General features: G+C 42.2%; 1 protein-coding gene across 2 annotated transcripts; it reads right to left on the minus strand.

The window, feature by feature from the left end:
* Positions 1-763: 763 nt before the first annotated feature.
* pcdh19 (protocadherin 19) lies at positions 764-52,174 on the minus strand. 2 transcript variants are annotated; one of them, XM_076148850.1, is made up of 6 exons: positions 51,880-52,174; positions 48,876-51,797; positions 46,246-46,573; positions 24,372-24,430; positions 22,511-22,683; positions 764-3,379 (listed from the first exon to the last, which is right to left on the minus strand). In XM_076148850.1, exons 2-6 carry the CDS (start codon positions 51,020-51,022, stop codon positions 2,820-2,822), a joined length of 3,267 nt encoding a protein of 1,088 aa, XP_076004965.1. In that variant the 5' UTR covers positions 51,023-51,797; positions 51,880-52,174; the 3' UTR covers positions 764-2,819. The 2 variants fall into 2 exon arrangements, with proteins under 2 accessions (XP_076004965.1, XP_076004964.1); XM_076148849.1 differs by having other exon boundaries at positions 46,246-46,591; positions 48,876-52,174.
* Between the last annotated feature and the right edge of the window lie 92,005 nt (positions 52,175-144,179).

Consider the following 144,179-nt stretch of genomic DNA (forward strand, 5'->3'; position numbering starts at 1 on the left):
GGGCTGCTTTGGAAATAATGGGGAAGAAGCAACAGTGAATGCATAGAATATTAATGCAGAACTGGAGCCTGCCTATACGGAAACTGTTAATTTCCATCTTATCTTGACAGATATAAAAGTCATCACTCCATGTGTTATCACGCTGTTTAAGCCTTCGGATATTCACGTCACATTACACATTTTAATGAAATGTGGCAAAGTGGAATGCGTCTGCAAGACACACACATCTCACTTGTTGGCTTATGTTTTACATGATTGAGGCTATTGGACGGAAATTCCAAGTCATTAAACTAAGATGTTATGAGAAATTAGAGTGCACACCTCCACCAAGGCTGAACAAGCCTGGATCAGAAATTTGTCTTGCTTAATTTTTGGGCCTAAACAGCTATGAGAATGATATTATTTGTAGGAAAACACGTTTTTTTTTTTTTTTTAACTTGATACAGTAAGAATTGCACCTATTGATAATGAATCATGGGATAAATATGCCTGATTTCTTTATTTGATTTTGCTGTATTAATTTTGTAAAAGTGGACAAAAATATCTAGAAATTGTCTAATACTTAAAATCGTGATTGGCACCAAAACTTAATTAATTTCCTACAAGTTTCATCAAAATAGTTTCACTACTATTTGAGTAACCCATGGGAGAATTTGTTGCCTTCTTTGTGGAGGCAAAAAGCAGAGTAAAGACAAGGAAACAACGTGGAGAACATTTAATAGTTTAATTATAAGCTGCTGTATACATTCAGTGATTATTCCGATTTTAATGTTGCCAGAAGCCATGGGTGAGACCAGCAAAACATTCAGCTACAAGATCTAGTTTGTTGTATGCAATTTGTCCATTTTCATTCATATTTTTCCACATTGTACATTACTGCAAAGCAACATAAAACCACATTGCTGATGTGCAACACGGTTCCTCCATGACCTTATTCAACACGTGATTCCACCCAGTGTGTCGTGTGGAGGAGCTCATGGGTGGGGTGAGCCCTGCTCGTACCTCCCATGGTCTCGGCCTTATCTCTGGGATCAACCGAAAGCAGATGGTTACAGGGTGACAATAGTGCTGAGCGAAGCGGGTCTGCATGTCTGCGCACCCTCACTTTAAACTGGCAAAGTCTGTTCAACCTTCGCTGGGCCTGATGGGAAACCCGACACATGAGACAGATAAAGTGGGTGGAACCCTGTCAGCAGCCTCTCCCCTCCACTTCAGATATTAAGAATAAGCAACATCCTGCAATCCTTAAGGTTTTGTTTGCACGTTTTTTGGTTTCTTTTGCTATCTCACTCTAAGCTCATTGAACTGACACACTAATGTTGGTGCTGAGATTGCTTTTTAATTTTTTTCTTTTTTGTCTTTTTTTTTTTTTTTTCAACATTTTCTATTAGCCCACACAGAAACTTGATGGCACGAGAACTGACCAATAAGAAACTCTTTACAACAAGGTAGACTGCAAGTCAACGGTTGCCAGGGGGATCACACAGTAAACAAAAAAAATAAGCCAAGTTCATTTTGAAAATAAAAAAAGAAATCAGATTCAATAAAAAAAGCAAAAAAACAGAACAAAAGCAAGTTAATTTCAAGTATAACTTACTGATAAAATAACTACACAGCATTAAATATTCTCATTATACATTTTTAAATTATTTATAAAATATATTTTGGCATATATGTTTTTTTTATTTTTGTGTTTGTGTAACAAACGCTACTGTAGCTTCAGTTGAACACCAATGTTTGTTTTTTTTCTTCTTTTGAAACAAAACATTAAAGGGATTGTCACATAACAACAGGTTATTAAAAATGATAATATTAAACCCTATACAGAGTTTCACATAGCAAGACATGAGTGACGATCCCCTCTATCCTAGCCCCATAGTCAAAAGTCAAAAAAAGTACAAGACCAGAGCACAAAGTTCTAATTTGTGCTCCACTGGCTACAATCAGGGTTGGGCACAGGAGATTTCAAAAGCAACATGTCTTTTTATCATACAGATCATTTTGAACACAAGGATCTGTCTGTCCCACTTCCAGTGTTCAGCTGGGCAGATAGCAGGAGTTCATTCAGCTCCGTCCACAATAAAATATAAATACTGTAAAGACCTCAAAGTCAGATGACACATGGATGTCCTCAGGGATATGCAGAGACAGTTTCTCTTATTATTCAGGCAGACGGGCAAATGAGACTGAAAGGCCTCATTTTCCTCCTCCAGAATGCACAGAAAACCGTTGAAAGAGTAGATAAGTTCATTTTCTGAGATGAATCCTGCGTGTGAATCCCGTGTGTTATCGTGTATTACAATGATGGAGCTCACTATACAAAGAGCGATTTTGGCAGCTAGAACCAACTGCAAAACCAAAGAAGGCAAACATCAGTTTGTGATACAAAAGTAGTTCAAAAGGCATAACTGTACTTCTGAATTCACATCTTAGGCGTCCAGACAAGTATTGGCTTGCTTTGGAGCACAGGCTGGAGAGCTTCATTGGCCCCGTCCACGAAGTCAACAGTAACCTGCCTGTGCACCCATGGGAGAAAAAGAAACCCGAACAAAAAGCAAACAAGAAAAAAGTACTGCGACTACAACAAAGCCACATCCACTACCTCGGCATGAGCACACAACTAGCCGCAGCATGCTAGAGTTCCTTATCCTCAGCTGGAGCCGCTTCTTGGATATTGCATACTGCAAAGGGGTGTGTCTCTCTACTTTCACAGCCTGACTTTCTCCTGTGTACACACAGCTATTGCGGGGTATATATATGTGACTTTACACTGGACAGTATGTGTGTATGCATCATGGTGTTGGTCGTAGAGAATCTTGCTAGAGCACAATGTCCTTCAGGCGCTTGGTGCTAGGGGATTCCTTGTCTCGACCATCGTGGAGAAGTGTATTGATCTCCCTAACTGCCGGCTCACTGTCCTTTCCCTCAGGCTGCCGCAGCAGGCTGTGGTTGGCAATCCGCTCTGCGTCGCGGCATTTCAGTGTGTTGTAGGCAGATGACGGCTTGGACACGGGGCTCTTCAGGTGCACGGGGGAAGTGATGGGGCTGGCCGCCTCACGCCCGTTGCCAGCTTCACGTACAGCCCCTCCATTGGCCTTGGGGCTACACACCTGAGACTCCTGAGTCCGCTTTCCCTTAAACTCTCCCCGCTCCACATCCTCGGGGCCGTCCTTGCCGAATGTGGCAAAAGTCCTCTTGGTGGTGCCATCCTCATACTGGGGTATATCCACTGTGGTGGCCTCGATAGACAAAGCGATGACATTACGGGCGTGCTCAGGTGATTTGGCGCGTGCCGGGATTGAGACGCGAGGCATCCAACAGCGGTCAGAATGGCCAAGGATACGGCACTCATCCTGGCAGTGGAAGCCTTCACTGGGGTCTGCAAATACAGGAGGGGGGGGGGGGGGAGAGAGAGAAAAAGAGCTTGTTAGATTGATCTGTTCGACTTGATTTATTTCCATTTAAAGCAAACAGATTAGCACAGATGCTTCACTACGCTGGAGCTTCAATTTTATTTACATACATCATGTAGTTTGTGTGTACCATAATTAATCACAGGCCCAAAAACATTTTTTTAATAATATGCTTTCACTTTCAGGCATTACACTCCTGCCTCAGCTCAAGACTACAGCTGTTAGCAGCACTCATGGATAACTAGAGCTGGAGGTGTGAGGTACTTCTGATGTCCCAATTAAATGATTTATTGTTAAATCAAAAGTCCATTTCCAGCTTGTGCATAATTGGGTTTTCTGTAGCGCCGCTAGATGAAAGACAGGTTTAAACAGTGCAATCAGATATCTCTTGGAGAGAGACACCAGACGAGTTGCGGTGTTGTTGCTCTCTTTCTCTCTGTCTCTGTCATCTGGCGCCGAGTTATAAATATGTAATGATGTTTAACACCAGAGTGAAAAAAAGATTTGTCTGCGTCCGTATAACTGCACTCGCTCGGTCTTTGTAGTGTTGAGGGTTGAGGGGCTTTCAAGGCAATTTTTGCATCATTTTCCTCAAACTGGAGAGCCGTCATTACCTTTTCCAAAACTGTCTTAATTCACATACACACTTTAAAGGCCCTGAGCTAGCTCCTTGAAATTTTTTAATATAGAAATCATCTCTCCTCCAAAGGAAACGGTAATTTCTGTTCCACTGCGCTGTAGTTTTCCCTCCACCAGCCCAGATTTTGCAAAAGAACCTGACACGCAGATGTGCAATGACACATTTCTCTGCTCCCCTACTGCTTGTTTCTCTCCTGGCAAGAGCCATCCTCCAATCCGGGGGCCCAAGGTGACAAGAAGGGATTGTGAGAGGGATTGCCATCGACCCAAATGCATACGCTTACATCTGGCAATCGCAGCTTGACAGATCACCTAATTAAAATCACTAATGATCTGTTTTTCTCCCTTCGTTCCTCCGCTCATGAGAGGTACCTCTGCTTAGCCCCCGGGGATCGATATTTAAAGATCCGAGACAGGCTTTTCAGGGGCAGATATGCCCGGGCTGTCTCTCATATGGAATAATTTGATGAGATTGATAGAGAACTTGGTGACTAAAAGGGATGAATGAATGACGGGTCTATGAATGGTTATTATGGGTTGTTTGAACCTACATAAGGGAATTTCACTGCTGGAATTAATCATTACTTAAAGAATACAAGGACCCTGAATGCTTCATCGGAAAGGCATTGAAGTAGACAGTCTGCCCGGTATACATTGACACATATGTACAACCACATACTGTCTATCATTCTCTCCACTGAATGCATTCAGACACCCTGCTTCAGTCTTTTTTCACGTATACGCAGCCAAAATCAGTCCATAAAGAGAAAACACAGAAACGAACAAATTGAATATATTTGTCACTAGTTGCTCTCGCATATCTGTATGTAAATTTGCACGGATGCTGATTGGCCCAAGCCACCGCGCTGGCAGCAATCAGGCAGACAAAAGGCATGTAGCCGAGGGATTTGTTTAAAAAGAAGGGATCAAATCAGAATGTAATAATGTAATCACAGCCGAAAATCATAAGCAAAGCTGGGAACACAATGCAGGGCAAAAAAAAATAAAAAGATAAAATAAAAACATGCCCACAGTGATTGAAGCTGCCTGTCCAGCTTAAGGGTATTTGATGGAAAAAAAACAAAAAACTCCTCCAATTCCCATTTTCTGTTCTTAATCCTTCTTACATTGTCGTAACTATATCCTCCCTGTTTATACAATCACATCCTTCTTTCATTGGTTGCTCCCAATAAAGTTATAGTAAACATGCATGTGAATTACATCACAGTCATTTGTAAAAAATTGAGATTTCCAACTCGTGAGGAAAAGCTCCTTTTCCTTGCTAATCTGAGCTTTCTGCTGAAGGCCCGTTGAACAGAGTGGATCTCTCTCGACTGATTAAAGATTTACCAGCATGTTTTTAATGAATGCAATTTCCTCTAAATACAAATGCAAGCACTTTCTAAAGCATGAAAAGCCTGGAGGCACAAAGAAACATACACACGTTGCATGCTCTCTGCTCAGCACCGCATGCATATGCAGTGAATACCATTTTTCTGCTTTTCTGTAGGGGTCTACGGGAGAGCAACTGGGTTGTAAATGACATTGTCGTGAAAGCCAAGAGCCATTAACACTCACACATCCTGCCTCGGCTTAGAGCTTCACAAAAGGCAGATGTCAGTCCAAAAGACCCGCAGAAATGGAGGAGACAAAAATGTAATAAATAAGTGACAGGCCATCGACCTCGAACAAAACACAATCTCCTCCTGTTTCAAAGAATGAAAAAAATCGAAATGGCTTCAATTTGGAACTCAACAAGTTTAAAACAGTGAAAGTGCCTCCTGCTGTGAGCGTCTATTCAGAATCATCAGGAAAATAAGCAGCCAATCAGTCCCAGGAACAGACTTAAAGTTCATGGATGTCATTGGGAGCATTTCCGATCTAGGATTTAATACTGATTAATGACTGAGGGAGCTCCAATGGGAGGTGGAAGCTACCCATGTTTTTCAGTGTTCCACATTTGGAAAAAATCTAATGATGGGTAAAGAAACATTTGATGTATCCAGTACCAAATCACTGCTATCAAATCAGAAATACTGTGCTTAGTGAATACTGAATGAATGTCCAAAGACTAGCAAAGGCATTCAGGGGAGCACTTCAAATATCTATGTGTAAATGCACACGGCATTGGCAAACGCTGCCACTTCAAAGGCAAATGCTAAAATCGACCCAACTTTTCTGTGTATCTGGTATCGCTTTGAATCGGCGTGAAGAGAGAACTGAAATGTTCCCTGCCATTTCTTCAGCCTGTCAGCAGCCGATTTAATTCTGTCTCTTTCCCTCAATCAGATGAAGGAGACTGAACTTCAGGTTACAGCCGACAGGTCTTCAGCGTGACACTCTCATTGCTCAGTTTACTGTCGTGCGTCGCATATAATGATCTCTGCAGTGGCACCGCTGGGATATTTGTTTGCTGTTAGAATAGCAAAAAACTTAAGGAAAGGATGTGTTCCCTAAAAGAGGCAACACCCATAAAAGACTCCACTCTCAGCTTTTTGCCAACAATTTTGAGGCCTGTTTGGCTAACGTTGAACTCTCTCTTGGAAACCAGAGTCACTTTTCCCTCCAAAAGTAGCACACAAAGCTCAGACGACAATGATGTAATCCTATAAAATCAGGCAGACAAGAGACACAGAAGGTCAAATTAGAGTACCAGAGAGAGGACTGAGACGATGTGATCTCAGATTCAGGTGACGTACTCTCGTTCTCTGTTGGATAGTTTAATTGGAGCCATAAGGGGACGGGGACTTGCCGTATGACACAATTCCGTCAGTTTGGTTTTAGAACATGATGAGCCCTAAAAAGAATTTAGAACAGCAGCATGGCATGATAAATCATTTTTTAAGGAGCGGCTGCCACTTTTGTCTTTAAACTTAGTCTTGACATTTTGTTGTGGCTGCTACCACAAAATGTCCTGATTTTGCTTGTCACATAAAGGTAAACACACCTGAGGAGACACTTCCCAGAGCGTTGGATATGTTTCTGTCACACATTAATGTAATACAGCCATTTCTTTGTCCTCGTTATTCCATACTCCTAATTGGCGACCTGAGTGTAAATCCAACCTGTCTGACCATTACTGACCTCTGGCCCCAAAAATAATTACAAAAAAGTTGAATAAATGTGTGTGTAGTCATGGTGACCTATTTGGGGGACAGCCTCTGAGACAATACTCTTTGTACTCTTTGAGGGACGTACAGAAGTGCCATTCACCTTCTGCTATTAACTTTATAGTATATCCTCAACAGTCAAATGGCTGTTTCGTAATTGCTCTCCATAATAATCTCCCATTCTTGTAGTCACATGGCAAAGATTGATTAAATCTGAATTGTTAGTACAGAGTCTTAATGGAATGCGTGAAGCAGACGCTGATGGAGGCGCCGTACCATGGGGACAGAGATAATTCTGAAATTGCAGAATCTGCAGAATAAGGGGAGACTGTCTGACTGTCTGTAGTTGGTGAGCACTCGAGTCAGGACAAACTGTTCTCGCTCAAGACCTAAGTGGCTCGGACGCGGCTGATCCTAACACTGGGGATGAAGACAAACATCTAGTCTGCCCTAACTACATGGAGGACAGTTCTATGGCCAGCTGAGGCTAAGGCTTGGCCAGGCGGCCTCCCACACTACACACCGGGGAGAGTCCAAGCACCGCTGTCATCTCAGCAAGCCAATTCAGTCTGTGGGCCATAAATCAGCCTGGAGGCCTGGCTCCTGCGGGAGCAGCAAGATGGAGTGTGATGGTCTTGTTTTTACAAACAGTGGAGGGGCACCCTTACTGCGCCACGCAAGCCATCATTCTCTGCACAGCACCGAGTCCTCTCCTTCTCCCCACAGCATCTGGCTCCGTCACATCAAGCTTTCCCTCCCAACGCACCCACCCCACATTCATCCCTTACAGCTTCCCTCATCCTTTATGCCTCTCCTCCTTCTGTCCTCCTCTTTCATCCCATCAGCACTGCTGTCTCACGTAAACTGGCTTAATTGAATGAATCTTTCACCCAAAAATGTCTTCCTCCCTTTACTGCCTCGATCTGACGAGACTTCCTCTTCCTCCTCCAGTCAGATATTAATTATTGTGGAAATTAGACTCACCGGGCGGTCTTCTTTGGATTGTTGTACTGATGATGACGTGAGAGCTTCATGTGCTTTAGTTCTACTTCTAATCTTTAGTAGGGACTCACTGTCTCGTCCATCGAGGATTTGCCAGCGTGTCTGAGAGCTCCTCACGTTGCCCATGCCTGCTTGTGTCTTCCCAAGACTTAACACGACAGAACTCCAGTCCATCCTGCACTGTCTGTCGCTACTCCCCATTAATTGCTTCAACAGATAACACTAATTCAAGCCAAATCCAGCAGTTGCTCACTTTCACTCTTGCACCTTCCTTTCCGCCTCCCCTCTCTAGCCGCTACCCATTCACCCCCCGGCCCCCCGGCCCCCCACCCCACCCCACCCCCAATTCCCCATGTGTGCATTCCAAAGCATGTCCCGGTATAAAGAATGAATTTCCAAACTGGTGTTGACAAACAATGCACTCACTCCTAAATTGGTACAAACAGCATCTGTTTAACAGCTGTGTAACAGCAGCGGGAGAAAGAAAAAAAAGCAATCACTATGCTGTTTTATAAATCACCGTGTCAACGCAGCACACTCCTTTGTTCAGAGGCAGGACCACTAGCCAATGGACTGCTTGATGTAGTGGAAATGATGCGAGGTGGTTGTCATGATGACAGACGTGAGTGGGCTGGATTCAGCGCACCGGCATTACATTCTATTGTCCTGAGAGGAGTGTCACCTGTTACCTTATTTGGCCTGACTGCTACCATCAGTGGCACCCAGAGGTGACAGCGCCTCAGTAACGCTTTATGAAATGTACACATACGCTCTCTAGAACATTGCTGAAGCCTGAATATGTGATCATGATATAAAAATAACCACAGACCAAAGAAAGTTTGGGGGTGTCACTGTCGTTATAACAAATTACTGGTGCTGTGTATTCTTGCCTGCAAAAAGTGTGTTGCATTCTGGTCAGGAGGCGTTACACTGGCCCATTTAACACAAGTCTACATTATTTTGGGATGTTACTATACATGACTGTGGTGTGGCATGCTGGGAAGTTATTGTGTGCAAGTGTAGGACGAAGAGTTAAAAATGCATCGGTTCAATGCGTGTTTGTAATACAGCAGCTGCCATTTGTCAGAGCCAAGGACTTCAAGTGTGTGATTTCCTTTGCTGCAGGAATCTGGTCAGAAGAATTTATCGTTTCTGAGAGAGGCTGGACATATTTTAAGACAAGTTTCAGATCAATTTGCTCAAATAATTCATGGAGAGATCATTGGAAAGCGTTTGAGATGGAGAGGGAGAGATGCCTGGTTAGAGCAGAAATCACATTGTATCCTTTCAGTGCTGTTCAAATCATGTCTGGCTTCTTTCTGGTGAAAATCACAATTACTCTCCAGGAAGAAGTACGTCACGAAATTTTGTCATGTTATCACAATCTTTTTTGAATGTGTTCATAGTTGAACATAATGACTCATTTTTCATTTTATTGCCAATTAATTCACAGTGACTTACAGGCACGTTATGATTACTGCTGAGTTTGCCTCTAGGCCATTGAATTCTTGACTTCCACAAAGCTTTCCGTTTGACAGTCCTCTTCCCAGGAGTTGATAAATAATAGAAACTTAAAAATAGATAATTAAAAAAAGCTTTAAAACGATTTCCTCCAGAAATATGAATCAGGACGTCTTTGGTTCCACAGCGCGGATAGATTTCACACAAGCTGGTTAAAAACTGACGCTTAACGAATAAGGTTTATAAGACTGTCAAAAACTGTTCAGTGATGTATTTTACAATGCGAACACAGAAAAACGTCACCCTTGTCCGCTCCCAGACATCCATTAGCCCGAACGGCGACGGCTTTCAAATTAACCTGCACTTGAGGCCCACAACAACAGCACAATGCGGTCCCAAACCTCAGCACAGCAGACCACATCCCAGTAGTAAGATTTGCCCGAGCCTGCCTGCCAGCCTGCCACCGCCTGCTTGGCTCGTTTCCTCCAAAATGCATCTACAGAGGACATCTTTAACTACACTGGAACAAATGCAGCATTTCTGTGTTTAAGCTTGACCGATCTAGCGAGCTAATTTGCTCCTAAACCCTTGAGTCTGAGAGAAGCGAGGGTGGGAGGGGGGGGACAGAAGCAGACACTAAATTACATCTGTAAATGGGGTTTTGGGGGGGTAGACGAAAGTTATACGGTGAGCGGGAATTATAGAGCGGCGGGGAAGATTTGGCTTGGGGATGGAACACTATGGGCTGTGGTTGTTGATGTCAAATAGCTGTGTTTAGGTCACATTCTCTAATCGTTCTCTAATCTACAGCTTCCTTTCTCTCATTCCGTAATGAGCGGCCCTAAAGAGGGAGCCAGTAAACTGAATCTATCTCATAATAATACAATTTTCCGGAAATCTAATCCTAAAACAACAAGGCTTTTCCATCCTGAAGAAGAATTGCACGCAATTAAGAAACAGAGCAAACATTGTCAAAATACTTGTTTTGTTTTCCGAGAAAATCTATATGAATAAAGAGGTTACAGCGACATTGTGATTTCTATTTGATACTTCATGTTTTCTCACCCCCCTACACTCTCAGAAAACAACACTGATCGTGTTTGCAGAATTGGATTTGTGATTGAACATGGCTTCGAACAACCCACAGTAAACAATCCGGCACAGTTTATGGCAAGAAACACACCACATCCTCACGCATGTCGCCATCCAAGTGCCATTTGTATTAGTCAGCTCAACTAAACACAATAGTCAAACCCCTATAAAACATTCAGCGTGCGTGTGTCATGTATTCTGAGCTAAACAAATCAATGTGTCTAAGTTTAAAGCAGCTGGTCACGGCACATCTGGGGAGCATGCTAATACCTTAGGATTTCCTCTCCCTGTGTGAGCTCCAGCTCTGCATCAAAAGAGAGCCCTTACATAATTAATATAATGTGCCTTCTTATCCAGTCATGTTCACTTTGTGTCAGCCAGGACTGTGTTTTATATTCCATTTTATCTTGTTGCAAAAGCACCGCCATCATTCCTACTCGTTTCCCTCTTTGTTCCGTTTTTTCCCCCAGCTTCAAGCGATTTCCTTCCTTGTCCCTTTTCTTCTTCAGTTTTTTACAATCTATAAGTGAGGCAACGTTACGTTGTGAATCTGGCGTATTTGAGTCGCAGGCTTAGAGCATTTGAATGGGGTCCGTCCAGGTAGGGGACAAACCCGATCATGGTTCGATAAGCCGATCGCTCCATTTCTCCCGCTAAACTGGCCCAGAGTCTCACTCAGGGACGAATACAGAAATGAAGGCAAACACAGTGTGACTCTTGCTCCGCAGAGTGCATTAGATTTACACCTACTGGGCAGAGGAAAACGAAAGACGGAGGCCATTCTGTTTGGCGTCAGGGAGGCATTCTGATTCTCTACAAGAGACTCCATTATTCACCACAGTAACGGCCATGATCGCACTTAATATCAGGCCGTCAGAACCAATGTCCGTAGCATTCCGTTAGACATCCAGCAGCCTGTGCCTGCACTGTGGAGAAGATTGTCAAGGGGCAAAACGGTGAGAAAAAAGAACTGAAGCTCGTATCTAAGACACACAGATTGAAGTAGAGGTGGGAGCCTTTAACTGAAGAAAAGAGAAGGAACTAATAGGCACATCTTTTCTGATTTGACGAACACGGCTATAGCATACATAAGGATGATGGCAGGGGTCTGACACAGTGGTGGTAATTGGATTTCTCAGGCCCGGTGCCCACTCATGATAACATGCTGAGCTGTGACATGAAAAGTCCTTATGTGTGGCAAGGGAGCAAGGTGCAGCGGAGTGGAAGTGACAGGTGTCAAAGATCCAATTCCCCCGCTCCTCTGCGATCCACCAGCTCCCTTTTCTCTAGAGACAGCTGAGGCTCAACCTGCCCCGGTGGTAAAGCCAAAACACTAAGCTTGACATTCAGTTGCAAATCCCAGCTAGTTAAAACGACACACAGCCAGTCCAGGAGTGGTGGACTGCTTGCTTTATTTTGTGATGCTAATGCAAGCTGAGCACACACGTAAGAGGGACAGGACGTCTGCGATGTGCCGGGGGAAGACACAAAGGAGCTGGAGACCCCCACTGCACTTCCCTGAGTGTTGAGGGGTTCAGAATCTAGTCACAGTTCCTTCCCCCCCTCCTACCTTCCCTCGCCCCCGCCTTCGCCCTCTGCAGGCATTCCGGCCGCATCTTTAATGGGGACTGCATGAGAATGGGCACATCATTAAAAAGAGCCATTCTGAGACTTTCCTGTCTGCCATTAAACTTAACAACCAACCTCTCCCATTACGTTTTATCCTCCCCCCTTTAAGGAGGCAGGGACACAGCAGGATCTGAAAAGTCACAACTGGCTGCCGTTAACTCGAACTGTCTCGCAGTCTCTTGCGCATGACAAGAACCATCAGCGTTCTTGGAGATGTATTTTACTTACATGTTTCTATCTCTCATCTACGTTTATGTATTTCATATGCAGATATAAGCGGATTCCTGTAAATAACCAGATTGAGGTAACACTTACTGCAGACTAAAGCATTTACAAGGTTGACCGTAACCAGATTTCACAGCGCAAGATAATTGGGTTAATGCCCAGAAAAATGGGGGGTAGCCTGGGGGAAACATCTTATTAGAACCACAACAAGAAAACAGACGGACTTTGTTAATATTTTTCCTGCTGATGGATTTAATGATCCAGCACTCCGAGCTACGCTGTGCAGACATGCCGCTCTGCATCCGGTTCAACCCCTGTGACCTTCCCAGGGACAAAAAGGATCAAGACACAAAGACAATTAAGGCTGAGATGTGTGCATGCCACAGTAATTTAAAGGTTCCCAACTAATGCAAATCTGCTTACGGGGTTCTGCTTACTCCAATTTTGATGTTAATTACTCAAACATAACCTCGTTTAAGTTTTTACATGACTGCAGCAATAATCAGTGTTGCTTTAATCTATTTAGGAATGAATTCTTGGATATGAAGAGGCGTTGAGAGAGGACTGCCAAGTAAGAAAAGACTGGTGACCAGCGGAAAAAAGGTCAGGGGATGCATCCTGGGTCCATACACACACACAGACACACAGACACTCACACTCCTCTGCAGGTTGTCCAGCTGTGTTTCTGTGGCTTCGGTCTCTCATCAATACTTTATAATCTGGGTCCCCAGCAGCCACACTGAGCCTCCCACCGTTAAGACCCAGTCAAAATGGTGAATTACAACGCAATGAGCTCATCCCGGCAAGGTCATCTAGGGGCCAGCGGGTGGATACGGACACAAATTGTGGAGTGAAACACTGCGATGATCGAGTTTAGCCAGCGCAGAACGCATGGCGCGTTATACAGTATATACCCGGTGCAAGGACCGTGTCTCTGCAAGCAAAACCTCAGCGTTTCAACAGATAAACCTTTCAGAATACATCATTCTCACTGAATATACATGAGGGAGGGGGGATATGGAAATGCTACACCAGTATGCCTGAGGTAGTAACCTTTTGTTGCCACAGCTAAGGAGGACAACATAACTTTACATATCTTTGCTATATACTCTATTCCGTCAGCGGTATCGGAAGAAGCGAAGTGATGAGACGTGAGATAAAAGCCAGGTTTGGGGGGGTGACAAAAGCGTTGGCTGAAACAATGGAATATAGCAGGAAGAAATCAGTTGAGGGGGGAATCTCGGCGGGATTAAAGAGGGAGGAGGCAAACAGTTTTTTCCCACAGAAAGGAAGTAATCGGTGTTAAAAAAAGAAAAGCACAAATGCTGCAGCACAGGAGAATCCCCCCTGCACACACACACACACACACCCTCCTTCCCTTCCTCTCTTACTTACCCCAGCTGCAGTGATAAATGTCTCTTTGTATTCTGGACAGAAAACTGCAGGCTACAATGTACTTGTCAGAAGACAGCTGATTTTACCCTTAAACAGAGCAGAGTGTATTCCTAATCTTCCCTTTCACATGGGGAGAAGATAAAACAAACGCCTCGTGCCAAGACACATAATGCCTGGAAGATCTTTCCCCATTCCGCACACGTTTACGGCGCCTCCATCTGTGCGATGTATGTTTCTACAGGTGCTGCTGTACCATGTGCATCTACACAGTATTTGTACTTTTCCTAAATCTCACATTGCCTCCTTAATCCCTGAAGTATAGCCACGGTTCCAATATGAGGGCTCCTAAATGGGAGTCGGTGCTACAGGTAATGGAGCTGATTATAGCTATCTGGGCTATAGGCCAGCTGCCAGACTCTGCCCCGCCTGGGGGGGAGCACAGGCCGCCTGGTGTCTGATACCCTGGGATCCCTGTAATACAAGCCTTGCTTTGGCAGTCACTTACTATCCTCCCCACTTACAGCCACATACTGAGTCATGGTTAAGTTAGCGTAAGTACAGTATACAGGGCTGCATGACCTCGCCAGGTTCGTCACTATACAGAGTATCGCGGTGTAATCGTGCCATTGCTGTACAGAGGAGGATTTGTTTGTAATTCAGAAAAAGTCAGTTAGTTCCCAACGTGTGGGACACAACATGTACTTTTCCATTCTCCAAGTTTATTCCAGGGATTAGATTAGAAGTGACAGGTCGGTCATCAGTAATCAGATTACTTTCTAAAACTAAGTTAGCCTGTTTTTCCTGATTTTATCCCAAAATCACTGGTTGCATCATTGACATTGGCAGCATTTTCTTCACTATTGTACCTTGTTCCCTTACTCTCTTACCTTGTTCCCTTTCTTCCTTTCTCCCTTACATTGTTTCCTTACCCCCTTACCTTGCTCCCTCGCTCCCTTACCTTGTTCCCTTACTCATTACCTTGTTACCTTGCTCCCCTATCTTGTTCCCTTACTCCCATACCTTGCTCCCTATACTGTTTTGCGAGGGTTCACACATTATTACAAAACCGATCGTAGCCTATTTAACGGGCTCTTATCACTGTCTATTACAGTTATCTGGTCACTGCTGTCATCATTTTGACAAGGGCCCATTGTGATTGTGAAGTTTGACGCCGTAGACACACGATTGCGACCTTGACGCGAATTACACTTCATCAGGACATTTTAATATCCTTCACAAGGCATTCAAAAAAGAACAGTGCCGCCACTCATCAAAGCAGCCAGACTCCGCTGCCATTTTGAAATGTATTAATGTTCTTCCTCCCACACGTGCATGTGTGAGCTGACAGCGAAAAGATCAGTGAGCCAAAGCAAAATAATTTTACCTCACAGATATTGACACAGGTTTTAATTCAGTGTGACACGGCATCACTCTGCGAACATTTTGTGTGTAATGGAGTAAAGCTAAATTCCACAAGCCCAGTAAAAGGTGTGTAATTACTGAACATCAAAAGATGGTGTGTGGTGTGTGGTGGTGTTACACTATTGTGCTATTAGAATTATTGAATACTTTGCTTTGTACATTGTTGATTAAGTTGTCGCCATACCTGAGGAACAAGTGGGAGAGACTCAGGTTTGTAACAGACACTGGCGGCTCCCATTAAATCCCTTCTCACGGCTGATCTAGGTTATATTTATCTTTGTATGTAAATGAAGAGAGAATGGGGATCGGTTGTTGTGCTAAGTGTGTGAATCCGGCTATGTCACCAGCGTGCATGTGTGTGATTTTTCTGGAGCTGCAGCCTCCAGACCTCCGTTTTAACCCGCCACCTCGTAGCTGGTTTTGTATTGCAGTGGAGAAGGGGTTGTACCTTTACTGTGACCTCCACAGATTAAAACGCAGCACCGCGGCTGAGAAAAATGGCAACTACCTCGCTTCCTCGCACAAGGAATAGAATCAATCGGAACCGTAATGAGAGAGCAGACTGGAAACAATGCCATACTTGAATTTCACTGTATTCTATTCTCGACCCATAGTATTCCTCTCTTGTGCCATCCCTTTATTTCTCTGTCTTCCCACCTCCTTCGCTCATTAACCTTTAAAGACACACACACACACTCCCAGACAGATTTAAAATTCAGACACTCTCTGCTGCCCTCTCTTTAATACACACTCGGCCCCCATCAACTTCAGCACATTACCTGCTCTTAATCTCCCTCCCTCTGTCTGGGATCATCCTGATCCCCCTGTTTTCCCAACTGCTGTTGATCGGGGCTCCGGCTCGGCTGGGTATTCAACAAACAACTGTGATTCACTTGGTTTCTGCGGAGATTATTAACACACCTAGCATGCCACAGCGTCATGAATAAGCAATAGATATCTGGAGCCCTATTTTCTCCTCGTCTCTGTATTTCCTCCCTCTCTCTCTCTCTCTCTCTCTCTGTCTCTCTTCCCCTGCCGCGTTGTGAACTGAAAGCCAGGATTGTCTAGAAAATGAGCTGTCAGTGGAGGGCCTGCAATGAGATACATCAGGCTCATTGTGAGCCCTAGAAAATAATGAACCATTCCCATTTCTCTCTCTGATATGTTCAATACGCTATCCATGACAAGTGCAGAGAGATAAGCTGTCCCCTCTTGAGCTGATTAAATACACTGGGTTATATTCAGGAGGGCTTTGGCGGAATGAGGGTTCACAGGATGCCATTTTAGTATTATAACATAACGTTTTGAGTCACAGGCTAGAGATGAAGACCTTTTTGCATGTGTATATTTTCTGTGTCAATGCCTCCGTTTCGTGATGTGTGTATGCAGCTGAGAATGTGTCGTAGTGGCTTAATGGAAAATGAAAATAGTTCTGTCAACTTCAGTTAAGTCTTTCTTCTTCATCCTTTACTGCATCGTTGAATTAACCACAGAAGGAAGCCATTTCACGCGAGTTTGCTCGATTGAGGGCTGGAGACTACTAAGAGGTCACAGTCATTTATAGCATGTGCATGGAATTTGCATGTAACAAACAAATAAGAAGGCGAGTTTTCATTACTCGTCAACCGCTCGGCTTTCAGCATCCTGTAGCCGCCGTTCATACTCGCTCAGGGGCTGAAGAAATGACGCGATGAAGATGTCAGGTTGACAGACGCAGGCAAACTCCTGGGGACGGAAGAACCGAAAGGACGACAACACAGGAACCATTGCAGAGGAGATTGTGTTGTTGTTTCATGTGGCAACGCTAACCTTGCAGAAAAAAACACAACACACCCTGGAATTGTTTCGTTCGTTTCCAATGCAGAGGCGCTGCTTGTTGCCGCTGTTGAAAAAATGGCAACTCAGGTAAACAACAACCGGTGTCTAGCCTGTGACATCACTGATCTTTAGACAAACGTGTTTCGCTGTGTGAAAATAGGCAGGGCAGGATGTGTATTTTACAGCTCTACAATTTGGCTCTGGCTCTGGCACCAGCACCCTGTGGGAGAAAGGCTGAAGTGATAGAAGTGTCTCCTTTTAAAATCAATCTCGTAGGTCAGCGCTGTTTTAGTATTGTGTTGGCCCCATTTCAATACGACAGAACAGCACAAAGTCGTCACTGTGCCTCAAAGTCTGAGTCAGTGATGTAGGATCAAACGGAGCGCAGACACAGAAACAGCTTGGGATGACATTTTGGTTTTTGAATTTATACAGCAGATATATATTTCCTCCAATCTCTAAATCTCAGAGGCAACATCTGCATCTTTGTTGTTCGTTGCAGATTTGGCTACACCTGCTTGCTTCCTCTGCCGTGTTCCAGCGTTCACTCTGTCTCACTTAACGGTTGTATTACACTGACCTCTTGTCGCTGTCAGCCATTTTGCCTCTGTGCGTTCAACATTAGATTAGACGAATCCAAATCAAAATGGATGATCGGAATATAGAATTTGCATGATAATCGAATCATGAAACAACATAATGCAGCGGGTGACATCACTTGTCTCCTCCGGGGCGCATCCGGAGTTATTTTGCAGCGAGCGAAAGCGAAAACAAAAGCCACTCCAACCTGTCAGTAAGATTGTTTCCTCTCTTCCTCTTTTTATTCTCCTTCACTAAGACTGCTTACTAGACTCGCAGCTCATCTCTCCATCTCACACACAGTCTCTCTCTCTCTCTCGCTACGCCGCTTGTGTTGTCAGCACAGCCGTGTTCCTGTTGCCTTGCCGATTCTGACACCTGTCAGCATTTTCGTTAGTAGATCAGAGAACTGCAAAGTAGAAATGTTCCCGTGTTGAATTTAGGGCAAGTTTGCAGCAGGAACATGTGAAGTGCCTTTACTCTTTCTCTAATTCAACACCAGAAGGGAAGTGCTTGACTGGCACAAAGTTGGAAGATGCGGTTTGGTGATGTGTGCAACCCGTTGGATGGAAAGCAAAGAGCGGAGGAGGAATGGGGACGAGAGAGAGAGACAAGGAGAGAAAGAAAGAGAGAAAAAGCGAGAGAGGGCCGAGGGAGAGAAAAGATTGGGGGGGGGGCTCAAATCAATTAGGAACAGTGAAACCCTGTGGATCAGCTGATGGAAGGAGGGAATAAGGAGGAATCCATAGCCCACGGAGGGGCTTCCATTCCTGGGCTCAAGCTTCAGGCACACACCCATAGGGAACGAAACGGATAGATGAGAGATATTCCCTGGAGGTAGAGGACGTGGAAAAAGTCAGGAATGGAAAAAAGAAAAGCCTCTTCCTCGCGCCAGCTAATTGAGCAGTCTTGGAATCTGTTGGAGTCTAATAAGCTAAGAGGAAAACACTTATTTCTAATTAACACACACACTGACCCGGAAATAATTCCAAATCAGAGTCTGCAAACCTCCAAAACCCAAAAACGGCCGCGGGAAAAGGACCTCACGCTCTCGCTTTGCCTCCCGCAGAAACAACCGGAGTGATTTAACAATGCATGAATCTTAAGCCTTAAAAACTCTCGGCTCATCCATATCCGGGAGGAATTAAGTATGAGGAATAGCAATCAAAGGAAGCAGGGAATGGAAAAAAAATCTAGATTTAGCTCTCTTTGTCAGCAGCCCCCTCAGAGTCTGTTCCACTGCTTCTCCCTTGACACTAATGGTTCAGCCAAAGCCAGCATGTCACACATTTCAACCAAATCCTCCTAACTTCACGGATATGCCTGTAATGATAAAGGAGAATTCATTTCATATAACTCTCTTTTCTCAGTTTATAGTTAAAGCGATATCGTTCCCATTCATTGTATTGGGAGTTACGATGGCGCATTCCCTGTTAAAGCGGGTTATAGTGAGTTCTTTAATAGATTTTTAAAGCGATTAAATGTCACTTGTTGCTCAGATGCCTGAATAACCGAAACCACCGGGGGAGAATATTTTAGGTCATGTTTTTAAAAAAGAACGTACACGCCTCTTTGGATTCTTAGCGGAGTTGCAGAGAAAAGGAATTCACTCGGATCGCAGACTGAAATGTCACCATGAGCACTTCACCACAGGTTACCTTGTACATAACCTGTGAGGGTGAAACATAATGGTGCAGACGGACGGACAAGAGTCAAACCTTTCTGCTTGTTAACAGCGTAATTTCACCATGTAAATAAATTCCTGAGCAGAATCTGCGTCCTGATAATGGCAGCAAGGCTTTTGTGTGAAGGTAACAGCCGGGTCTCCTGGGTAAACAGCACCTTTCCCATCTGCACTTGCTCTGGGAATGGCAAACATTTGCACTGTAAAAGCCTGATTGTTCAGCTCCCCCGTCCTCCTCCTGCTTCCTCCCACTGTCCTTTTGTTCTCAGTGCTTATCAACGCGAGAAAACAGAACAATAAAAACACACACCAGGTTCCTGCTCCACGCTCAGCTCGTGTTGGCTGTCGTCCCTTTTGGCAATTGCGGTCTCTCGACTTGTTTTCTGCTTTAGCTGGCAGGAGAGGCGCCATGAAACAAGGGTTACTCCCAGAAGACATCTAAGCAGCAGGGCGTTCGGCGAACATGCCTATTTGTTTTCTGACAATCCCCTCTAGTCACACAGTAGAACCAGCAGCAGCTATTTTTCGTCAATTAAGACAGATGAGCTCAAAGCAAAAACCACATCTTCCCATCGACTCTAACCGCTGTGGTTGTCATGTCATATGAACCTCAGCTGTTCTGCTTCTAAGTCCTTAGTCAGTTAGTAAAGTGGAATATGAAGCAGTGAAATAAGAAATCTAATGTTCTCCTGGGTCACGGAAAAACAGCTCTCTGATGAAAAAGGAGACATTTGAGCTGTATGTCACTCTGCATGTGCTTGACCACGGGCCCATTGTGCCCTTTAACGGTGTAATTAGATTGTTGAAGAGTTTTCATTTGATGTGTCATTACATCTCTGCATGTTCAAGGATCTTTGGTCAATTCATTTAATAATTGCAAACGGCGCTCAGCAGGCCCTTGTGTGACAGCGACCACACACTGCCGTTCAAAAACAAAAAAGCCGAAAGATTCAAGCGAGGCCATTTTGTTCATTCCTTAAAGAAGAAAATGGCATATTAGAGGGGATGAATAATTCCGGGGGCGGCCGCAATAAAACCAGGCGGCATTAAGGAGCTCTGCGATTCAAAACAGATACTTTCTTATCGTCTATTCATTCATGGTCAAAAGAGCGGGCATCGATGTGAGATAGCCTCTTGTTGTGTTTACTGTCACTGCGTGCTGCATTACACATTCAGCCGGCACGCGTTCATTTTGCTGAGACAGATACAATCATTGGTGGCGATAATGAAAAAAGAACTGCCTCAGAGAGCTCTCCCCACTTGTAATATTCTTCATGTACATCACTTCTAATTGTCTCCAATAATGAGATCCCAGCACTGGAAGACCTGTCAGCTTGCTTATTTTCCCTTTTTTTTCCCTTCTTTTTCTGAAGCATAGGAATTTTGCGGTTTGAGAAGTGATTACAACTGGCAACCAATCGTCAGCAAATTCACTTATCATCGTTCATTACTGTCTGACACCGATGACCCGATGATCTGCTGTGAATCTGTCTGTACTCCCACCGCCAAGTCATCAGAAAGTTTGGGGCGGCAGACGTTTTACATACATGCGAAAACTGGAAACAACATAATCGCATTAAGCATCAGCAGCGATCGACATCCATCCACTCAGAGAAACAGGTAGAGATTATGTGATTATAAATTCGATGTACTCTAGCAAGTAATGTCCTCACCTGCAGCATTATCTCTCACGAGCCAGTTAATCACGTCATGTATATTTCATGTGCAACTGAATTGTATAAGTTCCACTCATGTGTCTTCATCTGCATTTTTGCCTTCTATGCAGCACAACACGAACCAGAGGAGGTGATTCCAATCATGCAACAACAAGTAAGTTGTATTGAGAAAAACACGTGATTGGTCGTCATAGAAACCCATTAATTCAGTGCCCCGCACTTCACAATCCACTGATGAAAAACAGAAAATGTCATTTCTTTATGCATAAAGTAGGTTTTCTGTTCATTATCTCTTGCTCATTTAACTGCCGTCCCTGCTCGAGTTCAAAAGCAAGAAAGTAGAGTGCAGACAAAGTTGAGGGGCTTACTGGGGCAGCGTTAGTAAAAAGAAACTAAAATTATGTTGATGTTAACTGAGCCAAGCAAAACTTTAAATCACAGACAGGCCTAAATGTGGCACAGGTTCATTAAATGGAGCTCAAGTTCAGAGGCGGCGTGTGTAATGCTGTCTGTCTCCTGCCATTTCAGACTGGTGCTTTTAAAGTCAAATGTCCAGTGTTTCATCTTCTTTCCGAGCAAAAAAAAAATTCCTAATATGACTCATCCTAAAAATGCCTGCAATTTCCACACGCGCGCTGACTCTTTTGCTCCATTGAGCCGGTGCACATGTGCATGCGGTGTTTCCTTTGAGCTCAGTAAATACCCTCAGGTGCATATGGTAACTCCGGCTCGGCTTCAGACAGCTTTATCCATCTCCCTCTGTCTCTCCCCTACTTACACAATCTCTCCTCTGTCTTACTTTGGAACACTGACTGGCAGTAGTTAAGAATGAACGCGACCCCCTTGCTCCGACTTCTGCCAGCCGAGTGGATGTCTTTTTAAGTGGCGAGTCAGAAATGAAACATCAACATTAATTTCCTGCTAAATGATCCCGGTGAATAATGGATGAGGGCACAAAGTGATATGTAGATTTCCATATTCTACCTTTGTGAGCCTAATTGCTGCCAGTCAAGCACGTCTGAAGTCGGCCACCATTCAAGAGCAGATGTGGTTACTATCAGTCAATAATGTTACCTAAGCCTGTATCAAAGGCGAGATTTTGCTGCCAGAGATCCCACACATTAGCTGCTTTAGCAGGACATCAAAGGCAGCGGATCTGTGATGTTATTCATACTTGCACATCTGAAGCCTGCAATGGACATAATGCACCTTTAAAGATGCTCCAGCACACAAACACTCACTAGTCTTATCTTGGCAAAATGGCAAATGCACACCAAAGGATGTCGTAGTCCTAACCACACACACACACACTAACACACATACATACACATACATACACACACACTATTGGGCACATTTCCTTACCTTGGTCGGGCAGCTGGCAAACGTTGGGGGGGACAGTCATGTTCAGCACGTCATTGACAGCAGTGTCGACATAGTGACCTCTCTGGACGTCATGTTCGCTGTCGGTCTGGTCGCTCTCCTCGTGGCCGCTGTCCTTCAGACTGTTCCCCTCCAGGTCCTTGAATGTTGATGTGCTACATGGGGGCCAGAAGGGGGGAGAGAAGAGGGAGAAAATGTTGATTAACTGTCACATCACCTCCTCTCACACTCGCTCTCCTCCTTCGCTTGCCGCGTGATGAGCTGTCTATCTCCCCTGTCTGCTCCTTTACGTGCCCTTCCTGTACGTTCGCTCCTATTTTTGCATTCTGTTTGCAAGCACTCCGAACAGACGATGAGTAATTCGCTTTGGGGTAAATCTTAGTTACGTAAATATTGAAATATTCACAGAATTACTTTTAACGTAAAGCATATCTCCCTCTTGTAGAGATTTGTGGAGAGCCCTTTTGGGTTGAGGACATTTTTGAAAGTTTTACCGACTGTATAGCAACAATGGGCCGCTCCAGACAGGGACATTTTAGATGGATGCACGGACTTCAAGGACATCGCAGAGAACAAACAGGAGGTACTCACTCACTACAATCACACAAATACTGCAGTAATCAGGAATTCTTGGAAGGAAGATGGATGTTGGGTTACGCTGGAAGCATACAAACGGAGCATCTGTCTTGTTCGGGGCTCACAGTCAATACAGAGGGTGGGTTGCGGGAGGGGGGCACAATCAACAGCTGCACAGTAACAGCGTGATTTCCCTTCATTTGATTTCCATCCCAGTGGAACAAATTCTGCTTTACAAACAACGCTAAATGGGGGGTGAATATATGAACGCGTGCCACCGCGGAATGGGGGGAAACGGCGTAGGAATGAGGTTCGCGCCGGGTGAAAAGACAATAATGGAGAGGAAAAGAAGTAAACGAGAGTAAACAAAACTGCGGGGAGGGAAAGGAAAGTAGAAGTAGAAGTGAAGGGCAGCGCAAGGTAGCTGCATCACACACACACAGTAACGCACACACACCCCCCCAGCCGGAGCCAAGCATTCTCCAGCCTGGGAGAGAGGACTGCAGCGGAGGTAGAGCCGGCTCTCTGATGTTATCACTGTAATTGCACCTGTCCCAGACCAGAGGCTCACTGGCTCCTGAGGGGATTTCTTTGTAGTGTGCTGCAGAGGCCCCACACTTGAATGCTCTTTGTTTACATTAATGCAGGGAATCTTTTTTTTTCTTTTTCTTAGTTAGGGTGGGGGTGCCATAATGGGTTTTCAAAAGACCAGGATGGCCTCAAACAAAAGAGAGGCAAGAATGTTCAGTGGCTGCAGGTAGAAACAGAGTATTCTATTGAAGTGAGTGTGGTTGCTAAAACCACTATGGCTGGAGGGAAACTTTATTACGCCACCCCCCCACCACCACCACCACAGACAATGTATTCCCAGTACCTCTTCTAACATCCAATAACCTTTACAAGTACTCTTCTTTTTCACTCAGGATACAAATATTGGCAAATTGTTTTAGATATAATGTGATCATAGTATCTAAACCCAGATTACTTTTAGCCACACACTCTATTTTGTTGGTGTTTCACGATTCAACAGCAGCAGCAAAGTGCTGCGTTGATGCAAACATTCTACTGATATATAATAAGTATGAATTCATCTCAATAAGTGGCTCCTAAATACATTATGCAGCAATGCTATTTATTCCCAAATTAGATCCTCTCGTCGCAACTGCGCCACCAGGAAATAAAATGCATGAACAACTGTAGCCGTGCCTTCAATAAATAAAACAATTATTGGTGACAGCGCTGGTAACAGTTTCTAATCAACACATACCTTTTAATGAGGTGGGCTCTGCTGTTCACATAACTGGAGTCAATGGAGTAATTCTCCGTCTGTAACAGAGAAATGAAGGGGATGGGGTCGACGGGTGGGATAGGGTAGGGCAGTCAGGAGGATGGGGAGGAAGGGGCGGGAGGGGGGGACACAGAGAGGTACTTTTAATAATGGAAGTAACCAAAATAATGTTACCAGTAATTGGCTTTCAGTAGAAATGTTATTTTACACAAAGGCGCCGGTGAGCAGCTTCAGCTTTCAAAGGGCTGAATCCTATTCTCTTTCAAAGCACACACACAGAGAGGCTGACTGGGAGTTGAGAGCGGAGGAGAGTGCTGCAGTGAGCACAGCCTCTCTTCTCCTCTTCACCCTCCCCGATCCCGATCCCTCGCTCCCACCCCGCACTGCCAGCCAGCCCACTGCCTTTAAAATGGAGTCATTAGGGAGGACAGACCGTCATGCAGACAGAGGGAGAAGAAAAGTTTCCCTTTTTTCCCTTCTGAACTCTTCACTTTTACCATGTTTGAGAAGACATTAATGTTGAAATATTAAATAAATAATTGCAAGAGAAGTAGATGAAATTAAGAGTGTACCAAGGGAATCTTAACTTTGCAATTGCAGATGAAGAAGCTTTCAGAATATTCATACGATGGATCTCTGACCCACATTAGAGAACACAGTTCAAAGGCATCCTACATTCCTTTTTTCAGCATTTATTTAGCAAGGAGAATTTTTAGGAGCGAGAGCTCATTGACAGCGGAATCAGTATACATTAGGCAGATCGCCCCCCTGTGCCTGCCAAACATTCACAAAGATGTCAGAGGGCCAAAGGGTATCAAAGCCTCTCAAAGGACTTTCCCAGTCTTGCGAAAAGCCAGGATACGACCCTTTCCACAAACTTTGATAAAATGCAGGTGTTTTCTGCAGAAAGAAAGCAGAGCCTTCACTTAAAATTCCACTGCGCTGATAGCAAATCTTGATAAAAACTGCGAGTCAATGGCTGACTTCCGAGGGAAGTCTACAGTTCCAATATCAAAGCCGTGATGAAAAAAGTCACCCCTATGATAAGAAAGGTTAATGCAGGCACTAGAGCACAGTGGCTGATTATCAAGAGAGCTCCACATTTGACACAGTCCTGCTGTTGAGATAGCAGCGGCCCTGTGCAGCTGTCATGCGTCCTGACCAAACAGATTTGGATTAGCACTCAATGTGCATCACCCTCTCTTTATTAGATGCTAATGGGACTGAACGACTTGAACTTTTTTGAAGTAGATTCGTAATGCTTAGGAACCGCAACTACGACAATGTGGAAGACAAGAAAGTGTCAAACACCAAACCCAGTCTTCGTGAATATATTTTGAAACAACAAAGCGCATACATAAATAAATTAAAGTGACGCTGGCAGGTCGTCGCAGCCAATATGCAATGTTTACCTGCAGTAAATAGCTTGTGTGACCCGCTTGCGGTCTTTGAAAAATGTAAGAGCTTGTTAATGGTACCAAACGCTTGTCTAGGTGCTTGGTATCAACGCCATTTCCGCTAAATCCAACATACACATGCTATGCAGGATTATCATCAGGCTCATGCTGATGTTCTCACCTTCTCTGCAACTCCAGAAACTTAATGCACGTCAGAAGGGATTTAAAATTAACATTTAACATTACAATATTCTTCAATGTGCCAGGTCTACATGGCTCCTTTGTATACATTCAACCAACAGCAAATACGACATTGTTTGTCATCTCACCTCCACTGCCCCTAATTATTTTCGCTGGAAAGTTATATAAGTGACAATGCAAAGGCCAGGAACATGACTCAATGATTTAATGTGTTTAAACTGAAGGTTAGTGTCATTCTCTTTCTCTTTTCACCATTTGGCCTTAGCTGAACCGATTATGAAGGACATAATTCATAAAAAGGCATTTAATTAACATCTCATGATTAGATCTTCATTTGTAGGACACCATATTTGTCCACTGGAATTACCTCAGACACCTTTGTTCCTGTTGAGCTTGACACCATTAATATTAAAGTTAGTGGAGCTGGAAACATTCTGCAACACTTCAAGGGTTGAATTAGTAAAGAACCCTAATAATTAGACGAATTACTGCTTTATAAATTATAAGTTGCATGTTTGAACAGAGATTAATATCATTTTCTAAATGGAATTAGAGATCGACAATATTCCCCCCACTTGCGCCGGCTAAGTGTTTTACCTGTGCTCTACTTTGGTCCCTGTGAACGCAAATTAAACCGCCTCATCTTCTACAGTGACTGAGCATCCAGCGACAGGCTAATGAAAATGCAAGGCATGAGTAACAAGGGAAAACTTCATTTAAAAAACAAGATAGAAAATTTCTTGTGAATGTCACTCTGACTGCAGGCTGTAATTGGTTTGGATGGCAGCAAAAGCTTGGAGAGGAAGGCAGTGTGCCTCATGTGCTCATGCTGCTCCAGTCCTGAATGAAAACTGTATTTTCCACAATGCAAACTTCTCCCTGGAGTTTCACACAGAGCCCTTTAGAAGCCACAACTACAATGGACACTTCAAAATAGTTCTTTTGTCGTGAAGCAAAGAAATCGGAGGCAATAATCTCATTCCCTGTGTTTATCAAACTGTCAGTGGAAACAAGCGCACAACAAACAGAAAAGAGTGTAACCTCAGGCACGAGTCACTCAGGCGTGCCCACTTCTGGGGGAAAGAATTGGATGCATTCTAGCCATGGCTTCCTGTGTAGAAATGTAACATCTGCCCCCGCATCTCTGACTGACCTCAAATCAGAGGACATGTCAATACATCTTGCTGGGAGGTCAAGTTTCAGCCAAGAGGATGAGGACTGCTTAACTACAGCGGGGATGCCACAAATGGCTACTTAATCGGGTTGGACAATGTGCTGTTGTGATTTGAGTGGCCCCAGTTTGGCGGCCAGAGCCACTCTATCCCTGTAATTATTGTTCCGTTTCATCTGGAGGACTGGGGCAGGAATGTACTCCCCTGTGTCGCCTTGGTGACCGATAGGCTGGAGGACCTGGGTGAGACTTGAGCTGCGAGAGACTTGTGGTCTGAATGCAGCCAAGTAGCTTTTCCCTTGTTTGTCCCCGGCCTCTTTTCTCTCCAGCAAACCTGCAACACGGGGGGACAGTGGGCTCGCTCCTCTGCTGCTGAGAGGAAAAGCAATCTCCTCGCCTAGTTGCAACCGTAAGATTTGATTTGCCTTCTTGCCAGCGTGACAATTGGGTGTGTAGTCTAGATGCAAGTGTATTCATTGTGTGGGGGCACGGGGAGCACCCGCGAAAAGGAGGGGTGGTGGGGGTGGGGGGGGGGGGGGGGGGGGGGGGGGGGGGGGACACACCAGTTGTTACACCAGTAAGCGCCCGACATGTTCAGCAGATGTCACACAGATAGGAGTGAAGAGGAGAGGGGAAACATGTCACACAGCTGCCCTCATATACAGCACGACTGATAAAGATGAGTCAGCAAACTACACAATTTAACCCGCGGCGGAATTATATGGACAGACCCAAGCAGCACACACTAACAGCGTTTTATTTTTGAAATAAAGGACGGCAGCCGCTTCCCCCCTGATAGTCATCATGCATCTGCCTGGCTCATCAGAATTTAATATATACCCACTCACACAGACACACACACATCCACACATAGTGTTTTTATTCTGCATCCTCTGTCCTGAGCAAGAAAATAGAGAGATATGCATTTACAGGCATGTTAGCAACTAAATATTCATTATCGGGCTGCTTGCATAAAATGGGAATGTTTTCCAGATTGTTTTAAGCACAGTGAACATAAGAGCTCAAATTTAGATCGCTTACTTAAGCGCTTGATGTATTTAAGCAAGACGAGCTGAGCTGAACGAAACTCTGTTCAAAGTTAAGCATTTCAAAGAAGAACATTTGATTACAGAAATTTCAAGATTCCGGCCTCGGTAGTTGTCAATATAAAATGCAGTTATTTCCGGTGAGCTGCTCAGTCAAACATGGAGAACAACAGGCTAAACGGGAACAATTACAACCGTCAGGCTGAATTTTGCCGCCTCATTTTGCAATTGCAGTTTGTGCCTCGTTCTTTATTTGCCGCTGCTGAAGCTCCGCTTGTGGACTCCCCTCAGGACCAGGAAGGAAGCGTTACACATAGCGCCACTTGTTATTGATATTCCATTCCCAAGGAAATGGATGAAAAGAAAGGGATCGGGGGGGGCCAAGCTGGCTCCAATAACCAAATATGAAAAAAAGCGTCATTATCTAAAGGCTCATACGGTAACGGGAAGAAAACAAGGGGGGGGGGGGAGAGGACGAGTGCAATCCCCCCGCTCGCAGAAGGACAGCCAGTATTTATGATTTGAATTGCCTGTTTACTGTATATCAACCAGGTAATTTGGCAGGGAAGATGCAGACAAGTGTGTGATTATGTGTGTCCCCGGTGAGGTGGAAGGCGATGTTCTCATGCAATACATTGTGAACTATAAGAACTGTTCCACTTCCAGCCTCTTGCACCCTCATAGCCTTGCACAATGTACACACACACACACTCTCTCTCGCTCTCTTTCTGCTTCTCCACAAAAGCACTGCTCCAACAATCCTTGATTTGCATAGCCCACCCCGCCAGACCCCCCCACCCCCGCACTACCATCGTCTCTACTTCGACACCCAGCACAGCAGCCACTCAGACTCAGCCTGTGTGGCACCCATGACGAAGACACAGACCACCAATGCACCTGCTCGCAGTGGGCTTGTTGTTTTGTTTGGCATTTGAGAGGGAGGAAACGCTCCTAAAGCCCGTTAAGCTGCCATATCCCCGCCACCACCCTCTGCCCTCTATCATGACTGCCATCATCGCCACCATTTTCTTATAGAATTTCCCATAGATCCTCTGCCATCTGCTAGATTATAGACGCGCCTCTTCCTTTAGTGAGGGCTGGGCCCCTGAGGGAGGATCAGGAGTAAAAAGGGTGAAAGAGTGCCTGAGGCGCAGCCACGGTTGTGGATGAGATTACATTTTCTATTTCTGCCTCCTAAAGGGGGCCCTGCCATGATGAATACAGAGACTTGTTACCATTTAATATCAACTGGCTCCCCTGCAAACTCAAATTATACACAATCACTTGTGACAGAGGGGTACACATGTGACAAATAACCTGCCACGTTCTCTGCATCATTTCACTTCATCACCCATCAATTCAGCCCAAACCCAGTCGCCTATTTGTGAATCAATCATGTTATGAGAGCGAGTAAATCTACTGAGAGAATGGATGTTGAACAGACTTCCCTGCTCTGTAGTAAATTGAACAGTTTGCACACTTTCTGACCGCATGTGCCGCAGGGTTTTGGGAAGGAAAGAAAAATTGGATTATGAGGTCACTTGTGACCTTGACCAGAGGTGTGAAGAGTTGGTGTTTGTTTGAGCAAAAGGGAAGAAAACCTGCTTGTCAGAAACACAATGAAACTGATACGTAAAACACAATAGCACTTCCTCCTTACATTTCCTTCTCATTTTTCTCGTCTTCCTGTGTGAAATCGAACAAATATTTGTTCCTTCTGACCACAACAAATCACCCCCTGCTCTCATAAAGAGAAGAAAAAGGCAGAGTCACTCAGGAAACTGCAGATCACGGCGCGATCCAGTGTTTGGTTTTTTTTCTGAGACGGAGACAATAGCCCAGACTAGTCTCCATGACACTCAGGCCTACAGGCTCCACAGAAGTCCAGTTAGTAGGGATGTGATTAATTATACATACATTGATAGCAACAACATTCATTATGCATGGACTTCTCAACGTCAAAACTGCTTCCCCCCCTCCCTTTTAGCATGATGAAAAGATTTTAAATAATAGGGCCCCTCTGCAGATGTCTGCATTCCAGCAGTCGGCTGACGCTGAGGAGGCTTAAGTCAAAGCTGTTGTCTCACCACTGCGCAGACCCAACATGTGCCTGATTGCCGCCGTCCCTGTGGTTATCTGGGCTGTTGTTGTTGTTGTTGTTTTTTAAGTCTTAAAGAGAGCAGATTTCATTGAACGAGTGAACACCTGTATGCATTAGTGTCTGGATGTATTTCTGTGTGAGTGGCTTTGCATGCAGAGAGAGAGAGAGAGAGAGAGAGAGAGAGAGAGAGAGATAGAGAGAGAGAGAGAGAGAGAGAGAGAGAGAGAGTGAGTTGCCTATCCAAATACGGAACTGGAATAGAAATAACTTCCACTTCAGGCAACTCTTGAGGGACTTTTCCAACATTTGGATGCCAGACTGAAAACTTTTCTCATTCGTCTCAACCTCAAATCCCTTAATGTGTGTATGGCACCACATTAGACAGGTGCAGTAGGTGCTGATTTAGTTGAGGTTTTTTTTTAACAGATCCGATCCGGAACTCTGCATCAAATGCTATGGGTAACATCTAATCCGGGTAGATTTTGTGGGATTCCGGTCCGTCTGGGAATAGGCATTACAAAAACAACTCCTAAGCAGCCATTTTAGTTTTTAAAAACATTAGGAGATAGTGTTTTCCTTCTCTGTGCCCTATATCTCTTAACCAGTGTTGTTGAAGGGGAAGGGGAAGGGGGGAATAATTTAGCTCAAAATTCCCAGAGGTTTATCCTGACATCCCTGAGCTGGGCCTTAAAATAAACATTGAGAAACACAGCAAAACATGTAAACACATTCCCCTTAAATGATTACACGGGCGCAGTGAATGAATAAACAGCATAACGGAGCCACTTCTGAATTCAACAAACTCTGAATGAATTTTTAATTAACAGAATGATTGCCCATTGGAAAGACAGGAATTAGAAATTGGAAAAAGCCTGATCAACTTGAACGCCACACAATGGTGGAGAACAGATCTGTCTCTTCACAGCTAAAGGTGGCTGCCGGTTACTGCTGCAGTCTCGCTCTCTCTCTCTCTCTCTCTCTCTCTCTCTCTCTCTCTCTCTCTCTCTCTCTCGCTCTCTCTCACTGTGTGTGTGTGTGAGTGTTTCTGAAGCTTGCTCGCTCACTGTGACAAGGAATCTTTCCAGACATTTTTGTTGGATGGAGATTTGCAGCAGCTCATTACAGACCGGGAGGCTCTGTGAGCGGATGCAGTCACTCGGAGATGGATTGAGTGGGTCTGTTTATTGACATGCCTTAATCTGACACTGGGTAAAGGGAATGAGTCACCGACTCCAGACACACTACCACATCACAGCCACTCCAGCAAATAGGGAGGCAGCACCCTGGATACAAGTGGAACTTCATCAGCGCTCATTAATCCAACTACCCCGGGCCACTCGCTCAAACAAAACCTGTTTACACTGTGTGTTTGGCTGGATGGAGAGGTGATGGAGCTTTTCAAAGGGCATGTGTGCAGGTGCTTAAACACACAAACACACATGCATATAAACAACAGCTCATCACAATCCAACTGCCCTCCTAACCCACAATCCCCCTAAATGTAATATCGCTACACTCGCTGCCAAAGCTCTGCTGATGCACTTTCGTCTCACAAACGCACGTTTTCGCTCAAATCAAGGGTGGATGATCGGGCTCGCCGCCAAAGGATCACAGAAAAAAGGAGCTTGTTATTAAACAAATAAGGGATGCTAGATTTTCATCCACCGTCACAACTTGGCGACTCCTGTCAGTGATCCAGCTCTGAAAGCCTCGTTAGCTTTTTGATCCTGTTTGCGGGCGCGTCAGTACAAAGCACATCTGGTGCTAATATTTGGGATGGTATTTGTAGGCAGCTGTCAGCGAGCGGATTGACAGCAGAGTATTAACTGCTTGCACATCACCCCCGTATCTGTGAATCCAGCTTGTTAGGAGAACTGTGACAGGCTGCCATCAGGGTGCAAGCAGACCAAAACAACATCCAACACTTTGTGGCTGAATTCTTCTTCTTACAGCGTGAATCCTTTTCATTTTATATTGACCAAAACACACAGTATGCGAGACGTGTATCTGCCTGAGACGAAACCGAAATAAATCCTTTCTTGACACGCAACTGAAACGAAACAAACGCTCTGTAGTCGCAGTGAACCAACGTATGGCGGAAGCACACATGTTGCACGAGCAGCCACACGTACGCTGGCCGATGGGGCGGAAAAAAGCGCGAGCAGAGGGCCTGCTGTCGTTTTTCCAGTCGGGGAACTGGGAGCCCAGCAGCTTGAAAGCAGAGTCACTGGAGAGACGGAGGGGCCAGATGCAGCGGGCTTGACCCACTCGTATGCTGAGGGGAGTCCAGCAGCTGAAACACACAGGGATTTGGCCCAAGTGACATAATTTAATTTGTATTAACGTTGTCTTTGGGCGGGGAAACACAGCAAGAGAGAGAGGGTGAGAGAGGGAGAGAGAAAGAGAGAGAGTGGGGGTGGGGGGGCGGAAGGGATATTCCGGGTCATGGAAAACAGCAACAGACGGTGGATCTCTGCCTCTTACTAACCCGGCAGTGGATCCACAGCGGGGGCACAGTATTTCCAGACTTCAGGCACACATGCACACACATGAACACTTTCGGTATGCGCACACATTCATTCCTGCTTAGTTTCCTCTACATTATAAATTCTAATCCGTCTGACAACACAATCGTCTGTGCTGATCAAACCTATGCTGTGTGTGTGTGTGTGTGTGTGTGTGTGTGTGTGTGTGTGTGTGTGAGAGAGAGATGCTGTTATCTCCCAATAACATATCTTAGGGGGAGGATGTTTATCTAGTTTGTTGCTGATGGGAGGGATTCTCTTTGTCTCAGCGTAGTGGTACATAATATTATTTGTCTCTGGGTTTTTTTCATCACTGATTTCTCCGAGGCTGATACAGTTTGATATCCTATAATGGAGGAATCCTTTTAGTTACCCCCCCCCCCCTTTCCAAAGCATCTAATGTGCTTTTACTTGTAATCTGGGAATTTAATAAATGAGAAAGAGAGAAGAATCAGCGCGCAATCGAATAATTCAACTCCCTTTTGCATTTCTATGGAACATGACTTGCGCTGATAAGGCGAGCAGCAAAACAACTGCAGTAAGTGAGTGAACGCTCCTCACACATTGGCACGATTTACAATAGCTCCCTGGAAATATATAGCGGGGGATCTGCCATCAAGTATGCTGTAGCCAAAGCCTGCAGTCATATAAAAGCCTTCCGCTTTGCCTTGTGTAGGTGACACAGTCTGAGGGGAAGCTAATGTACCATGCAGTGGGAAAAGTAGTTTTATTACAAACACATCCAAACCGCTGAAAACTGGAGGGGAGAGAAAGAGAAAAAAAAAAGTGTTGGAGCTGCAAACGCGCTGCTTTGTCTCTCTTAAGACAGAAAGCACCAACCGCTGCTGGAGTCTGTTCAAGACTATCAAGCACTGACTCGCAACCGTTCCCCCCGTCCCGCCCCACTCTCTCTCTCCTCCCTTCCTCAACCCGTATCAAAGATGTTACTGTGTAAAATGTCAAAGAAAAAAAAAAAAGGGGGAGGCGAGAGAAGTAATCTCCCTCTCCTTTTTGATCGCAAGTGGAATAATTGGAGCCCTCTTAGGCTCATTACACGAGTTGCCCGCCAGCCAAAAGACGGCTCCAACTGCCCCTCTCCATTCATGTCGGCGCTTTGAAAAATATTGCTTCCTCTGGTAACGACTCTTTATGAGATGCGACGACTAGAGGTCCTGGTACCTACATTAACGGGTAATCCCACAATGCCTTTGAAATGACGTCTTTCAACTTCCGCTGTCACACGTCAGTTTGGAGAAATGGGAAAGAAACAGTAACAATCTGGCTGCGTAATCATGCCATTATGCGAAAGCAATTTTTTGGGGGGGGTTGGGGGAGTACAATTCCTCTCTATTACATAAGGTATCGCATACATGAGCGAGTTAATTTGAATATCTGAGTAATAGCCGAGTCCTCATTGTTATTACAACTATGCTTGTAATTATTGTGACTCTAATTACTATTACAGTATTACCCAAATTAACCTCATTCCGGGTTTAGATCACCCATACTGACGCTAGCCAAGACATGGCCATGAAGAATGGCACCAATGTCCCTTCAGATAAATTCAGTATAATTAGCTGTGTGCCTTACAGGGCCTGTGTGATGGTAATAATTAGAGCTACTGTAGCAAAGGTCATGCAAAACAATTTACAGAGGATGCTGGCTGCATGGGTAATGGGAAGAGAAGAGGGGAGACGAAGAGGAGGAGAGAGCTGCTTCTCTCTCTCCTTCTTGCAGAGAGATGGAGGAGATCGGGGCGTTCGGTTGTTACTTCACCTCTGCTCTCGGTTCAAACCGGCGCTCTGCAGATTATGGAAACTGAAAACCCATTTTAATGGCAAGTAGACTGCCAGCTAACGTAGTTTAAATGGATCCATGATTAGATTTGAGGAAAGTGCTACAGGGTCTATCTGTGAACGGGTATCAGCTCAAAATCGATTCGCTGCCTTTGAGGTGTAATGGCTGCCCCATCACCATGTTGTTATATCTGTTCATTAGCCAGAGTTTAATGCTGTTTATGCTTACCCCTTGTTATCATTATTAAAAGAGGGGGGGTGGGGGGGGGGGGTGGAGAGAGAGAGAGAGAAATTGAGATCTGCTCTACCCAAAGGCACAGGTTAATGAGCTGAGTCAAAAACGTTGACATAGAAGTAAACAAGCACCTCACACCGAGTCACTATTTCTGAGCTCCTCCCGTGTGACTTGGCTCACCCTGTAACTCCCAGAACGCCTCTCTGCAGAGAGCACAAGGTTCGCAGCGGCGCATCCACAAGGAATTCTCTCCTCTCCCTCAACTCACCACCATCGCACCCGCAATGAGATAAGTAACAGGCTGGCACTTAAATATAGCATCTCGCGCACAACACTTATGCTTACGTGCGCTAGATTGGTGTTGTTGCAACACTGACACCCACCCCCCACCCAACCCAACAACACCTCATTAACACTGAGTGATACACAGCCCTAAACTGGTAGGATAAACCACTTCTCACCGAGGCTTGAAGGACTTGACTTGTGACTGTGCGTTCAATGCTTAAAGAAACATGCTTGTGTTGCATCATTTCGGAGATTTGTGAATCCGGCCTTTGAAGCCTCTTGTTTCCAATCGTTTCATTACAGGGTGAAAATCATATGCATAAATTTTCATGCATGAAAAAAAAGGATGCAAATGTGGAGCTGAGCGCTGGGAAAGGCTAAACTAGAAAGTCTTCGGTTGAATTTGTGCAAATGTGCAACCTTCTTTCGTTTTATTTGATGATATCTTTGATGTACATCGAGTTCGTCGCTATATTTCTCCCTTAATAAGGTCGGTGTCCTATTGTGTAAACGGGTAATAAATGCATTTATGTGAACCTGTAGAGGCAGAGAGCACTGCACCTCGTAAAGCACTGCTAGACGTCTGACTTTGCGACTTTATTCAGTTCGATTCAACTTAGCGAAGGATTTTGCTGAGGGCAGTGACGGAGGCGAACACTGAGATCCATATGCGTTTGTGACTCACGGGCTTTAAAAACCATAAATTGTGATTATCATTGATCTCCCTTGTCAGATGCCTAATCTCCACAATTCAAATACGCAAATCACTGGCCACATTGGGTGCCTGCAGACACAAACCCCACCCCCCTGCATATCTGAAGTCCCAAAGAAGCGTTGAGGGAAGCACTGATAAGCAGGCCCTTATCCTTTTAAAGACACTCCCGTAATCCAGCAGTGTTGAGAGGAGGGAGGGCCCTCAGATTTAAGGGATTTAGTCTGGATTATAGCTAGGCCTCCAAATTAAACCAAAAGTCCGCTTTCAGCAGTTGCTTGTGCAAACTGGCACCCGGCTCGTCACCAGCGCTACTAGAACAAGGCACACGACTGAAGATCTATAATTAGAAGATGCTCTCATTCGGCCACCACGCAAACAACACACAGAAAAGCAGCATCCAAGCTCTCCCCACTGCCACCTAGACTGAATATTCTGCTCTACTGTCCTTTTTTCTGTCCACTGCTGATCTCCTGTGACGCTCACAATGCCTCCCGGTGCTGTATTAAGTATACATGACTCTCTTTGCCAGCCATTTTAGCTACAGACAAGCGTCTCAGCCAGGGCAAGACTCTCTGATGCTGCTTCCCAAAAGCGAAACAAGGCCAAATCTGCAGCTTAGAGGCTTGAATAATCATTGCTGAGATAGCCAACATATGAAAAGTCCAAAGACTGCTTCCACACCAGGCCCCCCCTGCCTCACCTTGGTATTCTGTCTGGTGTCCAAACACAAAACTGGGGCAGCAACATGGTCACATTTATTATGGACTTGTAACTTGCACTTGCTTCATAATGCAAGTTGAGAGAAGGCATCATGTGTCAATCAATAGGAATATTTGATACACAAATAGATTTATTGATTATGGAGGGGAACTCCAAAGTGTGTTAACACGTGTATGTCCTTAAAGGTAAAAATGAAGCCGTATATGTAAATGGAATCAGCTGGATTTCCGCGTTCTCGTAGTATATATGAGGTTTTGCATTATCATAGTGTGAGTCTAGTCTGCATGTCGAGGAATCAGATTGTGCAACCGCCTGATGGAAGTTATAAAGTGCAGGTAAGCAAACCGACGGTGTGTATGCTTGTATGTATACATACTGAGTGTGTGTGCTGTAAATGCTCAGCCTTTTCAACCCTCTTTGATGCAACAATCTCTCAGCTCGTCGGCGAGATAAGAGCACTCAAGCACGGCTCCTTCGTGACCTTCCCGCTGTTTCCCCCCCAGAGGAGCTTTCAACTTCTGTTATTAAAGCACAATATGCAATCTGCCTTTTAACAAGAACAGACATGTTGCTCTCTCGCAAGCTCCCTGTAAGAGTGATTTGGGAACAGCTGTCAAATAGAGAACACGTTCAGGAGAGTAATCCTGAGCTAAGGAGGTTACTGGAGAAAACACTGCACTTAGAGGAGGTTGACACAGGCCGAGTGCTTTTCATTCATTAACTTGGCCGCCTGTGCCATGGTATGTCAAGCGCTGGACGTGATGGGAAAGTCAAAATGTATGTCCCATTGTGCGTCGCTGGCAGACGCAGACGCAGACGGAACCCCGTGCTTTGTTTTGTGACGCTATGAGACAGCGCAGACATGGGCGAAGTCCTTATCAATCCCCCGGGAAGGCAATCATAACTATGATCATTACGACTGTTTTCATCCTCCCTGCTCAGCCCCCAGAGTAGATACCTAATCTATTCTCTGGCACACATTCTTGTCTTTCCAACGTGACCTGGTATCACTCAAGCAAAATAATGTTTTCCCACCTCTCTGGAAACTAGATACGGGTGTAAATAATGTGCATGGGCCCTTTTTTTGAAAAGCCTTAATCCCGGGGAAAACAAACCCTGCATGAAACAGGGCCACCTCAATTGCTTTCATGGAAAAACCAGATAATCAAAATGCAAAACAGGCTTTGAAGGAAAAATATGAGCCGACTTCTAACAACAAATCCTTCACACCTAACATCAGCAATTTCTGCTCCTGCACTTTTATTTGTGTGTTGTGTGCATTTGTGGGTTTTTTTTAATGTGGCCACTCTGCATGCCCCCCTGCACCATCAATGAGCTATTCTGATGCGTGTGAGGCTGAATTGCAACGACTGCCTCGGAGCTTTACAGATGTCATGAATGAGAAAAAGAGCCACACACTGAACACATTAGGGGTCCCACCACCTCCTTAGACAGGGGGACAATGGGGAAGGGGGGATGTGGAGGAGATAAAGAAGGATAATAACCCGGGGTGAAGGAATGGTTGACACAGAGAATAGAAAGACGGAGGGCCCCAAACTCTGGCCATACAGGGCAGAGGGACTGCACAGACTCTCAGAGGCCTATAGCCGGTCATAGCCCATTAGGCTGGCTGGGTGAAAACGCTACAGCTCATTACATGCTCTGCCTCTGTTGTATGGATGAACAATGCACAATTACGCTACCCTGCTGCTCCTTGAGCCACACTGCTGCATGCATCTGAGGCGGCCAATATTGCCGCTGTAGTGGCTCGTCTGCCAAAAAGCCTCCGCACTCATCAGACATCCTATATGTATGTTCCTATAATGCAAATCCAGGTTTGGATTTAAGAACAAAAGCGGCGTATGAATTTGCAGGGAATTAAAGCCGGGATACAGGAAAAGCACTGAGCAAAATAAAAGGAAGGTATAATGCGGCGCTTGTGTGTGATACAATGACGTCGGCTCCCCTTTGTTGTGCGCGGCCTTCTTCTTGTTCTCTGGAAAAAAAGTTACCATGACAAAGGTGTTGATTCATTTCCTTCCATCTGAATTAGCATTAAATAGCAGGTGCGGCGCCGACGACATATGAATCCCAAATATCACAAGAAGTGAGACAACAACAACAACGAGGAGGCAGATGACCCTGAAAGTGCACGAGAGCCGTGACATCGATGCAATGCAGTGAATAACTAAAGTGAAGCTTCATCTGCCCAACAGCAAATTGGTACGCTTCTAGTCTTTCTTCCTCTCCGTTCCACAATTACGCATGCAGAAGTTGACATTTAATCTGATGGGGAGGAGAGAGGGGTGGAGGGGGGAGGGGCGAGGGTGGGGGGGTCTGGAATGTTAACTAACATCCTCCTACTCCCTCTTTGTTTTAGGCAACAACAACAACAACCCCCCCCCCAAACAAACAGGACACTTGGAAAAGGTCAGTCTTCCCTGGTGTCAGAGTTTGGTGCTTGGAAAAGTTTCTGCTCACAATGAGTATTGTTACATGTCAACGCATTCCCTTCCCCCATTTCCCTGTCATTCAAACGGGACCACTTAAGGCCATGGGAACCTTCACAAGTCTCCCGGTACAAACCAGTTGAAACAAGACGTAGATCTAAAAGACAAAACTAAAAAAGAAACACTACAAGCCTGTTATCCATGAATTTTAATTAATACCTATTCTCTCTCCACATGTGGATGAGATTAGTTTTTTGTTCACTCAAATATTAATGTTCATTACTACAATGTTGTAATTACTTTTTTTCCCCACTCCATTTATTTGGCGGACAACATTCTGGGTTTTTTTTTTTTAATTCCACGCAGAGCAGAAAAGAAAAATTACAAAATAATTTCCCTAAAGTCTGATTGTGGGTCCCTCTTCATTCTTATCTGCTGAAAGAGACAAATACAGTGAGGGAGCGTTGATGTTCACACCAATACGCAACATGCAAAGTCGTATTCTTTTAATATTCTTAAGCCAGAGGAAAGGATTCAGGCCCATTTTGTTGACATACACCCGGTAAATAGTTTTGTTGTTTGTACTGAATGTCAAAGAGGTTGTACTGCTGGACCTGACTAGTTCTGTGGTTTGAGTTTTAAGCATGTAGACTGACCTTTCAGATGCAATATTGACACAACAACAGACATTTACATTCCCTAGCAGTAAAATCTTCTCCTTAAAGTCAAAATCTTTAACTTTGAAGGAGTTTATAGATCCGATCAAAGGGGTAAGATCTGTACTGCAGATGGGCACAAGCTTCCTCAGGTGGATAACTGGCATTTTCAAACACAGATGTTGAGCTTGTTTTTGTGCGGCGTGAAACAAAAAGGTCACGCTGACGATTACGGGAACACAACAATCGAGGCAGCTCTGTAAAAAACGCACAACAGTTGCAATTACAGACTTGGTGGATGCGTTAATCAATGACTTCTGACACCAGAGTGATCAGGATCTGTGCCTTACATGTCACTCGCTCTAATTCCTTCATTCTAATTCTGTTTTCGCTCCAGGGTTAAATTTCCGCAAGTTAACTTCCACTCATTTGGGACTTGAGGAAGAATCTGTGAAGTTCCATGAGAGAGGAGAATAAAATGTGGCATATTTGTGTCACGGAGTTTAATTTTAGAAATAAATAAAACAACACTGCAGGAAACTCATTTAAATGGGTAATTACATCCATGCAGCATTGCTTGAAGGGCTTAACAAGGTGCGTAATGATGTCCCCTTCCCCTGCGATAAACATCATCGACTGTGTCCATTTTCCTCACTTCATTTAGCCCGTTGGCCTCACAGTCTCTCATTTACAGTTGGACCCATCACCCTTTAACCCTTTGCCATTACAGCCGTACAGCAATTTACATGAAGACACTTTTACAGGACATGTAACGCTATAACACTTAATCTGCCTGGTTTATAATTTCTGAAATGTCCACAGACAGTGTGTGTGTGTGTGTGTGTGTGTGTGTGTGTGTGTGTGTGTGGGGGGGGGGGGGGGGGGGGTTTGCTATACTTAATACAAAATATGCAGAATGACAAGCCACTATTTGCTTGTAAAGAAAAACAACTTTTAACAACCTAATTTTTAGGTCTTCACTACAGTAGGTTTCAGGTTCATAGGTTGTTTTCGTCTATTAATTGGCGTAACGTGAGACACCGGAGACGTGGCTGCTGTCGGCGCACAGACAACGAAAACAAGCACCGGGATACTGTTGCTATCAAAATTTGCAAGTACAATGCAATGATCCTAATGCTGGGTTTGGCAAATTAAGTACGGGGCAGAAAGGTATCTTGTATCAATAGCATAGAGGGAAAGAAATCACATTATGTTCTCCAAAGAGGCTGATAGCATTTGCTTAATAAAATCCTGAGAGCATATTTTAGGGAGAAAAACAAGTTTCAGCAGTTGGTAGAAATACAGGTGGTAGGAAATCATTGTCAGTCTATAAATAGACTCTCTCCCTCTCTCTCTCTGTGTATTAGCTCCTCTACATGCTTCCAACCAGTCACATGCAGTTAAGGAGACATGTGCGCGTCAAACTCTACCACTGTGTTTTGACTCTGAAGCTGTTCGGCTGGATGCTCTGATCCCAACTACATGGTGGCATTCCCTGAGGGCCGCCATGGTTTCTGACTGGCTGCCGGGCGTTGTTATGTCATCTTATCGTACCTCTGCAGCATCGGGAATGACACTTTGAGGCGACGGGGGGTGTGAGCTCGGGTCAAGGCTGTAAAACCCAGTCAAGTGTAAAACTAGCACGGGTTGTGCATCAAGTGTGAAGCATTTTGCTGAGTGATATCATTACATCACCGCTACAGGATTCACCAATTTTGCACTTAAACGCAAAGGGAGGAGCCAGATGTAAAATGTAATGAGAGAGCAACTGGTATATCACTGTCACTGCGTTCGTTTGTTTCTGACAGACGCGGCTTTATGTCACCGTATAAACACTGACACTTAAAAAGCGGAGCGTTTCTCAAGTCTCTGCCTTACAAATAACCTCTCTAAATAATTAACAGGTTCATCTGCCACTCAATCAATGTGCATCTCAAGCTGTTGGAGATGAAACGATTCTTTTCTCGAATCCCCTTTGAAAGCAAGCGACATTGATGAAGGCAAAGCACACCACTCCTACTCGTCTTACATATCAAAAACGCACCCCGAGTTTTACGCTGAGGTAGTCACAGATCCGTTCTGCCATTACAGATTGTGTGAAAATCTGTTTTGCTTTTTTGCCACTATGATTCGTCTCTTTCAACTTCTCTGACATGTGGTAAAAGGTGCTTTTTGTTCAGCTTTGAAGAGGTTTTGCCTCATTGGAACATCTGGCTGTCAGTTTTCGTAAAGCTTTTTTGGCAAGGCAGCAGCTACGCCCTTTCACCTCGCGTATTGGATCTCGGATGATTAAATAGATGAAATATTGAATCATAAAATCTACAAAAATATCAAGACTAAATTTTGGACTGAAAAACACGCTTGAATCCGGTTACCTAGAGTTGGTTCAAATCCCTCCCTCCCTGAGCTTGAAGGACGGCATAATTTGTTTCTTTATTTATTTATGAGTTCTAGTGGAAAAACTATTTTGCATGTGTTTGCCATGAATGAGAATACATTTTCATTTGTTTAGTCAAATTTCTCAGGTTCATATTCTGCAAAGCTGTGACACAAAACTAAAATCAGAGAATACCGTACAGTTGTAACATTGCGATCTATTCTCAATCCAACACAAGGCTTCTGCTGGCTCTCTTTCATTTCATACTTCACTTAAATCAGCACAAGGGAGGGAACAACATTAACTGTGTCATATTGTCGCAAAGGCGGTGGAATGAGCGTAAAAGGGCAAGAAAGAGTGAAGAGCAAGATTCAAAGCAAACAATGTGGGATGATGACATTGTCAACGCGGTAGAAAACCTTGAAACCATGTTTGATTATCAACCAATGTGGGTTATGCTTCTCATTTCTTGTATCTCCTTGGATTTCTACGCTGGTCATAATGATGTGTATGATAATGTCACAGTCCATATTTCAAATAAATGAGACGCTCCATATGAAATGGGCGCATGTGTTCACGAGTATGCGTGTGGGGGAGATTGGCAGCTTCAACAGACGTGCGGCGCTCGGTGACAGCATGACATCTACTTTGCATGCTCAATATGACACGTTCCAATGCATCCCTGCATATTGTCCTGATGTGAAGTGATAGCGAGGGATGTGCAGGCTCGCTGGAACCCACACCCCTGTTGTCTTTCCTACACTAGCATCACACTGTCGTCCATATTAAGAGAGGAAATAAAGCAGGACTTTGGATGGCATATTTCAGTTTTCATGTTCAGGCTCCTTCCATTGACTGTAGGAATAATAAGACAACACAAAAGGATTTTACTTGCCACGTTTTACATCTGAGCACACAAAGGCGTCATTACTGAGACTTGGAGGAAACAGCGAGGAGAACATCTGGAGGATGATCACATTAATTACCAAGTCACGAAACTTGTGAAGTGCAAATACTGAACATCAGACCGTGCAGTGCAATGCCCAACCCTTTTATTCTGTCTAATTTATCTCCGGTGTAAAGAAACGACGGAAATAAATTTGCTATCTCTTACCTGACTCAAGCTCATGTAAAATAAATCAATGAGGTAAGAGAAGTTATTTTTCCTGCCGGGTGTAAAAAGTACACACTACACATTACAAATTCAAAAACATATTCTAGCCAAAGGCCATTCCTTTACTGTATAATTGTCTCCCTCTCCAAAGTGATTCACTATAATTAAGCCATGGACGACAGCTCTATTCTCCTGTGAGCATTCATATTAGTGCTACCACAGGCAGGTCTAACAAACATCTCACAGCTGATGCTTTTCAAAACAATGGACAGGGATGTTCAGGGAGGTATACACTGGTACACATTCTCACAAGGGAGAATACAATATACACAATGCAATTGCAGGTACCAAGGCCTTTGGGGAGACCTGTCACTGTTATCTTGGCCAAGTCTGCTCCAGACACACAGTCAGTCTGTATATGTGTGTGTGTGTGTGTGTGTGTGTGTGTGTGAGTGAGTGTGTTTGTGTGTGCCAATGCTTTGTCTGAAAGAAAGCTACGAGTACAGCTGCTCTGACATAAGCAGGATGCTGACTGCCCCACATAAACGCACAACTAGACGAAAAGAGCTCTGCGTCTATCACAACCGTAAATTACAAACAGGGCCAAACCTTTTGTCTCCTTTCCCTCCATTATCCAAGCAAATCTGACCACATAACTGTTTTCTGATGGCAAAAAAAGCTCTTCCGCAGAGGATAAATTAATTATGTGTAATTATGAGCGTGTCCTCAGGAGGAACACAGATTTCCAGGACAAAGTGGTGTTGGTAATCACAACAGTGCAGCCACTCGTGTGTCCTGGCCAATCAATGGGATATGGGTTGAGGACTTATGGAGTCAAGTGGTCTCAAGTCCAAGCTAGTTCATAGTAACAAAGCAATTATCAGTAATCTCACTGCTGTTTGTTTGTGCTATAAACTGCAGTATAATTAGACATTTTTGTTAAAGACCAACATGTGGCTGTAGAGTGTATTTTACAAATGTAACAATTGGTACATGGACAAACAGTCTATGGCTACTCTCTACTCTCTCTCTCTCTCTCTCTCTCTCTCTCTCTCTCTCTCTCTCTCTCCCTCTGTCGCTATCTCCCGCTTATTTCTTCATGCACACACACACACACACACACACACACACGCTCTTTTCTAAGTCCAGGGAAAATATGCAAAGGCCGGGTCAAAGAGATGTTTGTCAACGTCATGTGCAAGGCGGAGAGTGACGGCTCTTGCATGCTAAACAGCCCCGGCCTCCATCAGGCCAATCAACTGCCTGGAAGAAAATGAGAAAATGTGGTCCGGGTTGAGACACCTGGCACTAAGACACGCTCACCCTTGCTCACTTGTTCCGCTCTTATCTCTTTATCTGCCCTCGCTCGGCTCCATCAAGACACCCTTGGAGATTTGCATACGGAATCTTCAAAATCAATCTGCGGCCCTATTTGTCTCCCTCTCCACTTTTTCATTTGCTGAAACAAATAAAGGCTCTGCTAATCCTGCGGCAAATGTGCCTTTATTGGATGGTTAAGCCACACAGAGAGGCTACAGCCCGAGCTTTTACAATGTTGGTTAATGCCAGACTAGTGCTCCATCCTACTTTTGGGGATGAAGAAAGGGTGCTGACTTGCATAGAACCTACCAGCAAACACAATCATAGCATACAGGTCACTGCATGTATCTGCTGAAATTTCCCTTCGCCTCTCCAGACTGAGTAATACCACAGGACACCACCCTCACAACATTTCTCATTCTTTCCACGTTATTCACTCACACACTCGCCCACGCGCACACACACACGCGCAGCACAGACAGGCCCAGTAAATCAGCATGCCTGTAAGTAGGTCTCATTGACCCTTCAGGATCCATTGGTGCCTGGATCTCTCTGGATCATCCAGTCAATACATCAATAGCCATCTTGTGTTTCTTGTTTTAAGACCCCAACTCCCAACGCCACCCCACCTTTTTCTCACTGAATGTCAAACGGAGATTGAAGTCATCAATTATAACCCTCTGTGTGTGTGTGTGTGTGTGTGTGTGTGTGTGTGTGAGTGTGTGTGTGTGGATGCCGAGCTGGGGCTTCAGCAGCGAGCTTGGGGACTTGCTGCTGTCTATGGGATTGAACACAATTGTGAAGGTAAAAAAACCACACACTCTTATACAAACACACTCACACATATTGTCCACACACACAAACACAAATGTCCCTTCCTCCCATGGGATCAAGGAGAACTGGGGCATGAAGCGAGAGAGTGGCCGTCCAAGGAGTCCAATAGACCAGTTCATACAGACAAAAATCTATAAACTAAAGATCAGCTGGTTGGCATACACACTGTTTGCTTGAATAGTCTTTCAAATCAGACCTTCACTGCTCTGCTGAAGACATGCATGGTTTGTCAGTGGAATAAGGCAACACAGGGTAATTCAGTGGCTGCTGGCTGTGCAGGGCAACAATGCAGTAACGTAAGTGAGTCACAGACGACGAACAGATAAAGCATTTAAGCAAAGATTATTCTTTCTGCTACCCCTGAAATGATATGTGGTGGAGCTGATTAGCTGGGTCAATACATCTGGCAGGTGTTCAAACTCCTGTTCTTTTGCAGTCGCTCTGCATACACACACACGCGCGCAAACTAAGACAAGTTGATTTAAGAGACGCTAAATAATCCATAATAATTCTGCAGGGAATCGTGATCTCAGGTACCCTCCCAGTGCTCTGAACCCCTTGAAGGACTCCATTCAAACCCCTGACTGACATAACGGCACACACACCAATTCAAATGGCTCAGCTTCTACTCAATGTGAAGACCACTTGCAGTGGCACTATACAATTTAGTGTGAAATAAATAACACTAGACCTTGAGATGCATTACGCTGGAATGGAATATCTGTACATCTCACCCTCAAGTAAGATTCATTGTGACGGCTAACTCTCCTATGGTACTGGAACTGAACATCCAATCATGGCAATGACTTTTAGAACCCGACCCTACTGTCCTCCCTTTTGTTTTCCATCCCTCTTGCCCAAAGAAGCCCGGCCAAGGCCTTACAACAGAACAGGGTGGATTAAATCTCACCTCAGGCAGCGGCATGCCGTTGATGATGAGGTCTGGCTGCTGGTGGCCCTGCCCGGTGAAGGTGTGCTGATAGCCGTGGTTGGGAGCTGCATTGCGCGAGTTCTGGTTCTCCACGTTGAGGAAGGTGCTCTCGGAGCGCCTGCAGCCCAGTGGCAGGCTCTGCTGATGGTAGTCGAAGTAGTTGAGCGAGGAGGTGAGAGACGAGCAACTCACCACGTTCATCTTGTCTGTCTCCTCAACGTCACGTGGCACCAAGCGGATGTCGTTCTTGCTCAGCTTCTTCTTCTTGCTGGATTTCTTCTGGTTGCCATATGAGTACTCCGCCACCCTGCGCAAGTAGAAGAAACTGAACAGACTCAATAAAGCAGTGTTCTGTCTTCCCCTCCCCTGTCCACATGATCAAACAAGCTCGCCCTTCATGCCAGCCTGGGCGCTGTTTGACCATGGGTGCCAGGTAAAGGCCCATTGCCTGTGTCCAGGGTTGGAACGGCACACAAAGGTGACATTCCGCACCCAGCCTGCAATGGCGCAATTGTCCCTTGTTTGTTTGAATTTGCATGCTTAGCAATCGTTATATCACAAACAGGCAAACACTATGCAAACATGCCAAAACCACAGAAGCAAAGTAAAAGAATACAAATGTACAAAGCAGCACTACCGGTATACGCAACGATATTCAAAGCACACAACCCACACTGACTCCATTCTTTGTGAAACGAGACTGCTAGTAATACAGAGAGCCGAACTGCAGTTTCAAAATCATTTCACTACTTTTTGCGGCTGCTGCGAACGCAAACTGAGTATTTTGACTGTAATCAGAGCAAATGAGCAACAGAACTATGCTTTATCAAAGGATCTCTGAACTGAGGGAAACATTCTGGCAAATGTATACAGGAGGGACGATTCTGTACACTCAGTATGACATAAACTTTCCCAGACACACTATATATATTTTGTGATGAATCTTGCAGCATATGAGGCTATGGCGATGTGGTCATGCAGCCTTTACTTGCATATACTGCTTACTAGAATGCGGTTCTAATCCTATATCACTCCGAAACTGTATTATAGTTCAACTATTTCAATTTCTTTGACATTGCATATTGAAAGCAGCACCAGCCTCCGTCTTTCCTCCTTCCTCTTCATTTGGAGGAGAGAAAATAGGAAGCTGCGGGGGGAGAAACTATTCCATCTTTTTCATCATTTATCATTTTAACATGTTGTCTCTCTAGTCTGTGCCAAAATTGAAATCTGAAGTCTCTGGAGTCAGTCAGTCTGACAGAGGACAAGCAATAAATTGACGATAACTGTTCCTCATATTAGAGGTGGCAACTGAGAAACAGGGCACATCAGTGCTGATTAAAGCACCCAGCAGGGAGGATGTCTGACACTGTGAGAGTGAAGTATTGTGAGCAGTATTGAATTTTGATGACGTTATTGTGGATCGCAGTCTCTCTATCTGAATACAGATAACAACAGAGAATATGTATGTAACTATAGGTGATCAAATCAAATCAAGCTTTTAATTTAACCTTAAGGCTGGTGAATATTGTGATTCTGTTAAAAGAGGTGGTTGTTTCCGGTGCATTCCTCAGTGCTACTGGATTTATTTCATTATCCAAATGAAAGACTAATGTACATCTACACCCACCAGATTAGGAGCCCTGAAAATGTGACATATAATTATTATTTAAAATCACTACTGAGAGAAATTCTGAGAAATATTAGCACTTCTCGTTTTGACTCGGTTAGTTCCAACCATACCAGAATCGACTAACTTAACTTATATACAACAAAATTATACTTAGAGCAAGAAAAAAACGTCATTATAGCCTCAGGTTAAATTCAAAAATCCAATCTATATGTAAATTTATAGTTGTAATGTAGCACAGGGAAATCAAAGGCAGGGCTGATGTTCAGATTGATGAACAAAACAAAATGTTCAAAATGCAACATCCGGAAAATAATAAGCTGCTTCTTCATTTCCGGCAACTGAAAATAGTTTGAGTTGTCACTTGCTTTCAAATACCTAACCGTTATTATTATAACTGTTATTATTATCATCGTCCTTATTATGTCTCTATGTTGTTACTTTGTGCTGAATGATCCTGGACCATCCATAATCAGTGCAGATTGAAGCTGAAAGCAGCCCATCAGCCACGCTGGACGTTAAATAATAAATGTCTGCTCCTGCGATTGAACCAGTGGGACGTTAATTGTCCGGCAACACACTCGCAAATTGAACATGACAGTTGAACCGTCATATTTATGAGTCAATTGGTTACAATTGAAAGATTAAATCAATCAATCACGTTACCATAACGCGGAGCAGTGGGCCTCAGCGGAACAGTGTGTAATTTAGAGCAGTTTTATTGTCTGGTTCGGTTTCAGCTGTGGACATGTGAAGTGCTCACACATGTGGGCCTCTGCATGCTGCATGTCAAAATCAATACACTGTGTCACAAGGAGTGTGTGGGCACGATCGCTCACACACACACACACACACACACACACACACACACACACACACACACACACACACACACACACACTCACGCACGCACACACACACACACACGCACACACACACAATGAAAGGCCACAGTAACACATTCTTTAAATGTCAGTACCTGCAGTTGTACGTTCGGATCTCCTTGTTATCCCTTTTGCATTTCACCGCCACGAAAATCATGGTGACAAACAGGATGGCAGCGATGGAGCCCAGGGCGATGATGAAGATGAGGGACAGGTTGACGGGTCCGATAGACTCCTGAGCGTTCAAGTCCGGGGAGAGGTAGACCACGATGTAGGCCGAGGCTGACAGGGCGGGCTTGCCGTGGTCTCTCGCCACCACCGTGATCTCGTACGTGGACTTGGCGTTCTCGCCGAACATCCGGGTGGATCGCACCTCTCCGTTCACCTGGTCGATCTCGAAGAAAGCCCTGTCCCCCTCCGAGATAGTGTAGGTCAGCCGGCCGTTCTCCCCTTCATCATAGTCATCGGCTTTGACTTGAGTGACCATGTAACCCACCCCGGCGTTTCTGGGGATGGAGACCTCTGCAGTGCCATTAACCAGAGGTGGGTTCGTCATTACAGGTGTGTTGTCGTTGACGTCCAGCACTACGATACGCACGGTGGCATTACTGGATAAAGATGGATTCCCGTTATCTCTTGCCAAAACTTTGAAATCGAAAGTCCTGGTGTACTCGTGGTCGAATGATCTCATTGAATAAATGCGGCCTGACGGGTTTATGCTGACATATGTGTTTACATCCATGTGCTTAATCTCACCGGGGACGATGGAGTAGGAAACAGTGCCATTCATGCCCAGATCCGGGTCTTCTGCGGACACTGCCAGCAGACAGGAGCCGGGCAAGTTGTTCTCCATCACCATCTCTTGATAGTGCGGTTTGAGAAAGTGGGGCGGGTTGTCATTCTCGTCTGTGACTTTAACTACTAAAGACTTTGTGGCGCGTAAAGGAGGAACTCCGCTGTCCTCTGCCTGTATGGTCAGATTGTAAGTGTCCCTCTGCTCTCTGTCCAGCCTGCCGTCCACAAGTATGGTGGAGAAGCTCTCGTACTCTTGCAGGCGGAATGGAACGTTGCCCTGGAGCCTGCACTGCACTTTCCCATTTGCCCCGGCGTCCTTATCAGACACCCGCACTAACGCGATGACATATCCACGCAGCGCGTTTTCACTCACTTCCACCATCTCCGTGTTCAGTGAGAGTAAACTGATCACAGGTGGGTTATCGTTCGTATCCATCACATTCACAGTTACTTTGCAGTGAGCTGGGATTGAATTGGGACCCAGATCTTTGGCCTGGACGTCAATCTCGTAAATTTGCGTCGTTTCATAATCCAAAACACCGTTGACAGTGATGATACCCGTTCTGGGGTCAATTTTAAACGCATCCCTCGTCTTTTCAGTGACGTAACTGTTGAAGGAGTAGACAACCTCTCCATTAGGTCCCTCGTCGGGATCCGTTGCGTTTAAGTCTATGACTAATGTGTTGATGGGGGAATTCTCCATCACATTGACAGTATAGACAGACTCGTCAAAAACAGGATTGTTGTCATTGGAATCAATTACCTTTATGTTGAGCTGGACCGCGCCTATCTTTGGAGGGTCTCCTCCATCTTCTGCACTGATTTCATACGTGTAGTGGGACTGAGTCTCTCTGTCCAGCGATTTTTGCACCACAAGTTCAGCAATTTTGGATCCATCCCCTCTGGTCTTTATTTCAAGTCCGAAAAGCTCATTTGGGGTGATGGAATACGATTGCACTCCAAAGATTCCAGAGTCCGGATCGCTTGCCCCCTCTAGGGGAAACCTGGTACCAGGAGCGGCGTTCTCAGAGATTTCAATGTCAATGTGACTCGTTGGGAATCTGGGTGCGTTATCGTTCAAATCCTCAATTTCAACTTTGATGACACAGATCTCCATAGAGTTTGACATCACTTCTAGGGAAATAATGCACTTTGGGTTCTGCCGGCAAACTACATCCCGATCTATTTTCATTTGGGTTGTAAGGATTCCGGCTGGGCTGAGTTCCACCCATCGTGGTTCTGAATTGGAAATCACCCGTAAGTACGGAGGCTGCGGTGCAATCTGAAATCCCTGCTTTAGTGCGTCCTTTGTCACGTTACCAATCACTGACCCGGGCTTCATCTCCTCGTTTATTCCATATTTCAGGTTGATGACAGCCTCAGCCCCGACCCAAAATATGAGAAACACAACAATGAATTGAATTAATTCCATCTCCTTGGTTTGCATTGTACCTGTTGAGTTTTCCTCTCCCTAATAAACACCTCGGATTATTACGCACACGGCTGCATTTGGATGAAACGAGAGAAAAAAATGTTCCAAAATGTCCATCTCACTGAAATGTTCAACACAAAGTATTTGGATGACGAGTGTATAGCTCCCGACAGTGCGGATTGTCGGGTGAGAGCTCCAATTCTAATCAGTGCTTTCTTTCACTCTTCTCAGGCAAAGCACATCCCTCCGATCTACTGCAGCGAGCGAAAGATTGGGCACGACAGATCTGTGAAAACATGCTGAATCTTCTCACAACAGCGACTTAGCGGTACAGATCTGTGCAGCTCTCATCAAGCGACAAATTGCTCTCACACACGACTCGTATGGCAGACTGTCCATGTTTCAAGTGAGCCGAAAAGAGGAAAAACAAATCTCACACTGCAAAAAAAAGGGGGCAAAGAAGGAGAATTCCAACGGGCAAGTCCCTGGGAATGTTATAATCTTCCCGTGCAGATGGAATAAGGAGCCTCAAAAGTCCTCCTCTGCAGCCAGCAATGTTTTAAATCGCATTTTCGGATGAATATCTTCTTCTTGTGTGAGATTTGACTCTCGCTGATCGGATGTCCTCCTCAGCAGGCAGCTATAGATGCATTCGAACTGCACACAGGATGAAAAACTGCAGTCGCAAATTTATTCAACAGCTTAAGTCCGGATATCTCTGCCTAAAGAACAAGGGTGCAGTTGCAGTAATGTCTCATATCACTGAAGTCCCGATTCCCTTTTTCTTTCTCTTTAAAATAAAAAAAAAGAAATTATTTCCTGCACACACAGTCCTCCACTCCCCCTCCGCAAGTCTCAGAGCTGTTACTAACTAATTAATTTCCTTCAAGACTTGGAAAAGGATGCACAAATCCCGATACTTAGTCCGTGGGAAAGGAGAAGAAGAAAGAAGAAGAAAGAAGAGGACAAAATCCTTTGAAAATGTAGCCAAGAACCGGTGGGAGGAAACGCAATGAAGAGCCCCTAAAAAACGGGCTTTGACGTCGGGCTGCGGTGCGGTGGAGAGCCCGGTAGCTTTACATCCAGCCTGGGGTTGAGACAGGGAGGAAAGGCAGGAGAGCCAGCACTGGTTGCCAGTAGGCTGTCTAGTTGACTCCCAACTAGCGCTCCTCTCGCTCCACTGGTGCACACTGGCGGACGCGCCGCTCCGATCCGAGCGCTCAGTTGCAGGACCCGCAATCCCCTCAGCCAATCACGGGTTACACGGGAGGTTCTGCGCGCTGCCGGTGGGTGGGGCGAAGCGGCGGCGCGGTGGCGAGGAGAGGAGAGAGGCGAGGAGGAGAGGAGAGGAGAGAGGCGACGCGGGGCCAAACTACCTGTGCTTTCCCCGCAGAATGGACCCGCTCATCGAGGCGATTACAAGTATTTTTTCAGGGGATAAAAGTAGAGACGCGTCGGAGACGATCCGTTCAAAAATAATAGAAGAAATAGAAATGAATGCAAATATCACCGGTGCTCAAAGTAGGGAGAGGGGATCCGTGGTGGGGTCGTTGAAGTTCCACCGCAGGGGTGGGATGAGGACAGTTTTCCAGCACAGCACACCATCCTTTTCTTTCATTCCAATTAAACCGCGTTGTGCTCAATCCCTCTCTGATACGAGGGGATCTTCCTCAGTGAGCTCATATGGATCTGTGTGGGCTCACTGACGGGCCAAAGCTGGTTAACCATGTGAGCGAAATCAGACCTGTTGATCTACTGTATATTACTATCATAATCATAATAAGCAGAGATATACAATGGACAGAAATAATCCAAAGGTTTTTTTTAGACTAGAAACTCCCATCAATTCCAGAAACACACAGGGACACAGTGTTAAAATATCAAGATCTTTGTCCTCCTCACTCTAAAATGTTGGGGCTACACATCGATCAATAATCGGTTTCAGATTATTGAAGGTCACATTGAATAGTCAAAAGCCTTCTTTCACACCTGGCTAATGTTATTAAGGTGCACGCACTAATTTAATGAAAGATATCAGTGTCATCTCATAGCTTTGAATGAACATGTTACTATGTCAACGGCAATGTTTAGTTGTTGGTCATCTTATTAGACAATGTGTGTTTTTGTTTGAATGGAAAATAATTTAATAGCAATTTTAATAATAGTCAGTCTTTTCAACCAACCTTAATCAATTATGAATACATATTTAGACATGTGGCTTTAACTATGACACATCAATCAATTTAAGTAGATATTGATTATGATTCCTGCCTGCCCACATTCCTATTTCCATATTTCTTAGCTCTTTGTAATGCACAAAATATTTCAGATTGTCTGCCTTTAGTCGGGCAACAAAGTTGAGGAAATTAATACTCTATAATGAAAGAGAAAAGGGTGGATAAAGGCGGGATCGACCTGTATCCACGCGCTCTCTCATCATTTCCACTCAAAGTCACGCTTCTCATTCTGCAACCACACACACACACACACGCACACATTCACTCCCACACACGCACACACACAGACTCCAGCGCTCAGACGCCATCACATCCTTTCGAGGGCAAGCCGATTTCAAAGTCACAAGGGTGACACCTAGCGTCCAGCTGCTGCTCGGTTCCATTATTGCAGCTTGTCCATTTAGCCCAGACAGCTTCACCCCAATGAAAAACAGCAGTCTGCTACAAGAATAACAATGAAACACGCTGGCACACGGAATTTCTCCTTTTTATTGTGGAATCACACTCAGCATCATAACTACAATATGACCCCAGTTAATATCCCATCCAAGACATGAATTAGTGCTGATCATTGATAAGCAAGTTTAAGCTGGGATCCGGCTGTAAATTTGCTCAGAAATGGGCTTCAATCCATATCCAGAAGTTGATTTTATTGCTTTATTTTAATCAAAAGCTTCAAGATTGTTTTGTTTATTTGGCAATTATATCATATACTTCATAATTTATGGTAAAGGAACACATTGTGTAATTTGTACGCAACGGTGCCCAAGTTTACTACAGTGAGGGTAACAATTTCTTCAAAAAGTTGGAATGACTCACCAACATCTCTGTGTTACACTACTGCCAAAGATGAAGCTGCACAGTAACATACCAACAGGCAATCACTGTTAAACGCCTCAGATGCTGGTGTGAACATTTTCTTTTCTGTTGTTTATATCGCGAGCACATCATGACAAACAAGCGGGCGCGAACAAAAGCAACTTGTTTGCTCCTCCATAACACTTTTTTAAGACATGTTGCGAGTGTAACAAGCTCAAGCTCCAGAGGAATCTTTAACCTCATAAATTCTTAATGTCAGCAGGTTAAACAACCGTAGGCAGTGGCAGGGGAGTGTTCTTTTCCTTGGGGCTTTCTGATGGCCACATGATATTACACCCTGGATAGAAACAAAGAAACCGGTTTATTAAGTACACTTTTCAAACATCGAATGCAATCCTACATAATCGTCCTGCAAAAAAACAGGTTTCGACCATACAACTGCAAAGAGTTTGTGACTTTGGCAGCTGGAAGTTCTCCCAAGTAACAATAACAATTTAACTCCTGGACACTTTGGTTGCATGTTAGAGTGAACAAATGGGTGTGTTGGAATAGTTTTGATGTTATTATGTTGCTGTAATGTCTATAATTACTATATGTGATTATTGCTGTTTATTGTTTTTAAGGACAAAATCAGTGCGAGGTAATAAGCGGGTTTGTGATGACGAGGTTAATCTGAGGCTTCTACTCTTAACCCCTGGATGTTCCGGGGGGTTAAGTGTTCCTGCGATCCAAGCCTGGGGTTGGGTCAAGCTTGGGTTGGGTCTATTTTTTCTAGTGTTATAGTGCAAGATGAGGGCTAAGAGGGTTAAAAATGCTGCAGATGTTCTTCGCCCCGCAGTGTAGGGAAGTGCAGTGGGAGACAGGAGAGCAGGCATTGCCTCCAGCTGCACGGCTGCATCACAAACCAGAGAGAGAGTGGTTGCATATTTCATTTATGAGTTTCAAATTACTTGAATATACTTCCTACTGTTGATATTCATCCGTGTGGCGCCGTTATTGATCTGCAGCTATTAAAATCCTTCCATTTTTCTGCTGTGAGTGGTGGTGATGAGTGTTGTCAACTGGTTTCATGGTGATCACTTGGTCAGTGGCAGAAAGAGGAAAACACAGCCAGCGCACAGTCTGTTTATTTATCTGCTGATTTATTAAACTGTCAGTCATGTAATCGCTGGCGGTGGTGTCTGCCTGACTGACTACGCTTTCTGTTCTGAGTAGATTTTCAGCATCATATACATACAGTATATACCAGTATCGCTACCTTGGAAACGTGCACCTACAAGATCAAGTCATGATCCATAGCTGGCATATGAAAAACTGTGACAAACAGATTCTGGGACCAATATTGGATAAATAATGAAATTGATAATGTTGGCAATACAAAATAAAAAGTATTAATGCTGACTGTGTTGGGTTTCATCCAGCCATTTCTTCAGGTTGGATTCAAATGAACGACATGTGCCACTTTCTCAGATTGATGGTGGTGCAGAGCTCCATTGATGGCTAAGAAGACTTTCACACAGTGATGCTGCTTGTATGTCACATCACTCAGTATAAATAAAATGTTTTTTGTGAGTTGTGTGCTGCAGTGTGCTTCACATTATAAGGTTTATTCTTACATTTGAAGACAGAGGCAAGAGTGAGGCGATTTTAGGCCATGGGAATTTCACCTCCTCACAATGGTTTTGAGTATAATAGAAGTTTTTTCTTGTGGTTGGAAAGCTCAAACCAGTGCAGCCGAGAGTACACAGAGAATGACTGATTTTATTTCACATCATCTTTTTTTGCCTCTGCTGCCAAGGAATGGCACACTTCTGTAGTCCATCCCTGCTGCTTGCTTGGAAAGGAATATCTAAGCTGCTCTGACAGATGCTGGCATTATCACCCCTGTGTCCTGCCCAGTGCTGGAACGTGGCCCGCCATGCACCGACACAGACTTACTGGAGCTAGCATGAGACAGCAGAGACAGACAGTGGGGCATTGATTCTGAATAGGCAAGCTGGTCATGCTTATTTTGGCCGAAGCTGAAGATGACCTTATTATTATGGTCCTCATCCATATACCTTTTCAAAAAATTGATTCCTCCTGAACACCCCTTGCCAGAGGCATAAAAAGGAAGGGGAACTGACAAGCTTAATCTATGGGCCTCTCGTCAATGACGATACGCCCTCCACTCCATTCCACACTGTGCCTGTCCATGATACATCAATTAGTATCAACTCTCACCATCCATCTGAGGGCTTCCACAGTCCTCTGGGCACACAAACATGATTGCAAGTGCAATTCTTCAGCAAAATGGGCTGCTTTTCTGCTCTTCACCGACTATTTTTTGTTGTTGTGCTGTGCTTGTTGTTGTGCCACTTTTAATTTAATCCTGTTTTTAATCCTAATTTCCCCAAAGCATTGGCCTGGGAACCTGGGAACCTTGTCACGGCTGAGCTGGGGAAATTGCAGAGGATGTAGTCTGGCTTCCTGTCATTCAGTCACTGTAAATACCATGCATGAATATTTCTTCTCTGCTTTTATGTGAACCAGTTGATGCAAATATAGTGGATATTCTTGTGTTTGTCTCTATTATCCACTTAGAGTTTCGAACAAAATGTAACTTTAGCCATGATTGTTGATGATGCAATCTGTGCCTGCTTTGTTTCCTCCTGTGTAGAAACAAGAACTGCTTTCATTTCCATGTACCATAGCGTTTTATTATTGATTCATTATTGTGAAATGTCACAGGTCCTTCTGTATGGCCTCAGGTTTAATGAAATTACTCTCCCCTCTTGCTTCCTCTTGATGGCGTTGCATTAGAATGCTGTGGAGCTAAATAGAGATACAAATGAAGGAGGAATTGTTGAATCTGTGTGATTGCATATTAAATCAACACAGCTTTTGGTGATCAGGAATCCCAAACATACAACTTCAGTTTGTGGACATTAAAGCAAATAATGATAATTGGCAATCCAAACGACCCATTTGCACTTGAAATGAAACATGTTTAACAGAAGCTTGTTCCATATTTGAATAATTCATTTTGTCTTTTGATGCCGTTGGATGGCTATTATCCGGCTTTGTGTGCGTTTCTCCGTTACAGCCGAATACATGCCGTTGTTGTCTTTGCCATAAATGATGTCACTTCTTGGGTAAGCTTGTTTACCAACACTTTGTCACGTGCACGACAAGACTACAAAATCTTTTTGCATATTATTAAGTTTGAAGACTCAAATTTGCAAAGACAAGCTTTACAACAAATGATGTCATCAAAACAAACAAAGTTGCACCAAGGAGGTCCCAATTATACACCACTAAATTATACATTTAGGAATAATATGGACCTTATGAATTACTAATCAAGAGTTGTGTAATTTCCCAATTGAAGTATCTCTATAAAGGAAAAATAAATGTAAAGGGAGAAAATTAGCTGACCTTAGAAACAGTTTGCTCAATCATGTATTCTACTTTACATAAGCATTCACCACTTTCAGCAGTTTCTCTCCTAAATCAACAGAATGCTTGTTTTAATAAGTTTCATGCCTCTTAAACAGCACTGACCACTCAGCAACAATTTTCTAAATATAACGGAATTGAAAAATCGAACTCTAAACAGTAGCTATGAATGCTTCAGGCAACCAAAGCAAGGGAAAATATTCTCACAGTCAGAGTAATTTGGTCTGAATCTGCCATATTGATTATGGATTTTGGCGTTCCATGTTTTGCATGCGTCAGTGTTTAAGCCGTGATATTTAAAAATTCTTACACCGCTTCCTTTCTAAAGCTGTAATCATGGTTACATTACCATGCAGGAGGTTTCGCTTTGATCTGATTACCCCAATGTGAATAATCAGCTGTCTTTGTTAGGAGGCCGAGGACATTATAAAATAAAAAGGCACACAACACACAAACACACACACACACACGGCTCTGAATGGACAATGGGAAGGATTTGTGAACATAGAAGTTGCTGTTCACCTGGTGTACGGTCAATTAGCTCTGTGTTGCTGTGTTTATTCAATGTCAACTCTGATTAATAGGCATAACATGGCGGATAGAACACCTGAAAATGTAGTGTGGTGCCTGGGTGGGACACTGCTGCCATCTGATACCATCTCACAACGCAGAGCTTATCTCTCGGCCCCCATGGGGGTGTTTACAGCTGTTTTCTCGTCAAGACAAATTAGTACAGCGGTGTACCTCTTTCAACCTCCTCAGAGTCAAGCAGTGAACAGAGACATCACAGTCAATACCCCTCACTGTGCGATCGGATCGGTGCATGTTTGGCCATGCTTAGCGGCACTCGAGAGTTGGTGACATGTGTCAGTGTTAAGAGTTTGTTCACCATAACGTGAGTGCCCACAAAAAGGCAAACATATTGTTCTAGTCACTATCTTATCCGTCTGTCTAGGTGATCTAATGGCTGGTGTAGCTGTGTAACACTGTAATCCCTGACTAGCCTGAGCAGGCTGTGCACTGTACAAAAAAGAGAAGGTTACGAGGATAATACATCCACCACACACACACACACACACACACGCACGCACACACACCACCTTCTCTCTCTCCCTGTCATTGTCCCTCTCCCTCATACACGTTAAGCAAAATGCAAAACAGCTGTGCCACATTTTCATTTAAGTTGGGCACCTGAGTGATAATATTTTAAAAGGTTATAGTCTCGCCTATGAATATTAATTTCTCACAGGTGAAAAATTTAATGTTGTGAAGAATGTGACATTATGGCATTTCCTTTCACAGTGACCATGACAGTGTAGTTAGCAAACCCCAGGCGGGTAAGCACAACCACCCCTGCGGGCACCCATATGTTGTCTGTGTGATAGATGCACCAGCATGGCAGGCGTCGTGTTTATTGCTCTTTATAATGTGCCACTAGTGCCTTCACGGTAATGGGGACTATGCCCTATGATTGTGCCAGCTTTAAATGTTACACTTCATCACCTTAATACCGGTCTCCAGCTACATTTGACGGCATAGCACCGCGCCATAATGCCGGCCACTCATCAGTGAGTCTGGTTATTATAACATTATATACATGTCAACACCTCTTTCTTAATTCCGCCCATCGAGCTGCATCTGAACCATATTAATGGAAACGTTGCTCATGGCTGATGGTGAACTCGGGCGATAGGTGTTGCAAGTGTGTGTGTGGGTGTGAGCGCACCGACATACTGTATCTGGTTCTACCAGACCATGTGTGGATGTGTCTGTGTGTCAGCATGTGTCAAGAATGCATTCTCCACCTTAGAGAGATGTGATTTCAGAATAACACAGAGAGAAATAGAGTGAGAGGCAGGGAGAGAGAGAAATAATCTCATGCTATGTTATCCCTGCAAAACCTGACAAACCACCCCAGAGACTGATCTGGCTTAGCATTCAGTGTGGTTAGGGGCTTGTTTGTGCTCCTATGATTGGAGCAGGGGGCTAAGTTGCCCTCATAACAGTCCAGTCACAGTGGTGCCCCAGTGGAGTCACGCTGCCTGGGGATGGCAGGCCTGCTTCTATCTGGCCGCAGATATCAATAAAGGCAGCAGTGCAGTGTTCAGGGAGGCTCGGCGGTCCAAATTCTCTCCCCTGAAGGAGGGTTATTAATTGTCCCCATGTTGTATGTGGTCTGCTTGCACAACATGCCTTTTTTTGCCAAACATCCCGAATTCCAGGCATGTCTCCCAGAATGCAATTAGTCCTTCGCCATTAGATCAAGCGACACATGTCTTCTTGCCTTGTGCCTGGTGTGGAATTATGGTGCGGGGAGGGAGAAACGAAAGAAATTAGTATGGAAATTAGCTGTCTTCAAAGCCTTTGGCGATTAAAGGTGGTGTACAGAGCTACAGGAAGGTGGCAGTTTCCTTTGCAGATACCTGAGTATGAGGAAACGTGGGATACAGGGAGATTGCTTTCCTTGGGAGACTCATATCCCTCTGTGCAATGTGGGATTAAGGAAATGGCATATGAAAGGCATAGCATGCTGTTTGGTATACACTAATTGCACATCGGGTACAGAGTGGTCTGGGATGTGGAGATTGTATTGAGTTTTGTTCCATGAAGAGTTGGGGGTCCTCAACATCCAAGGCACACATCAGACTTTGTCATTTGTAAGACTGTTTGTGTTTTGATTCTTTCATCACTCAGTTCAGCTTGATCAGGTTGGACAGTGGCATAATAATCTGTGACATGCTCTTGCTGCCCTGCAGTAGAACACAAGTCAGGAGAAGTGAGTTTATTTAAATGGAATTCAATGTAACATTAAGTGAGTAGTTTTACTTTAAGTGATATTCCACCCAATGTCAAATCACTCCCTCTAGACCTGTGTGCCATAAAATAGGACATGACATCAGCCTTGATGACAATATTCCACACAGATGGTAGAAGGTGTAACATGCATGCAGTAAAAAATGGGCCGACAAGGGTTTATTATGTCATTACATAAAGAGAACTGTGCTCCCCTTAACAAATATAGAAATAGCAGGTTACAATATTAGTCGTGCAAAATCAAAAAACTCAAAACTGAGGCTTTGGTACAACGTCATTGACTGACAAACTGCATAGAAAGGAGGCAGTCTACTCTAGAGGTGCGAGCTGCAGAATCAAGTTTAAATGTTGCCTGAGCTATAACATTTTATAAAGTTAAATCAGTTCAACTGTGTTTCTGTTTGAACATAAAATAACAAGTTTTCCTGGACTCATTAAGACTTTCTTGAAGGTAAAATCTGTGAATTTCAACACCTTCAAGTTCCAGAAAAAAACATTGTGTGTCTAGTGTTGGATTAGTTTCACAAAATAGAAATACTTATTTGTTGAATTCCATTAAAATCTTGTCCACTGATAAGGATGTACAAATATTACTGAAGACTATGGAGAGCCTCACACTGTACTCCTGACCTACTCCTACACACAGACATGTTTTAATTAATGCTAAGATAAGGGAACAAATATTGACTTTTATGGTGTTTGTAAAATATGCTGTATATTTGGAGGTATCTCATTATATGAATGTTCTGCACATGTATTTGAGAGTTCGTGCCAGTATGTAAATTTACTTCAAAAAGTTCCTACAAAATTTTACTTTATAGGACTATTTACTTTATACGCAGATGATGATTTCAAGATACAGTACTTGTGAGTTTGAGTTACATATCTTATGTTATCTTATACATACATACATACATACATACATACATACATACATAAATACATACATAAACAATAAAATGTACTTATTTTCAACATGTCTTTATTGGAAAATAATGAACACTGAACACTGACACCTGCATGTCTGTGTCGGAATCAGTAGTCAATAGATGATTTCTATTCCTTGGGAGTCTGAAGCTGCCCTGTTGCTATTCTCTCTCTACAACGATCAAAGATAGTAAGGAAGAGGAAGGCAGACACAAAGAGAGAGAGAGAGAGAAAGAGAGAGAGAGAGAGAGAGGGAACAATGGAGAGAGAGACAGACAACAGAGACTCTGTGGCAGCAAGCACTAATGAAACCTGACTATAGTCCTGATATAGATTCAAATCTGATTTGTCAAAACATCTCACAAAGCCATTCATATGAAGAAAATCAAACTTGGCATTCAATGTAATTATCAGGACAAACTGTGGCCCTGTCACGGTGTTGGGACGACAGAAATCATGAATTAAGTTCCAAGCACATATTCCCACATATTACGGCTGCAGTCTGTGTGTCCGTTCTTTTGCCCCTCAGCCACATGTTCTTTCAGTACCTCCTTTATGCCGTACAGTCTGAACCTCAAGGCATGCTGAGGTCTGGAGTACCTGAGTAGTTAAAATAATTGCTCTTTCTGGCACCTCCTGGCATCATTATCTGTCTTACTACCTAGTCGGATGGCGCTGCTCATTTTGGCAGGAGGCAATCTGGCCCCGAGGCTATGGGGATTCCTTTCCCCCATGTGTCAGCTAATGTTTACCGAGGCTCGAGGATGGATCACAGAATTTCATAATCCAGTGCCCGTACAGTGGAGCAAGGGCAAAAAAATAATTCTCTTTGTGTCAACAGTTGTTTCATTCATGGGTAATTTCCCCATAGCTAGCCACATGCAGCAGCCAGAGATAGAAACAGGGAGCGGGCGATACAGAGACAAGGATATCCACACTCAAGTGCTCTGCCTCCCTGGAAACCACTTCATGATTTGGCCGTAAAGCCTTGCTATTTGTATTCCACCTGCTCCTTCTTTTCTCATTCATGTGTTTTAAACCAACCGTGTATTTGAATTTATGAGAACTAGACTGTATTAGCCAGGACATGCAGGTGATGTCAGCAGTTCTGCAAGCAGGAGAACAGACTCTGGGATCTAGACTCAACAATTTCTGCCTCCTATGGGTGTTGACTATTTTCCAAAATGCAGTTCAGAGCTCGATGCCACGTGGATGTAAACTCTGTAGGCTCTCACGCCAAAGGTTAAACTCGCTAATGCCTTTGCACAGACTGTGTGAATCGGAATTTCAGCTATCTTGTACCTCGTATTTTCAGTATTGGAACATCTTTGATACAGATCATCAAATGGATTGTCAGGAGTACATTTGTGACTATCTCTGGTGGATGGTGAGCTTTAACACACAAAGAAAATCATGTCCTGTACAGAAGAGTCTCTGATTACCAATAAGATTTCAGCATCCTCTCTCTCTCTCTCTCTCTCTCTCTCTCTCTCTCTCTCTCTCTCTCTCTCTCTCTCTCTCTCTCTCTCTCTCTCTCTCTCTCTCTCTCTCTCTCTCACACACACTCCCTCTCTCTCTCTCTGTGTCTCTGTCTCACTCTCTCTCACACACACACACATACAGGCCCAGAAACAATTTTTCTTACTATAAGCCACCTTTGGCCGGGGGACAGTTAAACTCACAAACAACAGAGAGGTTAGAAACAACGGAGAGGTTAGAAACAAGCCTCTTCTTCCATCTTCTGGTTGCCCCCATCAATATGTGTTTTCAAACTGTGGTCAGTGATGCAACCATGGTCCTCCTGGGCTTCGTCCCACGATCCTCTCAAAAGTGGAACAACCCCACAACTGTATGCGAGCAAGCAGATCTCACAAAGCACTTTCCTGTCCTCTGCCATTGACTGGTAACCGCAAGGATCCTCTTAAGGTGGTTAAAGGACTTTTACGATCGTAACCATGTGGATTTACTGATGCCCTCCCTATGCCTAGGATGTGCCTGTATTGCTTGCAGTAGTATTGCCTGGCATTGTATCTGAATAGGTGAGAAGTTATTAATTGAAGGCCTAATCAGCTATTTTTGACTACTTAAATCTTATGTATGCTTTTAGATGTCATCCCTTAGGCTAAAACTTGACTGACTGTATCTGCATCTTGGCTGTATCTCCATAAGATGGATACAAATCCAAGTAATTTTTTCCTGCGTTTCATACAGAATAATTATTTTCTCGAGAGGAGTGCTGTGCCAAGGCATGGAGGGTAGCATAATGCCCGACAGCACAGCTACATGCACAGTGAACTTTGTTCTTCACACTCACTCTGCCTCCCTCCTGTCATCATCCATCATCCATCCAACTTTCTCCTCTTTCTCTCTCTCCCTCTCCCTCTCTAACATACAGACACTCGATTCATAAAGTGCAGTTGCTCTTCATTGTGTTCTGTAAATAGCCAATAAAACATGCAGTAATAGCAATCATGGGCAGCTCATACAAGCCTCCATTAGCGTCAACTAAGCTTCTCCCTCACTGAGCACAAAGGCGCGTCTGTCACCTAGTTCTTCATTAAGCTCTTCATTAAAAAGGCACCTTATTGTATCTCATCTATTGTTGCCATTATTAGCTTTAGCCTCTCTATAGGCGAGCTGATATTTTCTCCCGTTAACACTGTTGCTAATTTTGCATGTAACCGCGCTCAGCCAGTTATGTGGGCCATATCTCCACAAATAAGCTTGTTTAGGGTATGTTTGGAAGAGATTTCATTTACAAAGCTGACAGAACTTGTGTTCTAGCTATAGGTCTATATTGCTATTGCTTCTGATGATGTTGCAAAGTTAGTGGGCAACTTCCAGGTGAGCTACTTTAATTTGGGAGGAGTAAAGATTATGCAGGTTGTCAATACGGATGAAAGTACACATGGCCAAGTTACTTCAAACCACATTGTGAGCGAGAGGCAATTCAAATTAATAGCTGACTACCTTTAAACTGTATTCAAAGGCCTGTCAATCAATTTCATAGAGAAGGATTCTGTCTTTCCAGTCTCGGTGTGAATTTTCTCCCTCCATTGCATAAACAGTAACAGCAAAAAAAATTAATACAAGGAAATTGAAACAATAACAGCAAAACAATTCATCCAGCTTCATATGTGACCATCTGGGGATGTTGGATGAAGCAGGTGATCACTGGCAGGCAGGCGGACGTGGATCTGTGAACGTTCCATCAATGCATCAGTCCAACCTATCACACATTCAAGGTGCTGCAGACCAATCAGGAACCATTTTTGAATTAGATGCTTTTAAAAGATGACCTGATTAGGTATTTGGTCTAACTGAACCTCATTATGTAAAATCACTCCTAATTACTTTTTATGCAAATTGGTAAGTTGCAATGTGTTACCAGAGAAGCAGCAGTTCCAACTCTGTGTACAGGTCCCTAACCCCTATAACTATAATTTGTCATTCCAAAAATACACTTTGCATCCGGGAAGATACATGCTGTAAATTATTTGACGGTTTGCAACACACAAGGTAGTTGTGAAATATAGACAGTGTTATATTCCTTCAAACACCCTTTCATCAAAACACACATTGATTTGGTTCCTGTGCTGTCTTCTGTTTCATTAACTTTTGCAAGAAAATAATTGATTTTCACGGTATGAGCTCAGTTCAGCTGGGGGCAGTGCATAAAAATAATTTAGCTTCCATGATAGACTATTTAAAGTATGAATACACATGATGTGGATTATCACATATTTTGGATGTGTGTGTGAGTGAGTGAGGGAGTGAGAGAGAGAGAGAGAGAGCACAAAAGACCACACTGTTCTGTTTCTGTTTGTACTCATTCATTCTCTACGCCACACATCCAGACTAAGTTGCGACAAACTGTCATATCAGTGGTGCGAAGATGTGATATCTGCCATTATGTTTCGCAAGCGAGAGTGTGAAAAGTGTAATCTGGCAGAAAAGCAGAGGATGATGAAAAAACCATTTATTTTAGAGACTAAATCTCATTGATGGCAATGACACGAATCTTTAATCAGGTTCAGCATCTCTAACCAAAGGCGATGCAGGTGTCAGGCGTTTGACCATTTGTCCAGGACTCTGGCTGCTCCAAAATAACAGCGTGTTCCAATCTCCTGTATTAGATGATGTAATAAGATATAGTCAAAACTGGGTAACTAAATCTGATATTTCACCTCAGTGAGGGATAGGAAAGGTATAAAAATGTATCAGGAGTGAGCGCTAAGAAGATTAGAGTATGGAAACGCTTGTGGGCCACCATTTTAATCCACTCATGCCTAACCTTTTTCAAGCGGCCCAAACTGCTACATGCAAATAATGATTCTTTTGTCTTGCTTTCAATGGCGCCTTTGCACGTATTTCATACCAGGAGCTCTCTGCACACACCTCACACGTTTTTAATTAAGTTTTCTCTCCGAAAATATAACGTGAACAGTGGACAGACTGAGCCCACATTTGAAATGTATGTCTGTCCCCTTTGACAGCACAGCACAAGTGTGTGTCAGTGAATCAGTCTGGATTGAAGACTGACAGTTTGGTGGTTACTATGGTGGCTGTTAGTGTGTGTGTGCGCGTGTGTGTGGTTTGGTGTGTCTCATGCATTTAGAAGTGTTCCGTCTGAGTATGTGCAGACAATGACCTGGGTATCTGTGTATGGTTTGTGTAGCGTGTGTGCACTTAGTGTACAGATATGTCCCTGTCTGTGTGTACACCGAGGGTTTAATGGCTTAGAAGGACCTAATCTCATGTAGCCACACTTTGAGGATGTGAGATTTAGTGTAACCAGACTGTAGAAGGCAATTAATCTTTCTTCCACATCCAGGCAACAGCTTTTATTTAGCGATGGGTTGATCATAGCCTTAGTGTACCGTATGAAAGGTGAAAACACACAAATTTGACCTTTTGACACATGTTAACATTGGTATTCATTTCGGCGGGACGATTGCATTGAGGATTCTTGCAGCAGGGGAGGTTTGCAATCAAAATGAAGTCATCACTCTGGAGGAGACAGCTGTTCCATGCAGTCTGGGTTCGCCCGAAGGATGGCATCTTAGCAGCCCTCCAATCGTTGCTGTGTACTCGGACGTGACCCTAGCGACTGCAAAGCCAGCTCAGACGAAGGGTGTGTGTGTGTACGGTTACAGAAGGGCATGACCATCAATAAACAGCAGTGGGTGGCAGAGATAGGGAGAAATAACAGGTGTCAATCTTCATTACATGTGAGCTGCCGCCTCTCCAAATTCCAAATTATTCCCCAATTAAGGAGAAAAATGAAGGCACGGATGCACTCGGAATTTGACATCCTAATTAATTACTTTCCTTCACACGAAGAATTGACTCACACTCCATGTCACCTTGAGGCCCTCTTACTGCATGTGTTCTGCATTGCTTAATTAGTCCAGAGAGCTCGAGCGGTAAAGAAAAAGTTTACAAACCAAATACGTCTTACAATTAACGTGTTTCGCGATAATTACAGTTAAGCGGTTCTATGTGGTATGTCTATGTTATGTGTGTATGTGATAATGAATGCATGGGATTTGGATGTGACACATAGTTACTTGCCAGGAAAAAAAACTCCTGCTGCCAGGATACCAGAACTCACTGAGGAGGTAATTGTCTGCACTGTGAAATGAGCTTGGATTTTTATTATCAAATCAGTTGTGGTGAATTAAAGCAGTGTCTTTTATCCTGTCCTATCATTTGTTATTTAGTTCCCTCATGCTGTCCCTGAGGCAATTCTATCCCAGATTATAACAGGCAATTTCATACTTACAATCAATTACAGGTTTGTTGTGAATGGTTTACTGTGAGGAGAAAAATGTGGGAATATGATATGACTTCTGTGTGTGTCTATGTCTTTTGCTGTCCCACATACATATTCAGTAAAGATTCGGCTGTAAAATTCTTTACAAGCACCACAGACTCAACAGATTTTTGCATAAATTTAAGTTTTCAGTGTAACTTGCGTCCTTGTGAACAGCATGATGATAGTTTTGCCGCATTACAGATGGCTTGATAAAAGTTTAAACTTCTTCCATAATCTACATCAGCTGTTGTGCTTCATATGTGTGGAATGTATGTTACTCAATCATAGCGCCAACACCCTCCTTTGGTGTGATTGTTGCACTTGGCAGGATGATTAACACGTACAATGCACTAAATCTGGGTTGCACAGAAAGCGCCAAGCCAAACACAAAATCTCTCCTATTTTGCCTTTTGGCTCTGAAAAGATCAAACTGTATATCTGTCGTTTCCTTTTCTCTGATCACCGCCGCTAAATGAATATTTGCACGCTAAAAGAACAGCTGTGCGATATTTGAACCAGCAGCGTCTGTGTGTGTACTCATGGATATCACTGCTGTCTTGTCACTGCAAGCTCGAATTTCTATTTCCTCTTGATATGTAAGATTTTTAAAAAGGTAAATGCTCTGTGTAACTCTGCTGAATTGTCTGCAGCACCTCTTGTTCGGCAAATACTGGCTTAGCTGCGGCAGTTCTCAGTCATGCCGTGTTCCTGACTCAACTGTATTCAACTGCTTAGCAAATTGTCAGAATCCCACAAAGAGAATTATAGGGCCTGAGGGGTCTTGGGGAAATTGCACCATTGGCAGTTTTATCTGGGGGAGCTGCAGGGCCTAGACAATGCTCCTCTTAAGTATGATGACAGACCAGAGGGGATGTACCCCGGCCCTGTCTATAAACTACAAAACCCTCACAGCTAAAAACTAAAACTCCTTGGCATCCATCGCTGACGTTGTCCCTGCAGGGGCAAAAGTCAAGTACCATCAATTTAGCCAAATATAGCCAAACTAAAGAAAGCTGGTGTACATTTGAAGACACGCTCAATTAGTAAAGTAAGTGTGCAGCTTTGTAGCATCATGTGCTGTATTCATTGCCGTTGAGGATTCAACCATTCTCCCAGACCCCCCTCGCCAACAAGCCAACAAACGTTTAATTTAGCCATGTCCAGCTCCAAAGTTATTGACAAAATTGTACTATTATAGTTACAGCGCCACCATCAATTCCTTTTTGTTTTGCTTTAAGTAGCAGTTGCACATGTCTGAAATTTGTTCCCAATATATTTTTTAATTCACAAGATACAGCACTTTTTTTCCACTCAACTTGGCCACCAATTATAGCAAAGCAGTAAGGAAAATCAACATACAAAAATATAAACATAAGTCCGGCTCTGTCCAGATATGTAAATTTTCGCCATGTTAATCTAACAATTGGCCCAAAATTGTAAGTGATCATACAGAAAACAATTTTAGAAAGAAATTGTAATGGTAGATTATCAAACGACCCAGAAATGGGCGTGGCCTATATATAGGATAGATGTGGGTACACCAAACGAATACAAGAAAGAATTTCAATTCAATAATATTCAAATTTAAAACCACCAGGCCGAACGATACCAACATTTACAGCTGTGTAAAATCACATCCTCCTTGGCTGAGGTACTAGAGGACAGATGATTAACCTCATGACAAAGTGGAGCCAGCACGCTGGCATACATAAGCCTTTGCTATGTTTACATAGTCTGCTCGAGGGGATCATAATAACGGAAGATAGAGCTCTAAATGCAGGTGCAACACATCGGAGAGGAGTAGATTCACTTTGAAGTGGTTCTTAATACACAGACAGAACATTCCTGCAGGGATCTAGACTAGACAGTAGGAAGACACAGTAGCATGATGCCGCAGCGTCCAAGGAGGCTCATTTTTCTTCCTGTGCTAGGTTAATGCTTTAGTTTGATGTTCTCATTGCCTTTGTGTAATTTGAATTACAATAAACAGCATGGATGATAGCAACACAGACCAAGGCTGCAGGTGTGAATGAGTTTCCAGCAGGGTTTGCATATTGGCCTACATATGAGGATGCTTCTTACACGTCAAATAAACTCTCATATTTGTGATGAAATTGTACCTCCAGCTCCTCATAAATGCAATTCCTCCTATTTCTGTGTGTGCACTCACTATGCTTCCTGTGCAGCATATGCCGAAGTTTCTCATTAAACACAGTAATGAACAGACGTACAAGCCCTGGGAAAGGTGCTTTATCAATAGCAAGAGTGTTGAAGTGAAGTGACTACACAGGCTTATGTCTGACTCTGCAGAGGGCAAAGTGAACACTGGAGTCTTACTTTATTTCAATTCTCAGGGTGAGATACTGTAGATAAACAGTGGGAAGAGGCTGACCGTGTATTTTGTATTAGTGGAGCCTCATGCCGCCTGACCCGTCCATGGTGATGAATAATGAATGAGCAGGACAGAAGCAGTTACCATTTGGAGACAGTTTCCTGATGAATGATTACTGGCTCCATTGGGTCTGTATTTGCATAGAAGATGAAAATGTCGGGAGGAAGACACATGGCTATTACAGTAGTGAGGATGTAATACTTTTGACTGCTGAGCATGCAACTCTCCTAATGTTATAATCAACTGGCATGGCTGGCCATAAGAAACCACACATAAAACCGAATACTGAAGATGGTGAGGGTAGTATAAGGTGGCATTTCAAATGAGATGTATTTATCTGTTGTGCTATTAAATGGATTGTCTGCTCCAGCAGAAATTTCAATTTATGTTCCTACCATTCTCTACAGCTGTTCCTTTAATAACCACATTCATTACCAGATGACAGTTATTAACAGAGCACAAAAGCTTTGCAACCTCAATGAAGAAGAAAACCTCAGGAAACACATATAGGTGCCCCAGAATAATGATGTTAAAGATAATGACCACTGCAGATAATGAAAAAGAAGCAGTTGTTTCATCCTTTTGCAGTCAATAAAAAAATCAGCTGTGTTCACAACTACGGCGATGCCACTATGCAGCCATACCTGTCAGAGAGTGAAGTGAGTGAGATAAGGATTTCATGGTCAACGCGTCTTCTCATGAGGTATTTGTGGCGCTGGGAAGGAGAGACGGTTGTTGTCTGGCCCTGCAGGTTGAAATGAAGTGTCCCTGTCAATGTCAAAACTCTGTTTACATCTCTGAGCAGCCACCTATGTCACCACTTCTCGCCTCACCACGCAGAACCTCGCTTGGTTGCATCAGCTTTTGAGTCGGCTTAATCTTGTCGCGCCTGACAATGAAAGCTGATCTCCTCTGTTCTTCTCAGCACGGAAATCAGCCTACAGCTCATCCTATTCAAACAGGGGCCCGATATTCCCTTCGAATCCATATTCATTTATTTGAAGGATTTTTTTGGACGTACGACACATTTTCAAGTAAAAAGCATCGATCGGCATTCATCCCAAACATAACATGGCCTGAGTTAATACAAAACACCAGAGTAAATTCTATAGGGCCCTTTTTAAAGATATCCATTAGAGTAAGAATAAGAAAGAGATGTGAGACGAGGAGACAGGTGTCTTTTAGTGCTTTCAGGGTCAGTGGGAGCTAAGCAAATGACAGAAATAAAGAGAGGAAAAGCATGTGTGTGAGAGAGAGAAGGTGGGAGTCATCATTACCACAAGGCTACTTAAAATCCTCCATTGAGGGCACTTAACAGAACCATTTGTAACAGAGTCTTCCCTTCACCAACATGGCACGGTGGTAAAGTAAAAGAAGAAGCTCGACATGTGGGTGGATGTGTGTGTGGAGTAGAGTGGATGTTCTGCCACCCAAGATGTTTGCCTTTAGAGAGCGATACCTTTTATTCTTACAAACACAATAAGCATTAATTGTCATTGTGGCACAATCGTGCCAACTCTGCTGTTTTGCTGCACCTATGAGAGGCAAGGACACATTGTTTCCCTGCTCATTTGCACCTGTAGATATGTGAGGAACATAAAATGACACGACTCAGAGTGCTGCTGTTAATGTCACATATCGCTCCTCTATTCACTTCTCTCATGTGCCCCTAACTTATCGCTACTTGCACCATCTCTACATCTCTGTATAATACTACTCAATGTGTTAATAGAAACATAACTTAATCCCTTAATCTTGTCCCAGTGATGAAGGTGTTTGTAATGATATTACTCATATTTCTTTTGACGAAATCTCAAGCACGCATCATCCCACTGCAACAACACAGCGAGAGCCATCGCACAGCACAAATTTACTGTATCGATTTCAGCAAAAAGTGTCAGGACATAACTTAATTTGAAGTACACAGATTTAAGTTTAGTTTGTTTCTTGAGTCACAGTCAGCAGTAAGTAAAATGTTTTGTAGACAGCAAATTATGAGAATAAAGGTCAAATCTATAGTGCAGGTTCAGTGTCTGCACTAAGAATGGCTCCACTTAATCTGTCTGTTCCGGTCAGACAGATGATTTGGTGAGTCATCGAACTCAGGAGCATGACATCGGACTCTGGACATCGGACCTCGGACATTGGAAATCTCTAATGGTCAAACACTTTAATTTTATTACCAAGGCAGCACACAGACAAGGTTCTGTCAGTTCACCTTTAACACAAATAGGTATGTGCGCATTGAATCTACTTTGTTTTAGGCTTAACGACAACGTTTCCTTTTTCACAAACTGGAAAAACCATCTCCGGTCCTTCAATTCACTGAACAATCAGGGGGGACAGAGCATCGACTTATTGCATGTGGCACTATAGCTGCAGGTACAGCAGCATGGAGGTGGAAGAAAATTCTGTAAAAATCATTTGGGAGAATAATCCAAGAGAAGCTCCAAATTAAACAAGCAAAGACCCGACGAGCTTGACGTCGATATTCATAAGCAAGACAAGGAGAGAGGTAGAGAATATACGCACACGTTTCAGCATTGATGTTACACTGAAGAGCTGAATGCAGTGAAGCTAAAGCCTCCATGCTGTCAAAACTGGAACAGATGTTGCAAGGACTAGAACAAAAGAAAACAAAACACCCATCAGATACTTTAAAGCTAAGAAACATGAATCATCAGGGGTCTGTATAGAAAATGCCATGTGTCTGTGTCTGTCACCACTGTGTGAATATTTTTTCTTTAAATTACACGATTCAAATAAAATAACATTGATTATAAATATTTGATCTGATTTGTGTCAGATTCGTGTGGCTTCAAATATATATTTAATGTATTCAATATGTTCAGATATAATATATGCTGTATTCAGATTTGATTGAATTTGTGTTCACACGTGAAAATGTACCTACGTTACAAAATGTGTAAACAAACGGCACGCGCTTGTTAACTGTTTTGTGATTGGTCAGGACGTGACCCCCCTCACCTGGAACAAGTTGCCCTCTTGGCCCGGTTAAAATGGCGCACCTGTGCATAATTACGTTGTTTGTAATTGTCCCGTTGTTTTAACAACGTTAGGTATATCGACAATATATTGATGTTCAGCGAGTATTAAGGCTACAAATAAACGAAAACAATCGCTTCAAGTCACCTCCGCCTAGGAAAAGATGCCCGCGCCGATGGAGGCAAACAAACAAATATCCACAATTTCTCTTCCGAAGATGCACCAGGTAAGCTTTGTTAGATATTTATTATATTTATGAGCCTATATACAGGTTTCGGAATAAGAGCTCCAAACAAGCTAGTCTGAATACCCATAATACAGTTTGAATCTAATCCAGCGTTTTCAAAACACAAACATTTGCAGTGCTTTTGGAATTCAAATTCAACATGACACTTGAAATAGCAGTAAAACAATAAAATAAAACATTATGGCTGAACTGGACCACAGGAAAAGAGAGCGGCAATGTTAACAGCCAAAGTTAACAGCCCTAAAATGTGATAAAAACGTGGATAGGTGTGTGTGGCTGGATAATGTGTCCAGGTCACAATAAACCAGCTATGACCTGCTGTGGCTGCACAACGACATCATTAAGAGATGTTTGCCACTGTGGTTTCCATTTCATTCCAGTCCCTCTGCATAAGGATCCCAGGTGTTAGGCTTTTGACATTTGTCTTTTTTCGGATCACTTCAGCCGTGTACCTGTTAGCACTGCTTTTGGGTAGTGGCCCAATGTGACCAGTCTAACAAAAATCTGGATCTTTGCAGTAAGTCAGAACTGTACACTAAAGCCTCACATTGTGAGTCTGAGGAAGTGTCTCCACAGTGGAATGAATGAGAGCCTCCCTCACAAATTGGTCATGTTTCTTTAGCTTTTGTAGCAATGTTGGACATGTTCCAGCGTAGCAAAGGGATAACTAGGGAATTCTGCTGTCACCTATCTTGTTCACTGTCTACCCCTCTAATTTGAGATCCAACTCTGACTTATATTACCTCGAGGAGTTGTCTCCTGACTCTCGATTGTGGGCTGCATTAGTGAGAGCAATAAAGAGTAGATGGTAGGAGTCTGGAGGAGAGCTTTATCATGGGAACCATCGGCTTATTAATGTCTGACTCAGGAGGTAGTCATAGATTTCTGATGAGGCAGTAAAGCTCCTCCAACAATCTGAGGATACATGGTTATCGCTAACATGGACAGGGCTGAGACAAGGTGGTGTGTAGTAAGTAGGCTGTTCCGGAGTAGCATCAGGTTATGATTAGTGACATATAACACCATTTATGTGCTTGATGCGACATTGAGGTATTACAGCTATGATGAATTCATCTTGTTTAACCCACTATGAACACAAATTCAAACCTATTTCATTATTTTGTAAAACCTACACAATTTTCAGGAGAAATTGCAGACAAACTATTGTCATCAGTGCAGGAAAACAAATTTGCAGGCAGAAACCCAACTACAAGGTGATCTCAATCTAATTCGATGTAGACATATTCAAAATCCGCCCACACATAGTCCCCAGTGGATGAAGTATGTAATTGCAGGTTTGACGTAATGTAAATGATATACACGCGCACTGATTTCTAATTCATGGTATCTTGAATACATTTTTTTATGAACAGACGCGGCTTGACTTACTTCCCCAGTGACATAAATCACCTCAGTATGCTCACAGAATTCTTTAATGAAAATCCCACTTATGACATTTTATACCTTTGCTGTGTAATGGATAGGCTTAATTTGAAAATGTTACAAATTATAGCGTATCCCCATAGTTCGTCAACATTTGCTTTGCTGCTTGTTTAAATGGTAAAACCACTTATCTTTTGAGTAAAACTATTTCCTAAAGGTGACATGGAAAAAGAAGCACATGCTAATGTCGGTTAGAGGAGCAAAGGGGTGTGTCAAGTTTGCCCCTTTATCTTTGGCCCTTGCTCTGAAGCAGGCAGTTGAAACGGAGAGCTGGGGGAGCTGGCTCCAGAGGTTGAGCACAGGGGTTAGATGTCGGAAGTACTGCTCTTCTGGCTCAGAGGCATAAGTCTGCACAAGCATGCAAAATTGGCCACGAGTTCAAAGAGAATCAGTGAGAGCAGAGAGCGAAGTTGAAACCTGTTATTTCTCTCTGTCTCACAGTTTGATATCGACTCTTTCACAAGCCTTTTCTAATGATGACTCTATCTGCCTCCCACTGGAAGACAGAGGAGCAGGGGCCCCAAGACCTGCAGTGAAAGGTATTAACATCGAAACTCATGCTTTCCTCTATCTCCGCTTTTCATTTCCCACTCTCATTGAGTTATTTAGTACTGAATATGTTGAATTGGCGTAATTGAAGTCTGCCCTTGATCCCAAAATTGTTGTCTCCTATTCACCCCTGACTAACATAAAGAATCCTCTTCTTTTAGAGCTGCGAAATAGATATGAATATCAATGCAGTAAACCGAATAGACAGAATAAATAAATAAATAAAGATACCATCCTTGATTGTATGATCAGAAGGAAACAGTATAGATGTGTCTGTTAGAGTGCACATCCGTTTGACTGAGAAAACACAACTTTCCCCTACACAGGTTCCTATTTCATGATACAAATATAATGTAACAAAACAGAGGAGACTTAGTGGAACTACTGGTCAAAGATAAAATCATGCTGCATTTAGGAGCTGTTTGTTTAATATCGTACATAATTATCTCGCTTTTACTCAGTTAAGGCAACGATTCACAAGAACACTATTATGATTATTCAGTTGAAGGTGTTAAAGGAGAACCATTATCATATACCTTAGGATTATTTGAAAAGCATATCAACAACTTTGTATATCTTGTAGTGCTGTTAATTGTAGCCAACATGAATGTAAGCTATGTAATAACACTGGTCATGTCAGTCGGGGGGGGGGGGGGGGGGGGATTGTTGGTAGAGTAATCCTTCCCTTTCATACTGGCAACAAAGTGTTGGCTCCTTGGCACGGGGCCAAGGTAAGACAAAGTCGACAATGCTGATTCACCCTGACTGAATTTAACTACAAAGGAAGTCCGGTGTTTGTTCCTCAACACGCCTCAGACAGCTGTACACAGTCACTCTCACACCTACAACTTTTATCGTTCAGAGTTAAGCAAATACTCACATCTTCATACTTTAATCTCAGAAAAGGTCGATCTGCGTCATTGTGATTATCATAGTGAGTCATTGTTTTCACTCTGGTGGTCGTGTTTGCTGGTGATTGTGTTCATCTTGGTGAGTTGACCGCTTCAATGATGACTTTGGACACCGTACGCCATTATACTTAGTGCTCATTTCATGGCAGCCTGCAGGGTTTGGTGAGGCAGATTTCCCGGCTTACTCATGACTAATAAGTTAAATTCTAGGAACTGATTAGGCACATAAAGATTTGACATTAACTTCCAAACTGAGCCTGCACAAATATTTTATAAACATGTTTATACGGTCTCGTTTAATTGCCGCCAGGTGGCTTCAAACTCAGTTAAGGCTGTTGTTAAGTTGGGCAGTTTGAGTCTACCTTAATGTCAGGAAACACTATTAAAATGCATCTTGAATTGCTTGTGTTATAGTTAATGAACCCGTGAAATTATTGTCCCATTGTTTATTCCTGCATGATTGTGCAATTATTGTGTTATCCGTGTGTGTCTGTCCTTGCTCTTTTCTTAGCCAAGGACCAGCCCATTACTAGCATTATTTACTAAACGCTTGTGGGTCTGAATTTAATTGAGCCCTAATTAAAATCACAGCACGATATCTCAAATAACAGTTAAAGGATCCATTTCCCTTCCCCCTTTCAATTTATTCTACATCTTCATTTACCAGAGGCCTGATGACACAGGAGGCAGAAACACAATACTACTCTGACAAGCACAACATTTATTGTGTCCCTAAAACCAACACAAAGCTCAAACCCAAGGACTTTTTCCATTATGCAAGAAATAGCAAATATATTTGTATTGTGTTGCATTTAAGATGGTGATTCAAAGGGCTTTACATGGGGCATGGTGGCATCATTTAAAAAGGGGAGTTACAATCAACAATAAGCACAGGGTAATGCCTTTATTGAAATGAAAGGCAGCTGTAAAGAAACATTTTTAGACCTGATTTAAAGGGATTTAGCAATGGAGCATATTTTAGATGTACTCACTCACTTTACCCATAATAACTAACAATAGTATTTTAAACTCAGCTGTTTGTTAGACAGGTGCAGGGATCTACTGTACTGGAGTTATGTGATCCCTTTGTATCGTCTTTGTCAGTAATCAGCCAGAAGCATTATGAATGAGCAGTGGCTGCCTCGTGGCTGTTTTACACGAGCCTATAAGGACTTCACTAAGTGCAGTAGTCAAGGTATGAGCAAGTTTGTCCAAGTCTTGCTGAGACAAAAAACCTTTGATTTTGGCTCCTTTTAAAGGCGATAGGCTGTTCTAATAGCTTTCATGATGTGGTAGTCAAAGAGAAGCCTCGGCTAGATGACCTCGCCAGACTGACTGTAATATCCGCAAGAGGTTTACGGTTGTGGTTTCACTGTGCCTACAAGAAAAAATGCTTTCATTCTCTTTTTCCGCTGTGGCCATGACTTTTTTGGTTCAGCAAACAACAGTTCTTTCAAAAGTTGCACTCATTTAAAGGCTCCCAGCTGGGTAGCGACCTACGGGCTGGGAGAAATGTGTTCTCGTTTTCCTCGATGCTCCTGACCTGCCCACTATCAAAGGAAAGGGTTAGCCAGCCAGCAATAACAGAGCGATACATGTCAGAGGAAAACCAGATGAGCAAGTCACTCTTTCATTCATTGTCTCGTTGTAAAGACAATTTCAATATCCATATTTATGTCCCTACACATGGTCTTGTGTTTTGTTCTACACTAAATCGCTGTTGACATGGGTTGGTACAACATCCTAAGCTAAATACAAATAATTATTAGTATAATTATTATTATTTTTGCTGTATAACTGCTCGAGTCTCAACAGTCGCCACAAAATGGTGTAACAGGTTTGAAGGTTCTACTAGGAGCCCCGGGTGCACATGCATTCAGTATGAGGCACAAAAGACCTTATTAAACTCAAATGTAGGGTAAATAAGGCCATGATGCTAAAGTAAGTCCAACTTGATTACTAATTGGATGCAGCTCTCACGGCAGCCCAGCCAACGGTCACCCCTGAAACGATTAACCTCCTGCAAATCTGTTCAAAATGCTATTGACAACTGACATTTCTTTTTTGTTTGTTTCTCTAAATATGAACAGGGCTTCCGTTTTTTAAAAGAAAATTGTCAGGTCATTGTCATGTTTATATGGTGGCAAGAATCTCGAAGTAGGATTCATTTGGTGTCTCATCTGACCACAGAACATCATCCCAAATGCCGTTGTGGCACTTGCCCCCTGTTTCACCTTCTTCATTGTTGTTGTATTTGTGCTCTTGATAGCAACGGTGCTGTTGTTGACGTGTTGTGTTATTGAATACCTGCATGTTTAAAGATTTCCTGTTTCAGCCATCTTTTACAAAATTCTTAATAATATCACAGCACAAATGGATCAGTGATAACACAGGGCAGTCATGACATCACAGTATCTGCGCTACCAATGATGAAAATATACTGCTAAAATGTTTTTCTTAAACACAAAAGTTTAACCTATAGTATTTGTTACACTGTGTTTACGATGATCTTTAAGTTTGACAGCATTTTACAGACAGACTGAGATAAAACAGTGTGTATTAAAGTGCATAGAGTTTGACCCTTTTTAACAGTCACGGCAACGTGGACATGTTGTCCATGCTGTCAGTCAACTGTCAAACAGCCATAAACTGGCAAAAGGCTAAACTGCCAAGGAAGAGCAAACATTTCAGAGTCAAAGTGTCTGAAAGAAAGGAAGCAAAACTCTTAAAGGGTACAAGGGAAAAGTTAGACTTCAAAAAGCAAAACAAACAGCCTTTGATAATTCACATCACGCTGATATGGAAATGACACATTTATCTGGGGTCAATGACGGGGTTAGTTTGCGGGTAAAATCTTCATCTCGGTCTGGACCACACCCAGATAGCTGGTTGACATTTAAAGTATTCATGGGCCAGCAGTTGTAAATCATGTCCAATCAACAGCCATTCATATGGAATGTTTCACTTCAACCAAAAGGTACACCGTCTGATTTTGCTGATTAGCCCCTTTTAAGGCTGAAGGGGAACTAATCAGATGGTGACGCTGAAAACCTGCAAGCCTCATGCACTGTTTCAGGCATAATAACAACTGGGAGCTGTCCGCGCATGGCTTTACATTTAGATTCAGTATAGTTTATTGACAGTAGAATGTTTTGTCCTCCCTCCTGACTGAGGACCCTTGACCACACCGAGGCAGCTCTCCCCTCCTCTGCTCAGCAGCTGAAACGAGCTCTGTGACTGCAGGTGAGGTTTGAGTTGTGGCCCTAATGCTAATATCAAGCCTGTGAACATACCGGTTCTATTATGGATACTGCAGATATTTTGACAGTATTCTGAGATAAGATTATTTTTAGAAATTTAAAGAAATTTAGGTTGCTGATAAAAACAAAAAGAGAGAAGTAAACACATAGGGTCAGCAAACACCAAATGGTTGATCCATAGAGTTGCACCTAAAATGGTTTTATTCAATTTATCGGTGTCACATTAATGAATGTGGTGAATATGGTGGAATACTACTCTCTCTTTACTCTTGAAAAATGTTGATCAGTTTTATCAGGGTGCGCTGAGCAGAAGAATAATAATTTGTGCTTCTTGCCCTTTGCCGCTGTAAACAACACCATTGTGCTCATATCAATAATTACTTTTAACCTACAACAAAATGGTCTGTCATTTCTGTCATAGTTTGATGGTGTGGGAGTAGCTGTAAAAGAGAAAATTAAAATGAGTAAATGTTTCCAAGTAAGTGAATTCTTGTTTTCTCTTAAAAAGTATAAGAAGACTAATATACAGTTCTATTCGATTTATTCTCAGAAACATCTCAGCGCCTTGGCAGGGGAAAAGCTTTTGACTTGGGAGATGAACGCTGTGCTTTAATGCTTTCCCACTTTCTCTTTGCTCAAGATTTCGCTCCATTTATTTATTTTTTCTTGGTAACAGTTGCTCTCAGCAGCTTTGGAAAGGTTATAAAGGCAACTCTTAGGACATTTAAGTGCTATTTAGGAGAACTCTTGGTGGGAAGATAAAATACTTCATGAATATGGCCCTTGAGGTACTGGTGAGTTTTTCCTGTACCCTTACTCTAATCAGCAGAGAAGTAAACAACACGCTGGAAGATACAGATACATAACCACTATTAAGGCCTTTTGCAGCAACACCACTAGTGAATTTTTTATGCCGATGATTATTATCCCAATTCTTTGGATGAGGAAATCAGGACGGGCGACTGTTGTATTTCTTTATCACCAGACACAGTTAATTATAAAGTCTTTGCTCTTACCAAGACTGTAAAAACATTCATACATTGTGCAAAGCGTCTTTACTTGCAGTGGTAATTCTAAACCAGTGCAATCCCTTTCGGCAATAAATAGCACAAGAGGTTACAGTGAAATATGCAGCAGTTTGATAGCGAAGGCAAGCCACTAACATATCTCACTTGCACCAGTGCCTGGGGAACAGAGTGTATTTCAGGCTCCACTACAAGGCGCTTTCAACAGTGTACTGAGCTGAGCATGTGTGGTTATGAACAGCATTTCTGTATATTTGATTTCTTACCATGCCACTCTGCCCCCACACTCTGCATCACCTCTCTGCCCTCTCCCATATCCATACAAGAAGCCATTCCAACCAAGCTTTTCCAAGCCAGCAGAGGTCATATGCTGCATTCATTAGCATTACTTCTGAGGCAGGCTGTGCAATTACCATGTGCAGGTAACCCACAGTTTTAACAGACAACAATCTTGGTATGTGTATCCCACCAGAGAGAAGTTTGGGTGGGGGTGGGGGGTCATGCATGGTTTGGAGGTGCGAATGGCTGCCATCCATGTCTTTTTCCAATGCAGCTAGTGAGGGAAATGACGGAGGCCTGTTGCTGGAATGAGGGGAGTGGATGTGTTGCTTTGAAGCAGAGCAGGATCGCTGTCGGAGTCAGTCATGGATGGAATGCTGCTATCCACAGCCTATTAGAGAGCTGTTTATCAATACAGCTGCCAATCAGGCGAACTCCTGCTTTGCTTCTTATGCAGTAATTTGGGCTTCATAACGGCTACATATGATGCATGTTCTGATCATTACAGGTGCAGCATCGCACTCCCAATGCTAATGATCCTAGAGAAGCTGCATGTATTCACAGATGCCACATGATTGTAAATCTGAAAGTTGCTCAAAGTTTGTCTAGGTGTAGTTTCCTAACATTCACACTCTGAGTCTACAAACAACAACAAGCCAATTAGCTGTCATTGGTTATTCGGGTGTCTTAGACTGTAATTTACCTTATATGTCATATTTGCCATGTGTTTGCAAATTATGGTCATCAGGAACTATGAGTACTCTCAGTAAGCTTTTAAAGCTTTAAAACATGTCCTCCACATTATTGTCCTTAAAATGTCCTTATAAATAGACGGGGGCAAGGCACAGCAAAAGCAGTTATGGATTCCACAGGCTTTTCATACATTTTGTAATTGAAAGAAGCAGTCTCATAGCAACAGAGGTCGAAAGACGTTTCACTGGAAGGTGTGGCGTGATGATTTGGAGTCGGAAAGTGCTGGCATGGGCATGTACTTAATGGCACTGACACACTACATTAACACCAGGTAGAAAACAAAACAAGAGCACCAAGCAATGTGCACATCAGATCTAATGGAGTTTGCTGCAGTGCTAAGCCAATGCATATCTGTTATGCATGACTGGGTATGAGGGCCACTGTTGAAAAAAAATAAAGAAGAGATTTCGAGAATAAAGCTGGAATATTTTACCAAAAAGTGTGAATTGTGGGTATAAGAGCAGACAGGAGAGATCAGTGTGTCAGCCTATGTGACAACAGAGAGTGTGGAGGCGCTTGTGAAGATTCGTATACTTATCACCAGGTGATTACAATATAAGTATGGGGAGTGCAGCTTGGCTGTTTGCTTTGTATTCTCTGTGCATCATGATCACAATCTTGTGATATTTCGACTTTTCACGAAATACCACTTCATTCTTAGCATTCTTCCCAACAATGGCCTTAAAGCTCAGTCATAGCTACGCGTATTGACTATCATAATGACTGACTAATAATGTTATACATCAACATAACCAGTCCAGCAGTGTCTTCTTGACGTCCAGATGCACTTGGTTGGTTGTTGAAATGCATCTTCAAGTTATTGAGGCTCACTTTTGTTCACTTTCTGTTGCTATTTGTCTCTTAGCACACACTTGAAATACTGATCAGTTTTTCCTGCGCATTCTCCCGTCTCTAGTTTCTCTTTTTGATGCTGATTGCAAATCCCTTTACGGAACTACCATGAATTATTGATAATATTCCAGTGTCTGGATTTCTCCCATTATACTTTGCATCTTTGGAATTACACTTATTCGTCCATAATTATTTTGCAAAGTACAAAGCACAAGGAGTTGTGTGTGGTCAACATAAAACATGCAATGCACAGAAAATTATACAAATATTCACCTCACCTCATCCGACTGCCACTGCGTCTCATGGAACACACTTTTGCAGGGTAGAATTCCGTCAGGATTTTTAAAATTTCTACATTTTTCTTTCTGAACACTTTTGCTAAGTGTGTCTCTATGAATGTAATCTCAGTAGAAATTTAGACCAAGCTTGCAGTTGTTAATAATTCAGTAGTGAGCTTGAGGCTTGCATTGAGGTGAACTATTTAGTGGCGTTGTTAAACATTCATGTTCTCAGCTGTGCCTCAGCTCTTGAAGGCATTTGACTGTTAGTGTGATAACTCAAAAGGTAAAGGCTTCTCATGGATATTAATATCAATTTGATGTCTGCGGTGTCGGATCCCTTTAACGGCAGGGCTGTGCTACTTGAGACCACCATTGTTTCTTTCTCATAGAACCATAGGCCGAGTGGATTTGTGCGTTTGAACTGCACGTGAACATCTGGTTGCACTGTACATTGTAAGCGTGTCTGTGTGCACTGTCCAGTCAATTATCTTAGACACTGAAGTCACGAAGTTGAGAACAAAACAAATTCATGAATATATAAATAGAATTTTAAACCACTGAAAACAATTAAGCATGTAGCAACTGCATACCTGTGCCAAGGATGCACTATCTTTAATTTATATTCATCATTCATTATTGTATTCATTTGTCATGTTATATTAGTAATAGCATATGTATAATAAACGATCTACAAAATATCCGATAATTGTATGCGCAATGTCATGTAAAATGATTGCTTCAATAAAAACAAATTTATCAGTAATAGCCAATGTTAAGAATTGGATATAGTGATATGAAAATTCACAGGCCACAGTCTTTCAGGGAAAACTAAAAGGTATATATTGAAAAGTATATTTAAAAGGTAAGTTTTGTTTTGCAGTTGATTAAATAGATCACGTTGCTTCACTGCCACCTACAGGCCAAATGCCATAAGATTTCAATGTTGTCCGGCCAAGGTCTGCACAGGGTTTCTATCATGATAATTGTGAAAAGTCTGTGTAATCCAAGTCTGTAAATGTTTTGGAAAATGATTTTAACCTGAGAAGGTGAAACATTTAGGATATTTCTATTACCTCCACATAACATGGCAGCATTGGAGCTACATCCACACACACAAAAAAACATCAAATCATTTTCTCGCCCCGTTCAACATTTCACCAAATTATACTGAAATATGTTAACACATCATTAATAAGGCACCCTGCTCCTTAACAGACAAACATACAGACAGCACCCAAAGCAAAACCTCTGGCAGAGATATTAATAGCAAGTCGTGGTCATACGAGATAATGCAATCCGTGCTCAACAGCCTTGGTACACAATCTTAGCTGAGGGGTGTTTTGCAGGTATTATTACAAATGCAGTATGCCCTTTACTCGTGTATTTGAAAAAACATGAATCGGGGATAGAGAAGGTTAACTTTTATTGGAGACAACAATGAAGGATGTGCAGCGTGGCAAGAGGGACGCTGCTTGACAAGTGACAGCTGCTGCATGTCTCTTAGAGGAGTTCATCAGATGTTTCATCAACAATTTCTGTGTTCCGTTTTTTCAAAATGTCTGGGTTTGTTTAGTCCCTAAGAGGCCATTAATATTTGTTTGGGCTTTAAGGTTGGAGGAATTCTTCTGTTCAAATCATAAAGTCCTTGTATCATAATAACGAATCCCAAATGCAAGATTAAAGGAGCGATATTTCCTCTGACCGTTTAAGATATAGTGCGCCGCTGATGAACTGTGTCTCCTGTACTGCAACCCAAAAGTGTGCTCATCAATCTTGCTCACAGTACAACAACACAAATTAGTTCTTTTTGGTGGCAGTGATTTATTAGGATGGCAGCTGGATATGCAAGCCTAAATTGTTTTTCTGCACTTTCATAATTCATTTAATTCTCCAAACAATAATGTTCTGGCAGTTCAGTGTTGTGCACAAGGTTTGAATTTTTCAAAGTTGTAGCTGATGTAATTGTTATGGTCTCCCTGGCTAAGGAACGGAGCCTGTTGCTCCTGGTAACCGCTGGATGGGAAAGCGGTTTGACACATGTAGTTCTGTGGTAATTAGGCAAACATCTTGTGTTTTCTTCACAACGAACACTGCACAGACGACTAATTACAGCCCTGAAACACAACGATGCCTGGCTTTACACCACCAGGTAGACATTCCCAGTTTTAATCTGTTGTCACATGTACTGTAGATCAGATACAGATGTGGCCAAAAAAATCTGTAACTTTGCATCGGTGTTGATTTTGCAGAGGAAAATCATGAATACAATTTACATTAACTTACATAATGTGATAATTAATGAAGCAGTAAAGTACTGGTGATTGATGAATATGATTGAATCTCTTTAAAAATTCATCTGAAAAAAATAAAATAAATACTGTACCCGAGGATGTGCTGTCTTAGAGTGAGCGTCTTGTACGGCAACTTATGAATTATGAAACACGGCAACATGATATGAACATTCCATATGGCTGAAAAGCAGATGTAAATTAGAGAATGAGTAGCAGCACGAGTGGCTCGAACATATAATTGACATATTCCCCTTTTTTTCACGCCATATTGATTACATTTGAAATCATATTGATGTCAGGCAGAGAGTGAACATTTTATATTCAATAATTTACAGCCTAAAAAACATCCCTGATCTAAACTCTATATGTGTGAAGTGTTATGAGTGGTTGCTGCTCTGATGCGTATTTTGTATACAAAGTTTATTAATTATCATATGACAGATGTTGACCACCAACTGCATAATTTCACTCAGAATATTCAGAAAACATACAGTATGTTTAATGCTTTGGATACCCAGTGTAGTTTGGGGGGAGCCATCTCATGGAAATGCCTTGAAGATTTTGTTAAATGCAGATATGTAAACATATGAGACTTCACGCAGGGCAGAGGGCATTAGGGGAGAGATCTATCACATCGATGACAGCTTGGGATTGTCCTTAAGCTTTTTTGGTGTCGCACACATAAATTAGCCAGAGCCAAACTTGGATCAGTCAATTATGCTCAAGGCTGTGATTAATGTTTGAACACAAATGTTTTGCAGAGGGGATTATCGCTGTCAGCCCAGAGAGGACCTCCACCTTCACCTCTGCAAGGTGAAAATCTTGACAATAACAGATGGCTCAATTGAAACTCCACTGGATTCACATGCTGCCGTTTCCCCTCTTGGCGTGACGTGTGCACAGTAGCGGTCGCATTGCGAGACAAAGCAACTGCATCGAGGCCCTTTTGTAGAAGTGGTCTTGCTTCAGAGACAGACTGTGGAGATTTGTTCGTGCTAGTTCCATTCTCCTGTCTTGTGAAGGCAGCATGAGCAATCTAGAAATGCACTCAGATTTGGCCTCCTGCTTTTAGTTGGCGCAGTGCTATTTGTTTCGTGTTCGCTTGCCACCCATAGTCAACCTCTTTCAGCTTTTGATTCTTCTCCCATCCACTTGCCAGACATTTCTGACTAGTGAGCAGCATAGGCGTCACCTCACACTGGCTGAAGGGGCTGAAGCTGGCGGGGTACAAGTACAGCACAGTTACTTGACTTTCATATGCAACTCCAAGGTAACATACGACCCAAATCATTCTTATAGTCATATTTTGCGAACATTTATTTAACGTTAACTGAAACTTGGAGCACTAGTGTAACATTTTCTAATCATTTTATCATCCCTCCTCCTCTGTGCATCATTTCTCATTATATTTCAGTGGTTGGGTTCGACAGACTATGTTGAGTTGTTTAAAAGCGTTTTGGGTGAGAGCGTAATTAGTCCTTATATGTACGATCGTGCGTGTGTGTCACGCCGCACAACGGCAGCAATTTCCTTACATTTATAAGGTGTATTAACATCTCATTTCCATATTCTGTGACTCTGATTTATATCCTTTCAGTTGTATATTGTAAATGTTGAAACTTGAACTTCCTACTGGAGCCCCGTGTTTCATTATAAAACAAGGCAAGCTAGGCCTCGATATCAAAGATGGCAAGTGACACAGCGGTGAGCAGAGCTTTCGTTGATGTATTCTAATTCAGCTAACGACCTTCAGGTATGAAAGCTGCCTGACACAATAACATTGACATAAAAATAACTAGATAAATACAATTATAATGTGAAAGATGTATTCCTCTGTGCTCAAAGAACTGAGCGGTGAGCAGAGAAGCCACCCTAGAATAGTTAGTGGGCTACTTTGTGTTCACTAATGGCTTACAGAAAGGTCCACAATCAATTTGGCTCCTATAATAATCCCGGCAAGCAGAAAATAGAGCATATAAGCAGAAAATGTTCCTTACTTTCATTGCTCAGAAAATGATCAGCAGCCTACACGGATCTATGAAAGTTGCAAGTAGTAGTGAGAGGAAACATGAGCAAACACAAACACACAAGTGCTGGCAAATTTTTGTACATTTGTAGAATCTTTCTGTGTCCTTGTCGGTGATATTATTTGTCATAATGTTTTTATTGTGCTTCTACGCCTTTCAGCTTTTACTTGTACGTTTTTTCTCCCCCTTTCACACGTCAATAAGTCTGTGTCCTATTGTGTGGAAAGACCCTCAAATACCGACTTGATTCATTTCCCGGTCGGATAAAGGCTAGATGAAGAGGTAAATTTAATTTTTTTCCAAATGGAATTGAGATTGGATTATTAGATGGCAAATAATGATGAATTGTAAGCTTGTCGTGTTCCAAAAGACTAACCGTGGTGAAATTTACACATCCTCTGCAGGGTGTCATTTTTTGCCATTTGGTGGATGTGGGCAGTGTTAATTCACACCATCTATTATTTGTTATTCTTGCTTTATGGAGTGGGCTATACAATGGAGCCTATCTACATATCGCTACATTTCTTCTTTTTTTGTTTTACATTCGGGCTATGGATTACCATGGTTTATATCTGCAGTAGACGCAGCAAGAGGACGAAATCAATCACCGGCACAGCACTTCCACCATCCTATCTGTGTGTTCAAACACACACATATTCATGCTCTCCTCACTTTGTCCTCATTCTCACCCTTCCGTTACCCTTCCTCCCTCTCAGTTTGGCTCATTGAACGCTGTTTATCTTTCTTAATCTATCTGTTCTTCGATCTTCTTGCTCGTTCACCTTCACCTACTAACTGATGCAAGGCGAGGTAACTCCGAAGGGAATTAACAGGTGAAATACACACACACACGCGAGCTGATTCACTGCCCTACTGTGCCGCATTACACCCTTCCCTGAACAAACCCCACCGATATCTCCGCAGTATGCAAACAAGGAGTTTATATAATCAACTTTCAAAGACATCGTTGAACCCTGTCTACATTATACAGTATAGGGGGAGCTAAGCGCCTTTCCCCATAACTCCAGAGGATTAAGGTAATGACGGAAAGGAAGGAGGAGATAGGTGGCCTGTAAGAAGTCTCCCCCTAATTCATACAGTAGTGAAATTGAATTATAAGCCACTACCAATCTCTTTCATAAAGGTTTGGAATAGATTGCCTCAGTTGGAGATGTGCCAGAGCTCTCCAATCAGTACAAACTATAGGACCTGATTAGCCTGTGACTTTAAGTTTTCAGACACCAAAGCAAATACGTGCTGCGTTGCATCTCTGATTTGTGCCATTGTGTTACAAACAGCTTCTCCAGTATTTGGGTTATGAAGAAATGGAAGCGACATCTTATTTATCTTGTCTATTAGAAAATGTACAAGTTCTCACTCAGTGTTAAAAAGCGGAAAATGGAAGTCCTTCAATTTCTCTAAAAGATTATATGTAGGAATGAATTCTAACTCTGTTTAAAGAAACGTAAAATACTTCATTACAACTAAGCTTACATACAATAGTAGCTCATCATTGCCAGGGCAACGTGATTATATTCCCTAGCAACAAGTGATTGAGCTTTGGTCAACACACTTTACACCTCTCTCTCTGCACACGCTAACAATTTTCTCTTACATTCCGTATGCAAGGCATTTTGTACAATGCACAATGTATACTTTCCCCTGTATATGGATCTACAGGGGGGATAGTGTCAAGCTGCATGATTCTCTAAATTTAGTTCAAGGCCGTGCCAGTCAACGAGGTGAACACATAACTGTCAAAGCCTGTGAGAGAGAGGTGGAAAGAGACAGGAGAGCACACACAAGCCTGTGGATGCCGGCTGCATTATTCTGTATGGAGGAGCACCTCAGCATGTTTATACTCATTCAGTGAGACAGCTGTGGGCATCTTGAGCCTGCCTATGCCTGTGTTTCTCCTAGGCTCTCTAAGCCAGCCCCATTCATCATCCTCCAACAGCCCTGCTCTAATTGGGCTGCTTCCCCACCTGCTGTCACTCACCACCTCCTCCACGTCGAGCCGGAAGAGATACAGATGTACCTGGTCCAGCACAGCCCTGTCGCAGCGTACCAGTCTGTGCATTTGAATTGCATATGTGGGCAGCCGAGCCCCACGAGCTACACTGAGTTGATCCCAGGCACTGCTCTCTCCTTTCCTCTACGTCGGTACCTACCTGTCCCTCTATCCACAGTGGTGTGGAAGCCCGGTAATGATGTGCTCTCGGTTAAACTGGATACGGGGCTACAATGCCCAAGGGCTGGAGGCATCATGGCAGGTACCACTGTCCCCCAGGTGGCAAGGACATTAAGCATTCCTGTTCATTGGGTACCACATCTCGTAAAGTTTTGTGAAGCCCGCTTTCATAATAGGTCTTGTCTTGTTTGAGTGGAGCCTGCCACTTCACCTAAGAATTGCAGATAGCCTTTAGCTGCCAAGTGGAGCCAGAAGACATCTAATGAGCCTTTGAGATTCCCCTGCTAAACCTACCATAAAATACCCGGCGTACAGTACACGCAGATACGGCTTCAATTTGTCTGAGAGAAATTCTGCAGATTCAAGTTTCAGCATAATAGACATGGCAGCAGGCGAAAGTGTCATTGGCTCAATTTGATTATATTAATAAATAAAGGATTAACTACTTTGGTTCAACGCAAGACTGGTTTAGGTTTTGTAAGGGGTTGGCTTTGCCTAGTTTGGCTAACCAGGAGATTTGTACGCTGTTCCTTTCCTTGATTCTGCTTCCTGTATATTTTAGCTCCCCTGTCAAACATTGCAAATATCCCAGTGCGTCCCCATTAGTTTTTGACAGAAGCAAGGTTTTTGAATTTCATGATAATACAGAACGCGTCGACTACTGTAAACAACGCTGGCTGATACTGAATGCTTGTCTGGCACATATTCATATAAAAGGAAATTAAGTCCAGTGTACCTCAATCTGCTTGAGCAGAAGTATCCAGTAAACATGTAGAAAGATGAGTAAAGGACATGCTGTCAAATTGACTGAATCGACTCTACAATCAATGATAACCAGAGAGAAACGAATTGCCACGAGGGACATGTTTGTTAGAATTACTATGTTTGCATAAGTGAAGCAGAATGACTCTCCTCTCTTTCATATTGGGCAGGATGAAGGTTTTTTTTATTTTTTTATTTTTTTACTATTAACAACTAATGAGCTACTCACAAGAATTCAGACCCACATTTGGAATGAATGTAGCCCTTTTCGATGAGGACACACTGAACAGAGAGGCTTTGGGAGAACTGCTGAACTAAAGAGCTTCAGCCCTGCATGTGACTCAACATACTTTCTTAAGCTGCCATATGCTGCTAGCTGTCACACCAGGTCTCTTAACTTTTGAGACAGGAAAGTTTGAAATGTCAATTTTTATGTTTCAGGCTATATAAACACAAACAGTTGGCTGCTTCCTGGAGACGACATAATGGTCTAAGTGATCTAACCATAATGAGGCGTCAGCTGTACAGACAAAACACAGGATGTTGACTTTGATTGTGAAATGGGAGCAGCAATTTCAAGTTGCTTTCTGACTGAGGCAGAGCGTTCTGCAGACATCACAAGCATGATGAATCACACAATGACTTGCTTACTGTGAGATGATGGACCTTAAATTCTGCAGGGTAGTCACCACGTTTATTTTAGAAACATAAACATGAACGTAACACATGTTACAAGTCTGACTTTGTAGATTAGTGTTTGTGTAATTGCCATACTACAGAAAATGTAATTTCTGTGTTACCATTACATCATTTCCATAACACCCAGACAAAGCTGCCTGTGTGCATCAGACAGAAGGAGACTGCTTAGTGCGCTCATATAATTTTACACCCTGACCAACATGTAATGTTTTACAGTAATGGGTAGTAACTAGTCCATTATCTACTAATACTTAGGAATAGTACCATTAACTGTTATAGTCTTGTGCAGTTAGAAAAGATTATTTGTTTGTCAGCTGTATGATAACAAACTGGCTTCTGCTCCTTTGAAACTCCCACTGCTAATATAAAGCCGATTCCAAGCGAATATCAAATAAATACCAAACAAATCAACGTATAACTTGCTAAATCTGTGTCTTTGTAATCACCAAGCATTAAGTCCCACCTCATGTCAACCATTTAACGTACATTTTATCAGCTACATATACAATACACATGCAATATCAGACCTTCAACCTTTGACTCCACTTTTATATTAATGTATCTACAACTGAACATGTTGTGCAGCAGCTCGTTAAATAGAGTTAGAAACATGCAGCGCAGTGAAATATGGAAGCTCGCATCAAGGCCAGACAGACTCACTCATTTTAGAAAACATTTGTGTCATTAAACGTGTCATTAAATGCATGTTTTGATATTCACTCTAAAAGCTACAATTCAACATTCATGTCCTCCAGATTAATCGTTTAAAGAGTAAAATGTTACCGCGTCAGTTGCAAATTGTTATGCGGTACGAAAATTGCGCAATGGGTTGGGATCGGTCATCACTAGGATATTTGACCCCAGAAGAATTTCTCCTATTTGAAGTGCTGCTCACTCCATGTGCAGAGATATGCTAATGAGGACATGCTTTGATTGGGCCACCAACATCAGTGACTCCGGCTGACAAAAGGTGCACAAGGCTGCATCCCCCAGCCTCATTAAAGCCCTGTCCAATTATGGAATAGTAATTGATCGTCTGCTTTGTGTGTTTCTGCCCTCTCTCCTCGTCTCCAAAGTATGCTCGAGGTCAATTTAAAATGCATCAAAGCTGTAACATGGTTAAATCCCCTCAGACAGTTGCTGGCCTTCCCTGCCTCTTTGCTAAGCTCCAACACGCACCTGCGTACTAAGTGTCCTCCCTGTTTTCCAGTTCATCTCTGCCACCCACCAACCCGCCCTACATCATAAACACATATCGTGACATTTTAAGGGGGAACTATCAACTACTAATCTATTTGACTGTGGGAAATGTAGAGGGAAGGAACCATGACTCTTCTGTTTCTGTATATAAAGCCACAGTAGAAACAATGTTTTTCCACAGGTGGGAATGTAAAATGTTGTGTTTGGCCTTCATTAGTGAATGATGTTCTCATCTTGAAGCCTAATTCTCTTTGGAAAAACCCAAGAGAGATAACCGATCACAATGGTCTTGTCAAACTCTATTTGTATGGCATGGCCGGTCAGTCACTCTGTATTACTCATTTGACATCGTTGAAGGCCATATTGAAATCATACTCTTGAGCAAATATGCCACACCCCCGCCACTCCACCACTTTGTGGTTTCAAACCCAGAGGAATGATTTGTTGTTTTCCCTCAGATAGACAGGGTTACATGGGAATCAGAACACTCCTGTGTAAATAGAGAGAGATAAACATTGAGGCATTACTGTCACAGCCACAGACAGCCATCCAGTCGCTTGAAACAACACTGGCGCAAACATGGCAGGGTCTTCAGATCTTCGTATTTAGACACGTGCTTGGATTGGCAGAGTGTGTAAGTGCAGGAGGCACCGACTGTTAACAGGCGCACAGAGCCAAGCCTTCCTTATTGGCAGAGCTTCTCATAGATCGTCTGATTCTCTAGTCAATCAGTAGCAGAGGTCTAATTCATCTCATAGATCCCTCCAGCTGTATTGCCGTGGTCTGTCATGATTTGTATGCCAAGTGAGATGGTTCCGCTGCTGGCCCATTATGAATAGAGACACTGCCTTGTGTGGTCTCATTATTAAATAAGTAAGGGGATGGAGGAGGCAGACAGACGTTTTTAAGCCTTGTTGGAGAAGACGCCATGGCCATTAGAGGCTAAGCATTAACAACAGCAAAGAACGACATAAACGAGGGGGGAGGGGGAGGGGGAAGCTGGATAAGAAGGAAGGACCAGTAATTATGGTAACATTGCCACCTTGTTATTGTAGCCTGTATTGCATAAGGCCTCCTTGTGAAAATGGCTCAATCAAACAAACGGAGATGATAAAGTCTCTTCATCTTGCTAGGTCTGTGCCAAGCTTTGTGTTTTTTTTGTACAGCTTATTCTGCAGTATTTGTCAACAGGGGCTGCTATAATTCACTCTTACATCAAAACTAAGAAATGATAAATGGAATTTAAATGTCATCTCTGGACTGCATAACAGCTTGGGCATCCTCAATGGCAGTGCTGAATACATTAAATGCAATATGAATTGTCCCTTTATTGATGCCATTCATTAAAATGACGAAAGCTCTTGGTAATTATCAATTTTGTTTAAGCACATCTGAGAGCTTTGTATGGCACACTAATGGACGCCACCGGTGAAGCCAGTCACTCAGATTTGTGTCAACGAGTCATTAAGCTGCCTTTGAGGGAAGTCAGCAATCTGATCCATCATGACAATAATGAGATGAAGATGAACTCATCAATTCCACTCTCCCAAGCACTGTGTAATGCTTACAACAGTCAATGTCTATTTGAACACTGTTTGCAGAGTAAACAGTTTCTAAAATGAATACATCATCAGCCGTGACAGCATTAAAGCTTATTCTCAACAAACAAGCAACAAACAAGTTATGTCCTGCTTTAATCTGTGGAGCATATTTTTATTCAAAGGACTTTTACTATGCAAGACATAATTTGCAATAGATAAATAAAGTAATTGAACAACAATAACTATACAATTGCGATGTTGGCCTATCATTTAAAGGAGGATGAGGGAGGAAGCTGAGGCGAAGATGAAGTTTAGCCCTTGTGTGGGCATTTATGAACACAGCCTTTCACCCATTTTACACCCTCTCAGGTGATGATCACCCGTAACAAAAACCAATCCATTATTCTAAATCATCAGTAGTCATCTGCTGATTAACAGTCATTGATATCGATAATGAAGTATGATGTAAGGTGTGTTTTGGTCTGAACTTGCATAAGGAGTGTGTTTTCCCTATTTGGTAAACCAATGAAAAGTTTTAAATTTGAGAAAGCTCTTTGTTTTTCGACACATACTTACAATTTGTAATGATAATATTAGGAACATTACTTGAAGGCACAATTTCTCCTAATCTCTCGGCACATTTGCTGACTGGCTCATTGTCTCTACCTATTAAACACAGCTACTGTTCCACTGTTTATATTGGTTTCTACAGATCATTTTGATTAAAAAGTCCATTTGTGAAGAGGGAAAGTTTTAAATGGGTAAATATTACTGCAGTGACTGTTTCTCTACTACAGAAGTGTAGAAATGGGATTGAAGACAATTCACCAGAAGAACAAAATCTGCTGTTTTGACATTAATTTGTTTTCTGTGTTCATATTTCTGGGACAAGGGATTTCTTCGATCTACAATAAAACAAGGTGCCATAAACTACTTTATTTTGAAGTGAAGTTTCTTCATTTCGTTAAAAGTTTCTTGATACTGCATACTGCGCACTGCGCACCCTCAAAGGCTATCTTATTCATTTGGTCTGTTAGAATATTCTTTCCACCTGTGACCTCAGGCGGCTCTTGCAATTTCCATTTCCTCAATCTGCAGTTCATCATGAAGCTGGCTGATCATAACCAGCACTTAATGATTCATGAACAGAGAAACTAATGGAGTACTTTACACGTTGAAATCAAATGAGGCCATTATGGTGAAACTAGCTGCTTACTGAAGACCTTGATCAAAGAGGGACTCAGGATATCATCACGAGATCATCAGATGTAGCAAGATAGCACAGCCTTAGACTGTGAGAGGCATTAGCATGTCTTTTAAAGAGAGGCAGATTGCTGGTATACTTTTACTCCCAGCACCCAAGGTCATAAAGCTGATGTGACTGGTCCAAAAACAGACTTTTCAACTGTTATGTGTTGACAATTATTTGCTTCAGGGGGGCCAGTCTGAGAAACTAAATATGTAACAAGTAAGGATCCAGTCATCTCAAACCATATGAGCATGTAAGACGATGTCATAAATTCCAAATTCAAACACAACACAAACCAGCAGAGTACAGCGAATCAACACGGCAGCAGAACACATAGAAAATCTGTGATTTTAGCCCTAGTTCAGTTCAATTTGCCAAGGTAATAATAATCTGTTCTCTATCTTCTCTGGAGCCCTCACAAGCACAACACTCAGTTCAGTCCATTCCACTTAATTTTCACAAACGCCTCTGTTTGAGCAATGTGCGGGTAACATGGAGTATTGCTATAGGGCGATGAAAGATCGTCCAAATGCATCACTCAATCATATATTTTCAAATTCAAGGAAAGAGGAAAAGAATATACTTGTACTTTTCGGCATTTTTGTCAGAGGATAGCTAGCTGTTTGCCGTGATGAAGCGGATGTGCTGTTTGTTTTCCCTGCCCCCTTTCAAAAAAGTGGAATGTCTGTTGCATGCGGGGCTAAGTCTGGAATAAAGAAGGAGCTCAACTAAAGGAAAAAGCTTGGAAACGAGTGCCCGAATCCCTGTGTTTTGGATATGGACCGACTTGTTTATTTCTGCTACCAGTGCTTGACAGATTGTGTTTGGGAGAGATGAGGCAGAGAGTGAAGAGGCTGCTGCAGTTTGGGGGGCTGCTCATGTAGTCCCCTCTTCTTTTCTTCCCCAATGTCCACACAGCAGTAGGATGGGGCATATGTCAGCAATACGGGTTAGGCCACAGACAGTTTACAGGCTGTCCCGCCATAGTTTACGACATACGTGCGGTTTCTCCTCAGAAATGCTTCCATGGTGTGGTTAGAGGGAGAGGTGGTGCTCATAGAGTGCATGTAATTTGGTTACAGCCTGGCAAGTGTTTTCACATTATCAGTGTGGGGGTGTTTGATATTTAATAACCATCGCCACCTTAAGAAGCCATGTAGTTAAAGGGGATCTTGGCGCCAAGGTAACTTCACAGTTCAGCCAGCTGTCAAAATGTGGAGGAGGTTATAAGTCACAATGTTTAATGAGTCGGATTTACCGGCAGAGGTTCTAGATAAACTGTTTTTACTGAGCAGTAGGATCCTCTACAGCTCAAAAGTGAGTGTGTGTGTGTTAATTGCAGATTCTCTTAACTTTTGGTTTTCTTTTATTCTTTTATTGTATTGAACACTTATTGCTATGGGGTCCTTGGCTTTTCACAGTGTTGCAATTTGTTATTGTAATAATACCCCGATGCAATTAAGCAATACATAAACTAACAAAGAGTAACTTCACAGTAAGATGAGTCCCATCAACAGCTGGAGGCACGAGCTGTGACTGATGTGTGATCTTCGAATAACAATAATTCTTTGAATAACAAATTAGATGTATATTATCTTAATGATGTGCACAGAGGGACACATATACTGAGAAAATCAAAAGGTAAAGTAGACTTATTTTCAACAAACTTATACTTACAATTATTTCAGGTCCCTTGCTTTTTAGGAATTCCAATGCTATGTAACACATCATTTTGGGATCATTTAGCCTCTAAAATGAAAATGATTGTATTTTACAAATAATCATGTTCATAAATTCCATCAGGTAACGATAAAGGATTGCAGTCATTATTTTGTTGAAAGGTCAATGTAAATGATCACATTTTGTATGAATTTTCTAATATTGATAATCTAATAGTAGTAACACAACGCAGGGAATACATGCAGATTCCACAGGAAATAAATCCATACATGCCATATGTCCTTCATATCAGATGCACTTACTCACACTCCACACACGCATACTGTACGTTCATTCACCTCTCCTCTCTCCAACTCTTAGGTACTTAGGTTTGCACCCACTCTTTGGGTGATTACGCTTGTTGGAGTTGACAATTGTCTTCTCCTGCCTTGTCACCAAACAACTTTGTCACACTTCACTGCCAGCTTAATTCTCAAACATCCCTGTCAAGAAATGACATTTCATTTTCACACCTCTCCTCTCTGCAATTCTGCCTTTCATGAATTTTGTTTTCGAGTGCACCCCCAGTGTATTGGTTGTCCAGCAATATCGATATCACTGTCAGTGTTGTAGTCTTTTACTCATTTGAACACTCCCATTGTCTTTGTTTTTCTTCCAATTGCAAAGTATTATGACAAAGCTAGTCATCTAAACGGTTCACCTCTAAAGTATAATAACTGCATCCTACATAGAGTTGCAACTGTGTCTTTCACGAGACAAGGAAAGAGAAGGTGAGCATATATACAGTAGCAGCATCAGATGCACACCGCTGTTTCGTTGTTAGAGCATTAAATGAAAATACTCCTCCAGTCCTTCGTTTTTACAAGATTAGTGCGGTTCATGTCCTCGTCTGCCATTCTATCCTCATTACATGTAGGCTGAACCTTAACTTTCTATGGCTCGCCATTTTAGCCAGAATCAATAGCCATGGTCTTATAAGTGAAGTGACTTTCAACCTTAGCATTCATTTTACAGATTAAACCATTGTTCAACATTACTGTTCCAATAAACTGAAGCCTACAAGCACTGCACACGTCGACATCAGCTCTTCTTCTGCTTAGTTATGACAGGCCCATTTCACGGTAAGTAGGTGACTGCAGGGAGCGTCATCCGAATGGCCGAAACAGCCCCTGGTTCATTATCAAGAGGCCTAGAATTCGAGATTATAGGTGATTACACTCATCCATCCCCTTTTCTGAAAAAAAGAAGAGAAATCTATTTAATCCCCCCTCTCTGATGCAGCTTCTGAGGGCACGGAGGGACGGAGGGACGGGCGGCTACTTGGCATCCATCACAAGCCTAAAAAAAGCACAGAACATACGGAACCAGGAGGAGCCCTGGCCCTGGCTCACAGGGAAGAAGGCCAGTTGGCCGGCGAACAAGAGGTGCTGCGTCTGATCGGGCAGAGGGAGACGCCACTTGGCCGCAGATCACAGCGGTCAGTGGGGACATCACTGGCTCGTTGACATATGTGGGTAGCACTCATGGAAAATGGAGGGGAGATGGGAGTTCAGTGTTGACCTTAGACTTTGAGCTACAGTTACAACTCAGCGGCTCTCTGCTTCCAGCTATGATCAGACCACTTCTGGCAGCTTTGACAGACAGCTCTCAGAGGTGCATATTTGCTGTAACCTCACTGTCCTACTTACTGACAAATTTTCATCTCGCTGACTGAAAGTGGGGGTCATTCATAGTTAATTTAAACCTGATGCCTTAAAGCTCTAGTTCAGGTTCTTTGTGAAAGTGTAAGTAATGTTTGGAATAGATGGTGCAGCAATGTGTCTTACATATTTCCCCTTGGAGAGGACCTGTTAGTGAAGCAAACAGAGGGAATCCAACCACAACACAAGTTTCTGAATGGATTGATTTCTTGTTTAAAACCAGTCTTTTGAATCCATGTGTGTGTTTTTTATGGAAAGGCAGCCTGGTGAGTAGACTCCATTTAAAGTTTGAATTGATGGACCATATTGATCACCTAGAGCGTTTTGTTCTCATTAAATGCTTCCACTTAGGTCAAGTTCACATGGAGGCTGTCAACTCAGAGTAATTTGTTTTCAACCTTATGTTGAGCTATTCACCAAGCATTTTCTGAGCTATACATATATTTAGCTATACTGAGATAAACACAACTTCCTGTTTGTGATTTCACAATGTCTGTAAAGGAATAGAGATCACAATTATCACAAAAGCACTTTAGAATGGTTAAAAAGTCGTTGCAAGCAGGGCTTTGTGGGTTCCTTGATCATTTTTATGTCTATAAGTTTAGGAGTAGAATTTGAATTTAATCAACTGTTTTATAGTCTGTCTCAAAACTGGATACATTTAAACGGACTTTCCTCTTCTGGGATTCAATGCTGCATTAATGTTTGCTTTTTCTTATTCGCAAAAGTGTCCCCTTTGTTTAAAAATTCCCACAGTTTAGAAGAAATCAATAAGAAATTACAAACGGGGCTTTTTTTAAAACAAAATAATTTGTTTCGAAAACAAATTAATTTCCATGTGGCTGTGACTCAGCTGAAGTGGTTGTGAATACAGCCCTGCAGAAAGGTCAGTGTTTCAGATCCTCATTCACACGAGAGTATACTGTGGGAATGAATGGCTTGTTGTCGACAGAAAAACTGGTACTCATTGTTTTCAATAGGAGAGCAGCAGTAAATCTATACTTTAGAAGAGCCTTCCACCGCACTGCAGACGGCACTTAACAAACACACAACAAACAAAAGTTGGATTCTCACAGTTTTAACTCTCCACTCTTGCAGGCAAGATAAACCAGATGGCGGGGAAAATTTTACAAAATAGATGCACCTACACATGTTTGAAGATAAACATGCATTTTCTTAGGATTTGGTGGAGACAGAGCCAATAGCAAACAACATATTGTGCTTACACTCATCAAGTGGTCAGAAACACAACTCTAGTAGCATGCTCATGCTCTGTTGATGTCATTGTGCATTTTCAGATGAGCACAACAGTTCTACAGGAAACACTCCAGGTCACCTTTGCATAGATTGCATATATCCCTATAGTCTGCAAGAGGGGGGGCAAAAGATGACTCAACTGACAACATGGTAACAGACCCAGGAATGCAACCACCACAAGAAACAAGAGCATTGTATTTGAGACTGCCACAGCATCAGCAGCAACAACAGCAGGCGTGCTGCCGTGGTTGGAACAAAGCGACATCTGCAGTGGGCTTAAAGGTTCACCAGGGAAAGAAATGGTGCTTGAGGGAGGACAGACAGGGGCCTCGAATTGACCAGTGCGTCTAATGAAGTCAGCCAAATCAGTCGAGTGAAGCACAGCAACTGGATACAAACCAAAGCTTGCAGAGCATTCGAACTCCTGTCATGGAAGAGGGAAGCTCAAGCAAGTACACGTAGAGGGACCCAACCAACCCCCAAGACCTCCAACAGAGAGGAAGATAATCTGGTATAGACCACATGTGAAGTTTTCAAGTGTAGCTGATAAGAAACAGTGGGAGACAGTTAACACTGACTTGACCCGAGCTTTGGAGCATTTCAAGGCACAGTGGAGAAAATGGGGGACTCTGGGTGCTAGAATGTAGAGCCATTTGGAGACTTTGTGGGCTCATTAACGAAACACCAAAGAAGGAGGGTGACCACTTGATAACCCACGGCCTGCCACTACTAACATCGAGGCAATCTTCAGTACAGTATGTGCTCACACAATAACGTCTCATCCAGTGTTTATTGATTCTGCATAAGTCAATAGAGGGATTGAACGTTAATGCTTCTCGATGATGAGCCACTTCAATCATCCATAGGAGTCTTTGCTCTATCTACTGTACCTAATGAATGCAAGTCCAATAGTTAGCTATGTTTTTGCTCTGATGTGGTCTGTCATCTTTGGTAGAGAACACCAGCCACTCCCCAGCTTGCAGCATGTTTTGTTTTCACTCATTTACCTCGACTAACTGCCATTTAGGTTCTACTGGTTTTTACCGTCCAAATTACCTCAAACAATTGCCTGAAAGAGGCCGAAATCTCAGTCATTTGATTCAGTGCTAACATATAAAATATTACTCAAAGGCACTTCAATGCTCCCCAATATTACAGACGCAGATTAACACGCCGTTTGTCCTTGCTTAATTGTCTTGTTACTCTGAAATGACAGCAGATGAGGAAGGAATAAAGGTGACCGACAAAAGTCCCTTTGTAGCTCAACATCTCGAAAACAATCCCTCTCCCCTCCCTTCCGCTCCTCTCATGTCACTTCTTTCCCCACCTGTCAGTGCGACACCGAGTGAAAGTCAGTTAAGGACTCTTACTGCCGGGTGTCACAAACGCAGCACCGATGAGCGCCAGACCACACTGCTGGGAGGAGTAACAGCCCTCTGACCAAAAACTGTGCTCATGATTCATTCATTACATCGTTAACAGTTTCCAGAGTGTCAACAGCTTGTCTTTGAAGTGATAATCTTAACATTGAGGGTGTCCTTGAATTTCTTTTCCCCATTAAAATGGTTAATGGGGAATGATTCCTATAATTCAGCAAGGAGGTGTTCCCTGGGCCTCCTGTTAGTTAAACCACATCTAATAAATCTTTAGGGAGAAGACAAGAAACATGGGAAGCTCCTAGACAGCTTTGGGCGTTTCTCTCACACTGCTTTTAATAGCACGTTGTCTCGCTTTTGACCACATTTGCATACATCGGTGAGGAAGAACATTTAAATCATTCAATGTAATACGGTGCCCCACAGAACCACCCACAGCCTCAAGAATGACAATTTAATCAATACCTGTCTGACACAGTGTCAACAAAACACTTAAACATTATGATCTTTAAAAGTGAGCATTTATTGCAGGTCTTAGAAATAGCATTACATTAAATTATATTAATAAACTGGCATATATTATACATTTATATTGCTCTTTCTTATATGTGAGAAGATAATAGTTTATTCTTTTATTACAGGCAATATTGCATTTTGTCTGAGGTGTAAAACAATTGAGAGAACCCTAAGTTTAGTCCAACTCAGCACCCCAATTCTATCAGTCTTAAAACGGTGTTGTATTATTTGTTGGTGGAGATGGAAATGAGGTTTTAAAAAATTAGATACAGCATACAGAGAACATCAAACACCACTATTGAGACTACACGAGAGAACATAACCAGGACCACGGCACTGCTTTTGTCCAGTGGATTAATAATCATTTTCAACCAAAGCAAGAATTAAGCAAGTTACGATGTGTCGCTTAAACCAGGAAGTACAGTTGTTCATTTCACTAAAGCACTATTAAAATAAGAGTAACTTAATGGGAACATCTGTTTCAGCTCCAAATCCCTCACATTAAGTTTATCCCTTTTAAGTCCAGCACATATTTTCACTCTTCACCCCAAAACACTGATATAATACACATTGTTATTCAATTTATGATTAAAAGCAGGCAAGAACAGTGATAATGACTCCCCACAGTAAGCATAATCCAGGCTCATTTCAAGCTTACGAGGGGGCTTTAAACACAGGCATATGGTGATGGCTTTATGTATGGCTTTATATCATACTTAGTGATCCCAGCGAGAGGCTTAATCAATAAAAGACACGTTCTTCAGAAGTACAAGGCTGTTTTTTTCCACATGATATCAAAAATTGAACCCTTTTGTTAGAGGAAAAGTGGACCCTGTCATCTCTGCTATGAGAAAATTAAACAGCTGTCATGGCTTTTAATCGTTTTGTCATACAATGATGATTTTTTGACTGCCTGTCTTGGTTCTACATCAGTTAAAATAAGAAAAGCGTCCGTCTGTGGAGCGCATCGTATGAATTGCATTACAGGCAATGCGATAAAGGGGAAGACAGATAGCGATCTTTCCACATGCCCAGTTTTCTTCGAGATATATGCTTCCAACAGGACATGGTGTATGTTTAGTTTAGCTTGAGGGAGGGGATGATTCAGAGAGAAAGATAAGCTCTACTCTTCATAACTGGGCCACTTGGTCCCTCGTGACCCAGCCTCTCTGCCTTTGGCAAACACATCATTTTATGGTGACCCCAGCCAACAGCCAAACAATCAGCCTATAAGCCATCAGTAATGAAAAGCACTAATTCCAGGCTAGAGAATACAAACGGAGAGGCCCATTTCATATTTATGCGCTCAGCTTCTTCCTTGCCCTCTGTGTCAAACCATTCATCCATTTACTGCAGTCAGACCACCCCTAGCATATAGCCTCCTCTATTTGCTTGGCAAGCACAATGGCCCCTAAAGGATTGTCTTAACTAAAATAATTAAAAGGCTAGAAAATAAATCCAGGGCCGCTGCTTCAAAGCAGGGGTTGGAATGGTTAAGGATTTTCCCCAGTGCAACAAAATAATTTCACAATAAAAGCTTATATGGGGGAATCTGCACATTCTTCACCTTCAGCAAGTGACATTTTAAAGGTGTGATAAATTACCTTGCATCTGACACACTCCGTCTGCCTTACATTTTAGCCCTTAGCTGAAGATTAAAAAATGAATGTACAATCACCCTGCTCAGCAATCATGCGAGTTTAAAAGGTATAATGCACCCAAAGGAGACGCTGCATGTCATAAAGAGTGTATTCTCAGTTGGGTGCATTTGCGGAGGCTAGACATGCCAGCAGGGCTTCACAGCCCACGTCTGGGTGATTCTAACAGCTGTTTCTATAAGCCCAGGGAGAGAGAGTGTCGAGTAAGATGCCTGCTGCTGTCACAACCTCCTCAAGGTGTTTATTAAAAAATGTTAATTCCATCAACATAACACACACATTGAAACTTGGCCCTTGCGACAAGGGTCTGGCAGTACCAAACTGTTTCCACTTGTGGGATGATCTGGTGTATGGATTTTCACACCTGCACAGCTGGAAGTGTTAGTGGGCTGCATACTGCACAAAGGTCCCCGAGGCCACGAGGGATTCACTTCATGTCTTAGTGTCCTCAACGTTACAAAAAATTAAATTAAATTTATAATTTATTAAAATTAAATGTCACAAATTAAAAGGAGAACAAACTGAATATCACCCCTCGACACAAGGACGCGACAAGATCATGTATCTCTTCTCTGTGTCACCCATTTAAGTATATCTACTTTTAAGGTTACTTAAAATATTCTATCTCAAAGTTTGGTTGACTAATCTTCTGCCTGGTTGACCCACAGACTAAATCTTGACTGAAAGTGTCATGTCGAAGGCTGAATTAAAGGAGATCAAATACCACAAAGTGTATCAACATCAGCTTGTTTTACAGGATACTATAATAGAATAATAAATACTATTTATTACTCTGTGGTATTTTTGTTAGAGAACTACGTGTGTTGCAGCATCTTTTTGTACATACATAATCCCTCTTAACCCAGCAGCTGAAAATGTTATGCGGGCAGGAGCCATGGTCTTAAACAACCTAATCCATACTGAACAAAAACAACTCATTAAAGAAATCCTAACTTTATTTGCTTGCTTTACCAAAACATTTCACCACATTTTGTTATAACGTGTTCTTGTAGTAAACACAGGCATCTCAGAGACAGAAATATATATCTTTAAAGTTTTTAAAAGTAAGTTCAGGACCTGTTTGTGTAATGCTGGTGTGATATTCACATCATCTTATTTTAGTGTCTTAACACAGTTATTGCAATAATTTAACATAATTTGTCATCATATGGCAGTATTAGTCATTCTCAGTTATTTTGAATAAATCTTTCTTGTGGAATTTGCCTGATAGAACATGATACACGAGGACACACTAATTTTATGATGCACTCAGATTTAATTTTTCACCACTCCAATTTTAAGAAGAATTAGGCAACTGCCGCTGATCCCCACATGGAGAGCTTTACTTGCTCACGTAGCTCTGCTCGGTTATGTGTCTGAGGTCAAACTATGTTCAGGTTTGAAGAGGAGGAGAGGATGGGCGTGTGAGGGCGGGGGTCAATCATAATGGTGATTAAAATGTAAAGCAGGGCCCTGAGTGGGATTGGCCCTGTGGTCCCAAAACGACTGAATGTCTCATGTGAGAGAGGATGATAATCAGGATCACTGTGATCATACAGCTGTGAAATGCATTCACAGTCTAAGGGGTGCTGTGTTGATGATCATGTGAAATGATTTTGCCTAAATATTATTAGACTCATAAATTAACCATGGAACAACTGCAGCACTATGTGAGTAAGAGGTTTACATTGTTGTAATGCCAGTTTTAATTTTTTTGATCTATATAAAAGCTGCTTGAAATTTGAATTGTTTCAAAATTATGGCTTATAAAATAAAGTTAGTAAGTGTAAATGAAAGTAACAAGTTGAATTTGAATGTCTAAAATCTATCTAATCGGATTTATCTTGGCTGTTTCAAATAGTTCAGGAGACTCTGCTACTACCCTAGATAATGGGCTGAAAGTACAGGTCGCTGTTTGTGCTTCAGTTGGATTCAGACTTAATTATTATGTTAATATATGTGAGGCATAGCCACAAGCAAAGCCATGTCACCCAAATGTAAGCGTTAGGGTGACACCGTACTTGACATGAGCTTGTCCCCATTGGCTCTGGATCAGTTTACCTAAGGGCAAGGAAACGTGCAAAACAGTTGCCATCACTCTGATTTAAACTATTTCTGTCTGACTTGTTTAATACACTGGTGTATTGCCCTCAGTTTTACATGCTGGTGTGATTTTTGTTTTTGGAAGTGCTGACAACACCTGGAGGCCTGTGATTGTAGCTAGGGATGCTTACTGTTGTGCTTTGAACTCTCACCTTTTATCACGAAACAATAGATTTGCTATTAATTGAATCAAACTGATGAGAATGCTGTGATTCCATATGTGTTTATATTGTAATGGCATTTTAACCTACAAATGAATGTTCCTCCGTAATGAGCATATAGAATAACACCGTGTCCTTACTGTGCCAGATAGATAGAAAGATAGATTGTGCAGTACTATTTGTGTCATTGCTTTCATAGTTTCCTGTCATGTGAAGGACAAGTATCAACAAAGAACAAGAAAGGAGGACGAGTAATTCAAACCTTACACCTATGGCAACTTCTGTTAAAAGAAGCTGTGAATCAAAGAGTCTAATTAGCCACCAATTTTCAATGAGAAGAATGTATCAGCCTTCCAAATAGCGTCATGTTCCTTGGGTTAATACAGTGCTATGGACAGAAAGAAAAAAAGGACACCCACACAAACAAAAGCAATAGAAATGCTCAGTGTTTCTCCACGGTCTTGCAAGCCCACAACCATCACCTGCACTAATGGTGTCATTGGAGTGGTGTGTGTAAATCCATAGCGTTACCACTAATGAGAACAGAGAGAGAAGGCTTCAGTCTCATCACGAGTGCCTCGATCAGCTCAATACTCTGCGGCATGTTCAGTCGCAAGGAAGCACAGAGGGTTCATTCAACACTGTCTGCCTATCAGTGTTGGGGTGAGAGGTATATTCATCAGCCTGGCGTTAATTAATGCCTCGGTGATTGAAAGCGCGAAGGGACACACAGGAGTGATAACGCGCAGCTTCGGGTACAACGCTGGCTTCACTCAAAAGATATGATGATTAATTCATTCTTGTCTACCTCTATAGAAATTAAAACCAGACACCCTGTATGTTCATGTCAAATGCTTGGTGAACAAAGCCAGAGTCATTTTTTATTGTAATTACAAGGTTGTACAATGTGAAGGGGAAAGGCGTTGCATTTATGTTGTTTTGCGCGATCCAAGACCCCAACTCTCCCCCAGGACGGGAGAAACATGTGCGTATGTTGTCCCTGACTTGGGGCTCTTTGATTGTAGCAGATTGGCAAGGAAGGGGGGCTATTTGAAACGGGGTATCTGGAATGCCGGCTTTGAGGTTAGGGTTAAATGGGATTGCTCCCTTTGAATCATTTTGATGACCCACCGCAGCTGAGTCTGCAGGTTGTCCTGTTGGCTTTAAAGCGTATTATATGCCTGAGATTGAGCGGGAACTCAGGGCTTATCGTGCACACACACACACACACACACACACACACACACACACACACACACACACACACACACACACACACAGGCACAAACTGCATTTCAGACACTGGTTGGTAGGTGACAATTTCAGAAGCTCTATATGGAAGGAGGACCTGCCTTAACCAAATGAAGTCCTTCAGAAGTGGAGGTTACTGGTAAACAAGTGTGAGATTGGAATTTAAAGAGTAGAAAAAAGAATAGAAAAGACTCACCATAAGGAATTGCTTTGATTTGTCAAATTCGCACACCTTCTGCAGTGGACAAGCTGCTGCCTTCAATCTTAAGGCTTTGTTACATTTTTTTTGTTGGACATGCTTTTTTTCATAGTCAAAGCCGTGCCAGGAAAGTTCTGAATATGGCTTCAAAACTATTTCTGCAAAAATGGCGTATTGGCTGAACATGAGAATATAATATGTATTATGTAATGTTATATTTCTCTCTCTGCTTAAAATTATTGTACTTTATCATTTTTAATCATTTATGATCATTTTGTAATTTAGCAAAAAGGAAAAGAATATTTTACACTTAATCCTATTTTTGTATTCCAACCATGAGCACCTGAATGCAAACGGTAATTATGACCTCTGAACTCTGAATGGCAGCTTGTGATGATCCAGTGAAGGCAGCATGAGGACATTTCTGCCAAACTAGATGTTTGGTTTGCCAGTGAAGCAGGACTGTACCATTTGGGGAGGGGCCGCTAGTTTGTTCCCCAAAGATGGACTTGATGAAATTAACAAAACAGTTTCACAGTTGAATAGTTTTACAGGTCACAAATCAACCATTCCAGAGTTTGTTTGGAACTGGAACTGAGACCACCTCCCAAAAATTGTCTCCTCACCTGTGTGTGTGAAGGACAAAGCGAACCCATGTCTTACTGAACCCCCCACATCAACTTCTGTTTGAATCCATCCAGTTTTCTGTTAATTGCTACTTCAGCTTCATCTCTCATTAACCTCAGTGTATATAGACACTATCATCACACATCAACACACTGTCTATTTATCCATCTATCCTCTAATCATCTCATGTTGTTGTTTAAAGTGTCACAAGTGCGAACCGTCAACTTACACCATCAATCATCCATCAGCTGTTTTGGTAGAGTTTTTTCTGAGACTGACACATGTGTGATTGAAAGGCCAGAGCCAGACACGATTTGATAAATTCTTTCACATTTCAATCTATCGTGGTGTGATAGACAAGCCAACACCTTCAGCCCAACACACACGGCCACACGCGCACACACACACTCACAACACCATCACCCTTCCTTTTTAGCTGTTTAGCGCTGCATGAGCTCCATCTGCACTCAGAGTCTTCATTGGTGACATGTGGCCCATCAATTATGGCTCTATTAAAAGCTGTGTGTAAGTAGATGGGTCTCATGCTGTTCCATAGCAAATATGCATCTTGTATTCTGGCAGAGCGATTAACCACATCAAGCAACAGTGTCTTCTTTTAATGTCAGTCTCCCTTTGATACTCGCAGTTTGGGCACGATTGCGATTAGATCTGGCACAAAGCGAGTGTGTGATACTTTGTAAAAGAGCTTGACATCACTGACATGTGATAGTGCCACAAAACTGTCCATCCAGGAGTTTTTACTTTGCACCCCAACGTCTCTTTAATCACCACAAATTCTCCCTCACAATTTTCCATGGAGCTCCGATTCAAAAACGCACACCAAAACACAGTGTCTCACACACTCGGGCACACTCATACACACTCACGTGGGAAAACACATGTGACACCTTTATTTTCTCTCTGCATTCACCTCCCCAGGGCCGTCCGTCAGCCTATTTTTTGCCCTAGCCTGCTGATACCTGAGGGGCAGCAGAAAGGTGGTAATGGAGGGCTGACTGAGGCCTGTCACTTCATGCTCTTTCACCCCGGGGACTCTGAGTGGGAAAGTAATGGCCGAGCCTGCCAGATGTAGCAGTCACTTTTAATCAAGAACACGGCTGTCACTCCGCCTGTATTGATCTCTGTGAAGTCCCCAGGCGGCCTGGGATCGGACCGCTTTCTACACCACAACAAGTTTTCTCTCGCCTTGCAAACATCTCCCCGTGTGGTGGCATCTCGGCTGAGTTAATCATAATCCAGGTCCGGCGTGGAAAAACAGCAGCCGTGAAAAACAAGATCCGACAGGGTCGCCGCTCCTGCCATTTACCGTGCGTGCCACTCACACACGCCGTCTTCTAATGCCTTGTTATGATTTTATGCGCGACTGATATTTGCATGTAATATATAGGTGTGTGTGTGTATGTCCTTGTATCTGTGTCTGATTTGGGTGCGTTCATGCATGAGTTTGTGTGTCCGTGTGTCAAGGCGGCATATGTATTAATTTTACAAGCTAAACACTTTATGATGGTTCAGTCAATCCTTTAACCTTCATACCGTTTTAATGAAGGGTTTATCTCAAATATTGTTATGGTTCTTAAGGTTGAAGAATAATTAAGCCGTATTTGTCATTTCTTCCTTGTTTGCTCCATTACGTGACAGGAAAGCTTATCATTGCCAGTGTGTGAAAGTCAGGATTTGGCACCTGGCTCTCTCCTTTTTTTCATAGATCCGTTGCAAGACTCCGGTTTTATTGTTCATTTGCTGAGGCCACAGGGGCTGACTATTACTGGGTCATAACTCGGCAGGATGATGAGGGATGAATTCTAATGTGGATCCATCACCAACAGGGAATGGAGGGAGGTGGAAGGAATGAGAGATGGAGGACTCATGGGGGAGATAGGAATAAAGTATGTCATGGACACACACACACACACACACACACACACATACACACACACACACACACACACACACACACACACACACTGCCCCTTCAGTAAAACTGTGGGCCATGTACATGCATAATGACCACTCAGATGGGCCGGCTGTTATGATCGCATCTTAAGTTTGTAACGTCACTTTGACCAGATTGAATGACATCTAACTTGTTTTTAGCTTAATTGTAATTAAAACAGAAATAAGGAGTAATCGTGAAGGCAATTTTCACCTCCTGTGTAACGTTGTGCCATTTCTGTGTAAGGATCGTGACTGGAGGAAAGATGCGTGGGGGATGTGTGAGCTACAGCATCCCTACACACAGTCTACTCCATGTGGTAAACGTCACTGACAGATGCTTGGTGTTGGAGTTAAAGGAAAGGTGTTAGTCAATGACATGTGAAATAGAGGGCAGACTGTCAAGCCCCCTGCATTGCAGATGTACTCCGCTGCACCACAGTGGACAGATAACACCGAACAAGTCAGTGTGAAAAGACAGTGAGAGTGTGACCCTTCATAAATTCTTGAGAATTTTAATCTTCAAGCTTGCCACATAAGCAATATGCAAGATTTTGAATAATGCACATAACTTAAATAGGACTGTGAGAGTCTTTGCAGCTATACCAATCTGACAACATGAATAACCACTGGCTATGCAGCATAGCTCAGGCAGAATGTTAATTCTCTGTGCCAGTGCCAAAGAGGTTATAACACTAAGATTATTTTATTTCTGTCATAATACGACTGGCTGCAACAATACGATGAGTTTTATTCCCTGCTTTGTACAGAGGCCGAATAACTCCAAAATGTAGATTCTCGGTTCAGATTAGATGAAACTTTAATGATCCCTGTGGTGAGACCAGACTGTCACAGCTGAGGAGAATAGAGATGTAGATAATAATAATAATAATACAGTTGAGATTCCTGGAGATAATTCATCATGCACCCACCAGCAGCAATCACACTGAGAGAAGGGTAAATGAATAAAAGTCTTATAATATCTACACTGACAGCCTCACAGGTTGAATTGGATGTGCAAATGTGAACTGACATCTATTCTCACCACGAAATGCCTGTTTGTATAGCTGCACGAGTACAAATCTAGCATGTACATACTGCGTGCCCTGTGATAGACTGGAGACTCTTAGTCATTGTTATGACATTTAACGTAGGGGTAGCAGATCAACACTGACATCTCATTTGTTCATATGTAGCGTCCGATTTCTTTGTCTTTCTTCTTTTATTTTCTTGCTCTAGCTGTGCATGTTGTTGTGAGGAGCCCATCAAATGAAACTGTATTCCTGTCAGCTGCACATAATGCAATCCATAAGGTGCGACTTGGGGAGAAAGCAGGAGGAGTGAGTGGGACACACTGTTGCAGAATCCCTCTCAATCCCCTTCATGGTGGAACAAAGATTTTGCACTGCGGCTCACATTCAGCCAGCAGGAAAAAGCAACATAAAGACATGGCTCCTCTGGTGCCTTCTGTCTTTTCTGCAGGCAACAGACCGATGGCTCTATTAAAGCAGTGGCACTATACACCCTGGGTAAAATAGCTGTCAGATTTGTCACTTTCAAATGACATACCTATTAGAAGCTAATAAAACCCCTGAGCTAAGTTGAGCCAGACGGCACAAATCAAAGCTACGATTCAGCAGACGGATGAGATGTTGAGGTGAAAGAGGGATATTTCTTTGATTTTGTGGGAAGCCGGTGTTTGCAAAAGCCCTCCTGTTTCGCCCTTGTCAAGTTAGACAATGCAGTTCCCCGAGAGTCTAATCGATGTTGTAAATGCCAAAGACTGGCTATGGTTGCACGAGGCTGAAACATGACTCTCAGCGTGGGGTTGTTATCTGCGGGACAGATTTCGACAGCTGATGTCCAGGTCCTGAGCCAACATCTACACAAGCTTTATCTTAGATAGTTGTCTCGTCCGATCGATAGCAATGATCCTCCCTAATCTAAGCAGGGTTGTTAATCAGGAGAAACCCGCTGTGGTCGCCACCTCTCTGTGTGAGTTGCCTGTATGATAAGCAACGGTCTGTCAACACGTCACAGGTATACCAGCGTGCCATTTGGCAAGTATCCCAAACTGTTTTGGTGTTTGTAATTACCGCTCAGGCGCAATTGCAGTGGTAATTATGTTTTCCCTCTTTCAAACACACCATCATATTGATTTGTTTACATGTAATAGGATGCACCCCCACATCCCCCACTCACCCACCCACACAGACACACACACATACACAAAAGCCATTGTAATTCAGGGAGCATCTATAGTAGAAATTGCATTGTCGTGCCATTAAGACAGCCCCCAAGGGTACCATTATTGTACAGATGCACAGTAAAATACACAGACACACACACACACACACACACACACACACACACACACACACACACACACACACACACACACACACACACACACACACACACACACACACACACACACACACACACACAAGACAGCTATCTTAATTGGCCTCCTTCCCCTCGCAGGAGTGTTGTATTTTAGAATGCATTGTATATTGAAGACCAAACCTGAACTTCCAAGCTTTCTCTGTTGTGACGTAGTTTTCAATATATCACAACACATTTTATCACCGCGATAAAGGTGGACCGCTCACAGCGCACTGCTTTTCCCAATGCAAATAAAATTTCAGGAGTCTTGAAATTATGATGGTACTGTATAAACGTACCCAATCAATATATTGATTAGCTATTATGCAGTGGTGCCAGATACAAGCATAAAAGGTTTTAAAGTGATAAAGAGAGAGACATGATTGAACTAACCGAAGAAAGATATTAGGTGTTGTTTCATCTTTACGATACTGCAGCTGCCTTTCCACATGTGCTGCTGTGCAACATGGAGTGAAACAAATGACGTGAAAATAACAGTTGAGCATTGATATCCTGAATAAAATTGCTTTTGCAGTTGATTCTGAGGAGTAGATGAGATGATCCTGAAGTGAGGAATTAATGAGACTTTGCTCAGGAATGATCAGTGTGATGGAAAATGATGTGAGCTAGAGTCCCAATCATATCGAAGTGTTTTAAACTCAAAATTGATTTGAATTACTCACAAACCTCTCAACCTATTCCTTCCACCGTGAGGCGCTGTAGCATTGAGCAAATGGAAGGGGAGTGGTTATTGTCCTTACCTAGAGGACTGGGGTGTACATGCCTAGATAACTTAAAGCACATCAATGCGTTAGATGTACTATAACAAAGAGCTGCTGATGTAGATGGGATAGTGTTGATTCAGTAGCATGGCAGTGTTTCTCTACTTAAACTTAATAGTAACAGAAAGATCCTTTACCACAAATGTTATCTCTGCCTTTTCAATGTGGGTGGAAGAATGCACTTTGAGTAGGATGCACTCATCTTCTTATATTCTCATAAACACAGGTCCTTATAATCTGAATAACTCAAGTCTGACTGACAGATACTGTTTGCATGTATTGTAACGCTTTTTCTCTCATTTTGCAATGTCCTAGGATGTAACACACACACACCTCAAAGTGTCATTCAGCGACCACACTTTAGGTTTTCTAAATGGGACTGAGTAATGAAAATTATCCTCTTCAGTATTCTCAACCTGCAGTGAAGCAAAAAGGGTAAAATGCCTTCTGCTATCCATCTTTTCCTGTACTGGAGGGGCTAGGTGATAAATTTGGCTTTTACCAAAGCCCTCTGGCAAGACACCAAGTACATGTTGTCCCAGAACAAATGCTTTTAAGTGTATATTGTTCAGATTTTAGCTCAGGTTAGAGCTGTATTACGTTTTTGGACACCTGCTTCAGATTGCCTAATTGCATCATTATCCTCCAAACACCCCACAACAAACTATATGACAGAAATGAAAGATCTGATCATCCCAGTTATTCCAATTGCTCCGCATAGTGAGGTGGGAAACAAACTAAGAGTTGTGACTAAAGTCAAATGAGGTATGCAGGAGGGCAGGGAACACAATCATGTTTACAATATACTTTTAACACGTACTTACCCTGGCTTTGTTAATTTCTAACTTGTACTTCCAGCACCAGCAATGGCCTTAGTGTGCCCACCCACCCATAAGCTTTTATACACTCCCATATCTTGCTGCGAATGCACTTAACCCACCCAACATCTGTTTGATGTCTTGGTGAAAGGACCATCCTCTCCCTTGTCTACGCCGCCTCACCCTCTCAGGAGACCACCTTTCCACACACACGTACACACATGCCCTACCCCACCTTTCCACCGCATGAATAATACATAATGAGACAGTCGGCAATGAGATAATGAGTCAATTGCTGCGAGAGCCTGGAGAGACAGACACCCGTGCGGTGTGATGGTTATACCGAGCCGTCCCCTTGCTCGGGTTGTTCTCAGCACCAGATGTCCAGGGTTTGGGGTGATGAATTATGGGTCATCCCCCTCCCTTGCTCCTCCTATGCAGTGTCACCAGAATAGGTAGCAAGATCATGTGGTTTGCTCCCTGTGCTTATGTGTGCGTCTTTGTTCAAGGATAAAGAACTGTTGTTTAAGAGGAAAGGTTGTTGTTGTTGTTGTCCCTCTGCCATTTACGTTATTTCCTAAGCATTTGAACCTGAGAGAAAAAACACATCTAAATGAAGCTGTGGTAAATTATAGTCTGCCTCAGAGCATGGAGAGGAGGGAGGGGGGATGGGTTACTCATATGAAACATGCTTATGACGGCACATTTAAATGATTGTTTACACACGCATGTGAGAACAGACGTTGGACTGTGCATATCTGATCATCTTTATGCTGTGTTTTGGTGCAATGCAGTTTCCACCCATCACTGACACATCTTGTTGTTTACTGTACATAAAACATCAACGCATTCAGACAATGCTCACATCTGAAAGCACATATCAATCATAATTACTCTGTCAACTTCTGCCACTTCATGCTAAGCAGTATCTCTGTTTCCTATACAGTTCTAACATTTGTGATGCGTGTATGCCAAAGAAACTAAATGCAAAATACCACTTGACGTTCACTGCAGTTAAGGGATTTAAAATGGCACCAACGTTCTTAAATTCTACTCGATTCTAATCTCAAGGCCTTGTGACAATAGCAGCCAAGTGCACTGAACCACTTTAGAAGTCTCTCAGAGCACAGAGAACTTCTTCCACTGTCAGAATGAAAACAGTGTTAAGAGCAAGATTTCATTAATAATCCTTTCAAAGTGAAATGTCTGCCTTTGCAGTTTTAGCATGATCCTGACTGTCTGGCCTGACTATGGGCCAAGTTGTAATTGGGCTACTTGAGCCAGCATATAATGCTGCAAGAAACTGTTTAAAATGTTTAAACTTAGTCAAGTAAGCATTCTGTGGAGGGATTGTGTTATCGTATTCTCCGCCAGCCAGCTAGTCCGGCATTTTATTATTTTCTTACTGCGCCGTCTAATGATTTAGGGGATAATTAAGGAAACAAACAGGCTGGAAATATAAATAGGGGGTACTTTTCATATTGTTGGAGAATAAACTCGCTCTATACACTGGTGCCGGTCTTATGATTCATTGTTATAAATGTGATTGTGATATTTTCATCATTTGTTATGGTTTGTCATGTGTGCATTGTTTCGAAGGCACAAGCAATAAATCCTGTTATATTGTGAAAGCAGCAGTGAATGGCATTGATGTGCCTTGAGACTGGCTACAAACAGTATGGCTAATGCTGATACCACACTCTAGCAATTAGTGGAGAATCTCCCCTGTAAATATGCTCTGCGCCGAACTGTCTGGCTCCCCCTGACAGATTTTTATTAGCTGTAGGTGCCAGGAAGATGTGCATATTGATTACCAACTCCTTCATCCATCTCTCTTCAAACATCTACATACATTCCTCTGATTCATAATTCAAAGTGGTCATTCATGTTTCAAAGAGGCCTGACAAATTGTAAATAGTTTATGGTGCATATAGCTTCCAAAATACTCAAGCACATGCTTTCTCAATACGTAAAACAGACTTTCATTGAAGGAAGCTGGGGGAAAATGAGCAGCTCCTTGGCTCTGATGATTATTCAGATGGAAGTGCAACCTGCTCCTCTGCTCTCTATACAATGCTGTGTTTGGCACAAATGTTCCAGAAATTCTTATAAAATGAATCCAACTTCTAAAGTGTGTTGGTTAACTTCCAGTTAAATAATAGAACTATGAAATAGATTGTAAAAATAATCCTTACTGTCATGTAGACACTATTACTTCAACAGTATTTGGTCCAGTGGGATAGAAATGTCAGAAATGAGAGTTGTTCTTACAAAGACCGTTATCTCCAGCCAAAGACTACAGAGAGAGAAAGATATTGTTCTCTACATCATAGCTATGAGCCGCAATAGGGAGCGCTTTACAAATGAACACAGAGTGGCGCTATCTGCACCAAATGCTTATTAGCTTCATAATTCTCATTACCAAACTTTCTGCCCAATGTCTTCGTGTTCCCCTGCTTAACTAACAGATCTAACTAAACTAACAATCAGTTTATAGGTTTAAATGTCTACTATATGCTGCTTTGATACCCATCTCGCTCAACAAGAGGCATGTACAATTATTAATGCTGACATATGAAAAGAATAGTTATACCTTATTGTATTTAGGTGCAATTGTTTTGTTTCCGGCATGATGTTCTGCAGTTATCTAAGCCAATGATTTGAATGGCTTTCTTGAACAAGGACACTGCAGCATCTGAACTTGACTCTGGCCGGCTGGTTGACTGTGAATCTTCAGAGAGGGAAGGATTTGCAATTTGCATTTTTTTAGCATCCAGAGTTGTCAGATATTGCCTCTAGCGGTAGAATTTCCATCATGCCACCCAAAAGGATTGAGTGATCTAAATTGTCCCTCACGTTTCTCTTTGATTTGCCGACAAGCGGTGGGGACTGTCCAGATCCATTTATCATCAAATACTGTATGTTTGAATGCAATTTGTCAATTCATTGCTTCATTTCTATCAATCAGCATATTTTGTCATCGCGTCTTTGGTGATAAACAGCCATTGCTGTTGTGTTTTGTGTTGCACTTCAAAGTGATTGTTGCACAGCAGTATTGCCGTACTTTGATGTCCTACATTCCCAAACAAACCAGAGAATGAGAAAGAGCTGAATTTAAGCCAGTGGTGCGGAGATGCCATTCAAATATCTACAATACAAACTCAAATATATTTCATAAAATAGACAAATGCTTTAATCTTTATTATAATGGCAAAATACTGCACCTGTTTACATTAGCAGTAGACACTTCAGTACATTAAATTAACTAAGCCACAGCTCGATTCAGTGTTTGATACAATCACAGGATTCAAGTGTGGAGTCAGATACCAATCACTGCACCAGGAATCAAAAGAAATTCAGTCACTAATGGACCCAGTGCAGCAGCAAGACATAAGGCAGAACTCACTTAACACTAATGTTCTCTGTCTGAAATCTCACAGTCATATGGATCGAGTCAGCAACACTTTAATTAAGTCATAATTCAGTCATAGTATTTAAAGGCTTATCACTGCTGACTCATATTACCCAATATTCTCCCAAATCTACCCTTCAACAGTCACGTTATTGATATAAAAAGTGGAGTGGAGAAAATTGCAAAAATGTGCTCAGTTGGAATAACAAATATCACAGTTTAATTCATCTTTTGAACACTGATTGGGACCATTTTGTGTGAAATGATTTCAAAATATTGTTCGAAAAGAGTTATCTGCAAGATCTGTTTTGAACCGAAGTTGTTTGCGCTTGACAAGCGTTACATATGTTCAGTGCAACACTTCATTTATCTACCAATGAGAGCAAGGACTTCATATTTCTACTGTCTGTTAGATCACGTTGTCAGATGGCACAGTTATCATGCTGGTTTCTTTAGTGATGATGGAAACGGTGGCTTAATTGTGTTTGGCGATAAAGCCGCTGAAGTGATTCCAATTCATCGCTAATTGATGTGGCGATAATGGAACTTGTGGAAACTGGAACAAAAAGCTGTGCTGGATACAGAACAGTTGCATCCTGCACATATTAGAACTTTCTTCTTATTTGTTAGTGCCAGCATAGGAGGAACTGTCAGATTTCACATTTAAGGAGACTCCATATTAACACATTTGTTTAAAAATGTGGCAAAATCATGTGGTAATGATTTGTCACCTCCTCAGGCAACCCTGCTTCTCTGCTCCTGATGTCTGCTGTCTTGCATCTCTCTCTGCTGTGCGCACACTCACACACACACACACACACACACACACACACACACACACACACACTCAATTGGCACAGAGATGCTGAAACTGGGTGCAAATTTACTGTTCGCACAAAAAAATCACTAACAATAGGATTTAAATACATTTCCTGTGTGCCACACTGCATTAATGACTGCTATAATACAATTGCAATTGAGCTTATATATGAGAGCTTTTACATTTGCTATGCTCACTATTCTAAGCACCCAGTGTTGGGAAGATGACTTTGGTTCATTTTCAGGCAACACAAAGAAAAGCCCTGCAGTGCAAAGGAAGGGTGTAATGTGTTTTACATGGCAAGCAGCAACAGGGGATTCAGTTGCAATTGAAGACCTTGGTAGTTACAATTAGCAATCGAATGGAAAAACAAAGCACAGGAAGATTAATAGTAAAATATATACAATAATTATGAAAGCAAACCAAAAAGAAATGGAACCATCATTCTTGCAAGGATTTCATCATGTTTGTGTATTTGGCCAACACAAGAGTATATTTGCTTAACAAAACGTCAACATAAAAAACTTTCTTATGGTAGCATTGAAGGGGGCATGTTATGCTTATAGTATGTGTTGATTGACAAAGCTTGTGGTCCGTTTTCAGGGTTCCTATTGAAATGCCTACAATAAGTCAAAACCATGTTTACATCAACATGTAATATTTTTTTATTAATCTCTGAATACACTCGGTTTATAAGGAATACAATTTGTTTTTATGTCTCTGTAAAATAATTCATACTATTCAAGACATGAGGAAAGTAATCACAGCCAAAGCATTTTCCCACACACAGACACGCACACAAAACACAGTCATTATTTTAGTTTAGGATCGTTAGATTCATATCCACTATATATGTTTATTAATGCTGCATTGGTTACGCTTGAATAATGTGATTTCTCATTTATTCTGTGCTGTGTAATCATTCAAAGCCAAGGGAAGGTTCAGTTTAAAATGGCTGCTTTGGGAAACTACTGTAGTAAACAAAATGAGTCAGTATATGAATAACTGAGGTGTTAAATTGATATATTTGATCCAACAATGCAGCAACAGACTGTTGCCAGGTGCTGGTCAGGATAGGTTCCCGCAGTGTGTTTGACAAACTTGTTGCCACAGATCTGCTGTGCCTCCCCATGAGGCAGGCCGTGCTCTCACACACAGGGGGCGACCTCTCATCCAAAGCCAGACTCCTGCGCTGTGCTGTGGTCTCACTGCAGCTCCTGCATGCTCTGTTGGATGACAGGAGATGAGCTTCTAGGTTGAGGCTTTATGTGGACAGCATTGGTAGACTGGGAAAGTGATCTGTAGGTTCTCACAGGCTTGTTATCTATTTTGTAAAACGATGATAAAAGCCTTGTGAGTGCCTCCGTGGGATTTGTAATGAAGCCAGGTCCGAGGGCAAGAGGTCTGTCTCTCTCTTGAACTCTCACTCAGAGGGTCTGTCTGCCAGAGTGGCCTTACTTCTTGCTATATGTTGAACAGAGAATATGGATAAGTCCTACACCTTGTTTAAGAGCCAAGTATGCATGGGCACAAAGCCATCAGGCATTCTACACCTATCAGGTCACTGGGCTGGCAGCATATGACCTTGACTAGCAGCAGTGTGAGAGTGATGAGATATCAAAACTGTCTCTCCCCTTATACAGAAGCAAAGACAGACTCTAGGTAGTCTCTGGATGTGTCCACAAAGAGCCTCCGAGCCTGGGTGTCTATTTTTAGGTGTGATGCTTCTCTATGCACGTTTGTCAGATTCTACACTGTCACTGCTGCTACTCCTTTTACAGCATTTGATATGCAAACACTAATAATGCTGTACGAATGAAACTGAATTATGTATATGTACATACACACATGTACTGTAGACACATACATAATCGATCGCTGAATTTGGGCTTCACCTGTTGACAGCCTGTCATAGGTTGCTAAGATTGGAGTCTTTGGGTGCTTTCACTCTGACCCCATTTGGTTCTGTTGAATGGAAACCTGCTAAATTTGACCTTGAAGTTCTCTCCACAGGACCAAATGTGCTTGGGTTCAGTTCAGGTCTGACAGCAATCTGAGCATTGTGGGTTTCTGCTGTTCATACATATTGAGGCATGTCATTGCCTGTGAGAGTGGGTTATGTGCCACTGTAACTAGGGTAACGTGAACACTTCCCCTCAATCTGAGGACAGGATCTGACTCACACCTGTTAGATTTTTTACATTGCATTATTTGATCCAAAACAGGATTGTGATGGTGTTGCAGTATCAGATCTCACCTTTGTCTACTTGCTGTGCGGAGGTGCTGTATTACTGAGTGACAAACGTAGCAGCTCAGACATCTACACAGACCTTCCTGTCAGCTGGCCTTAATGCCTTAAGAGAACAGTGGACTTGAGGAAATATTTTAGGGAATGAATAAAAAAAAGTCTCATGAAAAATGAGACAATGCGCTGACCAATCAGACCCTCAGAGTCCAGACTTCAGAGTTGTCAGTTGGTACATCTTCTTTTAATGCAATGCAAAAACCAACCAAGCCAAATAAAAAAGACAATGTAACAAAAGGTTTGAACATTATCTCAAATAGGCAAACATATTGATAAATGTTTGTGGAATGTCAAAGATAAAACAGACAAACACAGATGAACGCTGATTCTTGATGTAGTTTGCTCTCCACAAGGTAGCAACAGGACCACAGATTTAGTTAGTGGCAGGGACATGACTGCATATACTCAACAACACATACAAAATGCATTAAATGTGCTTTCAGGCATGTGTGTGTGATTGCTAAGATTATAGTCATAGATGAGACTCCAGTAATGTAGTGTAATAATATAGCATTAAAAAGTAATGCTGAGGCCTATAATAGAAATTCTTGGAACAAGTCTGAGCCTTGTGGCGCGTGACCATTGCTGTAGTTCCTGTGGTTGAAGTGTCCCTATATGAAGGCTTGGGCAAACACTATAGAGGTGCAGTGCTGTGTTATCAAAAATAAGGAATAATAAATCAATTGGAACAGACAATAACAGCAGCACGATTTATTTCCCCTGCTAAAATATGGACTCCGGATCTTTCCTACTTGTGTCTATTTTTGTAGATTGTGCTGTCGTCATTTGATTTTATTCAGTTATGTCCCTGTGAGGCCTCGTGTGTCCCTCGGCGTGATGGAGTGTTGCCTTCCTATATACACCTACAGGGTCAATACTACGACACAGATCTCACCTGCTAAAAAGCTATTGAAACATTCCTTTTCAACACTTCAAGGCTGAATTAAACGCAGTGTGAATACAAAGCAGCTTGTGGTGAAATTGCACAGAACATCTCCAATACATCATGTATTTTTAACTACATTCCACATATTGGTTAACCCCAGGTTCTGTATATTTTATCAAGCCTGATGTGTTACATAGAGAAACCTTTTTTTAAAAGCATTCATTCCTCAAACTTCATATGTCACCTACATATATTAATAAGAGATCTTTCTCTCACCTTTTGCACTGCGTGTAATAAAAATGTATTAGTTTTTCAATATAGAACCTTGCATGCAAGGTGCAATTTGGGGATTATTAAATGAAAATGTAAATAATATTTTGATTCAGCATTGATATTCATAGATTCATAAATATCTTAAAGGATTTTGATGTTGATGTCCATTCCGAGTTAGTGTTAGAGCCTCTTTAGTTTTATTATATTAATGAACATAATGTCAAACACATATATATATATATACATACATACATATATATTTCCAACATTTTAATAGATTTGTTGTTTATGAGTGAAAACATTGTTAATAATTGTTAAGTTTTATTTTCAAATCATGATTGCCGTATTTAGATTTATGGATATACTCTTTTAGCTAATGAAGTCAAGGTCAAAATGATCACAAAATCACAAAATGCTGTTTTTCTTTGCTGGCAGTGTGATTTAAGAAACCAACCAATACATTCTCATGGGGAATCAGAGTTTGCATTTGGAGAAATAAAAGCGTCAACATCTTGTCAGAAATTACAAGAGTGGGGACAAAGAGCAGAATAGGAGGCATACATCTTGAGGTACGAGCGGAGAGAATGAGCACTTTACATAAAATGTTTGTAAACAAGAATGATGAATAATTCTTCAGATTTACATTTAGGTAAGCCCTAAATTCGTTCCAGTTGAGGTCTGATATGACACCACACACCCCCACACACACCCTGGCAAATTGCATTCTACTAAAATGTGTTGTCATTGACATATAGACCGGTGACAAATTAAAAGAAAACCCAAAATAAAGTGACTTAGAGGTGTTGGGCAACAACAATCCATCCTCCAACTTCAGTGCAGCTTAGCATAAATTCTACAATTCATTGGCACTCTGCTAGAGGGATATAGCAGCATTCTACTAAAACAAGAGCCTCTAACCCAGTCCTCATTAAGCCCAAGTCCTGCAGGTTTTCTGTCCTGCCATGTAAATTAATTACTCTCACCTCGTATCCCAGGATCCTGAAAGCATCATTGTAAGCCAGTGCCAGGTATAAGAAATTAATGACATTGCAGGATAGAAAACCTACAGGAGTCTCATTGAGGGATGGGGCAGAGATCACTGTTTGAAGAGATTCTGGCGTTAATTCATAAAGCACAGGGGTAGATTTAGAGACATGTAGTTACAGGCAAATTACATCATGCTACCATGTTCCTTCATTGATAAATGTTATTGGCCTTTTCTAGCATTTGCCTTGATAGTGACATTACTACTAAATTTCCTCATTTTCATGTGGGGAAGTTAATCATAAAACACATCACCTAACTAATTAATCAAAATGTCAGAAAATCATGTTCAGTCTGATGGATGAGCTCCGGCGGTAAGAAATCTAGGGGATGTTTTCAATTATATTTCGTTCACACATGCTCTTGATCAATAAAAACAACATATAAACTACACAGTTGATTATCCACTTTATTTAAATCGGAATTTCTATGTGACCTCTGACACGTTCTGCTGGAGTGTCTGCCGCTCTGCTCTGCCACAATCACACTACCACAACTCTTCATCTGGGACTGGGGTTAAATCTGTATTGATGATGATCCAAACAAACATCTAAACATTGAGTCAATCTAGAGCCTAGTCTGGAACCTTTTTAAGTTTTCCTTAGAATTCATTAGGCTGATTGGTGATCGAGTGATCGAATCCTCATTGATGTTAAGATGGCTAGATATTTCACAGTCAGCGCTGATATTTTGCACATGGATCAGCTCACCTTCATTGTCTGTTATGCGTCAGCTGCTGGCCAAGTTTAAGACAGATTCTTCTCCCTAAAGGCACAGGGGCATTGTTTTCCTAGAAGGAGACCATTCCTATCATGACAGAATAAAGGTGATCGCTCAGGATAACTGTATTGATTTGCAATGACCCGTCACTCTAAAGGGACAAGAATAATGCCCTTCACAGCATTTTCTGGCAGCTTGTGATGACCAAACACCTTTTGTCACCCATCGGTTTCTTTCTATTTATGTTGTCTGGATGAGTAGCTGTAGGCTCACATAACTTGCGTTCACTGCAAGTAATCTGAAGCATATCTCAGACGTGATGATCATTTCATGAAATTGGCACTTCTGCCATTACTGCTCATTTTGACTGCTTTATCTCTACTAGCAGAGCTCACACTCAAGAATAACTTCTCTTGGTCAGATAGCTACTGTATGTATCTTGGCGGAATTATGTAGAAGATGTTTCAAACAGACTTTTAGAAGATTTAGGTGAGTTTTTAGGTGATTTGTATAAGGCATGTGTTGTGTCAACAGGTGACATCAATCGCATGCCAAAACTCATTGTATTATACAAAATGTCTGGTTTATTTTTTGCATTCCTGCTACATGAATGCAGCGACATTACAGCCATTTGACATTATAGCCTCCATACAAACACACACCGAAACAATTACACAATTAAAAATCTTACCTACAAATATTTGCTCAGTATAAATATGTAGATGTGAGTTGCACAAAAGGAAAAGTGAACCATGATCAGTGAACAGTGAAGACATGTTCAGTGATGTTTTACTTGCAAGTATGTTGTTGAACGATTTTCTGTGGAGTTGCTTTACTTAGTCATGTACCACGAAGTAGCATAAGTCTTAACAAGACCTTATTCTTTGTGCATGGTTCCTCCAATTCCCTGAACAATTTCTCACCCAGGACTAAATCCCTTTGGCTTGGCTTGATCTAATTACTCCTCTAACTAACTCCATCCAAGCTGAGAGATGTTTTTTGTATGTTTTACTGTATTTGTAACAGAGTGCTGTGACGCGGGGTGGCACAAGCCTTTATGAACCCAGCAGAGGTGACATGTTCTTCCTGCTGCAGGGAGAGAGCGATTCCTCAAGTTGGCTGTAAGCACTCGTCACATTATGACTCCATAATGTATGCTAAGCTGAGTCTTTATGAAGGCGGTATTAATGGGTGGGGTCGGTGTAACTGCCTTAAACAAGGGATTAGCCTGTCAGTGATGAGTCAGGGGCTCTGTGATGGGATTATTTACATTGCTCTAGTAGCAGCGCCCAGGTGTCATTAGAAATACAAATCCCCTAATAAATTTCTAAAATGAAGGGGTCGCTTCTGAAGTAAGGGGCGGATTGCAGTGAGTTCCGCCTGGAACAATGCTTGTGTCATCTGCAGACTCACAGGATTTGCAACATTAATCTGGCTGTACTGTGCGGCGAGGAGTTAAAAAAGTTTCTGCTTTACTTTTGTCGCCAAAGTGTTCTCTGATTGGTGGAATGAGTACATTAACAATGTCGTAATCAGAGGAAAATAATAGAGCAGGCATCAGAGGCTGCTGAGTGGATGAGGCACCTGTGTTCCAAACACCTTGCTGGGTAAATACAATAATCCGATCAAAGGACCCTGAGTCCATTTTCTGTTTTTATAATTCTCCACCGTAAGGCAGGCATTGGCTCAGCATAACATCCTTTGTTAAATGCATATATTAATGTTGATTTAATCCCCACAGGAGAGTGATAACAACACACATATTATACACACAGTTCAATTATTATTTGCTCAAGATTAAGAAGCATTGCCTTTACTTATTATTTCCTGTCCATTTAATAATGGCATGCAATTCAGAAATCTTCCAGTGATGTGAGTATTTACTGTTTGCAGTATCAGCTCATCACCTTTACATTTACATGGCATGCTGATTTTTAAAATTTATTTATGCAGTGGGCATGAAGGACTCAAAAGTAGGTAATTTTTTAATGTAGTTTCAATAGGTTTCTTTCTTTCTTGAAACCTGTTCCAATTTTGCAGCACTATTTTTATCTTTATTTTTTTATTCATGAATATTCCTTGACAGCCATGTAACTAAATAGTCATATAGAAGGGCCCACAGGAGAAAGGTAAATGATACACCAGATTTGGCTGGAACAAAACTGCTGTGTGTAATTATTCTCCACAGTGAAGCAGGCCACCAGCAGCTCAAGCCTAGTGCCACCTCTCCGCTTGATCTCATGCTGAATTTGTTCACGGTTCTCAACCAGAGTGGAGCTCATAACTCAGAAAGACACAGCAGGAAAATAAATACACTTCACAGGGGTGAATGGTGCCTCATGTAAGTTAGAAACTAGCAGGCAGGACATCAAGGTGTTTGACAGGCAATTTATTACTTTGTATACAGTGTCAAACTTCAGCGCCGGAACAGCTCAGATGTCATTGTTTTGAAGGGTTTACCTCACAATGCGTGTTATTTATGTTTATTAACTTAACCATTCATCTTTGGAACATCGTGTGTTGTTTGCACCAGTGATTTGGATCAAGCCCTCATTGATTGGAACAGCAAAATGTACCCATCGTGACTGGATTTCACTGGAAATCACTCAGACTCAGCTCAGTGATCATTAAAAATTCCAGATTTATCTTACAAAGTACAGATGTAATTTTTCCTTCTCCTCGTACTTATCATCTCGTGCATTAATCAGAGGCCATTGAGTGCAAATGCAAATGGGTAGTTTAATTAAGCTCTACTGTGATAAGTAGGACAAGCTGCTAATTAATCAAATATGACAGAGGTTTTTCGATGGCTCATAAAAATCACGGTGGTAGAAATTGACATGTACAGTATCACTGAATTTGCAATCAATGTGTTGTGTTTTGTTGTTACCTATGTGATTTATCGTGGGAAACAATTTGCAGCCAGTGCACAGTGAAAAAACTGAGAGAAAAAAAACTTTTCTTCATTTGCAAAACATTTGCGCATCACAATTTCTTGTGTGATAGCCAGTCAAAACAATAACCCTCTTAGAATTAGATAGAGCATAATAATGTCACAGCAAGAAACAGAAAAACGTCTATCAGAAGGCAAACAAACTATTCTAAAAGGAAAATATAACCTCACAACCGGCTTAGAGTAGTTTCAATCCATGTTGGTGTCGGATTCAAGTATTTTTTTCTCGGATTTATTAACATATAAAATACGAGGAGAGTTAAGGCTCCTTCCCCCTTCTCAAGCTTCTGTTATCATCATTTTGCTGTTCTTACTGTAATATCAGAAGAACATCCTTTTAAAGTGCAGTCAAACTATAAAAGAATGACCACTGTTATTTATGTCAACAAAATTAGACCTGGAAGAGATAAACTGCAGCAGTGGAATAAATGCACTCTGGTCTAATGGAAAGAGATTATATTCAGCCGTCACAACAAATCTCTTGCAGCTTTACAGCTTTCGTCTCTAACAGCAGTTAAAATGTTTTTAGTGCCAGTTCACTTTAATTATTGTTATTATTATTGTGGAGCTGGCTGGTGATGTTTTCTTACCATCCTTAGTTTTTCATTTGTCCTTAGCCTGGTCTTGTTACGTGCAATAATATATGCTTGTGTAAACTGTGTTGTGTACAGGCTATTGTCTGTAACACAATGCTGAAGTTCACTAGAATGTGTGTAAAGTAGAAAATCTGTGTTCGTGCCTGTTTTCTTGTTTCCGTCATGATTACATACAGCACCGTCATGCATGCATTCTAGTGTGTTTGAGATGATTAAGACATACAAAGTTGATTTATCAGAATCGCCAATTTTCTCCTTTAACCAATTTTTTGTTCACCTCCACTGTTAATTCGTTTTTGTCAAACACATTTTTTGTCACGAAAATGTTTCATTAGTCTGTTTGTGCTTTTAAAGAATAGACTTTAAAATGCACAGAAGATGTGTTTTTAACTTCATAATTATTTAATAATAACAAAACAAAAGCGCATATATTTCTCAAGAAAAAGGAATGAGTCAACTCAAGTCTTCTCACTCAACACATTTTTCACTATTGATCTCTTACGTAAAGCGTATAATTACTTATTGATTATCTGTGACACATAAACATCACATAACAGGATATCTCTTCTAAATCAGGAGGTTTTCACGGTGCAGTACAGCAAACATACAATCCACCACTTATTGGAGACAGCTCGATACTTTTCATTCGGTAGACTCATCTCTCTGGTCTGTTTGAGGATAGCTGTCAAATAAAGAGGAATTAAATTGAAGTCCTACTGCAAGATGGATTGTATATATGCTGAACACAAGGCTGGCTTAAACAGGTGCATGGGTTTTTACACAAATCCAGAAAACCTTGGAAAAGTTCAAGCTTAGCCTCAGCGTGCCGCAGTGACCATAACTTCCTTTGCAAAGATGAATAAGGTTTGGTTTAGTCATACAAATACAACCTGCATTGATAACAGGGAACGTCTGCGCTCCAGTCCCCAACATGAGAAATTTGTCTACTACATGGTTGTGAACTCCAGACACAGGGTTGCATCAAAATTGAGCTCGGTCGGCGACAACATCACAGCATGAACGTGAAAGCGGCGACTCAACATTTCATTTGAGAAAACTTGTGTGGAGATGTTATTTGTGACAATACACTGATTCATTCAATCAGAGATCTTGTGGGTTATGTGGTTTAATCCTCCACGACCAATTACGCTGCAGTTTGGAAAGAATAAAGCCTTTGTGTGGGGTTGCCGGGTGCAGGCTGGGTGTGTGTTACTGACTTTGCGGGGTCAAACTTTTGTTGGGTCTAATCCGGCAAGCTGGAAGGAATCCTAGCCACTGCCGTCATGACTTGTCACCCTCTCTCTCTCTCTATCTATCTATCTCTCTCGCTCTCTCTTTCTACGATTCACTCCCACTCACAATAAGAAGCAGGTGCTGAATGCCAATAGCGCGACACCCCTCCCAAATCAAGAAAATGGTTGAGCCCAGGTTTGATTCATCGCATGCCTTCCCTGACATATTGATCGCCCAACATGTGACAGGTTAACATGGAGTGTAAAAAGAGAATGGGGTTCAATTCAAGCTTTAATTTTAAAAACACATGGTGAAAGGCATGTTGCAAATTTTCTGAACAACAACAACCTGGCCCTGTAGCCCTTGTCTGTTGATGAGGAGGGTGAGGAGGAGTCATGATGAGATGAGGCTGATGACGTGGGCATGACAGGTAGAGCTGTACCACAGTGTGTGCACAATCTAAAAAGCCCTGAAATCACCAATATGCATCTGATCACAGAGGCACCAACAGCTCAGCCCTGAATCACAAGCTAAGACCAAGACAAATGTAGATGTAGATGAGGCTTTCTGATAGTTTTGATGTTTTTGCTCACCTGAAGTCACAGGAGTGAGACATGTTTCAGCTTTGAAGAACAGAACTTTGTATAGCAAAGGTTTTTCACAGCAAGGATGGAACCAACCGTAAGTGGTTGAATTACTGTGAATAAGAAAAAGTGTGTGTCTGGCATTTGCACCTGCTGTGAGTGATAGCCCAGTCATAACAGGAGGCATGAAAGCCTGGAAACATCCACCAAAGAATTGAAGAACATGAAAAAAAGGAAGATCCACAGAGATAGCGCAGATGCATATTTTTTAAATGCTAAAACGGCAGATGTGAAAAGCCTGTCGACTGGCAACCAAATGTCATGACATAACGAACAAGTGAAAAAGATGTGAATGTGATAAGTGAACTGATAAAGGCCACCATTGCAGAGGACGTTAGACAGGCAGGAATGTTAATAGCTGAAATAGCTGCTTCTCAAAGATACCACCTCAAAGGACCAGTGCTCAGTCATAGTAAGACACGCCAGATGTCATTTATGAAAGATTGATTGCTGTGGTGAACTGTGAATCATCTACATATTGGCACGTTTGGGCAACTCAGCTGATGGTGCAGGGACGGCATCCGGGGGGTTCCCTTTACGAACAGTCTCCCGGCCAGAGTCTTATTTGATGCACATATTCTAAATCTCGTTCTGGCAGACACTACATTTCCTATTTCAAAGTATTTCCAGAGAAGGGGAATAGATATTGTCACAGCTCAGCGTCTGGTTGATGGGGTACAGGACAGCCTGAGGAAAGTTTGTCGGGGACTTTGGGGGAGAAACAGTAAAATAGCAGCTGTTTAGTGTGTGGTGTGGGCCAGTGGGAAGCTGGAAGAGAAGGATGACTGTGAGCTGTTAGTGGTGACTGATCTTCCTCATAAGGGGTCAGAAAAAAGGAAAAGCAAACACACAATGTCATTCTGGACACTTTGATAGCCATTATACAGATGAGGTATTCAGCGAATTTCAAACTTTGCTCAGATTTGTCCTGTCTGGACCCTTGCAGCTTTGTTTAAGTGTGGGAAAATGGGCTCCCCAGCTGAGCTTCCCAGGGAATAAGCAAATGTCTCATTAAGTTTGATGGTTGGCATGTTACGTGCTGGACTAATCAGTCTCGCATCACAGTGGGAAAGGCTGAAGAAGTACCCTCTGGAGAGTGACACTGTCAGGGTAGCTAGTGAGACGTCACTAGGAGATGAAAAGGAGAGAGGTGAGCCATCAGCTATGGAGCAGCAGGGTGTGGAACTAGAGAGCAGAAGTTGTTCCTCCAGCAAAACCTGTGCAATTTGTGTTCATCTCATTCTCTTAGTAGAATCTAACACTTTCCATCACACAAGCATTTGAATACTTACAGGTAATACTTACTACCTGTCTTTGGATAATGATACAATAGTAAACAAAGTGACACAAACCAGCTGAGCATCTTGCTGATGGTTTAGATTTGACCACTCTTCATTTGGGAATTATTTTATTGTTTGAGAGTTGGAACAAACCATATTCAAAAATCGGTGTATATTACATTTAGTATTTGTTTTTATATGTATTTTTTAGTTATTGTTCATTGTCCTTCTTCAGTTTTATAATTATAGTTGTTTTTTTTATTATTCACTGTCCTACCTCATTGTAAGAGAGAGAGATACATGCTTGTTAAAGGTTCATCTAAATATGTCTATTTTCCATTGTGAAACCCCGTTTCTGTGAAAGTGGGCTGCTCTGAGAAGTGAAACTCTCCAGCTGACAATTAGTTTCACTTCGACATTGCGATAACTTCCGTCCACTTATAGGAACTGATAGTATCAACCTCCTATTTTAAGGTCAAGTCAAGTTGGGGAATAGTAACCAATTTCGCAAAACAAACACATTTTCTAAAGCTTGTTTGCTCTAAGTTGGACATCAGGTGTTTCTCATACTGCGTTTTACAGCCACCATATTTGATTGCCGTGGTTAAGATCTCACCATAATCATCTGGAAATTGTTCACTTTCACCTGCACTACATCCAAATCTCACAATATGTCTTAAGAGGAAGAGAAACCTTTAAACCGTTGCTTTTATGGAACAATTGAATCGTCTTTTGATTAGGAATAGTAAGAGGAAGCAAGGAATTAGCTGCACATATTGTATGATTAATTGAAGTATAAGGAGAAAGAATTTCCCTCGTCGTGTGGCACGTACCTGGTGATTATTGAATACTGGCTGATTTTAGAAACCCGTCTTACTTAATTTGGTACCTAGACTTACGATGTCATTATATTACAAAGTGACACAATGACACATAGTTCACCTGCTCGAAATCAACTCTATTGTTTGTTATGCTGTCTGCCATCATATCTTGTTAATAATTATCTAGCTATCAGTTGCAATCTCTCATTTCATACCAAACTAGATAGATAGATAGATGGATAGATAGATGGATGAATTGGTGCAGACAGTTGCTATGGGAGCATAACTTTATTAAAGTACCCTTTACTACCTTGTGGGAAATATATTTGTCCACTTACATTGTAATTATGTTTGTACTTATACTAAGCTAGTTCTTAAATAACAAGCTGTCAGCAATATCACAACTCCAAGATAAGTGTGTGTGTGTGTGTCTGTGTGTTTGTGTTTGTGTGTTTGTATCTTCTCTCTGCCTCTCCCCTGTGGTGTATCGTTTTACTGCTGTACAATCTTATTCTATTGCGCTTCTCTTGTATTTGTAATATTTGTTTGACTTAACTTTTTTTGTCCGCTCTCTGAGCACTAAAACGATTTAAAGTGCATTTTTCATGTGGAGCAGTGAAAACCATGGTTAAGAAGAAAGCAAAAGCAGCATTTTTCATTTTGTTTTCCTCTTTAAGTTGGTTTGCTAATCAATCACACCCCGGTTGCCCCACACACACACACACAAGCACATGCACATGCACACACAGTAAAGCTTGTGTAGCATGATATTAGCCTGCTGTAGTTCTAAACAATTTATTCAACTTCGAAACCTCATAAATGCCAGGTTGGTTTTGGATTTCAAGATCATTGTGTGTGTGTGTGTGTGTGTGTAGCCAAACTTTCAGGCCTCTTCCCATCACTTGTTCTTGTGAATCTACATCTCCTCCACCATGTAAACAAGGTCACTGAATATGTAGGATATCTGCAGAACAAGTAGCACCCCCTGGTGTTTCTCAAATGAAATTCTGTTACTGGGGCATATTTGTTTGTTTGGAAATGACTTGAGGTTTGGAAATGACTTGAGGTAACTAAAAAAAGATCCAATTCCCGATGTAGTTTCTCTTTCTTGATGGATGTCTACCTTCTACTTATTTACACAATGAAGCGTTACACTTCTGTGGGCCTTGGCAGAATATGTTTCTAAATTAAAAAATACCACGTCTGAGGCAGGTGTGTGCTGGAGTCCAAATACTTCATTGGAAACTGATGGTTCAGTGAGAGACAGGCCAGTTTCCTGATCAAAGCACACTAACTGACATCTCCACATATGCCGGATGAATTATTAAATATACAAGTGACCCCTTGTGTAGAAATAAATTGCTGCTCCTCCTGCCTCTGCATATGCAATATGTCAGCTCCGGAGGCGAATTGGAGGTTATTTTTTATGAGCCTAAATCAGGACGGCCGCTTGACACTCCAGACGTATGTGCTGTGCATTGCTGGAGTGCGGCTTAACATCTGGAAATGCATGTGACCGATCAAATCCAGCTGTTTGAGTGGCGAAAAAACACGATCTTGCTCTTAAATTTAATCATATTGTTAAAACAGGGTCATTGAAAATATGGAATGTAAACACTTAAAGCAAGTACAAATATGTGCTGTGAATCTGCAACTTTCACAGATTTATATGTAATCCACTCAATTTGATTTACCTGTTGATCATCACAAGGCTTTTGTGTTGACTGATCTTAATTAAACTCATTAAGAACCCATTAAGTTAAGGAGCTAGAAGACTTTCGATGTACATTTGTTAAAGTAGTGAGGTAGAATTTCTGTCAATTTCTGTCAAAAACAGACCCTCAATGTGCGCAAAATACTTTTGACTAGACTATCTAATAAATAATAAATAAAGCATATTCAGTCATATAACCGGTGTAATTGTTTCTTTCTCATTCAGCCTGTTTATTATTAGAACCAACAGATTGTGTCTTTGGCAGATGTATGAGTGGATAACAGATTCTTTTAGTTTTAGTAGAGCTGTGGAAGCTTTTTTTAGTTACATTACATTACATTACGGTCATTTAGCAGACGCTTTTATCCAAAGCGACTTACAATAAGTGTGTTCAACAAAGGTAGATAAAAGAACTTCAGGTCACAAGAACTGTTGACCTGAAGTTGTTTTTGAATGAATATCAGTGACACAATAGAGCTAAAATTTAGTTTCTCTGTTGCTTAGAGTGCATTTAAACAACACCTCATTTCCAAACAGCACCAGCAGGAGACCTCCAGTAAAGGCACAGAAGTGAACCACAGTATAATGTATGCTAAGTGAAAAGAATTACCATATGTCTGCCAGAAGAGCAATGGTGAATCCTGATCTTACTCACAGAGGGAATTGGCTGGCCTTCTGTTGTTAATCAGCAGCATAAAAATAAAATATGTGTGCGCGCGCATATAAAGAGTTTTATAATCCAAACCAACTGAACCTGGTAAGTAGATCAAAGGAACCAGCTGGTTTAAGGGATGCAGCATCACCCACTCTTGGTCTCCTCCGCTGCTTTTGATACGGCCAGAACTTCTAAAAGATGTCTGATAATACTTCAGAGATGCAGCCAGATGCACACCAGCCTGTGTGGAGGCAGGCAGGCAGGCAGGCAGGCAGGCAGGCAGGCAGGCAGGCAGGCAGGCTCCCCTCAGGCTCACACAGTAGTCCACACCAAAGTGTGACTGTGAGTGGATGCAATTTGTAGCCTTGACTGCCATTAGTCTAGAATGCGTCTGAAGCCTCCATCACAAATGATCCGGCTCAACTCATCAAATCTTCTTCACGGGTTGTGAAACTGATGTGAGAATTGTTCACTTGTGCAGGCTCCTTTCGGGGCCTCTGTGGGAGGTAAGGTACTTCAACAAATAGACGGGCTATAAATTGTGAAGAGAAAAGGTCTGACAGATGAACAGATGGGTTCAGTATATTACTCTCTCTGCCCGTCCACCTTCAGCTGATGAAGTGAGGTGAGCTGCGAGAGAAGAGGGTGCAGGGAAATGATCTGTGTCAATGCATTAGACCAAATTGCTCCTTCACCTGAACATACAAATGAGGCCCAATGGCGTGAGCAATGTCAGAGCAATTAGAAATCCTGTGTTTAGAGGTTAGATCTCTTCCTGCCTGTGATCACCGCCAAGCGCAGACCCCCGGCAGCAGAGGCACAGACACAAGGCAATCTTTAGTGTAATTGATATTAGCAGGCTTATTAAACCAAAGGAATGAAAGCAAACAAATAAAATGCATGGCCAGGAATACAAATATGTTTTTGCGCCACAACACAGAGGAGGATGTGTCGTTAACTCCGTCTGATGCAAATTATTTGGGGGGGGAATAGCAGCATGTCTGCGATTGAATTCATTACTTCACATCCTCTTCTTATTTGCTTTTCCAGTAAAATTTCCAATTGTAATTTTATACAATATGTGTACATATGTGTTCTCAATTTTTCTCACATATACTCAAACTTGTCGCATTCAGTATTCCACCGGATGAACAGGCTGCTTTTCCTTATTCAAGAAGACTTTGCTGAACATGCACAGCCATTTTAGAAAACCAGCCTGCATCACAGCCAGGATGACTTCCATTCATATCTATCTGTGATACACACAATGGCAGCCTTTTAAGTGAGCCAGTTGAGTGTGTAGTGTAGAACGGGTTTGTAAGTTCTGCTTGAGGGTGCCTAACACCTGTGCACTAACAGAAGTACCCCCAGGTTAATGATGCCTACTAACCTCTGATAACTATGGAGATTTACAGACATCCATGGCTGTATTAGCTGGAATAATGTTTACATAAAATTGATTTAGTGACACAGTGATGGGTGATGTTGTCAGCATCCACCTTGGTCTATGTCTATGCATCGTCGCAAAAGACTCAAATAGCTGAACGCTTGGAAACAAACCGATTACATTTATTCCGCACATCACATTGTTGTTGAATTGATGTTGAGGGGGAAAAAAATCATAAATGCACATATCAACTGCTAACAGGGAATGGTGCAGCAAAGGAATTTGTTCAGACCAACCTATGTCAGTCACAGTCCAGTTACTGTGACTGATGTATAGTGGAGCGATAAGGGATTCAAAAGCAACAATGCAGAATCCAGCCCGCCGTGAGCCTTATGTTTTTCCACTCTATCAGCAAACATGTCAGTCCTCCCCCGCACTTATCAGAGCACCCTGACAGTGAATTAGAAACTTGTTTGTGGTATTAACCATTCAGCTGAAGCAGAGGAAGCGTTTTCCTTGGCATTTCATAATTCCTATAGCAAACTGTCATCTGAACTAACAAGGTCAACAGCTATGATAACAACACAATAAGAAATCTCTGCCTTGGCATGTCAGCAGGTAAGTGCGTCAGTGTTAGAGCCACTGTGGAGCCCTGGTATTCCGCTTGAAGGTTTAATCTAAATAAAACTTCTAGCTAATATAATTATAATACAAGATCACGGATACACACATGAGCTTCCTAGGTAATTCATATCAACACATATGCTGTTTCTTGTATTCAGTTTACTGCCATATACTAATCATTTCTAATAATAGTTCTTGAGCTTCACTTATTGGAGACAAACAGCAATTTTTTAAAAACTCAATACGGTTTCTATGTTCATACACAACAGGGTGTCATTAAATTCCCTATAGTTTGACATTAACAGCACATGCTCAATGAGCACAGTGTTCAATCTGTTGATATAATTGTTGAATTAAGCAATGACATGTATTTTCAGTCATGTGTGGCATGCATAAATGGTAATTGCTAAATTATAGTCCATATTGCCATCATTTAACATAAGATTTCGAATGCCAAAGATCATTTACTGACATTTATTTGTGGCTTTGTTAAGTTAAAATATATTAATTGTCATACCCACAGTATGTCAGTCAGCATTAATGAATAATAGTTGGTGGATGTGAAATTAAACATGGAGGTTGTTTATTTCTTTGGGTGACATTTAACTAAATGCCACATATCTGCCTTGCTTCTTCCATGAGGCGGGTATGGAAATGTAATGTCGGTATCACTGTACGATTGTCTGGCAAATATCACTAAACAGATCTCTTTCTCAATTATAAGCTTTTTCACTTTCCATTGTGAGATTGCCCAAAAACTTGGATTCTATTTGGAGCACCTCTTTATAAAATGATGATTATACGTAAAAAACGGGTGGTAATGTGTTTAACTGTGTGTTCCTACATCAAACATTTTGGATGTAACATTGAAAAACTACACATTGATCACCTTTCATAAACATATTATTCAGTATTTCATTAGGTTTGATTTATTCCTCAGAAAATAGTCCCATTTCTTTCTGAGACAATGACATGAACACTGCAGAGACCCAGCTGATGTGCTGTGCTTCACCACCCAATGGCCTAATAAATTTTTATTTTGCTCCAACCCCTAGCCAACCGAATAATGCGTGGTTAAATGAAGTAATCATTTTTACTGGAGACATCACTCACGGGAAGATAGCAGGTAGGTATATCACTTCCCACCATATGGTCATGGCTGTCAAGCATGAGCCAATCAGAGAGCTACAATTTGCCATGGTGGTCCATGTTGTGATTAAATAGTTCCAAGGACGGCTCCGACACACGGGAAGGCTCTTTGACCAGTCAGATACTCATCTCCGGCTACAGATTGGAAGTGGTGGTGGCACACTGATGTGGCGCTTTCTGTCTGGGTTTGTTATGTTATTCTTTTCCATTTCCCCCCACAGGCTCACAGTGCAATAGACTGTTATTTTGGTGTCATGAATATGTAAAATTTCAGCTCTCTTGACTCTCAACTACTCTGTTCAAGTCATAAAAAAGTACAGTCAGAGGAGAGGTATGAATCTTTTTTGCAAAATACTGAATCACACAGAATTGGGCTGTGAATAATGAAGTACTAAAAATATAACCTGTTGTACAATAGGTTACGACTCACCAATGTAATAAAGATAGATAATGACAGTGATTACAGCATCCGTTTATGTCGTTATGAATAATTTGGATATGATTCTGGAGTTGCTGAAACGGCGATCTGTTATACTTTAAGTCATGCGATGCTAACAAAAAATTAAAAACAACACTTTTATTCCTAATTATGGCAATTTTTTAACTGCAGCCAAATGCAAAAGCAATTACAGCTAAATTGCGTTTCACAGTCCCAACACAGTCCAGATGAAATGTTTGAGGATACATTACAATGAGTACAATAAGTCCATAGACTAATACCATGACACAAATACAAGAGAGAGTATGTTGATCAGGATTTAGTTGGATATACTTGGTATAGAGACAATACTACTTCAATCATGAATTACGAGAGGAACCTGTTTGAATCATTATAGCGAGATTGTAGTAAACCTCTGCCTCAACCCGTGCTTTGTTTTTCTGTCAGATTATATTGTAATCGGCTGCTTAAGTTACCTCGCAAAGAAATTGGCAATTGTGAACATTAATCTAACCCTTCTTTTTCTTTGAGCAGTTACTCTAATAGTTTCTAGGGACTTGTTTCCCCGATCACTGAAAGGGATTAGTTCTTGTCCAGATCGAGATATACAGGGCCGCATGCACAACAAAGAGTTGAGGCCAATCGTTGGGATAATTATACTGAGTGGGGCAGGCATCAGGGAAAGTTATTGAACCTGTTAGAGTGCTTCTGCATCTAGCCTGTCAGACACGTGGGGTAGAGCATTGCAGCATGCCAGTCCCTCCTTTGAGCTGCTGGGACATGTTTGCCATTCAGTCCCTGAACTAAGCTCAAACCGCTCCAGGTCATCAGTAGCTCCACAGAGCTTGTGAATAAGTAATATAAACATCAAACAAAAAGTTCCGAAATTTGTGTTTGGTAGATTATTTCTCTGTTGTAACAATTCTTCTTGGCAATACATTTTATTCCGTTGGAAAGCCTGTTTCGTTCCCTTTTAAATGGTTCCCCATTTGTAAGGAACATGCATTTGTGGGAGGAGCAACACAGCTAAGTATGTGGGTTGCGCTCCAAAAAATTGCTCCAAACATGCAGTACTGAATCTTAGTGGATGGATGTTGTGTGTGAATTTTTGGCTTTTTGTGTTTTTTTTCCTAGGCCAAGATATGGCCTATCCAAAAAACATCAAATTGGAGAAGGGTTCCCCTTACCTCCCCTGAAAAAATGGCCAAAATTTAAATTTGCTTCAAACTCATGCCAATGAGTCCTCCTGCCCCCCGAGGCTGTGTGTGAATTTGGGGCAAATTGAGGAATATTGAAAATATTCCAAAAAATCATGACCCGCGAATATCGATTGTTGAATCTAAAGCCCATATCTTTGACAAGGAAGGAGATAGAGAGCAAAAATTTCAGACGCAGCATCTAGGCTGCAGTGGGATCAATTTGTGTTATTTCGGGGCAAATTGGGGAATATTGAATTTTTGGTGAAAAAGTTGACCCCGCCGTCAACGTTTTTTTCAACTGGAGAAAACTTGAAACGCCCATATCTTGGGCAAGGAAGGAGTTAGAGTGTTAAAATTTTTAGATGCAGCATCCAGGCTGCAATGGCATCAATTTGTGTTATTTCGGGGCAAATTGGGGAATATTGATTTTTTGGTGAAAAAGTTGACCCCGCCGTCAACGTTTTTTTTCAACTGGAGAAAACTTGAAACGCCCATATCTTGGGCAAGGAAGGAGTTAGAGAGCTCACATTTCAGACACAGCATCCAGGCTGCAATGGCATCAATTTGTGTTTTATTTTGGGGCAAATTGGGGAATATTGAATTTTTGGTGAAAAAGTTGACCCCGCCGTCAACGTTTTTTTACACTGGAGATAACTTGAAATGCCCATATCTTGGGCAAGGAAGGAGTAAGAGAGCTCACATTTCAGACACAGCATCCAGGCTGCAATGGCATCAATTTGTGTTATTTTGGGGCAAATTGGGGAATATTGAATTTTTGGTGAAAAAGTTGACCCCGCCGTCAACGTTTTTTTCAACTGGAGAAAACTTGAAAGGCCCATATCTTGGGCAAGGAAGGAGTTAGAGTGTTAAAATTTTTAGACGCAGCATCCAGGCTGCAATGGCTTCAATTTGTGTTATTTTGGGGCAAATTGGGGAATATTGAATTTTTGGTGAAAAAGTTGACCCCGCGGTCAAGGTTTTTTTCAGCTGAGGAGAACTTGAAACGCCCATATCTTGGGCAAGGAAGGAGTTAGAGTGTTCAATTTTTTAGACACAGCATCCAGGCTGCAATGGCATCAATTTGTGTTATTTTGGGGCAAATTGGGGAATATTGAATTTTTGGTGAAAAAGTTGACCCCGCGGTCAATGTTTTTTTTCAGCTGAGGAGATAACTTGAAACGCCCATATCTTGGGCAAGGAAGGAGTAAGAGTGTTAAAAATTTTAGACGCAGCATCCAGGCTGCAATGGCATCAATTTGTGTTATTTTGGGGCAAATTGGGGAATATTGAATTTTTGGTGAAAAAGTTGACCCCGCGGTCAAGGTTTTTTTCAACTGGAGAAAACTTGAAAGGCCCATATCTTGGGCAAGGAAGGAGTTAGAGAGCTCACATTTCAGACACAGCATCCAGGCTGCAATGGCTTCAATTTGTTATTGTGGGGCAAATTGGGGAATATTGAATTTTTGGTGAAAAAGTTGACCCCGCAGTCAATGTTTTTTTCAGCTGAGGAGATAACTTGAAACGCCCATATTTTGGGCAAGGAAGGAATTATAGTGTTAAATTTTTTAGACACAGCATCCAGGCAGAAATGGCATCAATTTGTGTTATTTTGGGGCAAATTGGGGAATATTGAATTTTTGGTGAAAAAGTTGACCCCGCGGTCAACGTTTTTTTCAACTGGAGAAAACTTGAAAGGCCCATATCTTGGGCAAGGAAGGAGTTAGAGTGTTAAAATTTTTAGACGCAGCATCCAGGCTGCAATGGCTTCAATTTGTGTTATTTTGGGGCAAATTGGGGAATATTGAATTTTTGGTGAAAATGTTGACCCCGCCGTCAACGTTTTCTTTCAACTGGAGATAACTTGAAACGCCCACATCTTGTATAAGGAAGGAGTGAGAGAGCTCACATTTCAGACACAGCATCCAGGCTGCAATGGCATCAATTTGTGTTATTTTTGGGCAAATTGGGGAATATTGAATTTTTGGTGAAAAAGTTGACCCCGCGGACAACGTTTTTTTCAACTGGAGATAACTTGAAACGCCCATATCTTGGGCAAGGAAGGAGTTAGAGAGTTAAAATGTTTAGATGCAGCATCCAGGCTGCAATGGCATCAATTTGTGTTATTTTGGGGCAAATTGGGGAATATTGAATTTTTGGTGAAAAAGTTGACCCCGCGGTGAAGGTTTTTTTCAGCTGAGGAGAACTTGAAACGGCCATATCTTGGGCAAGGAAGGAGTTAGAGTGTAAAAGTTTTTAGATACAGCATCCAGGCAGAAATGGCATCAATTTGTGTTATTTTGGGGCAAATTGGGGAATATTGAATTTTTGGTGAGAATGTTGACCCCGCGGTCAATTTTTTTTTCCGCTGAGGAGATAACTTGAAATGCCCATATCTTGGGCAAGGAAGGAGTTAGAGAGTTAAAATGTTTGGATGCAGCATCCAGGCTGCAATGGCATCAATTTGATTTGTGTTATTTTGGGGCAAATTGGGGAATATTGAATTTTTGGTGAAAAAGTTGACCCCGCAGTCAATGTTTTTTTCAGCTGAGGAGATAACTTGAAACGCCCATATCTTGGGCAAGGAAGGAGTTAGAGAGCTCACATTTCAGACACAGCATCCAGGCTGCAATGGCATCAATTTGTGTTATTTTGGGGCAAATTGGGGAATATTGAATTTTTGGTGAAAAAGTTGACCCCGCGGTGAAGGTTTTTTTCAGCTGAGGAGAACTTGAAACGGCCATATCTTGGGCAAGGAAGGAGTTAGAGTGTAAAAGTTTTTAGATACAGCATCCAGGCAGAAATGGCATCAATTTGTGTTATTTTGGGGCAAATTGGGGAATATTGAATTTTTGGTGAGAATGTTGACCCCGCGGTCAATTTTTTTTTCCGCTGAGGAGATAACTTGAAATGCCCATATCTTGGGCAAGGAAGGAGTTAGAGAGTTAAAATGTTTGGATGCAGCATCCAGGCTGCAATGGCATCAATTTGATTTGTGTTATTTTGGGGCAAATTGGGGAATATTGAATTTTTGGTGAAAAAGTTGACCCCGCAGTCAATGTTTTTTTCAGCTGAGGAGATAACTTGAAACGCCCATATCTTGGGCAAGGAAGGAGTTAGAGAGCTCACATTTCAGACACAGCATCCAGGCTGCAATGGCATCAATTTGTGTTATTTTGGGGCAAATTGGGGAATATTGAATTTTTGGTGAAAAAGTTGACCCCGCGGTCAAGGTTTTTTTTCAACTGGAGATAACTTGAAAGGCCCATATCTTGGGCAAGGAAGGAGTTAGAGTGTTAAATTTTTTAGGCGCAGCATCCAGGCTGCTATGGCTTCAATTTGTGTTATTTTGGGACAAATTGGGGAATATTGAATTTTTGGTGAAAAAGTTGAACCCGCGGTGAAGGTTTTTTTCAGCTGAGGAGAACTTGAAACGGCCATATCTTGGGCAAGGAAGGAGTTAGAGTGTAAAAGTTTTTAGATACAGCATCCAGGCAGAAATGGCATCAATTTGTGTTATTTTGGGGCAAATTGGGGAATATTGAATTTTTGGTGAGAATGTTGACCCCGCGGTCAACGTTTTCTTTCAACTGGAGAAAACTTGAAATGCCCATATCTTGGGCAAGGAAGGAGTAAGAGAGCTCACATTTCAGACACAGCATCCAGGCTGCAATGGCATCAATTTGTGTTATTTTGGGGCATTTGGGGAATATTGAATTTTTGGTGAAAAAGTTGACCCCGCTGTCAACGTTTTTTTCAACTGGAGAAAACTTGAAACGCCCATATCTTGGGCAAGGAAGGAGTTAGAGAGCTAAAATTTCAGACGCAGCATCCAGGCTGCAATGCAATCAATTTGTGTTATTTTGGGGCAAATAGGGGAATATTGAATTTTTGGTGAAAATGTTGACCCCGCGGTCAACGTTTTTTTCAACTGGAGATAACTTGGAACGGCCATATCTTGGGCAAGGAAGGAGTTAGAGAGTTAAAATGTTTAGATGCAGCATCCAGGCTGCAATGGCATCAATTTGTGTTATTTTGGGGCAAATTGGGGAATATTGAATTTGTGGTGAAAAAGTTGACCCCGCGGTCAAGGTTTTTTTCAGCTGAGGAGAACTTGAAACGCCCATATCTTGGGCAAGGAAGGAGTTAGAGTGTTAAATTTTTTAGACACAGCATCCAGGCTGCAATGGCTTCAATTTGTGTTATTTTGGGGCAAATTGGGGAATACTGAATTTTTGGTGAAAAAGTTGACCCAGCAGTCAACGTTTTTTTTCAACTGGAGAAAACTTGAAACGCCCATATCTTGGATAAGGAAGGAGTTAGAGAGTTAAAATGTTTAGATGCAGCATTCAGGCTGCAATGGCATCAATTTGTGTTATTTTGGGGCAAATTGGGGAATATTGAATTTGTGGTGAAAAAGTTGACCCCGCGGTCAAGGTTTTCTTTCAGCTGAGGAGAACTTGAAACGGCCATATCTTGGGCAAGGAAGGAGTTAGAGAGCTCACATTTCAGACACAGCATCCAGGCTGCAATGGCTTAAATTTGTGTTATTTTGGGGCAAATTGGGGAATATTGAATTTTTGGTGAAAAAGTTGACCCCGCAGTCAATGTTTTTTTCAGCTGAGGAGACAACTTGAAACGCCCATATCTTGGGCAAGGAAGGAGTTAGAGAGCTCACATTTCAGACACAGCATCCAGGCTGCAATGGCATCAATTTGTGTTTTATTTCGGGGCAAATTGGGGAATATTGAATTTTTGGTGAAAAAGTTGACCCAGCAGTCAACGTTTTTTTCAACTGGAGAAAACTTGAAACGCCCATATCTTGGGCAAGGAAGGAGTTAGAGAGTTAAAATGTTTAGATGCAGCATCCAGGCTGCAATGGCATCAATTTGTGTTATTTTGGGGCAAATTGGGGAATATTGAATTTGTGGTGAAAAAGTTGACCCCGCGGTTAAGGTTTTTTTCAGCTGAGGAGAACTTGAAACGCCCATATCTTGGGCAAGGAAGGAGTTAGAGTGTTAAATTTTTTAGACACAGCATCCAGGCAGAAATGGCATCAATTTGTGTTATTTTGGGCCAAATTGGGGAATATTGAATTTTTGGTGAAAAAGTTGACCCCGCGGTCAACGTTGTTTTTCAGCTGAGGAGAACTTGAAACGCCCATATCTTGGATAAGGAAGGAGTGAGAGAGCTCACATTTCAGACACAGCATCTAGGCTGAAATGGCATCAATTTGTGTTATTTTGGGGCAAATTGGGGAATATTGAATTTCTGGTGAAAAAGTTGACCCCGCCGTCAACGTTTTTTTCAACTGGAGAAAACTTGAAACGCCCATATCTTGGGCAAGGAAGGAGTTAGAGAGCTCACATTTCAGACACAGCATCTAGGCTGAAATGGCATCAATTTGTGTTATTTTGGGGCAAATTGGGGAATATTGAATTTTTGGTGAAAAAGTTGACCCCGCCGTCAACGTTTTTTTCAACTGGAGATAACTTGAAACGCCCATATCTTGGGCAAGGAAGGAGTTAGAGAGTTAAAATGTTTAGATGCAGCATCCAGGCTGCAATGGCATCAATTTGTGTTATTTTGGGGCAAATTGGGGAATATTGAATTTGTGGTGAAAAAGTTGACCCCGCAGTCAATGTTTTTTTCAGCTGAGGAGACAACTTGAAACGCCCATATCTTGGGCAAGGAAGGAGTTAGAGAGCTCACATTTCAGACACAGCATCCAGGTTGCAATGGCATCAATTTGTGTTATTTTGGGGCAAATTCGGGGAATATTAAATTTTTGGTGAAAAAGTTTTTGGTGAAAAAGTCAACGTTTTTTTTCAACTGGAGAAAACTTGAAACGCCCATATCTTGGGCAAGGAAGGAGTTAGAGTGTTAAATTTTTTAGACACAGCATCCAGGCTGCAATGGCATCAATTTGTGTTATTTTGGGGCAAATTGGGGAATATTGAATTTTTGGTGAAAAAGTTGACCCCGCGGTCAATTTTTTTTTCCGCTGAGGAGATAACTTGAAATGCCCATATCTTGGGCAAGGAAGGAGTTAGAGAGTTAAAATGTTTGGATGCAGCATCCAGGCTGCAATGGCATCAATTTGTGTTATTTTGGGGCAAATTGGGGAATATTGAATTTTTGGTGAAAAAGTTGACCCCGCAGTCAATGTTTTTTTCAGCTGAGGAGATAACTTGAAACGCCCATATCTTGGGCAAGGAAGGAGTTAGAGAGCTCACATTTCAGACACAGCATCCAGGCTGCAATGGCTTCAATTTGTGTTATTTTGGGGCAAATTGGGGAATATTGAATTTTTGGTGAAAAAGTTGACCCCGCAGTCAATGTTTTTTTCAGCTGAGGAGATAACTTGAAACGCCCATATCTTGGGCAAGGAAGGAGTTATAGTGTTAAATTTTTTAGACACAGCATCCAGGCAGAAATGGCATCAATTTGTGTTATTTTGGGGCAAATTGGGGAATATTGAATTTTTGGTGAAAAAGTTGACCCCGCAGTCAATGTTTTTTTCAGCTGAGGAGATAACTTGAAACGCCCATATCTTGGGCAAGGAAGGAGTAAGAGAGCTCACATTTCAGACACAGCATCCAGGCTGCAATGGCATCAATTTGTGTTTTATTTTGGGGCAAATTGGGGAATATTGAATTTTTGGTGAAAAAGTTGACCCAGCAGTCAACGTTTTTTTTCAACTGGAGAAAACTTGAAATGCCCATATCTTGGGCAAGGAAGGAGTTAGAGAGTTAAAATGTTTAGATGCAGCATCCAGGCTGCAATGGCATCAATTTGTGTTATTTTGGGGCAAATTGGGGAATATTGAATTTGTGGTGAAAAAGTTGACCCCGCGGTTAAGGTTTTTTTCAGCTGAGGAGAACTTGAAACGCCCATATCTTGGGCAAGGAAGGAGTTAGAGTGTTAAATTTTTTAGACACAGCATCCAGGCAGAAATGGCATCAATTTGTGTTATTTTGGGCCAAATTGGGGAATATTGAATTTTCGTGAAAATGTTGACCCCGCGGTCAACGTTGTTTTTCAGCTGAGGAGAACTTGAAACGCCCATATCTTGGATAAGGAAGGAGTGAGAGAGCTCACATTTCAGACACAGCATCTAGGCTGAAATGGCATCAATTTGTGTTATTTTGGGGCAAATTGGGGAATATTGAATTTTTGGTGAAAAAGTTGACCCCGCCGTCAACGTTTTTTTCAACTGGAGAAAACTTGAAACGCCCATATCTTGGGCAAGGAAGGAGTTAGAGAGCTCACATTTCAGACACAGCATCTAGGCTGAAATGGCATCAATTTGTGTTATTTTGGGGCAAATTGGGGAATATTGAATTTTTGGTGAAAAAGTTGACCCCGCCGTCAACGTTTTTTTCAACTGGAGATAACTTGAAACGCCCATATCTTGGGCAAGGAAGGAGTTAGAGAGTTAAAATGTTTAGATGCAGCATCCAGGCTGCAATGGCATCAATTTGTGTTATTTTGGGGCAAATTGGGGAATATTGAATTTGTGGTGAAAAAGTTGACCCCGCGGT

This window comes from Genypterus blacodes, unplaced genomic scaffold (genome assembly GCF_046128005.1).
Source record: "Genypterus blacodes isolate CSIRO-AG114 ecotype Tasmania unplaced genomic scaffold, CSIRO-AGI_Gbla_v1 ptg000044l_1, whole genome shotgun sequence".
Classification (NCBI taxonomy): Eukaryota; Metazoa; Chordata; class Actinopteri; order Ophidiiformes; family Ophidiidae; genus Genypterus; species Genypterus blacodes.

Bases quoted from the DNA above. Each gene is read 5' to 3' on its own strand.
- pcdh19 (XM_076148849.1), bottom strand. From the start codon at position 51,022: ATGCAAACCAAGGAGATGGAATTAATTCAATTCATTGTTGTGTTTCTC. The intron at 46,592-48,875 runs GTACTGACATTT...GAGTCTGTTCAG, and splicing joins ATCCGAACGTACAACTGCAG to TTTCTTCTACTTGCGCAGGG. The intron at 24,431-46,245 runs GTGAGATTTAAT...TCTCTGTTACAG, and splicing joins ACGGCATGCCGCTGCCTGAG to ACGGAGAATTACTCCATTGA.